The sequence below is a fragment of the Scyliorhinus canicula genome, chromosome 15, assembly GCF_902713615.1.
Source record: "Scyliorhinus canicula chromosome 15, sScyCan1.1, whole genome shotgun sequence".
Taxonomy (NCBI): domain Eukaryota; kingdom Metazoa; phylum Chordata; class Chondrichthyes; order Carcharhiniformes; family Scyliorhinidae; genus Scyliorhinus; species Scyliorhinus canicula.
Genome location: NC_052160.1, coordinates 60838153 through 60982331, shown reverse-complemented (window position 1 = coordinate 60982331; position 144179 = coordinate 60838153). Strand labels below are relative to the sequence as shown.

At 48.9% G+C, this 144179-nt stretch overlaps 1 protein-coding gene across 1 annotated transcript; it reads right to left on the bottom strand.

The window, feature by feature from the left end:
• Nucleotides 1–51608: 51608 nt before the first annotated feature.
• On the bottom strand, nt 51609–132245 carry LOC119978978 (putative sodium-coupled neutral amino acid transporter 10). The gene is made up of 12 exons (XM_038820940.1): nt 132023–132245; nt 98459–98576; nt 92853–92898; nt 90471–90564; nt 86073–86213; nt 82379–82503; nt 77748–77850; nt 76313–76495; nt 66592–66703; nt 60823–60929; nt 59594–59741; nt 51609–53358 (listed from the first exon to the last, which is right to left on the bottom strand). The coding sequence occupies exons 1-12, from the start codon at nt 132110–132112 to the stop codon at nt 53012–53014; spliced, it is 1614 nt and encodes a 537-aa protein (XP_038676868.1). The 5' UTR covers nt 132113–132245; the 3' UTR covers nt 51609–53011.
• Nucleotides 132246–144179: the final 11934 nt, after the last annotated feature.

Here is a 144179-nt window from a genome sequence, read left to right as displayed (position 1 = left end):
GGTGCTTGAGGGAGAAAAGGTATATGATGCTGTTTGGGTTCGATGAAGTAAGCTGGAAGGATGTGGGACTTAAAAACCAGAATGGACCAGTTGGGCCTATAGGCCTGTTTCTGTGCTGTAAATATCCCACGTAAATGGATAGCATCGGTGTCCAAACATCTAAATCAGTGTCATTGCTGCTGGTTTCAGATAGTGACCATCCGCCACATCTGACCATAGGGCTCAACTGTGAGCAACACAGGATTCACTCCCAATTGGAGTAAGAACCCTCACTCCTTAACTCTCCAGTATAGTTACAGTGATCATTGCTAAAAAGAAATAAGGAAAGTGCTTGTACAAATAGAAGATATACAGAGCCAACATGTTTAGATATAGTGAGGATGATGCCGTACTGATTATTCAAAAATACTTATTTTCCTCTGCCGGTTACATAATTTATGGATGAATTTAACGCTGACACAACATGAGAAATATTGGGTGTACCTGCTCTGATTTAATCATGGATAATATAAATACATACCGGGAAAATTCAATAGCAGTATCAAATATGATTCTGCTACTGAGTTAGTTCAAATGATGATTTATTTTACAGAATAGCAATTTATTTAATTTGATTACTGCTGTCTTTGGTAGTGTGCCCTTTGCATTTGAGGGTACAGTGCTGACAAAATAAGCACATAAGTTAATTGTTGATGGGTAGGTTGTTGATCTGTGGGCTGAGATGTGGCAGTATTTGGTGTCAAATTTTGGTTTGGATGGTAGCAGAGTAAGATAGGCCGGATTGTATTGGCTGTTATGTACTTTGTCCAATACTCAATTCCACAGAATTTCTACTCCATTGTCCACTACAGCTAGCCACATTCCTTGGCACCTCGCCTGTTAATCCCGCCAATGTTTCCAATCCTTCCGTCTCTCGTGTCTTGCCTCCACACCAGCACTCAGCCAGTCTACCAAAGGTAACACTTCTTTTCTGATGCCATACCTCACTTCCTCATCAATCCTCCCATCAGCATATAGGACATCCCTGACCCAAGTGAACCCCCTTGACATCATTCAATTCAAGTTGGCCGATGATGATCAATGTGGCTTCCCAGCAGTCTTATCACACATCAGCCTTCTTTAGACTAATTGTAAACCAGTAGCTGTGAATTTATTCACCATCAGCCCACCCATCTATGGGCGGCACGGTGACACAGTGGTGAGCACTGCTGCCTCACAGCACCAGGGACCTGGATTCGATTCTGACTTGGAGTAACTGTGGAGTCTGCACGTTCTCCCCGTGTCTGCGTGGGTTTCCTCCGGGTGCTCCCGTTTCCTCCCACAGTCCAAAGGTGTGCAGGTTAGGTGGATTGGCCATGATAAATTGCCCTTAGTGACCAAAAAGGTTGGATGGGGTTCTTAGGTTACGGGGATAGGGTGGAAGTGAAGGCTTAAGTGGGTCGGTGCAGACTTGATGGGCCGAATGGCCTCCTTCTGCACTGTATGTTCTATGTTCCAATTAAGGCCTTTAGTAGCCTCTTTTTGTCACCCGTGGGGTTTTATATATGATGGCAAGGAGAGGCGGCTATCACCAAGGGTCCAACCAACCAGGTTCTACTGGATCAGCTGGTAGCAATGGGGGGGGGGGGGCTTCTTTATGGGTCTCTGTGCCTAGATACCCCATCCCACCAACAAGGTCTTCCCACCCTTGCATTCCTTTGCCCGCCACCCTGCCTTCTCAGTGGGGAACGCCAGCCTGGCCCAGACTTAACTTAAAGTCCAGCTCCATTGCCGCATATTTTCGTCTGGGACTTGCTGCAGTCCCAGCAGTGGCCACCGCTCCCAGTAGCACCGCTGGGGCCAGAGGGTTGTTAGCCATTTGATTGACTGGCAGTTCTGGGAAGCGGGACCTCCTCCCCATTGGTGGTTAATGGCATATCTCAAACCAATTGAAGACTTGATGGCCGTTAAATTGCTGCAGGACCTGCCCCTGCTGTTTATGGCTGGATTTCCAGCCTTCCTCACGTATAATGCTGCCCTTTCTCGAGATTAGGCCAAACATTTTGGACAGACATTCAGTAAGAATTCTACAACCTAATTGTCAATCTCCCACTACTGAAAGTTAAATGCACTGAAAAAAATCTAGGACAGGGCCCGGCTCCGAGCTGTGCTCATTAGTTCTAAGTCTGAAGGACTATCTTAACTGGGTCAATTGCTTTAACATTGAGCTCTGACCAAACACGATGGTTTCAATCAAAACAATGTCTCTGGAAACATTACGATTTTGTTGTTATTTTAGTCAAAGTAGACAGAAAATAAAGCGCAGGTCACACTGACTGCTCCATTTTTCCTCAGCCGGGGCCTGTTTTTGACAATCTGCTCGTGTCTCATTCTGCAATGCTTTGCCGTTGTGTCTGCCTGGTCTCATGAACAATCTGTCTTTTCATTTGCTCCTTTTCTGTGACTTCCTCTCTCACAAAGTCAACGTCTCCTTTCTGGTTCGATGCCATCTATCTTCTGCCTCGAGTCCCCGCATTCTCCACTCTTAACTTTTCTTTTCTCGTTCACTCTACTGTTGCTTTCTCGACTCACTTTTCACTGACCTGTTCCTATGTCCCACGCAATATTTCCCACAGGACTCTCAGGATTGGCTCTTTCCTGTTCCTTTTCTTCCTCCCTTGCCTTTTCCAGTTGTCCAACTTTGACTCACCATCTCTGGGCTGTGGCAATCTTCCATTCTTCTCACCAACGACCCTAGGTGAGTTGATCATTCAGAGAACCAGTACTGATAGGATGGGCTAAAAGGCTTTTTTCCTGCACCTTTGCAATTCTTTGATACTCTCCCCACTTCCAGCTTAGAACATAGAACGATACAGCGCAGTACAGGCCCTTCGGCCCTCAATGTTGCACCGACATGGAAAAAAAACGAAAGGCCATCTAACCTACACTATGCCCTTATCATCCATATGCTTATCCAATAAACTTTTAAATGCCCTCAATGTTGGCGAGTTCACTACCGTTGCAGGTAGGGCATTCCACGGCCTCACCACTCTTTGCGTAAAAAACCCACCTCTGACCTCTGTCCTATATCTATTACCCCTCAGTTTAAGGCTATGTCCCCTTGTGCTAGCCACCTCCATCCGCGGGAGAAGGCTCTCGCTGTCCACCCTATCTAACCCTCTGATCATTTTGTATGCCTCTATTAGGTCACCTCTTAACCTTCTTCTCTCTAACGAAAACAACCTCAAGTCCATCAGCCTTTCCTCATAAGATTTTCCCTCCATACCAGGCAACATCCTGGTAAAGGATGTTGCATAGGAATAAATAACGTCAGCCACCCTCTCTCTTTCTCATTCTCGCTCGCTGTCTCTCCCCGAGTGAGGTAGTTAGCCAACTGATTCTGTGCCTCCTCCACCTCTTGTGCGGCCTTGCTACTCAATGCTCAGCCAGTGCGGCACTTAGGATTACAGAGCCAGGGAGAGATCGGGAGGAGCTTGGCCAAGGTTCAATGCGTGAACCAATGATGTGAACGTATTGGAGCTGGAAGCCATAAAAATCAGGAGCTCCATGTTTAATACCCAGTCTGAGCTGAACGAGTTGTCCTCTGGCCGGGCAACATCTGGGACCCTTCCCACTGAATGCTGTTGGAAATGGCATTTTGGGGGGAATTGGGTTCGACTGCGATGCCCCTCAATTTCAAATAGTCAATTTCTAAAAAAGGTAAAGTAGCTATATTCCCAGAAGACAGTAGTCTGCTTTCCCCTTTGAGGAGGAGAGCTGACTGGTGGTGATTTAAGCTGAGGATCACCACACCACAGGCGAGAGACAATTTATATTCACCTGGTAGTATGCAGGCGATTAGAAAGGCAAATGGGATGCTTTGGGGGAGTGGAATATAAAAGTAGGGAAGTTTTGGTACGTTTGTACACGGTAGAATGAAAGGTGATCACATTGAAACATGAGCTGCTGAAGAGCATTGACAGAATAGATGTTGAAAGGGTGTTTCCCCTTGAAGGAGAGACTAGAACTAGGGGACACAATTGAACAATAAGAGGCTCCCACAGCTGGAGAGGAGAATCTTATTGTCTCAGAGGGCCATTACTCTGTGCAATTCTCTTCCCGAGAGAACAGTGGAGGCTGGGTCATTAAATGTTTTTAAGGCCAAGTTAGTTAGATTCCTGATTGACAAGGGAGTCAAAAGCCAGAAAGGGTAGACAGAAAAGTAGAAGCCATAATCAAATCAGCCAGGATCTTATCAAAGGGCAGAGCAGGCTTAAGGGCTGAATGGCCTATTCCTGCTCCTAATTCAAACGCTCTAGGTTCTCCCATAAAGAGTGTTGGCTCATGCCGGATGGCGACATTGCTGGGGCCCTGCCACAGCAAGCGGAGAGCAGAGAAAACTTCGGGCTGGTGGTTGGGGAGTGTTATTTCAAAAGCATTTTACGGCCACTGAGGACCCGAGTTTGATCCCGGCCCCGGCTCACTGTCCGTGTGGACATTGCACATTCTCTCCATGTCTGCGTGGGTCTTACCTTCACAACCCAAAGATATGAAGGTAGGTGGATTGGTCACTCTAAATTGCCCCTTAATTTGAAAAAAATAATTGGGTACACTAAATTTTTTTTTTAAAAGGAGCATTTTAAATTTAGATATGGGGTGAGATTCTCTGGACCTCCCCCCCCCCCCCCCCCCCCCCCCCCCCCCCCCCCCCCCCCCCCCCCGTGTTTCACGACGGCGGGAGGTGGCTCCTTAGTGGCCGGATCTTCTGGTCTCGTCACTGTCAATGTGATTTTCCATTGAATCCACCTGACGCCGAGGCGGGAGTGCCAGAAGATCCCGCCAGCACAAACAGCCAGGAGGTCTTGCCCAGGCTCTGCAAATATGGGGCTTAAAATATGGGCCTTCAGTGAGAGCAAAAAGTTACCTTTCTGAATTAGCCATACAAACAGTGTCCATTCTGCTTCTGTCTTCAGGGTACGACACACTGAATCTTTCCAGTCATAGAACCATAGAAATCTGACAGTGCAGAAGAGGGCCATTCGGCCCAGCGAGTCGGCATTGACCTGCTGAAAGACCATCCTACCTAGGCCCACTCAACGCCCTATCTCCACAACCCCATTAACACACTTAACCTGCACATCCCTGGACACTAAGGGGCAATTTTATTGTGGCCAATCCATCTAACCTGCATATCTTTGGACTGTGGGAGGAAACCGGAGCACCCGGAGGAAACTCTCACAGACACGGGGAGAACATGTAAACTACACACAGTCACCCAAGGTTGGAATTGAACCCTGTTCCCTTGCGCTGTGAGGCAGCAGTGCTACCCATTGTGTTACCGTACCGTCCCAACTTCATCTGCTTAAAAAAAGGAAGCATGTTCAAAGTCTTGCGCTGGATTCTCCGTTGACGGGATCCTCCATTTTGCTGACAGTGCACTCACGCCCGCAGATTTCCCGACAGTGTGGGGGTGCCCACAACGGGAAACCCCATTGGCTGGCTACCGGGATGGAGGGTCCCAATGTGACATGCTGCACCAGGAGGGGCATGCCTGACCAGAAAACCCATACAGCAGGGCGGAGAATCCCACCCCTTTCATACAGTAACACAGCTAAGTTGGTCGATAATTTTTTATAAATAAATTTAGAGTACCCAATAATATTTTTTTCCAATTAAGGGGCAATTTAGTGTGGCCAATAACCTACCGTGAACACCTTTGGGTTGTGGGGGTGAGACCCATGCAGACACGGGGAGAATGTGAAAACTCCACCATGGACTGTGACCCGGGGCCAGGATCGCACCTGGGTCCTCAGCGCCCTGGGCAGCAGTGCTAACCACTGCGCCACCGTGCCGCCCGAGGTGATATATTTTCAGACATTGTTTTATTATGTTGGTAAGTTTGGACCTAATGGTTTCTAAAGCTTTCCCGTCATTTTGGGTTTAATGTCACCTCATGTCTGAAGACTCATTGATTGAAAATGATAGCTGAGTCATGACAACCACTCTTAACCGTGTATGTTATCAGAATGGTCGAAGGCAAATCTTTGTCTTTCTTCAACTCGTGATTCCTATTTACCTAATACAATTGCAAAGCCTAGAAGCCCAAACCATAGTTACTGGGGAATGGAAGCTGTTCCTTCAAAGGTTCCTTCAGCCTTGTATTCCAATTGTATTACAAAAACATTGGGTTGCCAACCTTCCAGGATTGGCCTGGAGTCTCCGGGAATTGAAAATCAATCTCCAGGACACTGCTATGTGCAACCCTGGCGAAAAAAATATCTGGTCATTAAATAAGACATTTTTTTTGTCATTTTCTTTGAACATTTCTCTTTTCCAGCTAAAGATATTGAAAATGGGGAGAGATGAGCATCATCCAGTTGGCCAATGGGTCTTTTTTTGCTTTCCAATTGCTGTTGGAAGGCCATCTGTAACAAGGATGGGTGTGTCGGCAGCTAATGCCTGCAGCGTGAGGACGAGTCATTTGACGAAACCTCCAGGTGCACATTTAACCACAGTTGCCGACACTCCCAATACATACTAACACGATACTGTGGTTTGTTGGATAATGTTTGGGCTCATTTTTAAAACAATTGAAATATGTCCTTGGTTCCAAGTTTTTCTTCACTAAAGCCGGTGTAGCTGTGAAAAACGTTGAACCGTGGAGAGAAGCATTGACCTTTTATTACTGTGTTCAGTATATATTTTTTAAAATGCGGCCCGCCCATCCAGGCGCCACAACCCTGCTGCCGTATTTGTCCATCCTTACCACTGACCGTTGCTGTCACATTAAGATAGTACACTAGCAACATCTAGTGGGTCAAATCTTGAACTAAAATGTGACTTCTTCTGCAAACTAATTGGATGTCAAAGGAGGAGTTAATAACAACAGCAATTTATATTCCTACAATTGATAATTTGCTCCAATAATCGCGAGCCTGATAAGCGAATCTCTTCGACACTGGGTTTGTTTAAGACAGGAGGTATTCTGTTCAAACCTGTCCTGGTAGAGGGATTAATAGAAACAACAGTAAATTGCTAAAAGTGGTTTTAATGAGAGCGGGGACATGGAGTATAACCACTATGATTGGTAGCACATTGGTTAGCACTGTTGCTTCTCAGCACCAGGCGTCCGGGTCCGATTCCCGGCTTGGGTCACTGTCTGTGTGGAGTCTGCACGTTTCCCTGTGTCTGCGTGGCTTTCCTCCGGGTGCTCCGGTTTCCTCCCACAAGTCCTGAAAGACGTGCTATTAGGTAATTTGGACATTCTGAATTCTTCCTCTGTGTATCCGAACATGCGCCGGAATATGGCGACTGGAGGCTTTTCACAGTAACTTCATTGCAGTGTTAATGTAAGCCTACTTGTGACAATAAAGATTATTATTAAATTATACCATGTCAAATGTTGCTGTGAAAAGAGCAGTTAAAAAGTTCCTTAAAAGACCGCTCGGCCTTGATGTTCTTAGAACAATATTTTATTGAAAATGGACCAACTCAATAGTCCAAAAATTGTGGCATTATGTCCGTGGATTTCCTGCACTATTTTGCAGTTTATGAATTCAGCTCAATGTTAGAAAAATCTAATTTCATTGTAATTCAGAATCAACATTGTGCGCACCTGAATTTGGGTTCTTCAGGAAGTGACCTCACACTGTACTGGCCTATCATTCAAAAACTGTTAATTGGTGATGATTGGTCTGGATTAATTGTTTTAATGACTGTTGCAATCCTTTGACGTTTTGTGCCTGTTCCGTCTGTTGTCATAGCAACTAATGCATGTACATCATTATGCCAAAACAGTGATTCCGTTTTCTCTTCATCAAAGAAATAAAGAGCCCCCATTACCATGGGACATGGCTGTATCGTTATTACTCAACATCCGGTCCACCTGCGAGGTACATCCCTTCTTCAAAATAATCATCCAGTGCTATAATGGAGCCTTCTTGGTACCTTCATCAGGCTGCTGTTTCTAGACACATCTTTAGATCCACCAGTAAATTGATGTAACACATTGATCACTGGTTTATTTTAAAGCAGTAACAAGCAGGTCATTTTGTAAAAACTTAAATATGCCCAAAAGCTTTTTTTTTAGATTACATCAACAAACGTGAAACTAAACTGCAATGGGGTGGGAAGGAAAGATATAGGCCTCTCCACATTGACAGTTCTGTTTATTCTGCCACCTGTGAATTTCAAGGAGGATGGAGAAGGAGAATTGGGAGCTCAGGGAAGATAGCGAAATGAGGAGGAAGCAAACAGGAATGTTTGGAGGTGTGTGAGAGCAATTAGAAGTGACAAGCAGATGAGATCATATGTTACCTCATCCAGCTAAATGTTATTCCTGTCAATTTGTGGACTGCAGCATTCACGTGGTAAATGGGATGAAATTCCATTTCATATCTGTGGGATTTCGCAATCTTAATACAACATATAACAGCATCTGTTATCTAGTCCAACAGGCTGTAATGAAGTACAAGGATTAATAAAGCTGCCCTGCTATCTTGTAAATGTCAGATATTCAGTGGATTGTGAATTAGATAGTTCTATAAGGGAGCTTCACTATTGACTGCAGTGTTTCACAATAAAGGGTGCACATTCTCAGTCACAGGCAGTTGGGCTTCACCCTTTTGTTTTCAGGGGCTGGTTTAGCACAGGACTAAATCGCTGGCTTTTAAAGCAGACCGAGGCAGGCCAGTAGCGCGGGTTCAATTCCCGTACCAGCCTCCCCGAACAGGCGCTGGCATGTGGCGACTAGGGGCTTTTCACAGTAACTTCATTTGAAGCCTACTTGTGACAATAAGCGATTTTCATTTCATTTCATTTTTCAGGTGGGGGAAAGGCTAAGCTCCCAGGTTCCTCAGTGACTGCCTGTTCATCCCACAAGGGCATTTTGTCTCTCACATCAAAATATTTAAGGCACGATTCTCCGCACTCACGACGGGGGGGGGGAGAATAGTGGGCGGCGTAAATTTTTACGGCCACGCTGGTCCGACGCCCTCCCGCTAATCTCCCCCCCCCCTCCCCCACGGCCGCCCCCCGACACAAATCACTGCCTGCTGTTTTTTTACGGCGAGCAGCGATTCTCCCCTGGCCGATGGGCCGATTACCAAGGCCTTTACGGCCGTTTTTACGAACTAAAAACACACCTGGTCTGACCGTTCGTAAAAACGGCCGTAAAGTCCCGTTCTCGGGAACCATGGCACCGATTGGCATGGCTGTACCACGGCCATGCCAAGGGTGCCATGGGCCCGCGATCGGCAGCGGGTACTCTTTCTCCTTCCGCCGCCCCGATGGATCCATCCGCGGGGCTTCTGAGGGGCATAACGGCCCGCGCATGCGCGGGTTTCACGCATATGTGCGATTACGTCATCCGCGCATGCGCGGGTTGGAGTAGTCCAATCCGCACATGCGCGGCTGACGTCATCATATGCGTCAGCCGTCGCTAACTTTGGCTCTCGGGCTTAGCGAAATTCGTTAAGCCCACGATGCCGGAGTTCACGGCCGTGCGATGCTAGCCCCGACCGGGGAGCAGAATCGGTTCCCGGTCGGGGGCGCGGAGGCTGGCGTCAAACACGGCCGTTTTCGTGGCAGCCTTCACGACCCACCGCCTTTGGGGAGAATTGCGCCCTTAACTTCTCAACCGTGCTCCAGGCACAAGGCCTACCTATGAAGTGCTTGTCTGGTTGTCCCTTCGCAAGCCAGCCAGCGGGAAGGACCTGTAGAGGACAGATGAAGGCCCTTTTCCTGCTCAAGCTATCGGATGCCCCGAAGGCGCAACTTGCTGTCCGACTGGGAACTGGCGGCAGTTTTGTGTGTCAGAGATTTGGGAATGGTCAGACTTCAACACATTACCACAATAAAATTAACATTTTAACTATACTACCAAGTTACATCCCTTGTTAAGTTATATTTCTCACTCTTTACCTCATGAACTATTGACTATTTCCCAGGTGAATGGGTAGACATGCAAAGTCCTTTCCATTTTTTGCCAAACTGGATTTCAAGATGCTGCACAAAGGTTAAACGATACACAGTCCATGAAGTGGGTTCTTTATAACTGAGTAAGCGTGGTGCTAATAATAGGTCTTGCGGTGATGGTATCCGTACCTCTGGGCCAGAAACTCTAGCTTCAAGTTCCACTCAAGGACTTGCTGACCATGGAAGGTATGTTCATAATGTCGCCAAATAGGTTGATTATCAACCTGTCTGATAACCCTGATGGTATGTGATAAGAGCCGAGATTTTCCTGGTCAGCCGTACTGCTGAAGGCAACAGAAAACCACTGCAGTACTTTGCCAAGCATCAACGTGGGCCAACCTAATGGAAGTCCTCTAAGGGCCTGGCACCTGGAGGATGAGGAAGCATGGTGCGAACATGATCATTGCCCCTACCAACTTCATGATGTTATTTGGTGGAATTCCTTTATCCTCTATGCTGTCTCCTGCTCCCTGTTGTAACCCTTTCCCAAACCTACAATCTACTGGGAATCTCCACTTCTTCAATTCTGGCCTCTTGTGCATCCCCAATTTGTGTATGTCCAACCACCTGCCCCTGCTGCCCCTCCCAACCAATCTCAAAAACACAGGCCCCCATCCCTTTCTCTACTAAGAGCTGCCAGGCAGGCCTATCCAAGATTCCTGGATTTACCAAAGGTCCAGGGTCCATTCTGTTTCGGGAGCATGTGCATTCAGCTGCCTAGGTGCTGAGCACTCGAATTCACTCCCCAACCTCTCTTGCCTCTCTCTCCCATTCAAGATGCCCCAGCAAACCGAAAAGCAAATTACAGCGGATGCTGGAATCTGAAACAAAAACAGAAAATACCGGACAATCTCAGCAGGTCTAACTGCATCTGTGAAGAGAGAAGGGAGTTAATGTTTCGAGGCTGAGTGACTCTGTTTTTGACAAAGCTCTTTGACAACGAGTCATCCAGACAGGAAATGTTAGCTCCTTTCTCTCTCCATAGATGCTGTCAGACCTGCTAAGATTGTCCAGTATTTTCTGTTTTTGATACACCTGCATACCTACCTCTTCAACCAACCTTTTGTCCAAGTCTCCTAATATTGTTTTATATGGTACTGTGTCAAATTCTGTCTGACGCACCTTGGAACATTTTCACTACATGAAAGGCACTGTATAAATACACCTTGCTTTATGTTACCCCATTCATATGCAATTTAAAATGAATGCAATCACACTATCTATTCAGTACAACTGTTCACCTATAGACTTTGTAGGTGTCTAGTTTCACTAGCACTCTGAGGATTGTTAAAAGGAGGAACAAAGAACCTTGTGATTTGGAAGTAATTGTGTAATCAGCACTTGATTATTTATTAGAAGCAGAGCAACACGCAGTCTGGTAAAACAAATGCAGAAGATTGAGGGGTGGAATGATCAAAGTGTTTTTTTCAAAAAGGCTTTGAAAGAATAGATACAAAGAGACTATGATATGCTCGAAGAATCCAGAACAGTGGAGTTGAATCTTAATGTTAAGAAAGGGTATTGAGAGATGTTGAGATGAAGCTGATAAATGGGAGTGATGCAGATCAACTCAGCTCTGAAAGGATGGTGGATCATATTTGAGGGACTGAAAGTCTTACCCCTGTTCTTATGAAGTACAATTGCCCTGAACACCTGTGGTTATTCTGGTCAAATATTGGGCTTGATTTTACACGTATTCCCTGACCAGCATCCCCTCCCCCCTGGCAAAATGGAAACATCTGTGGTCAATCTGTCCAGCTAGAGCCCGGCTGCTTACAGCAACATATGCTAGGGGAACCCTCAATGAGTCAGGGTGGGACCTCTGCTCCCTTCTGTGAGGAGGTCCTCCCTCGAGAGCTGCTGGCCGATTTGTAGACCCAACAGCGCTAGCATTGAGTTGTGGCCATTGCTGGCCACAAGCAGCTCCCGAAAAATAATGGATCCTGCACTTTTGGCAAGTCCAGGGACCTTGAATATGGCAGGCCCCAGCAAAGAAAGGGATGGGGGGTCTTTATTTCTGAGATTCGATGAGGGGTTTAAGGGGAGAGTACAATCTTGGGAGGTTGACAGCTTTGAAGAGCAGGCTTGAAAGGCCAAATGGCTTACATTTGCTCCTAAATCATATGTTCCTATGGGCACGGGAAACACCCAGCCTCCCCCACCCCCAAAAAGGAGGTACCAAACCTTCTTTCGACCCATGCAATGAAAGCTGCCAGACTGCCCACCTTGCCTCTGCCATGTGCAGTAGACATACATGGAATGAGACAATTAAGTGGCATTAATTTAAAGGCCTCAATAGGCCCAAGGCCCTTCTGCAGCCACTTTTTATAGGTCCAGACCCGTACCCCAATTTTGATTAAGATCCCGGATGAGAACTCAACTATTTGCATTTGGAAAACTGTAAGGAAATGTTACTGCACCACAGGAGTGATAACACTATCCAGTAGACTCAGATTAATATCTCATTTGAAGGGAAGCATCTCTGACAAGGCAGTATTCCCTCAGTACTGCATTGGCATGCCATAGTGTCATATAGTTTTACAGCACTGAAAGAGGCCCTTCAGCCATTGAGCAACTATCTATCCTAATCCCATTTCCAGCATTTGTTCCGTATCCATGTATGCTGTCACGTTGCAAATGCTCTTCTAAATACTTCTTAAATGTTAGAGGGCTCCCACCTCTACCACCCTTTCAGGCAGCGAGTTCCAGATTCCAACCACCCTCTGGGTGAAAAAGCTTTTCCTCAAATTCTTTCTAAATTTTCTGCCCCTTACTTCAAATCTGCCCCTGGTTAGTGACCCTTCTAAGGGGAAAGGTTTCTTCCTGTCTACCCTATCTGTGTCTCTCATAATTTTGTATACCTCAATCAGGCCCCCACACGGCCTTCTCTGCTCTAATGAGAACAACCCCAGCCTCTCTTTATAGCTGAAATGCACCAGCCAGGCAACATCTTGGTGAACCTCCTCTACCACCCCTTTACTGCAATCACATCTTCCCTATAATGTGGGAACCAGAAATGCACACCGTACTCTAGCTGTGGCCTAACAAGTGTTTTATAAGCTTCATCATAACCTCCCTGCTCTTGTATTCTGTGCCTCGGTTAATAAAAGCAAATATCCCACATGCCTTCTTAGTTCCCTTTAATCACTGTCCTGCTGCCTTCAGGAATCTTTGGACATGCACTCCCAAGATCCCTCTGTACTTAGCATCCTGCTATTCATGGCGTATTCCCTTGCCTTGTCAGTGCCAGTCTGGATTACTGCTAGAGTATAGTTAGTGCCCATGACTTCCTACAACCACCGAGCCAAGGTTGGTATCCGAGTGAAGTTTGGTGAAATGAGTTTTGAATATTTACATTACATTGCTGCCCATAACTGGTGTTGTCAAATTTAGTCAAACGAGATGGTACTGGAATCATTGAGATCCACTTGAAGTAATGGCTTCCCAGCTGTGTCAGGAAATTGTTGTAAGAGAACTGAAGCCACCAGAGACACACGTTACCATGTTTACCTAGCTGGCATCTTCAAAACCAATCATATATATTATAGGGACAGGAGTAGGCCATTCAGCCCCTTGAGCCTGTCCTGCCCTTCATTGAGATCATGGCTGAACTGTTGCCTTCTCCATATACCTGCCTTTGGTCTATATCCCTCAATGCCTTTGCTTAACAAAAATGTATCTAAAATTAACAACCGATCTAACATCAATTGCCGTTTGTGGAAAAGAATTCCAAACCTCTATCTTCCTAACATCTCTACTGAATGGTCTAGACTTAATGTTTAGAGTATGCCACCTAGTTCTGGAATCTCCAACCAGTGGAAAGAGTTTATCTTTATCTCCCCTGTTAAAAACTTGAAGACTGCGATCAGATCACCCCTTAACCTACTAAATTCTAGAGAAAACAGGCCAAATCTGTATAAATTCTTGCTGAATTTTCTCTCTATGGACACGAATAGCGGGTAAAATCCAGGGGACGATAGTATTGGTGGGACAACCCACCCAATCATTTCCTGCCAATAGTGGCGGTTAAATTAAAAGATTATTTTCTGTGAGCATCCAAGGTGAACAGGCAGCCAAAAGAGAAAAAGGCAGGAACCCAACTTTCAAATAATTGCGACTTGAAGCTCTGTAATATAAGAACATGAGAACAAGGAGCAGGAAAAGGCAATTCAGCCCCTCGAGCCTGCTCCCCCATTCAATATGATCATAGCTGAACTCCTCTCGGCCTCAACTCCACTTTCCTGCCCGTTCTCCATAACCCTTCAACCCATTACTAATTTAAAATGTGTCTGTCTCTGATGTGTTGGGTGGGCTGGGTCTATGTGGACAGTGTTTGATGCAGTGTAGCGAGAGACAGACCTCCAACACTTGAGATGCAACACAATTTTATTTAACATCTAACTATTTTACATGTCCAACTGTGGGTTGACACTATGCTGACTTGACTGGAGACCTGAGGCTAGCCTGACCAGACTATCTTACTACCACATGGTGTTTGCACTGGCTATGCTCACAAGCTCTGACTGTCTCAGAGGCTGGATCCCGAGAGAGCGGGAAAACTGGTGCCCTCTGGCTTTATAGTGGTCGTGTCCTGTCTGGTGATTGGCTGCTGTGTTCTGTGTGCTTACTGGTCATCCTGTGTGTCAATCACTGCCTGCCTGCACGCCATTATATACATGGATGTATATTATGACAATCTCCTCCTTAGTCCCAATGTCCCAGCATCCACCACTCTCTGGGGTGGTGAATTCCACAGATTCACATCCCTTTGAGAGAAGTAATTTTTCCTCATCTCGGTTTTAAATCTGCTACCCTTTATCCTAAAACTATGACCTCTCGTTCTAAATTGTCCCACAAGAGGAAGCATCCACTCTATGTCTACTTTGTCAATACCTTTTATCATCTTATATATACTCTCGCTGGTGGTAATGATTCAACAATCTGCTCTTTGCCGATACTTACTACCCCACCAGCTGGGAGTTATTGAACAGCTTTCATAGGCCTGTGCAGAAGGAGGCCTCTTGGTCCATCGAGGCCCACTCCCCTGGCTGTAACTCCATAACCCCACCTAATCTTTGGACACCGAGAGGCAATTTAGCACAGCCAATCCACCTAACCTGCTCATCTTTGTGACTGTGGGAGGAAACCGGAGCACCCGGAGGAAACCCACGCAGACACGGGGAGGATGTGCAAACTCCACACAGTCAGTCACCGAGGCTGGAATCGAACCCAGGTCTCTGGCACTGTGAGGTAGCAGTGCTAACCACTGTGCCACCATGCTGCTTAATTCTAATAGATTTCCCAGGTGGCTGTTACCGAAAGTGAGGAGCTCTGCTCTCTGAAGAGGGATGCCATTTCGATTTGGACTTGCTTTGGGAAGTTTTATCACATGACTGGCTACCTCGTATTGCAACCCCCCCCCCCCCCCCCCCCCCCACACACCCCGAGCTTGTGCCAGTGTGACAGGCTCGCCTTCCCCTTTGCCAAGTGAACAATGAACAGACCCCATTGGATGATCACTGACTGTCAGACAGGGAACCCTTGTCCTCTCGCCAATGCTGTTAGAACTAATAAACAAAAGCAATCAAATACATTTTTAAAAAATATAATTTTTGACAATGCCCATATGAATTTTCTTCTGGATTGCTCACAATAGTGTCCTGGAGATTGAGCTATGCCAGAATGGGGAGTGATGACGGAAATTTATATTTTATAGAAAAGCAATTGCAAAAGAAACATTGCCAGTATTTTCTTCGAAATTTGTTCCTAATTATTTTTATCAGTCGAGAAGGACACATCCTCACTCAAATAAGCAATCCGGGACAAAGCAACCTGCTTGATTTTCAACCCCATACGCCACCTTTAACATTCACTCCCAACACCACCGATGCACAGTGGCAGCAATTTCCACAATCTACAAGATGCATTGCAGCAACCTGCAGAGGCCCCTTCAACAGCACCTTGCAAACCCACAATCTCTGTATCATCTAGAAAGACAAAGGCAGCGGACACATGGGAACATCACCGCCTGCAAATACCCCTCCAAGACACACACCTTCCTGACTTGGAAATATATTGCTTTTCCTTCACTGACACAGTGTCCTGGAACTCCCTCCGCAACAGCACCATGGGTGTACCGACACCACATAGTTTGTATCAGTTCAAGAGGGCAGCTCACCACCGCCTTCTCAATGGTAATAAAGGGTGGACAGTAATTACTGGCCTAGCTAGTGAAACTCACATCCCATGAAACGATAAAAAAGATACTGGGCGGGATTCTCCCATCGGGAGACTAAGTGCTGACGCCGGAGTGAAAACCGGAATGTTTCACTCCAGTGTTGGAGGCCACTCCTCGGCCCCTATTCTCCCACCCCCGGGGGGCTAAGAGCGGCGCCACGTCATTTACACGCGCCGGGCCTTGGCACCGTGTAAAAGCAGCGCCGCGAAAATTACACGGCGCCGCGTAAATGACGTCATCTGCGCATGCGCGGTTGCCATCCTCCCCGCGGGCGCCCTGCAAGAAATGTCGGAGTGATCTTGCAGGGCGGCGGAGGAAAGGAGTGCATCTCTCAGAGAGGCCGGCCCGCCGATCGGTGGGCACCGATCACGGGCCAGACCCCTTTTGAGCGCCCCCCTCCCCACCCCCCACAGTCCGCCCCCGCAGCGTTTGCGCGCTGTTCACGCCAGCAGCGACCAGGTGTGGTTAGCACTGGCGTGAGCACGTCGTATTGGGCAGGCCGCTCGGCCCATCCGGGCCGGAGAACCGCCGCTTGTTCGTTACAAATGGCGAGCGGCGATTCTCCGAGCAGCCTGCCGTACATCTCGGCGCGTCCGTTTGGGGGGGGGGGGGGGAGAGAATTGCGTGCGGGTACCGGGGTGGCATGGCGGGACTCGCCCGGCGCCCCCACGATTCTCCCACCCGGCGTGGGGGGAGAGAGAATTGCGCCAACTAGCCGCCACAATCAAATGATAAAGTAGTTCTGAGCACACATAAATAGATGTACTTAAAATAGGACAAGATTACAGCTCCCATCGACCAGGGGAGGTAAAAACTGAACATTTGAAAGGAGAAATTATTGAAGATTTACAACACCAGAGAGAGAATGACAGATCTGACCAAGACACCACCTTAAATAGCTGACATCTGTCTTGCAGGCACTGGCTGCTGCAAGCCCCCAACATTTCCTCTCTTTATTTCAGACTTGCCATGTTCACAAGATTGGGGAAGATGTAATCATTACATTCACCTGTAATGTTTGCTCCTGTTCGCAGGTTCTGGACTGAATGCAGAAGACAAAAAGCTTGTGCCTGCCAATCATTAAAGGCATCTAGTCATCGGCTCTTATTGGAGTAGTTCTCTGATAATGAGCCTTTAGTAGTCAACTGGAGCTGGTGGTTAATAATAAGCCTGTCTTGCTGATTAATGTTTCATTTTCAATCCCTATTGGCAAAAGTTCTTTATCCACGGATGAAGTTTGTACCTGAAGTATTTAGAGCTATAAAGTCTCTCGACCTGTTCATCGCTTAAGTAACGGCCTCTGGGTGGGAAATAAACATGAGTCACTTTATTCAAATTGTACCTGACAATGACTTTCTTGATAATTCAGATTGATGGGCCTGCTGGTTAGGCTGTGTGAGGGCTGAGCGAGGGCAATGTAAGGGACAATGGCCGCCTTCAACTCAATGTAATCAACTCTGTTCCTTTACTCCAAATTTAATCAGAAAAATGTAGACATGAAACAGATATTGATTCTGAAGACTTTAATTGAATAGCTCTGAGAACATGGAAATTCAGATAGCCTCCACTGATACAGAATCCTCCCCAATGGGAAGATGATAGTGTCTGAAGTTGGTGTGTGGCCAAAGGTAATAGTGTCCATTCATTGCAATGATTTCTTACCAGAAGTGATGTTTTTTAAAATTAAAATTTTCCAATTTTCTTTTTCCAATTATGGGGCAATTAGTGTGGCCAATCCACCTGCCCTGCACATCTTTGGGTTGTGAGAGTGAGACCCCCACAGGCACGGGAAGAATGTGCAAACTCCACATGTGCTAACCACTGCGCCAACGTGCCGCCCTACCGGAAGTGAAGTTATAAAGAACTTGTACTGATATATTGCTTCCCATGACCTCAGGACATCCGCCTTAATGACAATTAAATACTTTTTGAAGTGTAGTCACTGTTGTAAATAAGTCTGGAGTTCTCCACGTTTTTGGTTCCACCTCCCCTCCCTCACCCTCAACTTCCCGAGTTACACAACACAATTGTTTTTAAATAACGGCCCCTGTTCAAAAATCATTCACAGCATGATCCCACAACAGAAAGCCAGGTGGACCAGTCTATGTACTTTGCACGGGGGCTCCAACCTCACTAAATGGTCAACTTTCAAGGCCACCCATACCTCGTATGAGTGACAACCTTGGACTCGGAGGCAAGACCACGAGCGCCGGGTGGCAGTGGGCAGTTGGACGAGTCGCCTGTGCCAAGCTCGGGAGATTAAACGGGACAAGTAGCGGTTAACAAATACAGAGAGAAAGGTGTGAAGTCCAAACATTCACCCGCATTCACTGATTCATTCTTGGTTTCTTTACCACAAAAATCAGACTTTAAAATCCGTATTGCCCTTGAGCTCCGCTGGCCCAGATTTTTGCATGACCCCCTCCCCCCGCCCCCCAACTGGAAAACATGTGCTGCCACTAATTAGAAACATCCATATTATTTTCTTAAGTAATGATTTGTTTATGTGACTCGCTACATTATCTTAGCTCTGGTGGACTGTCTTTGATATATATGCATTGTATAAGTGAGCATGTGGAATGCCCTCTCTTTGATATTCTGCTATCCTATGATATCTGGCAGATGGTCACTGCCAGACAGTAATAATCTGTGACCAGCTCTGGAGATCCAGTCAAGTCAGTGATCCCAGGGAGGGGAGGGTAAGGAACACCTGGGGATTTGGAAAGGGGGCAATATGGGCCTCGGGGCTGTGGGAGGGGAGGGATGTCCGGAGGTCACCAGGCGTTAAGCCGAGGCCACCGCCGAGGGAATCCCACCATCAGTCCACCATTGTCCACTCTTCCAGCCACTGCAGCGCTGGTTTGCTGCAGGTACTGGAGAGCTGCCAGCCAATCAGATTGAGTGAAGGGTGAAAGTCCCACCTGCTGCTAATAAGCGCTCATTTGAGTATGAAGTGACTGTCATCGGAGTTGGGGGGGGAGGGGTGGCACACGTCAGATGGCAGTGACTCCTAAAAATTCAGGTCCTGGAATCCACACATTGCACAGTTAAACTTAGAAATTCAGAAGTGGTGTCAGTGATTTTATTGCTTCTCCATTGAGTACATTTTTGAAGTTCCCACTGACAGAAATCAATCAGACATCCCTGAAGTGCCAAGAACTGTCCCTCTTATATTCTCATCTTGCTGTAAAAACCCTTGAATATGTAACACCTTATTGAATCGTTTTTTAAATAATTGCTAAATATATTACTGCTGCTGAACACACTCACTGGTCCAAAAATCTAATTTAATATTTGTAGAATGTCAAATTTGTCCATTACGACAAAAGAAATCAATCGATCTTTGAAGCAGCATTTTTTTTACAGTTGATTTTTTGCAATTTGAACCCAATCACATACTTTACACTCTGTTAAATTGTATTAAACGTGACAGATAATCGGTGTAATTTACTTCCTGGTGTGCAGTGAGAATACTTCAATGTGATTGGCTGCTGACCCTGCTTGATGACATCAGTGTTGCCGGGTGCCTGGCGCTGTCTTGTCATTCCACCGCTGACTGCACTATCCAGGCCAACATCTTCAGGGAAGTAAACCATTTAGATGGAGCAAGAAAATGTGTTCCTCCTGACAAGAGTAACATGTTGACAAATTCAAGGTTCAGAGCTGGTCACAGATTATTACTGTCTGGCAGTGACCATCTGCCAGATATCATAGGATAGCAGAATATCAAAGAGAGGGCATTCCACATGCTCACTTATCCAATGCATATATATCAAAGACAGTCCACCAAAGCTAAGATAATGTAGCGAGTCACATAAACAAATCATTACTTAAGAAAATAATATGGATGTTTCTAATTAGTGGCAGCACATGTTTTCCAGTTGGGGGGCGGGGGGAGGGGGTCATGCAAAAATCTGGGCCAGCGGAGCTCAAGGGCAATACGGATTTTAAAGTCTGATTTTTGTGGTAAAGAAACCAAGAATGAAACAGTGAATGCGGGTGAATGTTTGGACTTCACACCTTTCTCTCTGTATTTGTTAACCGCTACTTGTCCCGTTTAATCTCCTGAGCTTGGAACAGACGACTCGTCCAACTGCCCACTGCCACCCGGTGCTCGTGGTCTTGCCTCCGAGTCCAAGGTTGTCACTCATACGAGGTATGGGTGGCCTTGAGCTGATTGAGACTGGGCCCCAGGAACTGGAGATCCAGTCAAGTCAGTGATCCCAGGGAGGGGAGGGTAAGGAACACCTGGGGATTTGGAAAGGGGGCAATATGGGCCTCGGGACTGTGGGAGGGGAGGGATGTCCGGAGGTCACCAGGCGTTAAGCCGAGGGCACCGCCGAGGGAATCCCACCATCAGTCCACCATTGTGAATGGGCGGTCCGATAGTGAGGTCCCGTGGCTGCCCACCCCCACTCACCCCCACCTCCCCACCACAACGCTATTCAACTCCCTACACCTGGATTTTCTAGGTCACCCCCCCCCCCAAGCATGGGGGTGACCTGGCGCACCCCCCCCCCCCCCCCACAGAGACCCCTTAAATAAACGGGGCCCCCACAAAGACTCCCAAATAAGGAGTCCTCCCACAGGGTCTCCTAAAATGAAGAGAAACCCACAGAGACCCCCTCAATAAAGGGACCCCCCCCCCCCAGAGACCCTCTAAACAAATGGCATGATAGCACAGTGGTTAGTACTGTTGCTTCACAGCGCCATGGTCCAAGGTTCGATTCCCAGCTTGGGTCACTGTCTGTGCAGAGTCTGCATGTTCTCCCCTTGTCTGCGTGGAGACCCTCTCAAGAAACCCCCTTAATAAGGAGACCCCCCTTAGACTCCCCAGAAGTGAGGCCGCAGTCAGGCAGCCCTCCAGAGGAAAGACCCCTGTCTGGGAGTTAGAGAGCAGTCCAGACAGTGGCAGTGAAACACTCATCTGAGCAATATACCTGCTGGCTCAGTCACAGGAAGCAGCACCTGTCAATTCCAGCAAAGGGAAAACCAGGCAGTTGGGTTTAAACCCCCTCAGATCTTTGATCTGCAAGCCATTCATTCATTTCTCTTTGATATTGATTTAACTAGGCTGTGATTGAGAGCTTCCACACACGCCCAATTGTCAGTATTACTCCATTCATCTTTCTTCATAATTGAGTAACTTTGAAGTGCTCTCACCGCAATGCTAATAAATATTAAGCTTTGATCGATGGGTCCTGGACCACTTCAAACAGAATTAGTGCTTTCCAATAGACTCCCTGCACGCTTGCGTGATTTTGAAGTGGTCAGCTGGAAATTGACAGCACTTAGCTCTGTTTGATGTGGCTTTGATCTGATGCATTGTGGAGGGAGAGGGTGACCCTCAGATGGACTTTGAGGACAACTCTCTTAAAGAGTTACCCCCTTGGTCCACCGCGAGGTCCACCACATCAGGGCCACGCATGTCGAGAGCAGTAGTAAGTCTTGCCCACATAATTCCTGATCCAGAAGACCAGAGAATCACATGGGCCCAGAGAATATGGTGCCCGGCCCAGTAAGTGGATGCAAATGGGTCCTAGTAAGCTATTTGCATCCTCCCGCAGGTGCAGGGTGTGAACCTTGATCCTGACGCCAGCTGGAGGCTGGAGCATCAGAAACCGAGCGCCGATCCTGTTTTCTTCACTACCTCCACTGGATTCTCCAAGTCACCAGGAACTCTGCTATCAGTGGAGAGAAATGGAGAATTTCACCCATGTTTTCCAATTAATTTTAATTGAAGAGGGGTTGTATTGTGCATGAGACTTCAGACCGAGGTTCCCCCTCTCCTCTCGGGTGAATGGAAATTATTTCATCAAACTATTCGAAGAGGAACAGAGGAATTCCATCCAATGCCCTGACCAATATCGCTAAAACAAAAAACAGATGATCTAATCATTCATTTTGAGGGAGCTTACTGAGTGAGAATTGGCTGCCACATACTCTCCTTAACGCTGCCCTTTAAAAATAATTTCATTGGCTGTAAAGAACATTGAAACATCCTGTGGTGGTGAAAGACACTCGGTAAATATATATTCGTCTATTGTTTGTTTCTTCAAGGTCTTGGCATTATCTAACTTTTGAGGAAAATGGCGGGAGAGGATTTGAATTGTGGCGTTTTCTATTGCATCAAAATGGCAACATTATGACCCGGACATTAATAGCCCGATTGAACCAAATGTTCACGAGGACTGTCCAAAAATGAATGCAGCTCTATAAATGGGACAAAGAGCCTATTCCAAGGAAGTGGTGGAACTCAACACCCAGAGTGGATTTTCTGATGATATCCTGTATGAGGATGACCTGCGCCATGTGGAGACCCAAAAAGAGGAAGCAGGAAAATAAGAATATGTCAACAGTGAAAGTGGAGAGTTAGAAGCCACTCCCCGCACCCCCTCCCCCCACCCCCCCGCCCCCCCACTCCCGCCACAGGGTGTTTTCTGGCAGAGGAGGTAGCTCGCCATTGGCGGGACTTTCCAGTCCCGTCATTGTCAATGGTAATTTCCCGCCACCAGGGAGGGGGGGTCACCGTGGACGGAATCGGACATTCCTGCCAGTGGGAAAGGCCAGAAATTTCAGCCCCAGGTGTGGGGTAAAACAAATGGCTTACATGTTTCTTCGAATTAACCTTCAGCTTTGTGTAATGATCTTACACCATTAAAAAAGAATGCAAAATGCTATTGGCCGAAGCAAAAAAGTAATAATTCGTCCCGAAGCGAGTGAGTTGCCTATCATTTATATTCTCCTTTGGTTAGACTACATTAATGTGCTGAATAAATGTACTTTGTGAACTGGTATCGGTGTAAATAAAATGACATGGGCTCTCAGCTCACAGAAATTAATCTCTCGTCTAGTTGCTTTTATGAGTTTGATATTAAAGAGACAAGATCTCCTTCTATCTGCTGGACCTGTCACTCTGATGTGTATAAGTGCAACTTAGACATTCAAAACATGCAAGCAAGCTGTCTGTAATTGGCCATTTTTTAACTCTGACTCATAACTCCTCACAACAGTGCATTCCTCTATAGACCTGATCTTGCACCTCCTGATAGGCCTCGCTGCACAGTGCGATATACTGCGACACAATACCTGATTTAACTTTGAAAACTCTCTCTTCACAATCCAACTGATTAGGATTCATTTTAAAACATCCCATTGTGATGTTGAGACTGGCTCCTTGTTCAAAGCTGGGAGTACGACAAAGATTTCAAAATATACATGGAAAAGGCAACCCGAACTGGAATTACAATTTGATATTTAAAACCAGGATTACCCTAATTTTGTGTCATTAACTTCGGCCCACAAAGCCCTTCCCCTCCCATTTTAATCCACGGGTTTCACACCCCTCCTTCCACTTAACAACATTGCTTAGCCACCATTTTAAAAGAACAAAAATCACAAGATGTGTTAGCCTGGTTCCAGAATGGGCATGAAGATTTACATCCATCAATAAGTTTAATTAAACAACATAAATCAAACTCATTCACTGTACAGAAATGAAATGTATGTTTTCCTTTTCAAAACTGTTGAAATCATCTCTCGGTACGTTGGTGTGTTTATGGGTGTGAGAGCATTACCTTTCCATTCTGTAAATGTCATCACAGGGCAGCATGGTAGCATGGTGGTTAGCATAAGTGCTTCACAGCTCCAGGGTCCCAGGTTTGATTCCCGGCTGGGTCACTGTCTGTGCGGAGTCTGCATGTCCTCCCCGTGTGTGCGTGGGTTTCCTCCGGGTGCTCCGGTTTCCTCCCACAGTCCAAAGATGTGCGGGTTAGGTGGATTGGCCATGCTAAATTGCCCGTAGTGTCCTAAAAAGTAAGGTTAAGGGGGGGGGGGGGTTGTTGGGTTACGGGTATAGGGTGGATACGTGGGTTTGAGTAGGGTGATCATTGCTCGGCACAACATTGAGGGCCGAAGGGCCTGTTCTGTACTGTTCTAAGTCCTTTTGAGAGCTGACTGGTGATGATTTAAACTGAGGGTCACCACATCTCAGGCAAGGTACAAGGTTGAGAAGGCGAAGCCTTCATGAATAACCTCAGCCAGTTTGGGAATGGATCCCACGTTATTGGCATCGCCCTGCATCGTGAACCAACTGCCCAACCACATTTCCATTCTAACACGCCATGAAACAGAACTTACTGAAATTCACCAAAATCTTCACACAATACATATCCCTTCCAGCTGTACCTACACACGGTGCTCAAGCACCTCAGCTCTAATTCACACACAGTACTCGTCATTCCAGCTGTACCAACACACAGTGCTCACCATTCCAGCTGTACCTACACACAGTGCTCGCCATTCCAGCTGTACAAACACACAGTGCTCACCATTCCAGCTGTACCTACACACAGTGCTCGCCATTCCAGCTGTACCTACACACAGTGCTCAACATTTCAGCTGTACCTACACACAGTGCTCGCCATTCCAGCTGTACCTACACACAGTGCTCGCCATTCCAGCTGTACCTACACACAGTGCTCATCATTCCAGCTGTACCTACACACGGTGCTCACCATTCCAGCTGTACCTACACACAGTGCTCACCATTCCAACTGTACCTACACACAGTGCTCACCATTCCAGCTGTACCAACACACAGTGCTCACCATTCCAACTGTACCTACACACAGTGCTCACCATTCCAGCTATACCTACACACAGTGCACACCATTCCAGCAGTAACTACACACAGTGCTCACCATTCCAGCTGTACCTACACACAGTGCTCACCATTCCAACTGTACCTACACACAGTGCTCACCATTCCAGCTGTACCAACACACAGTGCTCACCATTCCAACTGTACCTACACACAGTGCTCACCATTCCAGCTATACCTACACACAGTGCACACCATTCCAGCAGTAACTACACACAGTGCTCACCATTCCAGCTGTAACTACACACGGTGCTCATCGTTCCTGCTGTACCTACACAAGGTGCTCATTCCTCCCAGATGTACCAACATATGGTGTCCGTCCTTCCTCTCTGTACCTACACACAGTGCTCGCCATTCCAGCTGTACCTATGCACAGTGCTCACCATTCCAACTGTAACTACACACAGTGCTCACCATTCCAGCTGTAACTACACACAGTGCTCACCATTCCAGCTGTACCTACACACAGTGCTCACCATTCCAGCTGTACCTACACACAGTGCTCACCATTCCTGCTGTACCTACACACAGTGCTCACCATTCCAGCTGTACCTACACACAGTGCTCACCATTCCAGCTGTACCTACACTCAGTAAGCGGAGCTAAGCCGCTTACACACAGTAAGCGGAGCTAAGCCGCATGTTCGGCAGCTCCCGCCAGGAACGGACTTTTGGGCTCTTTTTAGGGCCCCCAGCGGTACTTATTCGACGATTCCCGACGTGGGAAGGAGTAAGCAGCAGTTCCCCATCGGTATATGGCCTGGACTAGGAGTGGGGCGAGCAAGATTGCGGTGGCAGCGCCAAAGCAAAAGCGAGGGAAGAAGCACAAGATGGCGGCCGGTGGAGACCAAGGGGCATGGAGGCAGTGGGCGCAGGAGCAGCAGGAGACTCTCCAGCGCTGCGTCAGGGAGCTCCAAGCAGAGCTGCTAGAGCCGTTGAAGGCTTCCATCGACAAGCTGCTGGAGACTCAGATAGCCCAGGGGGTGGCAATCCGGGAGATCTGACAGCAAGCCTCTGAAAGAGAGGATGAGGCCTCAGCCCTCGCGGTAAAGGTGGAGAGGCATGAGGCGCTCCATAAAAAATGGCAGGAGCGGTTCGAGGAGATGGAGAACCGGTCGAGGCGGAAACATTTGCGGATCCTGGGCCTTCCGGAGGGGCTGGAGGGGTCGGACCTGGGGGCCTACGTGGTCGTCCTGCTGAATTCGCTGACGGGAGCTGGGTCCTTTCCAGGGGCCCCTGGAGCTGGAGGGGGCCCACAGAATACTGGCAAGAAGGCCCAAGCCGAATGAGCCACCACAGGCGGTGCTGGTGCGGTTCCACCGGTTCGCTGACCAGGAGTGTATGCTCAGGTGGGCCAAGAAGGCGCGGAGCAGCAGGTGGGAGAACGCGGTGGTACGGGTCTACCAGGACTAGAGTGCGGATGTGGCTAAGCAGAGGGCCGGGTACAACCGGACGAAGGCGGTGTTGCACAGAAAAGGAGTAAAGTTCGGCATGCTACAGCCGACGCGTTTGTGGGTCACCTACAAGGACCGGCACATTTACTTTGAGTCCCCGGAGGAGGCGTGGGCCTTTGTGCAGGCTGAGAAGTTGGACTCAAACTGAGGGTTGGGTGCGGGGGTCTGTATGTAACTGTGTTATTTTCTGAGGGGGAGTTTTCTGTTTAATGCTGGTTCTGTGTTGTTTTCAGGGCGGGTGGGACTTTTGCGTGGGCTCGGTGGATGGGCTCGAGGAGGGGGGTAGACTTGCAGTGTGGGGAGCTGATAGTGGGAAGGGGGGCTGGGGCTCCGTGAGGGGATTGGGCCGACAATGGGAGCTGCTTTAGAGGAGGCGGGGTTGGGCAGGTAGAAAGCGCGGGCTTTTTCCCGCGCTGAGGGTTGATGGGGGCGGGGTCGGAGCTGCGAAGCGCGGGCTTTTTTCCCGCGTGAGAGCGGGAGGGGGAGGAGAAGAGCCTGCTGGTGGGCACTGGGGAGGAGGGGTAGCCCCACGCTGGGAGGGGTCGGAGGAGTGGCGGGAGTTGCCGGGGTCAGCAGGAGTCAGCTTGCTTATGGGAGTACTATGGAGGGAGTAACGTGGCTAGGAGGGGTCCTAGCTTGGGGGCGTACCGGGTTGCTGCTGGAATGGCCAGGAAGGAGCTGGAGTATACAGGGGGGTGGTCGAGATGGGGGTTTGCCACCGTGGGGAACGGGCCGAGCGGGGGGCGCGGGCAAGTGGCGGGCAGAGGAAGGGTTATGGCTAGTCGGCGGGGGAGGGGGGCAGGGAGCCCCCGATCCAGCTGATAACCTGGAACGTGAGGGGACTGAATGGGCCGGTCAAACGGGCCCGTGTGTTTACGCAGCTGAAGGGGCTGAAGGCGGACGTGGCCATGCTTCAGGAGACGCACCTGAAGGTGGCGGATCAGGTTAGATTGAGGAAGGGATGCGTCGGCCAAGTGTTTCATTCAGGGCTGGATGAAAAAAATCGGTGGGGTGGCGATCCTGGTGGGAAAGAGGGTGTCGTTTGAGGTGTTGAATGTGGTGGCGGACAGCGGCGGGAGGTATGTGATGGTAAGCGGCAAGCTGCAGGGGGAGCGGGTGGTGCCGGTTAACGTATACGCCCCGAACTGGGATGATGCGGGTTTTATGCGGCGCATGTTGGGCCGAATTCAAGATCTGGAGACGGGAGGCCTGGTAATGGGGGGGGGGGGGGACTTCAATACAGTGCTGGATCCCCAATTGGATCGATCCAGGTCCAAGACGGGTAGGAGGCCAGCGGCGGCTATAGTGCTGAGGGGGTTCATGGACCAGATGGGAGGGGTGGATCCATGGAGGTTTGCGAGGCCAGGGAGTTTTCTTTTTTTTTTTAAATAATTTTTATTAAGATTTTCACAAAATATAAACAGCAAAACAATATTAACAGAATAACCATGGTAAAAACCCAAGAACAACACCCACCCCCCCACAAAAGCAACTACTAAATCGAAACAAAAAAAGCAAACAACAGAAAGGAAAGAGATAACACCCATCACATCCAACAAACCCATGTACGCAATTCTCCCTCCCACCGAACCAAACCCCCACCCCCCCCTCGTTGCTGCTGCTGCTGGCCTATTTCCCTACCGTTCCGCCAGGAAGTCCAGGAAAGGCTGCCACCGCCTAAAGAACCCTTGTACTGATCCCCTCATGGTAAATGTCACCTTCTCCAATTTGATGAACCCCGCCATATCATTGATCCAGTCCTCCACGCTTGGGGGCCTTGCATCCTTCCATTGAAGCAAGATCCTCCGCCGGGCTACTAGGGACGCAAAGGCCAGGACACCGGCCTCTTTCGCCTCCTGCACTCCCGGTTCCACTGCAACCCCAAAAATTGCGAGTCCCCAGCCTGGATTGACCCTGGATCCCACCACCCTCGACACCGTCCTTGCTACCCCCTTCCAAAACACCCCCAGCGCTGGGCATGCCCAAAACATATGGGCTCCCCGAGCATCTAGCACACCTGTCTTCGTCCCCGAAAAACCTACTCATCCTCATCCCAGTCATGTGGGCCCTATGCAGCACCTTGAACTGTATGAGGCTAAGCCTCGCACAGGAAGAGGAGGAATTCACACTTTCTAGGGCATCCGCCCACGTCCCCTCCTCAATCTCCTCACCCAGCTCCTCTTCCCATTTACCCTTCAGCTCCTCCACCGAGGCCTCATGTACCTCCTGCATTCGCGGTATATGTCCGAAATCCTCCCTCCTCCAACCCACACCCCCGAGTGCACCCTGTCCTGTACCCCACGTGGGGGCAGCAAGGGGAACCCCTCCACCTGCCGCCTGGCAAACGCCCTAACCTGCATGTACCTGAACATGTTCCCCGGGGGGAGCCCAAACTTCCCCTCTAACTCCCCCAGGCTCGCGAACCTCCCATCCACAAATTGGTCCCTCAACCTCCTAATACCTACCCTATGCCAGCCCAGAAATCCGCCATCATTGCTCCCTGGAACAAACCAGTGGTTCCTCCGTATCGGGGACTCCATCGAGCCCCCCCAGCTCCCCCCTGTGGCGTCTCCATTGCCCTCAAATTTTGAGGATAGCCGCCACCACCGGGCTCGTGGTATACCTCGTTGGAGGGAGCGGCAACGGCGCCGTTACCAGAGCCTCCAGGCTCGTGCCCACACAGGACGCCATCTCCATCCTCTTCTATGCTGCCCCTTCCCCGTCCATTACCCACTTACGCACCATCGCTGCGTTGGCAGCCCAATAGTACCCACAGAAGTTGGGCAGCGCCAGCCCCCCCCATCCCTGCCCCATTTGAAGAACACCCTTCTCACCCTCGGAGTCCCATGCGCCCACACAAATCCCGTAATACTCCTGTTAACTCTCCTAAAAAAGGCCTTCGGGATAAGGATTGGAAGGCAATGGAACAGGAACAAAACCCTCGGGAGCACCGCCATCTTGACGGACTGCACCCTCCCCGCCAGTGACAGCGGTAACATATCCAACCTTTTGAACTCCTCCTCCATCTGCTCCACCAACCTTGTGAGGTTGAGCTTGTGGAGGGCCCCCCAGCTCCCAGCCACCTGGACTCCTAGGTACCTGAAGCTCCTCCCTGCCTGCTTCAGTGGGAGCCTACCAATCCCCTCCTCCTGATCCCCCGGGTGCACCACGAACAACTCACTCTTACCCAGGTTGAGCTTGCCCAGAAAAGCCCCCAAATTCGCTGAGAATCCTCATCACCTCTGGCATCCCCCCCACTGGGTCCGCCACTTACAGCAACAGGTCATCCGCATAAAGCGACACTCGATGCTCCTCCCCACCCCGCACCAGGCCCCTCCAGTTCCCTGACTCCCTCAACGCCATGGCCAGGGGCTAATTGCCAACGCAAAGAGCAAGGGGGACCGGGGACACCCCTGTCTCGTCCCCCGGTACAGCCAAAGGTACTCCGACCTCCTCCTATTCGTGGCTACACTCGCCATCGAGGCCTCATAGAGCAACCTCACCCAACGGACAAACCCCTCCCAAAACCTTTCCAAAACCTCCCACAGATACCCCCACTCAACCCTATCAAAGGCCTTCTCTGCATCTAATGCCGCCACTATCTCCGCCTCCCCTTCCACAGTCGGCATCATAATAACGTTGAGGAGACTTCATACGTTAGTATTCAACTGCCTTCCCTTCACAAACCCCGTCTGGTCCTCGTGAATGACCCCTGGCACGCAATCCTCTATTCTAGTGGCTAAGATCTTTGCCAGCAGCTTGGCTTCTACATTTAGCAGCGAGATCGGCCTATCTGACCCACACTGCAGAGGGTCCTTGTCCCGCTTAAGGATCAAGGAGATCAGCGCCCGTGACATAGTTGGGAGCAAAGCCCCCCCCCCCCTCCCTTGCCTCATTAAAGGTCTGGACCAACAGGGGGCCCAACAGGTCCGCATACATTTTATAAAATTCGGCCGGAAACCCATCCGGCCCCGGCGCCTTCCCCGACTGCATGCTCCCTATCCCTTTACCCAGCTCCTCCAGCTCAATCGGCGTCCCCAGTCCCTCCTGAGGGGATCAGTACAGGGTTTTTTCAGGTGGTGGCAGCCTTTCCTAGATTTCCTGGCAGAACGGTAGGGAAAAAGGCCAGCAGCAGCAACAGCCCCGGGGGGGGGAGGGGGGGGGGGCGGGGGGGGGGGGGGGGGGGGGGGGGGGGGCGGGGGGGGGGGGGGGTCGTTCCTGTGGGTTGGGTTGAAGGGACGTGGATGTGTTCTTTGTTTATGACGGGCGTTAATCTATTTCTTCTTTTTTTGTATTTACCTGGGGGGGGGGGGTTGCTCTTTTTTGTTTTCTCAGTTGTTAATATTTTCTGTTATTGATATTTTGTAAAAATCTGAATAAAAATTATTTTTTTTTAAACTTACCTTAGGTAAACATTGGTTTGCAGTGTTGTGAGGCTAGTCAGTATCTCAAAGCCCGAGTTCCAGCAGCACGGCCAACCTGTCATTTTTGCAATTTTTTTAATAGATTCTTTTTCTTTGAACATACAACCACCAGAACTCACTCCCAATTATTGCATTTATTATTATTTTCCCCATTTTATCACAATGTTCTAACAACGCTAAGTTCTGGTGTTCCCTGAGAACTGAGATGGTCACACCTTCAGCATTCGCCACCCCCTTGGCTGTCCATGATCTGCATTGAGGTGGGTGGGGGGTGGTGGTGAGCAGACCTGTCTCCACACGTGTATGGGGGGGGGGGGACTTACTACTACGGCCGATCTATCGAGTCAGGACATTTATAAACTCAAGCCACTCGCCTCAGTGGCCAAAAAAATTGGCCCATCTAGCCAAATCAGAAAGGTGGAGATCCCATTGCAATACTTTACATTAAATAAAACTCATCATTATTCCAGTCCCAATCCCCCCCCGTGACATAAATGTTCCAATAATGCCAGTTAATGTGTTCACAGCAGAAGCAACCTCTTTATTTCAAAGCATCTTGAAGAAATGAATCTTCACATTATGAAACCATCAAGCATGGAACAAATTAGTCTTCCTTTCAGCGAAATGATTCTTTCATTAGAGCAGCTTATAACTTTACTCAGAGGATCATCAAATGACCGTGTGTAATTTGAACTCTTCATCTGAAAATATCTTTCCCGCAGGTTAGTATGCAATTATCACTGTTGGTGGTGGTGGTGTGTTGGGGGGGGGGGGGGGGGGGGGGGTGATTGACAATATGAAGCAAGCTAGAGTCAGAGGGCATGGTGTAAAATTATTGAACCCGGTGTTCTGCCCAGGAGGTTTGTAAGTTCTTAGTCTAGTGATGAGACGCTGCCCCTTGAACTTGCATCAAGCTTCATTGGGATAATGTAGCAGGTCAAGGGCAGTAAAGTCAGTGTGGGAGTGAGAATTAAAATGACCGATGTTGAAAGCTCGGGGTTATGTCTACGGACTGAACAGAGGTGTCCTGCAAAGTCTGCATTTGGTCTCCTTCGTGTGGAAAGGGGCCACTTCATGAGGAGCCAATACTGTATTTGAAATTGGAAAAAAAGTACAAGTAATTCACCGTTTTCATTTGGGAGGATAAGCTGCTACATGGCGGCTTAAAGATCAATACCTGTGCAGGGGCTGTTTAGCACACTGGGCTAAATCACTAGCTTTGAAAGCAGACCAAGCAGGCCAGCAGCACGGTTCGATTCCCGTAACAGCCTTCCCGAACAGGCGCTGGAATGTGGCGACTAGGGACTTTTCACAGTAACTTCATTGAAGTCTACTCGTGACAATAAGTGATTTTCATTTCATTCAAAGGATTTTTCATATTTGCAGTTATTCATTGCTGTGGGAGGCAGTTACAATGGCTACAATTGAAGTACCCATACAGTCCATGTTTGTAAAGTTCTTGCAAGTAATTAAACTTTCTGCTTCCAATTCCCCCATCATTTCTATCAAACAAAAAAGAATGATGTTGAATTCCCTCCTGAAAGATAATAACCTGAATAACCTCCTAGGGGCCTCTAGGTGACAGCAACCATTAGAAAGTGGAATTTCACCTTCAGCCTGAAGGTGAGAAGAGTGGGTCTAAGGTTTGTGTTTTAAACCTGAATGAAGGTCATTGTAAAGGCACGAGGGCAGAATTGGCTAAAGTGAACTGGGAAACCTGGTTAAAAGGTAGTACAGCAACGATGCAGATGCAAACTTTTGAAATGAAATGAAATGAAAATCGCTTATTGTCACGAGTAGGCTTCAGATGAAGTTACTGTGAAAAGCCCCTAGTCACCACATTCCGGTGGCTGTTCGGGGAGGCTGGTACGGGAATCAAACCGTGCTGCTGGCCTGCTTGATCTGTTTTCAAAGCCAACAATTTAACCCTGTGCTAAACAGATGGAGCTGCGGAGATAGTAGAGGCATTGGTTATAATCTTTCAAATCTTTTAAGGAGATACAGTATTTAATAACTCTCAGCAAATATTTCTCCCAGCAAGAAAGAAATACCCTCGGAGAAGGATGTGGCTAAATAAGGCAGTTAAGGATGGCATCAAGTTAAAAGAAACACTGGACAAACCTATGAAGACTGGTGGTTGGTGAGGACAGGTTTTAAGAAGCAGCAAAGAATGACTAACAAAAAATAAAACAGGTAGAAATTAGAACATGAAAGAAAGCTGACTAGAAATATAAAAACAGATAGTAAGAATTTCTAGTATGTGTACTTGAACGGGAAAAGAATAACTAAAGCAATTGTTGGTCCTCCAGAGAGTAACTCTGGGGAATTATTAATGGAAAGCAAGGAAATGGCAGGGGCATCAAATGGATTTTTGTATGTGTCTCCACTGTAGAAGACTTAGGAAACGTCTCAAAAATCAAGAAGTGATAGGTAGGGCACAGCCCCAGGACTTGATATCCTAGTGCATTGACGGGCAGTCTGCAGCCCCGGGGTCACATGCTGCCCACCTGGGTTCTGAGTGCAGCCCACAGACATTTTGTTGACTGTTGCCCAGGCGCAGGGTTGTCACATTCCACTGATTCCTGCCGAGTAGGTATTTTCCGGCCGGTATGACTGAATTGATTCACACATAGAGCAAGGGCAAGTGAAGTGAGGCACATGCTGACTGCACACAGCATTGACTGTGAGAGCCGCGCACTCCCTCTGCTTCCAAAGTTTGTTTTCACCATTTGAAGTCGATGACAATTCTATTCATATATAAATCATTAAGCATTTTCTGTAACTTGTTATGAAATTTCATATGTATTCAATGTACTGAATCTTATTCATGGGGTCATGGTTCGTCAACAAGCCTGATTTCAATCTTGTGGCCCACTGAGATGAAGGAGGGCCATTCATGCGGCCCTCTCACAAGCTCAGGTCGCCCAGCACTGTCCTAGGGTATTAGAAGATGGAGCTGTGGAGATAGTAGAGGCATTGGTTATAATCTTTCAAAATTGCTTACGTTCTGGAAAGGTCCCAGCAGATTGGAAAATATCAAAAATAACTCCTCCCTGCAAGAAATGAGGAAGATAGAATGTGGGAAACCATAGGCTGGTTAGCCTACCATTTATCAGGGGGAAATTGCTGGAACCCATTATTAAGGACGTCGCAGCAGGTTATTTTGAAAATTCAGATGTGGATATCGGAACTGTAGAATGGATTTTCTTTTGGATCCAGTGTCAGCATGAGGCACAATTGCACCTGAAATAACAGAGTTAGAGGCAGAGAAAACTCTCCATTCCTACGCCCAATAATGCACCTTAACCACAACCCAAAGCATCTCTCCCTCACCAATAGTTCTGATTCTATAGTCTGTCCTGTTCAGTATTAGTATATTAGTATTTGACAAATCCAGCTGAAATGCAATGTTGTAATTCTGTCACAATGTGAGAAAATGGACAGCAGCCCAAATTTTGGGCCCAATATGAAATTGAACACTTTAAATTAAAAATTGGACATTTTAAATCAAATCACAGTCCAACTCCAGGAGTGGCCTAATGGGAGTTCGGACTTGGCCAAATTCAAATACACTGAACACAGATAAACTGACAGGTCATGTCTGGACTCGCCCTGTCAATCGCCCATCCCCTGCCCTGTCAATCGGCCATCACCTGCCCTGTCAATCGCCCATCCCCTGCCCTGTCAATCGCCCATCACCTGCCCTGCCAATCGCTCACCACCTGCCTGTCAATTGCCCATCACCTGCCCTGTCAATCGCCCATCACCTGCCCTGGCAATCGCCCATCACCTGCCCTGTCAATCGCCCATCACCTGCCCTGTCAATCGCCCATCACCTGCCCTGTCAATCACCCATCACCTGCCCTGCCAATCGCTCATCACCTGCCTGTCAATTGCCCATCACCTGCCCTGTCAATCGCCCATCACCTGCCCTGTCAATCGCCCATCACCTGCCCTGTCAATCGCCCATCACCTGTCTGTCAATCACTCATCACCTGCCCTCTCAAACGGCCATTAGGAGATATTCGGTCCTATTCATATATATCAATTGTTTCTCGTTGCCCAGATAAAGCTGGGCATTCTGGCACCCAGTTTTCCCGCCGTTACCATATATCGAGAGAGGTTACGTGCAAACAATACACCTAGGAATGGACCCCTGGGGTTGGGTTCCTGGCGGCCTGCAGCAATCAGCAACACCATTGGATATTGCTCAGCCCCGAGATCTCATTGGCTGAGGGTCAGAGAACTTTCTGGCAAGGCGAGAAGAGTGGTATAAAGGTCAACCACCAGGACCCTCCCCGGCAAAGACTCTTAGAGGGAGCAGAGGAGATTGGGCGACCGACCGGAGACAGAAGGAGCAGCGCGTGAGACCCACCTTCGTGGACAAAGGTCCTGAGGAATTGAGACTCAGAGAATCGGACCCCCAGCTTGACTGAGTGCATTGACTTGGGTAGTATTAAAAATCTTGGGATTATTTTGCAGCTTTTTGGGATAATTTAAGAAGGGTTACTGTTTGAAGGGTAACTATACATGCACTTGTGTTTGTCCTTTGTTTATCTTGGAAGGGAAGGCACCTGGGTAAAATGTTTGAGTAATAAACTGGTCGAAGTGTCTGAGGTTTTACAGACAATAACAGATTCTTTGCAACATTATCAGCAAGAAAACATAAAGCTGAGGCACACTGCATCTTTGCTAGCTAATGTTGTGACAAAGTAACAGTTACTGTCTGTGCGATTCTCGTTACACTCAATTGGTGCAATGGGCAACAGTGCAGATTGATTAATGCCAAAGATTAGGAAATGCCATGGGAAATGTTGTGGGAGTTGTATAACTTTCTGGCTGGGATAACCTGCTGTTTGCAATGAATCTGTATCCACAAAGTCTGCACTCCTAGTGCAGTGGGCACAATGTGTGAGCCTAGCACTGCTTTCTATCCTTAACCAGGCCCTTCAATGGTTTCAAGATTGTTTCCTTCTTACTTACACTCACAGCACCAAGTTTTGGAAGTTGCAGTGTTTGTTTGCGGATGGATGTAATACATAATTGGGGAAGTTTAGCTTCTCTGAATCCTCCCTATGTTGGTGTGACCGGTGCTGTTCCTCTGAGTCAATTGTCAGTGGCACAGATTAATATTGGAGGACTGATTGACATGTAGCATTAAAGTCAGAAGAGTTTCTCTGTGACCTAATGCATAGGGGTGCTGTTAAATATTGGTGGAGTGAATGTCCTCAATATTTCCGCCTTCTTCGAATAGATTGACTATGACTCGGGTTTAAGTGGTGGTCTTGGCTTACGTACGATACAAATAAATGGAAAAACCGTGAGCAAAAAAATTGAGTAGCCCCTGTACACGTGTTTTGCGACTCTTCCCTTCCTTCAGCAATGTTTGTTGTATGATGATTGTGAATACTCTCTTCACAAAGTGCTAGAAGAATGAGGGGGGGGGGGATCTTATAAAAACATATAAAAATATGAAGGAAATAGATAGGATAGAGCAGAGAGGTCGTTTCCACTGGCGGGTGGAACTAGAACTAGGGGACAGAGCCTCAAAATAAGGGGGAGCAGATTTAGGACGGAGTTGAGGAGGAACTTCTTCACCCAAAGGGTCGTGAATCTGTGGAATTCCCTGCCCAGTGAAGCAGTTGAGGCGACCTCGTTAAATGTGTTTAAGGCAAAGATAGATAGATTATTGAACAGTAAAGTAATAAAAGGTTATGGTGAGTGGGGGGGGGGGGGGGGGGGGGGGGGGTAAGTGGAGCTGAGTCCACAGAAACATCAGCCATGATCTTATTGAATGGCGGAGCAGGCTCGAGGGGCCAGATGGCCTACTCCTGCTCCTAGTTCTTATGTTCTTATGTATCTCCAGGTTTTTACACCCATATTTTTATCTTCTGAAGATCGTAGTTTGCGTCACAGGCAGCCATTTTGCAACTTGTTCAAGGGATCATCACACGTGTATGAGCCTAGATGGCAGGTTAACCAACTGTGATGTGCATCAGAGCTGCACTCCATACTTTACAACAGGAGATACTGGATAGCAACCAGAATGGGGAATCCTGAGGGATCATTTTCTTTGGGTTCTTTGTGGGTCCTATCGTGTAAAGTGTTCACAGATATAAATGCTAATATGTGATGTGGTGATGACATCAGTCAGTCATGTGTCCGACTCTCTCTCTCCTTCCCAGAGATTTAAACCATGCCAAGGAGCAACGTGCCTACTCTGTCACCTGTTTAGATGTAGTACCAATAAATAAGGGGTGAAGTAGATACCAGAGTATGTTCACTGTCTGTCTAAGAACAAGTCCCATGTCTGGAGTCCAAGACAGAAGGCCCCAATCTCAGAACAGGTAGCAGTCCAGAGATTAGACTACATAATCCAGACTGACAATCCTGTGTAGTACTGACAGAGTGCTGCACTGTGGGAAGTGCTGCCTTTCTGAATAGACATTCAACTGAGGCCCTGTCTAGCCTCTCATGTGAGCTTCAAAGATCCCACAGCAACAGCTGAAGTGTAATGGAATCCACTAAAAAGAATAAATTATCTTGGTTATTACCATGGTGCTGCAAGTGGGATCTTGCTGTGCACAAATTGGCTGCTGCATTCCCTACAGTACGACAGCGACTCCACTTCAGAAGTACTTCATTGGCTGTAAAATGCTTTTGGATATCCCCTGAAATCGTTTTTTTAAAAGCATGTCATAGAACCGAGTCTTTTCTTTCCTTCTGTACACTGGTCCCAGAGGATTGAAGCCAACTTTGTAGCTACTCTGCAGCCTTCCCAGCAGAGATCAGAAAACTTGACATTAAGCAGGATTTGAACGTGGGAGCGTTTCGACCTCAAGGGCTCAGTAATGCACACAGCAGTACACACTGCACTGTTTAATCTACTACGTTTCGTAGCAACAACTTATGCTTTGATTTCGGAAAAGGAATGAATGATATGTACTCATAGACAGACATGATCATCTTTTTAGAACAATAATAAATATCAAAGCAAAACACGTGGGGGGATTTTCCGTCCATTCTCATCAGTACAATCTTCTGGCTGCGCTGCGGACAAACCCCCACCGCTGGTTTCCCATGAAGTGGATTCAATGGCAACAGGACCACAAGATCCCACTGCCGGCCACTAGAAGGTTGCCTCCTGCCACCATGAAACACGCTGTGGTGGGACAGAAATCCACTCCCCCCTTCCCAATGGCATTCTAAATAATCACACACCAAACCAAAAATAAGTGATATATTAACTTATTTGTACATGACCACCCCTTGCCTAATGGAATAAACCACAAGGGGCAGCACGGTGGCACAGTGGGTAGCACTGCTGCCTAACAGCTCCAGGGACCCGGGTTCAATTCAGGCCTCGGATGACCGTCTGTGTTGAGTTTGCACTTTCTCCCTGTGTCTGCATGGGTTTCTTCCGGGTGCTCCGGTTTCCTCTCTCAGTTCAAGGCTGTGCAGGTTAGGTGAGTTGGCCATGTTAAATTCCCCCTTACAGTCAGAAAGATTGGGTGGGATTACTGGGATAGGGCAGGGGCATGGGCAATGGTAAGGTGCTCCTTTGGACGGTTGGTGTAGACTTGATGGGCTGAATGGCTTCCTTCTACACTGTAGGGATTCAATGGATTCGTCTACGATGCAGAAAACTCTTTGAAATGGAACAATACCAAATAAATAGTCAGGATTTTCCAACGGCGAAGGCAGTCCACCATCGGCTGGTGGGTTCGCCCAGCGCTGTGACTGGCGGGCCACGGGCGGGGGTGGGGGGGTGGGGAGAGCGGGGAACGGAATATTCCACACAATATCTTTCCTAAAATGAAAATGTGAGAAGCACGTCTGTTGACCTTGCAAGATATATACAAGGCTGCCTGGAGGAGTCCAATCCAATCTTTATTTGGCTCTGAGCCTGAAGGAGGAAGCCCCCTCCCATTGGAGTGAGTGGCTGGCCCATGACCAACAATTCTACAAGTTACCGATGGCCTTGGATGACGATGAATGATTCTTGGTCATTTGACTTCACTCATGCGTGTCCAACTTTCTTTTCGGAAATTGTAAGTATGGCACTGTGAGCAAGGGTAGAAAAGGCTCTCAGTCGACTTGGGTAAGTAGAACACAAGGCAGAAAATTCCCCTCTCAACAATCCCTAATGAATTGGAACGAAAAACAAAAATTGGTGAAAACATTCAGTAGGTCAGGCAGTTTCAGTGAGAACGGGTGAGTGAACATCTCCAATGTGGGCCTTTCATCAAAACTAAAGGGCATCAAAAATAAAGTGCATTTAATTGGGACAACCTGACTTTGTCACTGAATTACAGTATTGGCCTGTACTGACCTGACTTCGCAAAGACACTACGGAATTTTAATCTGTTCTTTAAGCCTAAGCTGCTCACTCTTTTTTTGAAATGTTTTTTCTTTATTTTACAATTTACCCATCCTGCCATTCTCCAGGGTTATCACACACTACTAAAGAGGAGCCTCAAAAAGAGAAAATGGGTTTACAAAAAGGAAAATAAACAAAAGGAAATAAAATTACAAAACAAATGAATACGTGCACACTCAAGAGTAATCTATGTGCAGGGGTGGTCAGTTGCTGCAACTGTACTGTTTTGATTCAGTACATGCTGCTTCCTGGTATTAGCACATACCAAGGGTGAGTTTGGCATCCACCTTGACATTGCCGGCGTGGTCACGGATGATCGCATCTCCGCTGCTTGTCCCATCTGGCTCCCTACTTTACTTGTGTTTGGTTGATCTTCGCCCCCCCAATCTCCACAACCTTGGACATAGAACGTACAATGCAGAAGGAGGCCATTTGGCCCATCGAGGCTGCACCGACCCATTTAAGCCTCACTTCCACCCTATCCCCTTAACCCAATAATCCCTCCTAACCTTATTGGACACTAAGGGCAATTTATCATGGCCAATACACCTAACCCGCAAATCTTTGGACTGTGGGAGGAAACCGGAGCACCCAGAGGAAACCCATGCAAACACGGGGAGAACGTGCAGACTCTGCGCAGACAGTGACCTAGCCGGGAATCGAACCTGGGACCCTGGAGCTGTGAAGCCATTGTGCTAGCCACTGTGCTACCTTGCTGTCCACGGACAACCTTGGACATGGACTCGATGAAGGTCGTCCAGTACCCGAAAAGTCTGGGGCAAGATCAGAACATTTTGGTGTGAGTGGTCGGGCCTCTCTGGCACCATTCACATTTTCCTCTACCTCTGGGAAGAACCCGCTCATGCGTGTTCTGGTTAAGTGCGCCCCGTGCACCACCTTTAGCTGCATTGGGCTCATCCATGCACATGAGTGCAGAGCTTCGATCCAGAGTCCTCCCTCATCTCCTTGCCCAGTTCCTCCTCACATTTCTCCCGTGCCTTGCCAAGGGGTGTGCGTACCTCTTCTAGTGCTGTTTGTACATGTTGACGCAGTTACCGTTCCCTAGACCACCTGCGGTCAGAAGTCTATCCAGTAGTGAGTGTCCTGGTATCTGGGGGAATGTCATTGTCTCTTTTTAAAGGAAATTTCTGATTAGTTTGCATCTTAGCTCATTCCCTTTCGGGAGTTAGAGCTTGTCCATGATTTTCCCCAGGGCTGCAACTCTGCCGTCTACATATAGGTCCCCTACCGTTATGTCCCTTCGACTTGTTTCCGACTTTTGAAGGAGGTGTCCACCGTCACGGGGAGGAATCTGTAATTTTTGCAGATGGGGGCCATGATAAACAGCGTGGTCAGTGGTGGAAGTGGTGCCATGGTTGGTCCCAAGTCCTCACCGTGACCACTACCACTGGGCGTTTTGAGCGTCTGGAGGGGTGGGAGTGTGGCCATGGCCAGCACACTGAGGGATATCCTCAGACAGGAACTCCCCACCTCCATCTTAACCCATTCTGCCTCCGGTTCCTTGAACCATCCCCATACCCTAACCAGTGGCAAACCAGTGGCAGAATTGGAGCTTTGGGAGGGCCAAGCCTCCCATGTGTCTCCTTCTTTGTAGCACCTTTTTCTTGATACCCCCCGACCCCACCACACACACACACACACATATACACACACAAACACTATGATTAGTTTATCGATTTTGGTGAAGAAGGCCTTGGGAATAAAGATCGAGAGGAATCTGAACAGGAAGAGGAACTTGGGCAGCATGTTAATCTTGATTGTCTGCACTCTTCCTGCGAGGGAGAGCAGGAGTGAGTCCCACTTTTATCGGTCCTTTTTTGCCTCCTCGACCAGATTCGTTAGGTTCCATTTATGGATCCATGCCCAGTTGTTAGCTATATGGCTCGCCAGTTATCGGAACTTGATCTGGGCCAGTTTGAATGGCAACTTCCCCAGCTCTGAATCCCCCTCTGTGGGTTCATGGAGAAGATTTTGCTCTTGCTCATGTTATGGGCCAGGGTTTAGAGAACCCCAAAGTGCATCATGGAGTTCACCTGACCCTCAACTTTTAATAGATTGTGGTATGAGAAGCACACTCAACAGGTGTGGTACAGCAGAAATCGAAAGTATTTTTTAAAGCAAAACACTGTTTAGTCTTTGAACTCAAGTTAATCTTTTTAAAACATACAGTGAACATCTCAGCAACCATTAATTCAAATACAACCCCCAAAGAGTACAACTCTAAGTAATCCTTAAGCTTTCCTTTTAACATCCATAAGACTTTTAAAAAAACCTTTCAACAGACGCACATCAGGTTTAAATGCACTACTGAGAACAGTCATCACTCTGAATTCACCAAATGATCAAGAGATATTACACATTATTTGGCTGGCTGCAGCTTCAACACTGAAACAAACCAAAAGACACAGACACACCCAAGCTTTTCACAAAGTGAAACTAAAAAGCAGAGCCAGAGCTCAGCTCCACCCACACTCTGATATCACTGCTCCACCCACACTCTGACATCACTGCAGTAACTTTAGCAGACTACCATTTCTTAAAGTGACATTCCCATGACACTCAGGGTACGTTTGTAACATGAGAAGACTCCGATTTCCCTTAGTAGTTCCATTTTTTGTCCCAAACTGGCCAAGGGGTTTGAGGCGTAGAGGAGCAGGTCATCTGGGTAGAGTGAGACTCTATGGTCTCCTGTAGCAGGGATAGTGGGCACCCCTGCCTCATGCCTCTGTGCAGCCAGACTCTGGGGCAGCACGGTAGCATGGTGGTTAGCATAAATGCTTCACAGCTCCAGGGTCCCAGGTTCGATTCCCGGCTGGGTCACTGTCTGTGCGGAGTCTGCACGTCCTCCCCGTGTGTGCGTGGGTTTCCTCCGCGTGCTCCGGTTTCCTCCCACAGTCCAAAGATGTGCAGGTTAGGTGGATTGGCCATGATAAATTGCCCTTAGTGTCCAAAACTGCCCTTAGTGCTGGGTGGGGCTACTGGGTTATGGGGATAGGGTGGAGGTATGGGCTTGGGTAGGGTGCTCTTTCCAAGAGCTGGTGCAGAATTGATGGGCCGAATGGCCTCCTTCTGCACTGTAAATTCTATGAAATCTGTAAATTAGTTCCAGGGTTGGGGCTGTGAAGTACTATCGATTCAACTCCAGTATGGAGTTGACCAGCTGCTGCCTAACTTGCCCTCTCCTCCCTACCCCTGAGTGCCTACATGCTATTATTACCCCCCCTTATCACTGCCTTCAGTACTTCCCAGAATGTGGAGGGTGAGACCGCCTCATTCTGGTTGCAGGTTACATACCTGTCGATGGCTTGTGACATTCTCTCACACAATGGCTTGTCGGAAGGAAAGCTGCATCTAGCCTTCATGAGGGGACATGGGGACCTGTCTGTCTCCAATCTCACATCCACGGGGTGTGCTGGGTGATCGGAGATGACTATTGCAGTGTATTCTGTGTCCTTACCACCCCTGGAAGCACTGTTTCCCCAATATAAAGAAGTCGATTCTGGTGTGGAATCTGTGGACCTGGAAGAAGAAGGAGAACTTCTCTCTTGGGTGTGTGATTCCTCCCTGGATCCACCGCCCCCATATGCTCCATAAAGGCGCTCACTTCTCTCGCCATGGTCAATTGTTTCCCTGATTTGGGGCTGGATCTGTCTGTCTATGGACCCTGTACACAGTTGAAGTGTCCGCTCCCTGCCCCCATGATGAGTTGGTAAGATTTCTGCTATGGTCTTTTTTTATAAAGTCTGCATCGACCCAGTTTGGGGCGTACACATTCACAAGCACCACTGGTGCACCTTCCAGGACACCGCTGACCATGGCATACCGTCCCCCGGGCCGTCACTGTGTTTTTCACTGTGAATATTGTCCTCTTATTTAACAGTTTGCCCACCCCCCCCCCCCCCCAACCCCCAACCCTCATTCCGTAACACACTTGGTAGGTCAGTCCTATCCAACTCTTTCTTACCCTCAGTCGGTCCTTCTCTCTCAAGTGTGTCTCTTGGAGGAAGACTATGTTGGCCCTCAGGCTTTTCAGATGGGCGAAGACTCTGGATCTTTTCACTGGGCCATTGAGCCCCCTTCTATTCCAGGTGACTATCCTGGTTCAGGGTTTCTGTCCCCCCCACTCCTGCGGGGTCATCCATACTCACCATGTGGATCGACACTGCTCTCTGGATTTTCCTTTTGTTCAGGAGCCATTCAAGATGGATGTGCCCCTGCACTCCAGGGTTTCCCTTTGTTTGGGGACCATCCAAGATGGCTGTCATTGGTTCTTTTGTTCCTGCCGTCGCCATGTGTGACCTGTTGCAACCAGCATTCCATCTTCCCATCCCCCCTTTATTCCCCGATTACCCCCCTGGGCTTGTCTATCCTGCCTGTTTCCGCCCCCCTCGTGCCCTGTGGGCTTCCCCCCCCCCCCCCCCCCCCCCCCGCTACTCCCCCGCTCACTGATCCTCCCAGTGTTTCCTTCCTCCCCCTCTTCTCCCCGCCTAGTGTTGAGCCCGTCCTTTCTGCCAGGCACTTCCTCCCATGCGCCCTCACCCCCCCCCCCCCCCCCCCCGCCCCTTACATCCCTGTACTAACATGTTCGCCAGCGTGGTACCTCCCCCCCCCCCCACCCCCACCACCCTCCCCCCAGACCCGGTGTGACTCCTCCATTTCCCACCCGTTCTTTTTCTATCCCCTCCCCCCTCCCTTCCTGGTTTTGTCCCCTTCTGCTCTCTCCCCTTCCTTCTTGGACATTCATTCATGCCAAAGCAAACTAAATTTATCATTGACCCTGGTCCATATATGTGCTTTACCTTTGTGGCTTGCCCAGCCCGTTCCTGTGGTAAACTCCTCCGCTTCTCCTGGCATGGTGAAATAATGTTCCCTGTTTTGTTAGGTCACCCACAGTTTGGTCGGGTATAACATCCCGCACCATAGCTTGCTATTAAATAGAGCTGTTTTGGCCCTATTAAATTCAGCCCGGCTCTTGGCCAGGTCAGCCCCAAAGCCTTAGTAAACGTGGATCGTCAGCTCTTCCCAAATGCAAGGCCGTGGGTTTCGTGCCCAGCTCAGGATCCGCTCTTTGTCTTGAAACCAGTGGAGCTTGGCGATAGTGGCCCATGATGATTCTCCTGCTTTGGGCATCACCAGAGCGACCTTTGGGCCCTGTCCACTTCTGGGGGCTTGGGAAGCTTTCACCCCTGACCAGCTTACCCAGCATCTCGGCCACCTACTCAGTAAGGTTCATGCCCACAGTGCCCTCCGGTAGTCCTACAATCCTGGGGTCTAGGACAGCTCATCGCCGCCGACTCATCGCCGCCGACTCATCGCCAGCCCAACTCATCGCCAGCCCAACTCATCGCCAGCCCAATAAAAACAGTACAGTCAACAGACTTCTTAACAGCGCTCTGGAGTGAATGGAATCTATTTAAACCAACAGATTCTTAACATGTAGGGAGGGAATGTAGGGTGGGACAAACACAGACACAGGAGAATGTGCAAACTCCACACGGACAGTCAGCGTGGGCCGGTATCGAACACGTTTCCTCAGTGCCGTGAAACAGCACTGCTAACCTTTGTGCCACCGTGTCGCCCATTTTCTTCCTACCAGACCTGGTTAACATTCTGCTTCGTAAACCATTTCTAACGAAGGTATTATCACTTTAATGATCCTGAAATTCAAAATCGACATTGCACATTGCTTCTGAATCATTCATTCGGCACATTAGCTATACCAGAAACTTTAGGCCTACAAACATGTCATTTGAAGCACATTTTGAAGTCTACTCGCTTCAATCGGAAAACTGGGAAATTAGATTAATCTCAAATAATTACCGGGCGTTTCTAATAGAAACGGATACTACAATGAACAAAATAATATTTGCTGTTCATTTGCACTGGCAACTTTTCAATTTTGTCTGAGAAAATGTAAACGAAGGCCTCAAATCTTAGCAGCAGCTTTGAAGTGACAATAGAAATGAGCATAAGGATCAGATCCAAGCACTGCTCCAACATCAGATTCCACTTCTGATTACTTACATTTCATTGTTACAATCAGCAAAATGGGAGGTAGCGAACATCGCTAGAAAAACTAGGCTGCCACTTTAATCAGCTGTGGCATATCTGATTATCAACCGTCAGCAAAAAAACATTCTACTTTGTGCTAACAATCAGGTGCAGTGTGCATTTATAGTTTGTCTATAAAACCCACAGCCTGTTGCATGTTATCAAAATGTGTGTTGTTCTTTCAGTTACCCTTTCAGTATCACAAGTACTTTCACTTCCCAACGTTCTCTGTCGGACCATTGGCTGACCTTAACTAAACTTCTTCAGCGTGGAAACTTCCTACCTACAGAGTGTATAAATATAACAATGTCATCAATTATGCTGCATTCAAGGCCGCGGAGGGTATTCACTGGCGCAAACATCTAGTGTAAACTTCGTGTATTCAAATCAGCTCTGCAGCTGCTCTGGTTCTACCAAAATCCCCCATTTATTTAGTCGGACAATATAATCAATGGTTTACTCTGCCTCACAGGTTGTGAACCAGAAATGCCAGCAAACTGCAAACTGGCAATGAAATAGAAATTCTGAGTATTTTAACCTCCATTAATTTTTATTGAATTTGAAATACCACCGGTCTGAACTGAGATATAACTTGGTTCGCCGGCCGGTCTATCTATCAAATGCTTGGTACGGGCCGTTCAAAAGTTACCCGCCGCCGACAGCTTTTACCATGAATTTCAAAATACCACTGGTCTGAACTGTGATATAACTTGGTTCGCCGGCCGGTCTATCTATCAAATGCTTGGTACGGGCCGTTCAAAAGTTACCCGCCGCCGACAGCTTTTACCATGAATTACCATGCATTTCAATTTTTAGTTGGGCTGGCGATGAGTTGGGCTGGCGATGAGTTGGCTGGCGATGAGTTGGGCTGGCGATGAGTTGGCTGGCGATGAGTTGGGCTGGCGATGAGTTGGGCTGGCGATGAGTTGGCTGGCGATGAGTTGGGCTGGCGATGAGTTGGCTGGCGATGAGTTGGGCTGGCGATGAGTCAGCGGCGATGAGTCGGCGGCGATGAGTCGGCGGCGATGAGTCGGCGGCGATGAGTTGTCCCATTCCCCAATCCTGAGGTTCTGAGGGGCGACCTTTTCTCTTGGTCCTCCACCTCCCCCCTTGAGCACTTCCTGTGCTGCCTCCAGCCTTGTGATCGCTGCTGCCGCGAGGTGATCTGGTCTCCGTCGTCGGTCGCCCTAGAGTTCTCGCATCATTACTTCCTGCACCGTCGCTGCATCCTGTCCAGCCTCTCTTTGAAGGGCGCCAGGTTGTCTGCGACTGCCAACTTTATCGCTGCCATCATTTCTTTCTTTATGGCATCTCTGTGTTTTAAGAGCTCCTATGTTAGCAGCTCCATCCATTGCCCCCATTGGTGGGTAAACCAGTGTCTGTATCGGGGGCTCCACTCTCTCCGTCATATCTTGTTCTGCCTCGCTCCTCGTGTCTGCTGTCTCGTCCTTTCTTTCCTGGCTCTTGCTTCTCTTATTCTTTCTTTGACCCTTTTGATGGTTCGAGGGCACATCATTATAATAATCGCTGACTATCACAAGTAGGCTTCAATGAAGTTACTGTGAAAAGCCCCTAGATGCCACATTCCAGCGCCTGTTTGGGAGGCCGGTACGGGAATTGAACCCGCGCTGCTGGTCTTGTTCTGCATTACAAGCCAGTTGTTTAGCCCACTATGCTAAACCCACCCCTTTTTCTTCGGGTATGTGGTGTTTTCAGGGGCTGGTGGGGGGGCGGTGTTTTGTTGACTTAGTGGCCAATTTTTGGACTAAAAGTACTTCAATGCATATCCTTGCCACCGGAAGTCCAGCTGTTCACCCACCTGTCACTCACCTCTTTCTGGGATGTACCTTTGAAACGTAAAGAGGTTCATTTTAAGCAGCTCTGTCACACAGGGCCCAGTGCTCTGTAGGCTGGTCCCAGGGATAACTATCAACTACACTGAGATAACTATCACCTGTTGCTGCTACTCAGTGAGAAGCGCTCTTTGGTCTGCCCGAAGATGCTGGTCATCTGCAGCAAAGAGCTGGCAACAGCCAAGTGTAGCAGAACCGGCACATTCTAAGGTCCAGGACCACTTGCCGAGGGGCACACTAAAGCAATGGGCAGCCACTGCAAAGGCACAATGGGCCACTGTCTAAGGCCCTCCCATCACAGTACACGGTGGGATGGGAAAAGAAGGTTGCACGCACCAGAAAATGACATGAAATGCAAATGTAAATGCAACCTGCGATGGCAAGTCTAATGAGGGACCACATGCACCGTATGGGAAAAAAACTATCTGCTTTCCATTTTTCGTAATGTTAAATTGAACCCTAATGCATTTCTGCACATTTTACGAATGAAGTATGTTTTTGGAAAAGCTGCCTCAAAGTTTGTTTTAGAATTGGATGATAGAAGCCTGCTGTACTGCTTTAATTTTCATCCTTCTCAATCTGAGGCAGGTCCATTTTATTAGAGTTTAATGTTGTGACGTTTCAGAAGTGTAAAGCATGGAAAATGAGTCGATGATAGATAGTGTTCATCTCTTTGATTCAGAGACATGAGGGAAGTGGAACAGAGCAAACTGCATTCCCCCGCACCCCCAATTGCATCTGGAGTTTGTGAAAACACAAATTAAAATCCAAGAGCTTCACCATAAACAAATCTATTCTTCCTTGGGACATATTCGTTGAAACACATCCATCAGTTTTTGAGATATGTTGTTTATTGACAAACAGGGTGAAAACATTACCATTGGCCACTTCAGTAACAATGGAGCCAGAAGGAATTGGAGGTGCGTTGCCAAACCGACAGAATTGTCCTGGAGTCTTCGGGGACTGAAGATTAATCCCTGGATTCTGTTGTCAGCAACCCAGGAGAAAGAACAGAGGCACAGAGAAACAATTGTGTCTCTTTACATTCCCTTCAAGTCCTTTGATTTATTAGCTGCAAAAAGTCTTCGCGATAGAAGAAAAATATCTGTTTCGCTAACAGCCACAAATAAACCAATTTGTTAATAAAGAGCTTGCTCCCTTTCTAATTATCTGTGAGAAGACAGAGTCCCTGGAGGACCGATCAATGGTTGGGGCGGTGTTTAGCTGAAGATCATGGGATGAAATCTCTAGGAATACCACTAACTGGAGTTGGCAACCTTAAACAAGAGTGGTCCTCCCAACTCTAGTGAAGGCTTCTGCTGGTCTGGCTGGCACACCCCCGACGACAAAGTGATTGCTGGGGATTTGTAAAGACTCTTTATCATGTAACAATAAATTTACACAGAATCACAGAATTATTACAGAAGGAGGCCATTCAGCCCATTGTTTCTGCACTGTCTCTCCAAATGTGCAACTCACCCAGTGCCATTCTCCCTCTTTCTTCCCATAACCCTGCACATAAGGTAACAGTCTATTTCCTTTGTGAATATTTCAATTGAACCTGCCTTCGCCACATTCTGAGAGTGTGTTCCAGATCCTAAACACTTGCTTCCCGAAAATTGTTTCCCTCACTTTTGCTTCTTTTACAAATTACTTTAAATCTGTCCCCTCTCGTTCTCAACCCTTTCACCAATGGGAAGTTTCTCCCCATCTACTCCGTTCAGACCTCTCTTGATTTTGAACACCTTTATCAAATCTCCTCTCAGCTTTCTTTACTCCAAGGAAAATAGTCCCACATTCTCCAATCTCTCTTTGTAACGGAAGTTCCTCATCCATGGAATTGCCTGAATCTTTTCTGTACCCTTTCTAATGTCTTCACATCCTTCCCTAAAGTGCGATGCCCAGAACTGGGCACAATACTTCAGCTGAGGCCAAACGTCTACAAATTCAACACAACATCCTCACTCTTGTACTCTATGCCCAGGATAGTTCAGGGTTGCTTTGACTAAATCCCCTCAGCTGCTGTGAATTTTGGATGAAAGTTTGCTTCAAGCTGTAATCGTTGAGTGATGTACCAGCACTTATGGGTAACAGTGTTGGAGTTGTCGCCTGGCTATATGAGTGGGAGGCCTGACTGGCTTTAACTCAGCAGCACCTCAGCCAAAAGTTGCCAGTTCTATTGCCACTCTGAATAATCTGAGCTCATGCAGCAGCAGGAATGCCAACCCTCTAAGGTTTGCTCTGGAGGCTCCAGGAATGAGAGATAAATCTGCAAGGCACTGCGCGACGCAACCAAAAGAAAAATCAAAGAGTCAGCTTTTTTCAATTCAATTTTACGGGATATGGACTTCGCTCGCTAGGCCAGATTGTGTTGCTCCTCCCTAACTGCTGCAGTCCATGTGGTACAGGTGCACCCACAGTGCTGTTGGGGAGGTAGGTAGCAGCGGCCACAATAAGATTGAATTTTACATCCAATTTGAAAGAGAGAAGAATGGATCTAAGAGAAGCGTTTTAAGGGCAACTATATGCGAATATGAAAGTTGAGTTGGCTGAAGTCATCATGTGGGCTTCGCTGGCTAGGCCTGCATTTATTGTCGATCCCTAATCGCTCTTGTGAAGGTGGTACTGAGCAGCCTTCTTGAACTGCTGCAGTCCCTGAGGTGTAGATACATTAACAGTGTTGTTAAGGAGGGAGTTCCAGGATTGTGACCCAGCGACAGTGAAGGAGCAGTGATACAAGTCAGGATGGTGAGTGATTTGGAGAGAATCTTCCAAGTGGTGCTTTTTCCATGTACCTGCTGCCCTTGTCCTGCTAGATCAGGGGTGGGCAAACTACGGCCCGCCAAAGGTTTTTATGCGGCCCACCAAGTCATTAAAAAAAAAAAAAAAAAAAATTTTTTTTAATTTGTTTTTCTTTTTAAATTTTTTATTATTTTTTTTTAAGGTTAATGGGGGGGGGGGGGGGGAGCTGTTGGGTTACTTACTGGTATAGGGTGGATACGTTGACTTGAGTAGGGTGATCATTGCTCGGCACAACGTCGAGGGCCGAAGGGCCTGTTCTGTGCTGTACTGTTCTATGTTCTATATGAGGCGCCCAGAATCATAACCGGGTGAAGTAATTATTTTACTTAATATACTATGCGGCCCTTTAAAATTGTGAATTTCTGAATGTGGCCCTTGCACGGAAAAGTTTGCCCACCCCTGTGCTAGATAGTTATGGGTTTGGTAGGTGCTGCCTAAGTAAGTCTTGTTGAGCACCTGGGATACGCTTTGTAGGTGGGGAAACCCTGCTGCTATGGTGGGTTGGTGGTGGAGGGAGTGAATGCTTGTGGAAGGGGTGCAATCAAACAGGGTTGCTTTGTCCTGGATGGTGTTGATCTTCTTGAGTGTTGTCAGAGCTGCACTCATCCAGGCAAGTGGAGAGTGTTCCATCATACTCCAAACTTGTGACTTGTAGGTAGTGGACAGGCTTTGGGGAGTCAGGAGGTGAGTTAGTTGTCGCAGGATTCCTAGCCTCTGATCTGTTCTTGAAGCCACAGTATTTATATGGCTAGTCTAGTTCAGTTACTGATCAATGGTAACCCCCCCAGGATGTTGATAGTGGGGGATTCAGTGATGGTAATGCATTTGAATGTCAAGGTGCAGTGATTTGATTCACTCTTATTGGAGATGGTCATTGCCTGGCACTTCTGTGGCGCGAATATTACTTATTACTTGTCAGCCCAAGCCTGGATATTGTCTAGGTCTTGCTGCATTTGCATGTGAACTGCTTCAGCATCTGAATAGTCATGAATGGTGCTGAACATTATCCAATCATTAATGAACATCCCCACATCTGACCTTATGTTGGAAGGAAGGTCATTGAAGCAGCTGAAGATGGTTGTGCCTAGGACACTACCCTGAGAAATTCCTGTAGTGATGTCCCGACACTGAGATGACTGACCTCCAACCATTTTCACTTATGCTCGGTATGACTCCAACCAATGACTCCAGTTTTGCTCGGGTTCCAAATGCCTCAACAGATTTATTTATTTTAAAAGCAAACAAATTTCTATTCAGACCCCACATCAAAGACACCTAATCCTTTAATAACCCCTCAAAACTGTCAGTCAAACTACAAACCCTGCCCAGTTAATTGTGGATTTTGAAAATCAGCCAAACATCCAAAATGATATCGAGCTCTTGGAGAAATGTTAACAAAGAATTATTTTGAAGCCACATGACCAGATGGGAATGTTTTTTTAACCTACACTAGATGGCCTCTTAATCAGGGTAGTCCAGCAAAGGGTAATTTTCAACTCTTAATGACGGTTTAAGCCTGTTTCATCATGCTTAAAGATTGAAAGGTTTAAAAGGCCTCAAATCTTGACACTTCAGACCTAATCTCCCCTGCAACAGTGTTTATGTTTACTCCATAGATTTATGACCCCCAAACTGGGGGTTAAGATCCGTGCAGCAGCCAAAGTGGGGACAGTTTGAACTTAGTGCTAAGTTCAAATGGCTGTTTGGGTTTCCCTCTTGCGTGACCCATGCTCCGCACCCTTTCCCCACTGTTGGGAATCCAGCCCCAGCTATTGCTCCAAAGTTTACTTTTCAACAGATTCACAATGATTCTTCAGTACTTTAACACAGCAAAATGTCCCGAGGTGCATCACAGAGCATTAACAGAGAAAAAAAACTGACTTTCAAACCATTAGGATATGTGGCCTGCCTGAAAGGAAGAGGGAGATTTACAGAGGTGGAGGGGTTTAGGGAGGTAATGTCAGGGCTAAGGATCTAGGTGGCTGAAGGCACAGACTCCCTGGTGGTGAAAAGGAAGCCTGGGATGCACAAAGGCCAGAATTGATAGAACCCAGAGATCACAAAGGGTTTTTTGGGCTCGAGGAGGTTACAGAGGTAGGGAGCAGTGAGGTCACGGAAGGAATTGAACAGGAGGATGAGAATTTTAAAACTGAGGTGATGGTGGGGACAGAGAGCCAATGTAGATCAACACGTCCGCTCACCCGGCTCCACATTCAGGCAAGAATGGAAGTTCTTCTTACCGAAGAGTGATATGTTGTGCAATGCGAATTCGGCATGTGGCAAGTAAGGTACAGGATTTTTAAGGGGTTCTCCAAATGAGCACTTTGAATTAGTGCCATTCTCCCGGCTTTTCCTATACCCCCGCACATTGTTCCTATTCAAATAATTATCCCATGCCCTCTAGAATGCCTCGATTGAACCTGCCTCCACCGCAAACTGAGAGTTTGAAAGGTGAGAGGTGGGTCAGTACTGCTCATTTAAATCAACTTTAATTTACCACTTTAAATGTGGCCGGTGTGCTCTCCAGCAGCCAGTGCAAGGAGCTGTCTCAATATGGGAGGTGACCTGAAATTTGTGCAGTTGTTCTGCCCTCGGGGGCAGTGGGCTGGTTAGCACTCGAAAAACAGATGCTATGTAGCTGAATTAAATGATTTTAGCTTGTATTTTCTGATTAGTGTTTTGTAAATGCGGGAAATGCAGTCAGAAATCCAGGTTAATATGCTCACAGAAAGGAAGCAGATCGCAGGTCTCCCGTGAGTCAAACTTGGCACTTGCTCCAGACTGTCATCGAAAAGCTTTTGTTCAAATAAATTATACATCCATAAAGGACGTTACACTGAGTTGGACGGACATGTTGCTGTGGTAGTCAAGATCAGTGATGGCAAATCTCTTTCTTGGAGACCTGCACACTGTCAGAGATGACCCCTATTCCGTTCTTGGAGAACAGTGTACTTGGAGAACTTCCAATCAAAGACAATTAGGAAAAAAAGGTACAGTGGAACTCTCAACGCAAGAATTAGGTCCTATTTCCAGCAGTTCCCAATCAACTTTAGCTTGATAGTATAGAAGGCAACGAACAAGCTGAAATGTTGTGCTACCCTCCTTTCCCTAACACTTCCCACCTTTCCAAAGTCTGTTAATGCTAAAATCAAAAAATAAACGTGACTGAACATTTAAGTTCCAATCTGTGGTTTCCTTTTCAAACTGTAGGTTGGCACAGTGTCATTGGAGGACCATTCCTGTGTGTGTGTTCTTCCTGATGGGTTTGACCGTTTTGCCTTTTGCCTGATTTCTGATAAAGCCTGAAGTGCTTTTCTCCTTTGCCTTTCTTTCAGTTCCTTTAATCTTTCCTCCATGCTGGTCCCAGCCTCAAGGTGTTTGACAGCTTCTTCACTGCCATGGGTTTCTCTGTTGATAACAGATTTTGCACTGGGTTCACCAGGCCTGGAGATAAGTCCTCGGCCTTGTCGGTTAAACTGTTTCTCTCCACCATTCCTCATCAATCCTGGCAAGACTGGATCTGTGAGAGGGGGTGGGGCATGTGGGGATATAAATCAAGGTTAGCGTATTTTCACAGCTATCTTGCTCAGTGGAATCTCGACTAATTAGATCACTCAGAAGAACAGTCAGAAAGCACTGCTCCATTCAAAGGGTAGACAATCTGGAACCTCGTAAGCTGTTGTAGCTTGTGGCGAACGTATTACTGCTACCATTCACCATTGTATTACATTATATTACATTGTATCATGTTGGTGCCCTTGTGGGCTCTGCCAATGGCTCCGCCCCCTCGGGGGAGGTATATAGATCTGCTGCCTGTAGGCGGCACTCAGTAGCAGAGCAGTCGCAGGCAGGTACAGTTCTAGCTGACTAAAACCACTGTTCACTTCAACTCTCCGTCTCGTGTGAATTGATGGTCGCATCATAACTACAGATCAATTCACACAAAATGTCAAAACGGAGGTTGATACGCTTTTACTGAACTAGGGCAGAGATGTATTCAGGGTTAGGGAACCAAGGGAGGTAGCTGGAGTTAAGACACATAACTGGCAAATTAAAGTAAGTAAAGTCGCCCTAGTCCCAGATGACCATTGGCTGCTTTCCCCTTTGAGGAGAAGAGCTGACTGGTGGTGATTTAACCTGAGGGTCATCACACCTCAGGCAAGGGGCAAGGTTGAGAAGACGGGGCCTTGCTCTGCATCACAAACCAGCTGGTCAGCCAACTGAGCTAAACCAGCCTCCCTACATGAGTTAATTAAAAAGTGTGGAGCTGGCTCCAGGGGAAGGATAGCTCAGCCAACCTTGTTGTCATGTGCCCCACATTCCTAAGCCTTCTTTGTTGGACTGCACAGAATGAATTTTCAAGCTACACTGAATTACGGTTCTGTCATTCCTTCCCAACTGAAATCCAGCACTGTGTGTGTACCGACATGACGTGAACTGCAGCAATTCAAGAAGGTGATCAATTTGTCCAGGGGAAATTAGTGATGGAAAATAAATGCTGGCCTAACGTTGCATAAAATGACAGGAAAACAACCACCAGTATAGGAGTGTGAGCATCACTGTGGAACAGTACCCCAGTATCTGAGTGTGTCAATGACAGTGAAACTGTACCCCAGTATCAGTGGGTGCTGATGGACTATGAAACTGTGCCCAGTAACTGTGGGTGCTGATTGACTATGAAACTGTACCCCAGTATCTGTGGGTGCTGACTGCCTATGAAACTGTACCCCAGTATGTGTGGGTGCTGATTGCCTGTGAAACTGTACCCCAGTATCTGAGTGTGTCAATGACAGTGAAACTGTACCCAGTATCTGTGGGTGTCAATGACAGTGAAACTGTACCCCACTATCTGTGGGTGCTGGTTGACTATGAAACTGTACCCCACTATCTGCGGGTGCTGATTGACTATGAAACTGTACCCCAGTATCTGTGGGTGCTGATTGACTATGAAACTGTACTCCAGTATGTGTGGGTGCTGATTGACTATGAAACTGTACCCCGGTATCTGTGGGTGCTGATTGACTATGAAACTGTACCCCAGTATCTGTGGGTGCTGATTGACTATGAAACTGTACCCCAGTATCTGTGGGTGCTGATCGACTGTGAAACTGCACCCCTCTATCTGAGTGTGTCAATGACAGTGAAACTGTACCCCAGTATCTGTGGGTGTCAATGACAGTGAAACTGTACCCCACTATCTGTGGGTGCTGATTGACTATGAAACTGTACCCCACTATCTGTGGGTGCTGATCGACTGTGAAACTGCACCCCTCTATCTGAGTGTGTCAATGACAGTGAAACTGTACCCAAGTAACTGTGGGTGCTGACTGACTATGAAACTGTACCCCACTATCTGAGTGTGTCAATGACTGTGAAACTGTACCCCAGTATCTGTGGGTGCTGATCGACTGTGAAACTGCACCCCTCTATCTGAGTGTGTCAATGACTGTGAAACTGCACCCCAGTATCTGTGGGTTCTGATTGACTATGAAACTGTACTCCAGTATCTGTGGGTGCTGATTGACTGTGAAACTGTACCCCAGTATCTGTGGGTGCTGATTGACTGTGAAACTGTACCCCAGTATCTGTGGGTGCTGATTGACTGTGAAACTGTACCCCAGTATCTGTGGGTGCTGATTGACTATGAAACTGTACCCCAGTATCTGTGGGTGCTGATTGACTGTGAAACTGTACCCCAGTATCTGTGGGTGCTGATTGACTATGAAACTGTACCCCAGTATCTGTGGGTGCTGATTGACTATGAAACTGTACTCCAGTGTCCGTGGATGTCGATAACAGTGAAACTGTACCCCAGTATCTGTGGGTGCTGATTGACTATGAAACTGTAACCCAGTATCTGTGGGTGCTGATTGACTATGAAACTGTACCCCAGTATCCATGGATGTGAATGGCTGTGGAACTGTATCTCAGGATCTGAGGGTCTGTACCCCAACTCTGTGGGTGCTGATTGACTGTGAAACTGTACACCAGTATCCGAGGGTGTCAGTGGCAACTTATCATGATTATACTTTTAAGTAAATATTAACCACAAAAGCTATGTGGAACGCAAACAGGCCATTGGGCCCTTTCAGTCCATACCATCATTTCATCTCAGTTTGAGCCCTCTATCATCTTTCAGCATCAGATTTAAAGTGGAGATAAGGATTAATACAATTTCTCCACCATAGTCCAACAATCTACCGCAACCTGAACAAACATATGGATAACAAGTCATGTGTATGGCTCCTCTACCTTTGATAATTTTTGGGAAAACTATAGGTGAAGGGCAAAGACGACGAAGCTAAACTGTAATAAGGACAGGATATATGACAAACTGTTGACTGGGTGTTTTGGAAAATATTTGGACAGAAAGGGGCAGTGTTGGGCACTGCAAATGGATTGGCAGTTCGATCGGCAGGGCAAGGAGATAAAAGAATCCTTTAAAGCCACTGTTGAGGAAGCTTTGGGCCCAATTTGGGAGCAGTTAGTGAAGAACCCGAACGTGGTTAAAGCGCAGGGTGAGACATTGAAGGGGGTTGAGGGGGCCTTGTCGCAGCACGGGGATTGGCTTGCCTCATTGAAGGCTGAGTTGCTGATGGTATCGGATAATAATGGCCTGAGACTGAAGGTGGATGATCTGACAGGTCAAGGCAGTTAAACCTCAGATTGGTGGGGGTGCCGGAGGGTTTGGAGGGCTCAAAGCTGACCTAATACGTTTTGGAGATGTTTGCTCAGTATGTGGGCGGGGATGAGGTGTTCTTCCCTCCGGAATTGGACACAGCTCATTGGGCGATCAGGTAAAAGCCAAGGCCGACTGAACCACCAGGAGAGGGTCCTGGAGTGGGCGAAGAGGATTCAGACTATCGACTGGGATGGAACATGGTGCAGTTTAATCAGGACATTGGGACTGAGCTAGCGAAGAGGCATGCGGCCTTCAACAAGCTAATGGCTATTTTCTACAGCAAAGGCATGCGATTTGGGGTGGTGTACCTGGTGAGGTTGCGGGTCACCATGGACCCGAAAGGTCACTTTTTCAATATGCCAGAGCAGGCAGAGGCTTTCATCAGAGAGCAGAGGTTGGGCCACTGTGAGGAGGACTGTCTGGAACTCTGTGTATAAAGGGGGGTATTCCGTACTTATGCTTTTCTGCTTTTGGGTTTTATCTGTTTTGGGGCTTTGTCGGGGGGGGGGCTTTAATAAAATATGGGAATTGTTCAGTTTGTTCTGGAAGGGGAAGAGCTTTGTTAATGGTGGTGGGGTTTAGGCGTGTTGTTGGGGAGTGTGGACTGGAAAAGATGTTGGTTTTGAACGGCTGTTGGAGGAGGGGCTTGGCTGGGAGTCACTTTGCTAGCAACAAGGAGAGGAGAGGCTAGTGAACAGGTGTGGGGTGGGGGAGAGGCTGCAATCTGATGGGCCTGTTTGGATGGGTTGCAATGGACCTAGCTGGTTGTTCATGTGGTGGGGGGATGGTGGTGGTGGTGGGGGGGGGGGGGGGGGGGGGGGGGAGAGAATGTTACAGCAGGCATCTTTGGGGGAGGGTGGCAGAGGAGTGCTAACAGTGTCCAGGGTTTTTTCTTTGTTCCACCTTAGGGGTGGGGCTGGCGGCCATTTTAGGTGGGCCTGGAATCTGGGAATTTCGGCTGGAACATTAAGTCACGTTCTCAATGGCTGACTTGAGGGGAGGCGGTGGGTAAGGGACCCCCAAGAAGGTTGATCACCTGGAATGTGTGAAGCTTGGGTGTCCTGTGAAGAAAGCATGGGTTTTTCCTATTTGAAAAGTTTGAGGGCCGATGTGCTGTTCCTACAGGATACACACCTGCGGCTGCAGGACCAGATCAGGTTGCTGATGGCTTGGGTGAGCCAGGTTTTTCATTGAGGATAGTAGGGCAAAGGGGGCTGGCGATTCTGGTCAGCAAGCTGCTTCGTTCTCAGGCTGGTCGGTGGTGGCTAATCATGGGGGTCGTTATGTGATAGTTACAGGTACGTTGGAAGGGAAGGTGGTGGTGTTGGTGAATGCCCCAAATTGGGCTGACATTAAGTTGATGAAAAGGCTTCTATTCTGCAGTTGGATATGCACCAGCTGAGTTTAGGGGGGAATTTTAACTTTGTTTTGGATCCAAAGTTAGATCGCTCCAGGCCAAGGTCGCCGATTCTTTCAGGGATGGCAGCATTCATGGAAGAGACAGGAGGGGTGGATCCGAGCGGTTTGTAAACCAGGGGTGCGGGGAGGAGTTTTCATCTTTTCTGCCAGTGCACAAGGTATACTCAAGGATTGACTTCTTTGTTTTGGCTAAGTCTTTGCTCCCTGGGGTAAAACGTGTGGAATATTCAGTGGTGGTCATTTTCGGACCATGGGCCGCACTGGGTAAATTTGAAGCTGGGGGCAGGTTAGGTATAGCACGGGGGCTGGAGGTTGGATGTGGGTCTGTTGGCTGACCTCGGGTTTTGAGTTACCATTTCCAGGACTATAATGGATTATGTGGCATGGAACGAGGACAGGGCGGTCTCCCCTTCTATATTATGAGAGGTTTTAAAGAAAAGGAGACAGGTCATTTCGTACAAGACTAGGATAGGGAGGCCAGGCAGGAGTGTCAGGAGCTGGTGGATGAGATTCTAGTTGTGGATAGGGAGTGTGCAAATGATGCCATGCCTGAGCTTTGGGAACACAGGAAGAAGCCGCAAATGCAGTTTGACCTGTTGTCCATGGGCTGGGTGATGCATGGGCTCGTGAGGAGCAGGAAGCTGTCTAACATGAGGCAGTTACTCAATGTGGTTTTTGCACCAGTGGTGCGGCCAGGCCTATTTTTGGAGGGTCAGTTTGCTGACAGGGAGGAGCTGAGGGAGGGGGCAGGTCACGGTGGGGTGGATCGGTGTAGGTGCGTAACTGGGTCCGGCAAGCTTTTCAACGTTCCCTCGCCATTCACCTCGCTGCAACGGATTCTGTCCTGTGCAGGGTCGGAGGAGGGCGGGACGTCTGGGTTGTCCGGTCGAATCATGGCGAAGAGGACGTTTCGTTGGAGGAGGTGAAGATTTGGTGGGAGGAGGAGGAGCTAGATCCCATTTTGGAGGAGGAGGTTTGGAGTGAGTCTCTCCGTCGGGTGAATGCGCGAGGCTATGTTTGATACAGCTCAAGGTGGTGTTCAGGCCACATCTCACCAAGACCTTTTTGAAGGGATTGAGGATAAGTACAAGCGGTACTCGAGAGGGCCTGTGAACCATGCACAGATGTTCTGGCCCTGCCCCAAATCGGCGGGTTTCTGGGGGGTCTTTTCTCAAGACCACATCGGCAATTTTAGATGTGGATTTGGAGCCCTGCCCATTAGTTGCGATATTTGGGGTATCAGACCAGCCGGATTGAGAACTGCGGTGATGGCGGCTGATCTGGATTTTGCCTCGTTGTGTTGGCGGCAGATTTTCCTGAGTTGGAGGCAGGCGGCACTGCCCAGTGCTGCAGCATGGCTGGGTGACTTGCTGCAGTTTTTGTACCTCAAGAAGGCCAAGTTCACGGTTAGGGGAGCGATTGACGGGTTCTACAGTAGGTGCCGACTGTTTATATTGTATTTCAAGGATCTGATTACTGTTAGCTGTTGAGTGGGGTGTTATATTGGGGGGAATACAATTGTTGGCTGGGTTTTTCTTTTAATATGTTTGTTGAGGTTGTTGATGCATGTTTTATTGTTCGATTGTTGTTCATGTATAAAATGTTACAAATTTAATAAAATATTTTCAAAGAAATAATTGAACAACAATCTCACCTTTATTCCTATATTCTGGCTTTGCATTTCCTGATTCATCAGCCACTCCGGATTTCAAAGCCGGTTGCAAATGGAAGTTTTCTCCGTTTAAATCAATGATACTGGAAACACGGATAAGTAGGAGGAGGATTCCCACTCCCAGAACAAGCTGCAAGACCAGGTTTTAGTTGAGACACTTTTAACTGCATCAATATTGTCCACAATACAGGTTTCAAAATGGAGTTTGGAATTCAGCCTTTCAAACGTGAGCAGGAGATTTTTCTCAATCCTACAATATCCCCCTGGTTTCCTGGATTTACCGGCAGAATCTGCTGACCATTTTCTGTCTCCATTACGCGACCGCAGACAGTCGGATGGAGAGGCTGCTGGCTGTCAGGTGGGAAGGCCTTCAGCACTAGGCCGCAGTCAGGGAGTGAAGGGGAACCCGGGTAGATTGGGGAGGCCGAAGGGAAGAGGGAGATTGGAGCCTGGGAAAATCGGGGAAGCTGCAGGGCAGGGACCATTCGGAGTGCTAAGCCAGGAACCAACCAGGTGGCTGGAGTTGGAGGAGGTCTGGGTAGGAGGTGGAATCTGGTTGCAGATGGTAAAGCAGATAGACTGGATCCACAGGTAAGCGGCAAGGCGCCTACCACCCTGATCAACATCATCACGCCTCTCTAACCACTGGTTCTCCCTGAGCGCGGGAGATCTTGACTGGCCAAATGGCGGTTAAATATGAAGCATGCAGCCTTGTAATATTTAAATTGGCAATCTGCTTCCTGTGAGCTGATTGGTTGCCCAGCCCCTGTCCTGCCTCCCATTAAAACTGGAGGTGACAGTTTGGGTTCAGGATACAGATTTTTTGTATTTTAACAACACAAAACTCCTCGCCGAGTTAAAGTCATCCCAGCCCCACTAGCAAAGGAAGTCTATCCTTTTATTCCCATCGGGCTGTTCCTTAACATTAAAGGCCATTGAGGTGTGAAGGGGAATCTGTAACCACAGAATGTGAAATAGTAAATTACCATCTTACACTGCTAGAGTTTAGAGCATAATGTAATGTTGGGGCTGGTTTAGCACAAGGCTAAATAGCTGGTTTTTAAAGCAGTCCAGCAGCACGGTTCGATTCCCGTACCAGCCTCCCCGAACAGGCGCTGGAATGTGGCGACTAGGGGCTTTCCACAGTAACTTCATTTGAAGCCTACTCGTGACAATAAGCGATTTTCATTCATTTTTCAAGTTAAACTTACTATTCCTGTGAATGTATGTTTCCGCAGTTTTGCATGAATTACAGATGGACAGATGAAGCATATGAAACTCCCCATGGTAGTTCCCATTATCCCTAACACGGTCTGCACTGAAAAAACAAAAAGACAACACAATCAGGGCAATGAGAATCTAGCTGGAGTGAGAGCGGTAAAGACTCACAGACACAGAGTTTTACAGCATAGAAAGAGGCTCTTCGGCCCATCGTGACTGTGGCCAACATCAAGCACCTATCTATTCTTAACTCATTTTCCATTCCCTGGTCTGTAGCCTTGTATGCTGTGGAATTTCAAGTGATCATCTAAATAGTTCTTAAATGTTGTGAGGGTTCCCGCCCTTTCAGGCAGCGAGTTCCAGATTCCCACCACCCTCTGGATGAAAAAGCATTTCCTCAAATCCCCTTTAAATCACGTGCTCCTTACCGTAAGAGCGTGATTCTCCAGCCTCAGTGCGCTCTCGCGTGAGAGAAACGAGGCTGGTGAATAGCGGGAGAGGCTGAAAAGGAGAAGCGTGCCAGGCGCCAAACAGTTTGCGATGCAACCGGCCTGCTCGTGTAGGCAAAATCGGGTTCTCGCCGTGGTGTGGTGAGAAACCAATTATTACTACTTAAACCCTATTTCCATGCAACTAACGGGAGCCACCCCATATCTAACGGCCTCCCCAGCAAGAGGTCACACTGGAGCCGATTAGTACTCCTTTCGAAAAATGTACACCTGGGTTCTTTGGGGAGCCAAAGAGGTGAGTAGCCATCTTTGTTCACAGGCAAAGAGCCTTGGGGCGCTAGGCTTGCCACCATAGTGCTCAGCGGGGAGTTGAGGGCACCCACATCTGAGTGGAGGGAGGGGGTGTACCCTCCAGAGGGGTGGCCTGCCACCATGGGAAGCGGCGGGGGCCGCTAGGGGGAAAACGCATGCATCACCAGCAAGCCAACTCCTGGTTTGTGTGTATCCATTCAGCGGGCAACCCCAGCTTCGACCATCTGCCCCAGCGACCACCGTAACTTCCACCGACTGCCGAGGCCTCTGGCCGTACGCCTGAAAGCTATTGCTAATAGAGAATTGGCAATCGTGGTTAAGTGAGCACTTCACACAACCCAAGTGGATTCCAGTGGGTGGACATGTGGGAGTCATTGCCTAGAATCCCAATCACACCTCGATGCATGGACGTTGTGGCTGAACTCCACAGGAGGCAACATCACACATGCAGCAGCCAACAGCCGAACACCCAGGGGGTAGGACACAGCTCCGGGGACATGTTCACGGCCAGAGAGTGGGTGAGTGCTACGGAGAGGGGAAGATGCCTGGAGAGATGGGCCAAGTGTTCGGAGGTCGGGCCGATTTGCAGAAGAAAGTGACAGACACAATATACTGCTTGCGGTCAAGGATGTTTATCATGTTTTAAAATTCCCCACTCTCTCAATGGTGCTGTCCTCCCCCTCACCCCCTACCTACCCCCCCAACCCTGTCCCCCTCCCCCGTTGCTCCCAGTGATCCTCGATGTGCTTTGCCTTCCTAACTCTGCCGCTACGTCTAAGTGTGTCCCCAGGATGCACATCTGAGGTGGAGGCAGCCAGCTGTTTACCTCGTCCCGTGGCTTTCGATGCCCCTGGCGGGTGTCCTCTGGGGGCGGAGATGCGGCCTCATCAGAGGGGTGGAACTCGGAGGGGCTGGTGGCCACCGTTGTCACTCCATGGGTCAGGTCCGTGTTGGCACTCAGAGCCCCCTCCCCCCCGGTCAGTGTCCATAGGGCCCTGCGGTTCACCTTGGGATGGAGGGGCAGCTGGTTAGAGCCCCGGCTACCCTGCATCATCTGGCTCTGCCAGCCCTGGCGGATCCCTGATGCTTGCACCATTGTGTCATCGCCCTCGGCGATGCTCCTCAGTGATTGGGCCATACTCTGCAGTGTCTCGGCAATGTCCACCTGCCACTGGGACACCTTCTGCAGCGCCTTGGCCATTCCCATCTGAGAGTGAGACATGCCCCACATCATCTCATCAAGGTCAGCCTGGTGCTGGGTCACATCCCCCAGCGAGGCGATCATCCTGCCAAGGCCCTCAGCCATGGCCGTCACCGAGTGCACAACGCCTTGGATACCTTCACTAATGGTGCTGACGCCGTGCACCAGGCTCTCCACTGCGGTTGCCAAACTAGCAGTGTTGGCCTCAGTGCCACCCATTGCCAGCGACATCCCCTACACTCTGGGACTCCGCTAATCATGGATCTGCTGGAGTGTCGCTGACATCTCCCTTTGAATGTTCTGGCCGCTTCCTATTATCTCCACCAGCTCTGGAAATACCTCATCCATAGGCTCAGTATCAGGCTGAGAGACAACTGGGTCCTGGAATCCAGCAGACCTCCCACTGCTGTCTCACCTGGGGGTTCCTGCCTCCACCTGATGTACATCAGCAGCTGTGTGGTGCTAACCAGATTGTGCCCCAAAAGTCTGACCACTAACATTTCCCACCGAGGTGTGTGTATGTGCGCTGGTGGAGAATGGGGATGACAGCTGTGACACCTTGATTGTGTCTTCCTCGAAGCTGCCCTCCGCGGAGGTCTCCTGGGAGGTTGGAGGGGTTGCCCCCCAGGATGGGTCAGCCACGTCAGCTGGAGGACCTGCGGGAGAATGGATATGTAGTCAGTGGGAGAGATGGGTCAGTCAGTAGGGCAATAACAACTGATGTTTGACAGGTCCTCCGGGTGGGGCCCGGTGGATCCTCACCTCTGAGGCATCCACCAACCTCCGCGGGGGTAACCGCCCTCTCCTTGGCCACCCCAGTCACTTCCAGGGCCCTCTCCTCGAAGGAGGTATGGATTCTTAAGTCTGGCACCCCGCTGCCAGTCTGGACCCTCTCCCTGTGATTGGGGGAGGGCCTTTTCTGAGTAGACACAGAGGAGGCATCGTTAGCCACATGCATGGTTCACAGTGGTGGGAGGGAGTGTGAAGGAAGGGTTGGGGGTTGAATGGAGAAGGGATGATGGGTGAGTTGGGGATCACATGGAGAGTTGGGGGGTAGATGCTTGTGTGGGGGTGGAAAACTCGGAGTGGGGGAGTGCAGTTTGTGTCTATTCACACATGCTCCTCTGTGTAGGTAGTTGACCTTTTTTGGCACTGGTCATTCTCTTGGAGCTTACAGCCATCGCCATCTCATCCCAGGTAGCACTGGCTGCCCTGTGGCTGACCCTCCGGGACCCTTGGGGAAACAGACCATCTCTACTGGCCTCCACAACGCCTAGAAGCCTCCCCAGGTCTGCATATCTGAACATTGGGGTCGGATTCCTGAGTGCCATTGTTGCGAGCTGGCTGGGTTTCATAGAATTCCTACAATGCAGAAGGATGCTATTCGGGCCATCGAGTGTGCACCGACCCTCTGAAAGAATACCCTACCTCGGGTCAGGCCCCACCCTATCCCCATAACCCAGTTACCCCACCTAACCTTTTGGATACTAAGGGGCAATTTAGCATAGCCAATCCACCTAACCTGCACATCTTTGTGGCTGTGGGAGGAAACCAGAGCACCCGGATGAACCCCACGGAGATACGGGGAGAAAGTGCAAACTCCACACAGACAGTGACCTGAGGCCAGAATTGAACCCGTGTCCCTGGCCCTGTGAGGTAGCAGTGCTAACCACTTGGCAAACGTGCCGGGTTAGTTGAGCAAGTGCTAATCAACCTTGTTAATGGGGGCCTGGCGAGCCCAGTGCCGACGAATCAGCTGGGAAGCCCATGGAGCCTCATTAAATGGACCAATTAACGTTGAATAGCATTGCCAGCCTTGCCAGGCCAAGTGCCGGGCAGGTCACGGCAGTTCCCGCTCGCTACCACACTTAGAAATTGTTCGGGAGAATCAGGCCCTAAATCTATTCCTTTTGGTTATTGACCCCTCCACTAAAGGAAAAAGCTTCCTCCTATCTATATCTCCTATAATTTTGCACATCTTGATGAGGTTCCCCCCTTAGCCATCTCTGCTCTAAGGAAAATAACCCCAGCCTAACCAGCCTCTCTTCATAACTGAAATGTTACAGACTCAGCAATATCCTGGTGAATCTCCTCTGCACCCCTTCTAGTGCAATCACATCCTTCCTATAGTGTGGTGACCAGAACAGCACACAGTACTCCAACTGTGGACTAATGAGCATTTTAAGCAGCTCCATCATAACCTCCTTGGCTAATAAAGGTAAGTATCCCATATGTCTGCTTGGCCACCGTATCTACTGTCCTGCTGCCTTCAAGGATCTTTGGAGATGCACCCCAAGGTCACTCTGGTCCTCGGTACATCTCACCGTCTTACTTTCATTGTGTGTTCCCTTGCCTTGTTAGTCCTCCTTGATCTTCCTTTAACTTGTTGCTTGGATCAAGATTTACATTGTGCATTTACAGGCATAGGCAAAATGCAAGTGTATGAGAAGAAGGAACAGAGATTGTCCTTAATTTTGATACGTTTGGGCTTTACTGGAATCACAGAGCACAAATGGAGGATATTTAACCCATTGTATGTTTTTTTTTAAACTTAGAATACCCAATGATTTAGTGTACCCAATTATTTATTTTCCAATTAAGGGGCAATTTAACGTGGCAAATCCACCTATCCTGCACATCTTTGGGTTGTGGGGGTGAAACCCATACAGATACGGGAAGAATGGGAAAACTCCAGGTGGACAGTGTCCCAGGGCTGGGGTTTGAATCTGGGTCCTCAGTGCCTTAGGCAGCAGTGCTAACCACTGTGCTGCATGCCGCCCCAACCCATTGTGTGGTTTGCTAATTCTTTTGATTAGTCCCTGATCTTTAAACATCGCCTGGCAAATTATCCCTCTTCGTGTGTTTGTCCCACTCACTATTGAAAGTTACTATTGAAACTGGTTCCACCAACCTTTCAGGCAATGCATTCCATATCAGAACAACTTACTGATTTTCAAATATTCTCTTTCTCTCCTGCCTGGTCCATTTGTCATGTTTTCCTTACGCTCGGAAATGTGAACACCCCCCTCCCACTAGCAAATCTTCACACATTATGGACCAAAGTATAATCTTACACATACAGCGGGCTGGATTCTCCGCTCTCCCAGCGTGTGTTTCTCGGCAGCTCGCCATTTGCTGGCGGCGGCAATCTCTCTTCCTGCCGCATTGCCACCCCACGCTCCCAGGAAAAGAGAATCCCAATGGCCGGAAAATTCCAGCTAATATTTGGTGTTATAATGTGGTGTTAGAACCAAACAGAAACCCTTGTTACAGAACGTAGTTTACTGGATATGACACAAGCTATCTTGTGATCACCCTCACTCGAGAAAACAGTACGGCAGAACGATGAGAACATGGCTTAGCATATAAACTTGAGACTGGAATTCTCCGGCCGTGGGATTCCCACTGGCAGCGCACCCCCCGCCCCTGGGTTTCCCGCCAGCGGGATAATCACCAGTTAACGCTGATGTACTATCAATGACCACAGAAGCGAGGTTGTAGTCCGAACCGAATAGACAAGATTTTCCCCCAGCAGCTCAGGTACAGAAAGGAAGCTGTGGGGGATACACGGGCTCTTATACCCCGCCTTACTGGGCGGGGCTACCTCACAATTCTAACCAATGACTAGTGTTACATACCATCGGGCCAATGAGCAGCGAGCCTTCTCCACCAATGGTGTCTCGGCATTGCTAGGTACCGTAGTACCTCTAGTCATACTACCACAGATGCTAAACTATTCTTTTTAAGAAAACAAATACTCCTGTACTGCTGGTTCCAGCTCACAGAGTTTGACTTACCGTCAGGCACCAATACACCCAGGCTCATGGTGCAGTACACTATGAAAACTGTGGCTGTTACATGCTGATGAAAGGGCATATCGCCACTGACTGAGAATGTGCCATCATCTTTCTGTAAAAGACGTAAAGAATGTATCCGTGAGCTTTGATCATTTCCAGTGTTCAGACACATTCAGAAAATGAGTGAGACACAACAAGCACAATCTGAGTCTCGCTTTCCTCAGCACAAACATGCGAATATCCTGTTTTTTTACATGAAATAGGAGCAGAAGTGGGCCATTCGGCCCCTCCGGCCTGCTCCGTCATTTGATATGATCATGGCTGATCTATTTGTGTTTCAAGTTCCACATTCCCATGTACTCCCTTTGATTCCCTCTCCTAACATTAATCTATCTCCGCCTTAGAAATATTCATTGACCTTGCCTCCACCGCCTTCCGAGAAAGGTCAGTCTGAATAAAAAGATCTTTAATCATATCTTAATCAGTCATCTGTTCCCTCTCAACAGAACAATATGGGGTGGAAGTTTCTGCTCCAAAGTCTAAGTTGAGTGGTGGGCACGGAGGCCGGAGTGATTCCTACGCGGGCAGGGCCGGAAGATTCTGCCCAAGGTAACCTTTTCAAACATGTGGTTTTATTAGAGGCCTTGTATGTACCAATGATCTTTGTAATTATTCTTTCTTGGGCAATTTAGTGCCCACCCCTAATTGCCCCTGAACTGAGTGGCTTGCTCGGCCATTTCAGAGGGTAATTCAACCACACTGCTGTGGATCCGGAGGCACGTGTAGGCCAGACTAGATAAGGGTGGCAGATTTCCTTCCCAAAAGGGGCACGAGTGAACCAGATGGGTGATAGTTGTCATGGTGACCATCACGGAGACTAGCTTTCAATTCCAGATTTATTCATTGTATTCAAATTCCACCATCTAGGATTTGAACCCATCGCTTCTCGACCTTTTGGCTGCGATGAGCGTGAGGTCAGGTGTAATGCCTGGATCTGGCATGTCTCTCTCTTGTGGGGACAATCAATTGGATTCAATTTGAATTGGTTTCTGGAGCAGGCGAGGAGCTGGATTAGGGGTTTGCCTCTGTCCTAACTCTGAGCTCTGGCTTTGTAACTCTAATAAAAGAATAAAAAAATAAAAATAAACTAAAAAAGGTAAAAAAAAATCGCGGATTTGAACCCATGTCCCCAGAGCAATGGCCTGAGCATCTGGACTACGACGCCACCAATATATTAACCGTTTTTTGTTGTCAGTATTTATTTGGTCTACTCAGTTGCCATTTCAACTGGATATTTCCTCATTGATTCCAATCCCTGAGCGTAAATTTGTTTCTCTGTGGCCATGACCTTGCTCAGCCCATTTCTACCGTTTAGTTTTTCATTGTTGAATGTTTGTCAAATGTTCCACTTTAAAAGGCCGGGATTTTCCGAAAGTCAATGGACTTTTGACTGCCTCTCCAATATTTCCATGCTGCCTGCAACGTTTCCTGCTACAGGTGGGACTAGAAAATTCCGGCCTTTCTTTTGAGCTCCATTGTATATTAGTTTGAAGTTACAGTGTTGAACTTATGCACCTAAAGTTTCCAATTCTAAGCCATACAGCCTTGAGTACTCAGCTTTAAATAAAAATTAAAATCCACATTCATATATTTTCATCCCGGGCCCATTCTGTCTCATGTCAAAGTTGATTTGGTGCGGCCATCTTGTCTAATTCTCAAATCATGTACAATCGACAGAGGCACAAGTGTCAGCTGGATTAGCCTGTTGTGAGACATTTCAGTCAAGATATCCCAAGATGTGCAGGTTAGGTGTGATTGTGGGGGTTGCAGAGATAGGTGCTTTTTCAGAGGGTTGGTGCAGACTCAATGGGCTAAATGGCCTCTATCTGCACTGCAGGGATTCAATGACACACAACCTTTTGGGTCAAACTTATCAGAACACTTCCGGTTGCGGCTTTGCGGAGCTACGCCGCACGTTCGGCAGCTCCCGCCAGGAACGGACTTTTGGGCTCTTTCTAGGGCCCCCAGTGGTACTTTTTCGACGTTTCCCGACGTGGGAAAGAGTCAGCAACATTTCCCCAGCAGTATATGGCCTGGACCAGGAGTGGGGCGAGTAAGAAATTGGTTGCAGCGCAAAAGCAGAAGCGAGGGAAGAAGCACAAGATGGCGGCGGGCGGAGACCAGGAGGCATGGAGGCAGTGGGTGCAGGAGCAGCAGGAGACTCTCCAGCGCTGCTTCAGGGAGCTTAAAGCGGAGTTGCTGGAGCCGTTGAAGGCTTCAATTGACAAGCTGCTGGAGACCCAGAATGCCCAGGGGGTGGCGATCCGAGAGATCCGACAAAAAGCCTCCGAAAGAGAGGACGAGACCTTAGGCCTCGCGGTGAAGGTGGCGATGCACGAGGCGCTCCATAAAAAATGGCAGGAGAGGTTCGAGGAGATGGAGAACCGGTCGAGGCGGAAAAATCTGCGGATCCTGGGCCTCCCGGGGCTGGAGGGGTCAGACATGGGGGCCTATGTGGTCATCATGCTAAATTCGCTGATGAGACCTGGGTCCTTTCAGGGGCCCCTGGAGCTGGAGGGAGCCCACAGAATATTGGCAAGAAGACCCAAGTCGAATGAGCCGCCACGGGCGGTGCTGATGCAGTTCCACCGGTTTGCTGACCGGGAGTGTGTGCTCAGGTGGGCCAAGAAGGAGCGGAGCAGCAGGTGGGAGAACGCGGTGGTACGGATCTACCAGGACTGGAGTGCGGAGATGGCAAAGAAGAGGGCCGGGTACAACCGGACGAAGGCGGTGCTTCACAGGAAGGGAGTGAAGTTCGGCATGCTACAGCCGGCGCATTTGTGGCTCACCTACAAGGACCGGCACTTTTACTTTGAGTCCCCGGAGGAGGTGTGGGCCTTTGTGCAGGCCGAGAAGTTGGACTCAGACTGAGGGTTGGGTGCGGGGGTCTGCATGTAACTGTGTTATATTTTGAGGGGGGGGGGTTCTCTGTTTGTTAGTTCTTTGTTGTTTTCAGGGCGGATGGGGCACTGTTTTCTGCTTGGGTTTGTTGGATGGGCCCGAGGAGGGGGACGGACCTGCAGTGTGGGGGGCTGATGGTGTGAAGGGGTGTTGGGGCCCCGCGAGGGGAACGGGCCGGTAAAGGGAGCTGCTTTAGAGGAGGTGGGGTCGGGTAGGTGGAAAGCGCGGGCTTTTTCCCGCGCTGAGGGTTGAAGGGGGCGGGGCCGGAGCTGGGAAGCGCGGGCCTTTTCCCGCTCGGGAGGGGAAGGAGGAAAGCCTGCTGGTGGACACTGGGGAGGAGGGGAAGCCCCACGCTGGGAGGGGTTGGAGGAGTGGCGGGAGTGGCCGGGGTCAGCAGGAGTCAGCTGACTTGTGGGAGTGCAATGGAGGGAGCAACGCAGCTAGGGGGGGTCCTAGCTGGTGGGGGGTGGGGGGTATCGGGTTGCTGCTGGAATGGCCAGGAAGGAGCTGGAGTAGGTGGAAGGGGTCGGGATGTGGGTCTGCTACCGTGGGGAACGGGCTGAGCGAAGGGCGCGGGCACGTGGCGGGCTGAGGAAGGGTAATGGCTAGTCGGCGTGGGAGGGGGGCAGGTAGCCCCCTGATCCGGCTGATAACCTGGAATGTGAGGGGACTGAATGGGCCGGTCAAACAGTCCCACGTGATTGCGCACCTGAAGGGGCTGAAGGCGGATGTGGCCATGCTTCAGGAGACGCACCTGAAGGTGGAGGATCAGGTTAGATTGAGGAAGGGATGGGTAGGCCAGGTGTTTCATTCGGGGCTGGATGCAAAAAATCGGGGGGTGGCGATCCTGGTGGGGAAGAGGGTGTTGTTTGAGGCGTCGAATGTTGTGGCAGACAGCAGCGGGAGGTATGTGATGGTAAGCGGTAGGCTGTAGGGGGAGCGGATGGTGCTGGTCAATGTATGCGCCCCGAATTGGGACGATGCGGGTTTCATGCGGCGCATGTTGGGCCGGATTCCAGATTTGGAGGCGGGGGGGCGTGATCATGGGGGGGGGGGGGGGGGATTTTAACACGGTGCTGGATCCGGCACTGGATCGATCCAGATCCAGGACAGGTAGGAGGCCAGCGACCGCCTAAGGTGTTGAGGGGGTTTATGGACCAGATGGGAGGGGTGGATCCATGGAGGTTTGCAAGGGCCAGGGAATTTTCATACTTCTCCCATGTGCATAAGGCGTATTCCTGGATTGATTTATTCGTTATGAGTAGGGCGCTGATTGCGAGGGTGGAGGATGCTGAGTTTAGAAGAAGAAGAAGAACAGTACAGCACAGAACAGGCCCTTCGGCCCTCGATGTTGTGCCAAGCAATGATCACCCTACTTAAACCCACATAACCCGTATACCCGTAACCCAACAATCCCCCCATTAACCTTACACTACGGGCAATTTAGCATGGCCAATCCACCTAACCCGCACATCTTTGGACTGTGGGAGGAAACCGGAGCACCCGGAGGAAACCCACGCACACACGGGGAGGAGGTGCAGACTCCACACAGACAGTGACCCAGCCGGGAATCGAACCTGGGACCCTGGAGCTGTGAAGCATTGATGCTAACCACCATGCTACCGTGAGGCCCCAAAGCATTGATGCTAACCACCATGCTACCGTGAGGCCACCATGCTACCGTGAGGCCCCGAGTATTCGGCGATAGCCATCTCTGACCATGCCACGCACTGGGTAGACCTCGAGTTGGGGGAGGAGAGAGACCAGCGCCCGCTTTGGCGCTTGGAGGTGGGGCTGCTGGCGGACGAGGAGGTGGGCGGGCGGGTTCGAGGATGTATCGAGAGGTATCTGGAGGCCAATGACAATGGGGAGATCTGAGTGGGGACGGTCTGGGAGGCGCTGAAGGCGGTGGTTAGGGGCGAGTTGATCTCCATTCGAGCCCACAGGGAGACGAGAGAGCAGAGAGAGAGGGTGAGACTGGTAGGGGAGATGGTGAGGGTGGACAGGAGATACGCTGAGGCACCGGAGGAGGGATTGCTGAGGGAGCGGCGTAGTCTCCAGGCTGAGTTCGACTTGTTGACCACCAAAAAGGCGGAAGCTCAGTGGAGGAAGGCACAGGGAGCGGTTTATGAATATGGGGAGAAGGCGAGTAGGATGCTGGCACACCAGCTCCATAATCGGGATGCGGCCAGGGAGATTGGTGGAGTTAAGGATAGGGGAGGGAATGTGATGCAAAGGGGGGTACACATTAATGGGGTCTTAAGGGACTTTTATGAGGAACTGTATCGGTCCGAACCCCCAGCAGAGGAGGGGGGGGATGGGGCGCTTTTTGGACCGGCTGAGATTCCCGAGGGTGGAGGAGGGACAGGTGGAGGGACTGGGGGCGCCGGTTGAGCTGGAGGAGCTGGTCAAAGAGATAGGGAGCATGCAGTCGGGGAAGGCGCCGGGGCCAGATGGGTTCCCGGTCGAATTCTATAAAATGTATGCAGACCTGCTGGGTCCCCTGTCGGTTAGGACCTTCAACGAGGCAAGGGAAGGGGGGACTCTGCCTCCGACGATGTCTTGGGTGCTGATTTCCTTGATCCTTAAGCGGGACAAGGATCCCCTGCAGTGTGGGTCATACAGGCCGATCTCACTCTTAAATGTAGACGCCAAGCTGTTGGCGAAGATTTTAGCCACAGGAATAGAGGACTGTGTGCCGCAGGTTATCCATGAGGATCAAACGGGGTTCGTGAAGGGGAGGCAGCTGAACACTAACATACGGAGGCTCTTGAATGTTATAATGATGCCGGCGGTAGAAGGGGAGGCGGAGATAGTGGTGGCGTTGGACGCGGAGAAGGCCTTTGATAGGGTTGAGTGGGGGTACTTGTGGGAGGTGCTGGAAAGGTTTGGGTTTGGGGAGGGATTTGTCAGGTGGGTGAGACTGTTATATGAGGCCCCGATGGCGAGCGTGGCCACGAATAGGAGGAGGTCGGAGTATTTTTGGTTATACCGAGAGACGAGGCAGGGGTGTCCCTTGTCCCCCCTGCTTTTTGCGCTGGCAATTGCACCCCTGACCATGGCGCTGAGGGAGTCGAAGAACTGGAGGGGGCTGGTGCGAGGTGGGGAGGAACACCGAGTGTCGCTCTAGGCGGATGACCTATTGTTGTATGTGGCGGACCCGGTGGGGGGAATGCCGGAGGTGATGAGGATTCTCAGGGAATTTGGGGATTTCTCAGGGTACAAGCTCAACTTTGGGAAGAGCAATCTGTTTGTGGTACACCCGGGGGACCAGGAGGGGGGATTGGTAGGCTCCCACTAAAAAGGGCGGAGAGGAGATTCAGGTACTTGGGGGTCCAGGTGGCCAGGAGCTGGGGGGCCTTGCATAAGCTTAACCTCACAAGGCTGGTGGAGCAAATGGAGGAGGAGTTTAAGAGGTGGGACATGCTGCCGCTGTCTCTGGTGGGTAGGGTGCAGTCAGTCAAGATGACGGTGCTCCCGGGATTTCTGTTCCTGTTCCAGTGCCTCCCCATCCTTATCCCGAAGGCCTTTTTCAGGCAGGTTAACAGGAGCATTACGGGGTTTGTGTGGGCGCACGGGACCCCGAGGGTGAGAAGGGTGTTCCTGGAGCGGGGCAGGGATAGTGGGGGGCTGGCGCTGCCCAACCTCTGTGGGTACTACTGGGCTGCCAACGCAGCGATGGTGCGTAAGTGGGTGATGGATGGGGAAGGGGCAGCATGGAAGAGGATGGAGATGGCGTCCTGTGTGGGCACGAGCCTGGAGGCGCTGGTAACGCCGCCGCTGCCGCTCCCTCCAACGAGGTATACCACGAGCCCGGTGGTGGCGGCTACCCTCAAAATCTGGGGGCAATAGAGACGGCACAGGGGGGAGGTGGGGGCCTCGATGGGGTCCCCGATACGGGGGAGCCACCGATTTGTCCCGGGGAGAATTGACTGCGGGTTCCTGAATTGGCACAGGGCAGGTGTCAGGAGATTGGGGGACCTGTTTACAGACGGGAAGTTTGCGAGCCTGGGTGAGCTGGAAGGGAAGTTCGGGCTCCCTCCGGGGAACACCTTTAGGTACATGCAGGCAAGGGCGTTTGTCAGGCGGCAGGTGGCGGTTCCCTCTGCTGCCGCCGCGTGGGGTCCAGGACAGGGTGCTCTCGGGGGGGTGGGTTGGAGGGGGGAGGATTTTGGACATATACCGGGTGATGCAGGAGGTAGACGAGGCCTCGGTGGAGGAGCTGAAGGGTAAATGGGAGGAGGAGCTGGGTGAGGAGATTGAGGAGGGGACGTGGGCAGACGCCCTAGGAAGGGTGAACTCCTCCTCTTTTTGTGCGAGGCTTAGCCTCATACAGTTTAAGGTGCTGCATAGGGCCCACATGACCGGGACAAGGTTGAGCCGGTTCTTTGGGAACGAGGACAGGTGTATTAGGTGCTGAGGGAACCCAGCAAACCATGCCCATATGTTCTGGGCGTGCCCAGCGCTGGGGGAATTTTGGAAGGGAGTAGCAAGGACGGTGTCGAGGGTGGTAGGATCCAGGGTCAAACCGGGCTGGGGACTCGCAATATTTGGGGTTGCAGTGGAGCCGCGAGTGCAGGAGGCGAAAGAGGCCGGCATTCTGGCCTTTGCGTCCCTGGTAGCCCGGCGGAGGATTCTTCTTCAGTGGAAGGATGCGAGACCCCCAAGCGTGGAGGCAAGGGTCAACGATATGGCGGGGTTTATTAAATTGGAGAGGGTGAAATTTGCCCTAAGGGGGTCAGTGCAGAGGTTTTTCAGGAGGTGGCAACCATTCCTAGATTTCCTGGCGGAACGGTAAAAACAAAAGGTCAGCAGCAGCAGCAACCCGGGGAGGGGGGAGGAGGAGGTGGTGGGGGGGGGGGGGGGGGGGGTGGAGGTTGTGGGGGTGGGGGGGAGGGTGGGGAGGGTGGGCGGGGATACTTCATGGATACTAATGCTCTCTGGGAGCTTGGTCATTCTTAGTTTATACATCTGAGCAAGTATACTTCCAAGTTATCGGAGTTTGATTGGGGTGGGGGGGGATGGACATCAAAGCCAGATCTAATCCTTTCCATATCTAACATCCCAACACACACACATTTGGCAGGGTTTCAGGAAGCACTGCTTCCCTCACATCCTGTTGACCAGGGACAATGAGGCCAACTGTAATGTTCCTGCTGCTGTCCTGAATCTAGGAGCACTCTGATCCGACTGGCTATGTCCCTTATTTAAGCCATCAGACAAAGCTGGCTGCAAATGATGATGGGAGGAAGTGTCCTCTGGGTCGTGGTGTAATTGGAATACCATCATGCAATTCTGATTTTGGGAGGCTTGGGTTCAAATCTGACCTCTACTTTTCTTTTTCATAATAAAGAGTATTAGACTTTTGTTCAGTTCTCACTCATTCAGTTTTAATTGAAGCTAAGGAGAGTTGTGTTCCGTGTAGTGATTAGGACATTTTGGCTTGCACACATAATCAGCCATAGGATTGCTTCGAGTTTGCAGTACAGACTCAGGCCATTTTGTCCCACATGAACCTCCTCCTGATTTACTTCAACTTACTCCATCAATGTAGTCTTCATTTATTGCCACCCTCTTTAGCACAGGGCTAAATAGCTGGCTTTGAAAGCAGACCAAGGCAGGCCAGCAGCATGGTTCATTTCCCATACCAGCCTCTCCGAACAGACGCCGGAATGTGGCGACTAGGGGCTTTTCACAGTAACTTCATTTGAAGCCTACTTGTGACAATAAGCCATTTTCATTTCATAAAGTTTCCCCTTAAACATATTACAAGTCACAATGAACAGAACAAAAGACCCTTTCCTGAAAGTCTTCAGCCCTGATTTTAGCCTGATTCACCTGAGAAGAACATAGTTCAGGTTGAATTGCCCAGTTTGCACTCTGGTCAATCATACTTCAATAGAGATGGAAATTGAGTGACTGGACATCTGGTTTTCAACCCCAACCCCTTCTATTTTTGTGGGGTAAACTGGGTTAAACTTAAAGCTTACGCATTCTAGAAATGTATTAATTTCATATAGAATGATTTGGTTTTCACTGCTATTGTGTAGTGACGTTCGAGTAAGTAAAAGCTGTAACATTATGTGAAATGTTCAGAATACAAGAGTTTGCACTTTCTCCCCATGTCTGCGTGGGGTACCTCCGGGTGCTCCGGTTTCTTCCCACAGTCCAAAGATGTGCAGGTGGATTAACCATGCTAAATTGCCCCTTTGTGTCAAAGGTTCGGTAGGGTTACAGGGATAGGGCAGGGGCGTGGGCCTTGCTAGGGTGTTATTTCAGAGTGTCGGTGCAAACCCGATGGGCTGAATGGCCTCCTTCTTCACTGTAGTGATTCTATGAATTCACAACAGAGAAACAAACCAGTAAGTTCAATTGATCTACAAGGGTATTAATGTTCCTCGCAAACCCCTTCCGACCTTTACCTCATCTCATCCTCCCAACTTAATCTTCTATTCCTCTTTTTCTCATGTATGTCTCTAGTTGCACCTTAAATGCAACCCATTTCAACCACTCCAATTATGGTAGCATGTTCTACAATCTAACCACTCTCTGAATAAAGAAGTTTCTCCTGAATTCCATATTGAATTTATATGTGACTATCTTATATTTATGGCCCTTAATTTGGATTTCCCCACAAGTGGAAACATCTTCTTTGCCAGCCTGTCAAAACCCAAGAGCTCAATTTGCGAATCATTTAGCTTTCCCTTAGCTATATGTTGAACTGTCATCAGCAATTATTGTGATTGATCAATAAACCAACCTGTTGTTCGATAAAGAGGGTGCTGATAGCTTGGCGACAAGGTAAAATTATCAGTGGGAAGCTCAATGCGAGGGAGATGAAAAATATAGCACGTATACCATGTGTTACAAAGCTTGGGGGCAAAGCAGCAAGGATATCTCCTGGTACACCTTCAGTGAGAGGCAGGTAGCCACATAATCCGACCTGAAATGTTTTTTTAAAAAAAAGAAAATAACACAACATAAGGAGCAGATCTTGATTGTTTTTTGTTTTCTGAATATTTTCTGAAGAATAATGGCTAAGAAAAAATAAAAATCAGTATCATGACCAAAACATTTCAAATCTAAACACATGGAAGATATCAATATGATTAAGCTTTATGACTAATCCCCATCCGCCAGGATGATACGGAGCAGCATCCCTCTATACCCTATGGCCTCTGCCATCTAGAACACTTTCAAATTCTCCTTCAAATCACAAACCATCCTGGCCAACCCTTCATTGTTGCTTCCTGAGGTGATTTGTTCATCATAAGCCCCCTTAACCTGTTCAATATACCTCTTTCCACTTTGCCAACACTTTATTTTCACTTTTAATAAGCTTCAGGCAACTTTTCACCATAGCACGGTAGCACAGTGGTTAGCACAGTTGCTTCACAGCTCCAGTGTCCCAGGTTCAATTCCCGGCTTGGGTCAATGTCTGTGCGGAGTCTCCACGTTCTCCCCATGTCTGCGTGGGTTTCCTCCGGGTGCTCCGGTTTTCCTCCCACAGTCCAAAGGTGTGCACGTTAGGTGAATTGGCCATGATAAATTGCCCTTAGTGTCCAAAAAGTTTAGGTGGGGTTATGGGTTATGGGGATAGGGTGGAGGTGTGTGCTTAAGTAGGGTGCTCTTCCAAGAGCCGGTGCAGATTCAATGGCCCGAATGGCCTCCTTCTTCACTGTAAATTATGTGATTCTATGATTCTATGATATAAGATGGGTGAAGGGTCAAATTTGACTTCGGGTCAAAGTTAAAAACAGTCAATGTCAAATTAATAGCCAATTCTACACCACTCCCCATTCACTTCAATCAGAATAAAAGTGAGGAGCCTAATCAATGGCTGCCCGGATAGTACCCACTTATAAAGTAAAATGACCACCGCCACCTCCTCACTGCCCAGGTCAGAAACATACAGATATCAGTTCCAAGTTTGCTGTTCATTCGCTTAAAGCTGCATCCTTCTGTCTTATGCAATTTGAAATAAATGTAATGCCTGCTTTTAAAAGTGTGAATGCAGCTTAATTTCAGAGTCAGGGCCGGATGTGTTCCACCACAAACTGGAACGGGAGGTCTTGCAGGAGGTTCTGTCCTGTTTTATTTAGCAGTCAAGTAGGACTCTGAGTATACATCACACCAGTGCTCAGTGACTACACTAACAGCAAGGCTATGGCAGGAATAGAGTCAAAGTAACTTACTACTGTATAAAAGATGAAGGTAATGATGGTCGCTCGCTTGAAGACTCCATTCATTCGTCCCACTGATTGCCCTCTGAGGTTGAAGTATATAGGAAGCACTAATCTTGACATGGAACATAGGAGAGAAACCATAATGCAAACTGAGCTTACAGTTGAAAATTAATGTCCAACTCTGTAATGATGCACTTTTACAAACATCACTAATAAGAGAACAGCAGCCTCATGGTTATAGCTAGTTCTGAAAATGTCCCTTTGCCTAAGACGACTGTCTCACCATCACATTCTGAGTCCCGATTTGGTCGCACAGGCCATGTGACCCTTACTGTGTTACCCTTAAAGGGGCAATCACCACATCCTTCCCCTTTAAATTCTTTGTCCAATCTTCAATAACTAATTCCCCCGTCCTAAATATTAGCTAAACAATCTTACAAGAGAGGATCTAACCATCAGCCCTTGACATTCAATGGCATTACCATCGCTGAATCACCACAATCAGCATCCTGGGGGTTGCCATTAATCAGAAACTGAATTGGACTAGCCATATTAATATTGTGGCAACCAGAGCAGGTCAACGGCTAGCAATCCTACAGTGAGTAACTCACTGCCTGACCCCCCTAAAGCATGTCCACCATTTACAAGGCACAAGTCAGGAGAGTGATGGAATACTCTCCATTTGCATGGATGAGTGCAGCTCCAACAACACTCAAGAAGCTTAACACCATCCAAAACAGAGCAGTCCGCTTGATTGCTACCCCTTACACAAACATTCAATCCTTCCACCACCGACGAACAGTGGCAGCCGTGTATACCATCTATGAGATGCACTGCAAACAGCTCGCCAAAGTTCCTAAGATAGCACCTTCCAAACCCATGATCCCTACCATCTAGAAGGACAAGGGCTGCAGATACCTGGGAATCCCACCACCTGGACGTTGCCTCCAAGTCACTTATCACCGTGACTTAGAAACATATCACCGTTCCTTCACTGTCACTGGGGCAAACTTCTAGAACTCCCTCCCAAACAGTACCTACACCTCAGGGACTGCAACAGTTCACGAAGGCAATTCACCACCACCTTCAAAAGGGCAATTAGGAATGGGAAATAAATGCTGGCCTAACCAGCATTGCCCACATCCTGCAAATAAATAAAATATTATGTACGAGTTGGGTCTTTGAGGGGGGTTTCTGATCCTTGTAGAGCGCCGTAATTATGTTGTCTGAGGTTCTTCCACAGGATCAATGTTTATAGTACCCAATTCATTTTTTCCAATTAAGGGGCAATTCAGCATGTCCAATCCACCTACCCTGCACATCTTTGGGTTGTGGGGGCGAAACCCATGGCAAACACGGGGAAATGTGCAAACTAGACACGGACAGTGACCCAGGGTCGGGATTCGAGCCAGGGACCTCAGCGCCGTGAGACTGCAATGCTAACCACTGTGCCACCATGCTGCCCACCACAGGATCAGTGTTAACAAGAACTGTAATCACAGGTCTCTCTTTTGGGACAGGCAATTCATGACTATTTTCTTCCGCAGAAACATCAGTTATGTTGATAACAGGTCGGTAAGGCTCTTCGGCGCTTATGTGTTTGAAAACATTTCTTGATGGCAACACTGACTGAAGCGTCTCTTTACTCCTCAAGTGATCCACGTGTTAAAGAAAGATTCGTCCATCCATATCCAAGTGGTGCGACCGGGGTTTGACCTGACTTCGAGACAATGGCTGTAATTCTGCGTCCTCGGGATACACTTTTTCTGCTGGCAGTACACCTCCGCCCATGGGTCTTCCAGCAACCTGGGGTGGGTAGAATGGGAAATCCCATTGACAAGCAGCGGGAAGATAGATTCCCGCCATCAGTGAATGGCGCACAGCTAAGAAACACGCGGCGAGGGGGACCCGAGAATCCAACCCAATAATTCCAGGAACGCAACATGATTCACCACTGAGGTTTCTCACATACACGGCTTCATTTACCATCAATTATTGTGCTGCACTTATACATATATATTTTTTTCAAATCTTTATTGTCACAAGTAGGCTTACATTAACACTGCAATGAAGTTACTGTGGAAAGCCCCAAGTCGCCACATTCCGACGCCTGTTCGGGTACGCGGGGAGAATTCAGAATGTCCAAATTATCTAATTTGAAAAGGGCTTGCTTTCTGATTATTTTGGATGGCCGCTACCCTCCATGGCAAATTTGGAAACAGGAGGCTCAGTCTCATTCTGAGATTATGCTTGATTAGCAGCTCTGCTGGTGGAACTCCTGTTATATGTGGAGTGCTACGATAACGAAGGATGAGTCATGAAACTGTGGTTTCCAACATTCCTGCTGACATTTTGTTTGGGTCGGACTTCAAAGTTAGGATAATTCTCTCGACTACCCCGTTTGATGCTGGGAGGGAAGGCACAGTTCTAATGTGTTTAATCCCATTGCGAGCAGTGATGTTTTGTAACTCAGTACTTGTGAATACGGCTCCATGTCTGATACCTGGGGCGGGATTCTCTGGTTTGCCAGCTGCTTTCTCTGGCACGGCATGCCGCGCCAGCAACGGGATTCTCTGTTCCCGCAGCCGACCAATGAGATTTCCCATTATGGCCACCCCACGCTGTCGGGAAATCCGTGGGAGTGGGTGCGCTGTCAGTGATCCAGAAGATCCCGTCGATGGAGAATTCCGACGCATGGGCTTCAGGTATTCCAGGAGTTGAAAAGCTTTGGCATAATCTTTCAATAGCGTGCGGTGTAGGTTACTTCACCTCAAAGATATCCATCCATTTAGAGTGTGCATCAATCAGGACCAAAACGATTGTGCCCAGGAATGGACCAACACAGTCGATATGGATTTGTACACGTGACCGACTGATGTACCATCAATTGAACGCGAGACGAGTTGCTGAACAAAAGTATGGCTTTAATATACTAGACGTTAAGCCCTGCGGTCGATTACAGTAGAAGGACGACCAACTCAGCCTCTCGACCAATCGGGGAGCCGTCACATGACTGGTCTCAACCAACCAGTCGAGAGGCACATGACAGACCAGGGCCAATGGTAAGCCGGTGTTCTGCACCAATGGCAGGCAGCTATGCTAATCATACCACCACACCGACCAGGTCAATCCCAAGGGAGCAGTGGGGCATTAGCAGACAACCTTTGTTGTGGTTGGTATTGTTGACAGTGCTTGGCTAGCTTCTCGATATCAGCATCAATACCAGGCCACCACACATAATGCCTGGCAAGCATCTTCACCTTAGAGATGCCAAAATTGTGTAATTCAATTAGGCGCAGCTCCCTGCCTGGATGGCGTGGTGTGGCGCTGTGGTTAGCACTGCTGCCTCACAGCATCGAGGACCCCAGTCCTGGGTCACTGTTCGTCTGGATTTTGCATGTTCCCCCTTTGTCTACGTGGGTCTCACTCCACAACCCAAAGATGTGCAGGGTAGGTGGCTTGGCCACGCTCAATTGCCTCTTCATTAGAAAAAAAAGAATTGGGTGCTTAAAATCTCATTGATGACCAATGGTAAGCCTCCTCTGGCACACTGGGGGTGGAATTCCAACCATTGAGTCAGCCGGTGACTTGACGATGGTTTTCATATTGAAGTGGCATTGAACTAAAAAGCAGTCCGGCTGTATCACACACAAATGAGGGTGGCATGGTGGCACAGTGGTTAGCACTGCTGCCTCACAGCGCCAGAGACCCAGGTGCAATTCCGACCTTGTGTGACTGTGTGGAGTTTGTACTTTCTCCCCGTGACTGCGTGGGTTTCCCCCTTGGTTTCCTCGCACAGTCCAAAGATTAGGTTAGGTGGGGTTACGGGGACAGTGAGGGGGAGTGTGCCTAGGTGGGGTGCTCTCTCAGAGGGTCAGTGAGGGTTGGACGGGGCCAAATGGCCACCCTCTGCCCTGTAGGGATCCTGTGGACAACAACTTTGCATTTATATAGTGCTTTTAATGTTGTAAATGTCCCAAGGTGGCTTGCAGGTGTATTATTGAACCAGATTTGATCCTGAGACACAAAAAGAGATGTTAAGACAGGTGGCCCAGCGGTTGGCCAAAGAGGAATGTTTTAAGGAGAATCTTCAATAAAGGATCAAGAAACAGATATGGATGGATTTGAGAGAGAATTCTGGAGATTAGGTCCTTAATAGCTGAAGGCAGAACAGCCAATGATGGAATGATTAAAATTAAAGGCCACTGAAGAGGAAAAATGGAGTGGGGGAGACTATTGAAGGAAATTAGATAGATCAGGAGGGATTTGAAAACAAGAATGACAATTTTAAAATCAAGTCATTGCCAGACAGGATCCAATGTGGGTCAATGGGCACAGGGGCAATGGAAGAACAGGATGGAATGCAAGTCCATGTTGTGGATGAACGTTTGTCTTTAATGTTCCTGGAGGAGGACTTTGTACACCAGGAGGCCAAGACATGGATTTAAGCCCTTCCCCCATCCCATAGGCCCGTGATGTTCCTCCATTCAAACAAGCATTAAAGTGTGTATTCGAAAATTTACCCTTGTACAATTATAAAAGAGCGGCATTTTCTTGAGCTAACCTATCTCCCTCATGGAGCTATAATTCCAATCGTTAAAGCAAACAGTTTGCAAGCACCGTATTTTTGCTTCACTTACGGGTGACAACAGAATGAGGTGGCAAATATTGGCAGAGAGGTGGCGATTCCAGACCACTGCCAGAGGCGGACATTCTCCATCACCATGTCACCAGACAGCACTGAGTGCAGGCAGTATGCCAACAGCTGAAAAACAAGATGAACCCCCGTGAGAACTTCTCATCGCCCACCAACACAAACAAAATCACAGCACGTTCTGCCTGCATAAACACTCGCCTGAGTGTAATAGTAAGAAGCTGTTTTATTCTCAGAGTCTCTGGCACATTCTGCCAAAGCATAACGAAAACAGTACAAAAATGTTGACCTTGGAGTAATTGCTACAATGTGCTGGCTCCCACCAGGGAGTGTGGAGTCGCTCAGTTAACCACTTTTAGGCATCAAACACAGCAGAGTGGACTTTTTTAACATTTACTTTCTCCCCCCCCCTCAATTGTCTCCCTTTGTTTCCCAAGGAAGAGACTCCTGATGGGGCACCATGCATGGCCATTGAGATCAAACACAAGAAATAATGAATGGAATTTAATGTGGCCGGCGGTGTCTCTCACTATTTGGGTAGACGGTGGGAGCCTGTGTGTCCCATCTCTCTGGGAGGTCTGACACTATCACATTCCAATCAGGCAGTTATCTGGACGGGGTTGGGCCTCCTGTCTGACTAAGCCTGCAGTAGGGTGCAAGTTCCACCCCGAGGGATGTTAATCAAATCAGAGGCTGGGAGCACCACCGGGAGCAATGTTCACAGCTGGTACTACAGTGGGCCCATCACCATGGATTGGCGATGCATCCCGGGGGAGGAGCAAGTGCGGGTTGGATTGGGGTGGAGGGGGGAGGGCAAGGGAGCTGGAGGAGAGTGTTGGGGAAAGGGGGTCAGAAGCAAGGGCAGGGATGTGTCTTCTTGACACTGGATCCCTCGATCGGGCAGAGTATCTGTGAATGAGGGAACCTCCCCTACTGGCCACTGGCAAACCTGACACGGTTCACTGGGCAGCCTCTCTGGATAGCAAGTTCCCCCATTCGCCTGGGGGTGGGTTGGGGCATTAAATCCTGCCCACCGAGTGCAAAATTGTAGGGAGAATATCATTTTTATTAAAGGAGAGATCCTGTCATTGGCAGGGATTCTGACATTAAGGTCAGGAGAGGCATTGCGGTGAATTCTACAGCCCCTGCCACCAATGGGATTGTCCATTCCTGCCAAAGTCAAGAGAATTTCAAGCAGCTCGTTGCAGTTTCTGTCCTCACCCCATCGCGTTGGGGGTGTCAAATTCTGCCCGGATTATTACATTTGATTGGTTTGACCTGACTCGTTGATATTTAATATTCATGGTGAAGTCCAGAGAAAGTGGAAAATGGAAAATCTCTTTGGATTTAAGTTAAATCATCTTTTGGGGTTTTTCAAGGTATGATTATCATCAGAATAGATTAACGGGCACTGACATGTGTTTTTTCATTAACAAGATTGCTTCACAGAAATGGATATTTTTTTCTACTCCTTCTTTTGTATTCGATGTGTCTGGTTGGATTCCAGGAACTGCATCAACTTTAACCAGTGAGTATAAGGTGAGTTCAAGTAATGACTCTTCTTACAGATACCAAAAACCAGGTCAAAGAATTTTTACTCTGTTCCTTCTACACTGGTGACTTTACTTCTGACATTGAATAGGATTTTTGCATTTTGCCAAATGCTCCCGTCATCTTCCTGCTGAAAACCTGCTTGAAATGGCCTCACTCACATCGACTGTTCCTCACTCTGTGTCCTGGGCTAAGGTGGAAGAAACTGAGGTGCCAGTTTCCTGATCGCTAAGTTACCACGTCTGAAACTGAGCCACCCTAATGAGACTTTTCTGGGTTCTGTGCTTGATTGATTTCAGCTAGATCTGTGGTCAGGCACTCATGAGTTTATTAAGGGCCATGATCTCTGCTTCTGATTATTGACCAGTGACCCACTGAAAAGAGCAGTGTGCCAACATTGAGGGATGATGGAACAGGCTCAGCTTTGACATTCTACAAACAGGAATATACAGTTAACATTCTCCATGGAGGCTCCTCACCACAGAGACGTCCCCACCGCAGAGACGTCCCCACCGCAGAGACGTCCCCACCACAGAGATGTCCCCACTGCAGAGACGTCCCCACTGCAGAGACGTCCCCACTGCAGAGACGTCCCCACCGCAGAGACGTCCCCACCGCAGAGACGTCCCCTCCGCAGAGACATCCCCACCGCAGAGACGTCCCCACCGCAGAGACGTCCCCACCGCAGAGACGTCCCCACCGCAGTGACGTCCCCACCGCAGAGACGTCCCCACCGCAGAGACGTCCCCATTGCAGAGACGTCCCCATTGCAGAGACGTCCCCACCGCAGGGACGTCCCCACCGCAGAGACGTCCCCACCGCAGAGACGTCCCCACCGCAGAGACGTCCCCACCGCAGAGACGTCCCCATTGCAGAGACGTCCCCACCACAAAGACGTCCCCACCGCAGAGACGTCCCCATTGCAGAGACGTCCCCACCGCAGAGACGTCCCCATTGCAGAGACATCCCCATTGCAGAGACGTCCCCATTGCAGAGACGTCCCCATTGCAGAGACGTCCCCATTGCAGAGACGTCCCCACCACAAAGACGTCCCCACCGCAGAGACGTCCCCATTGCAGAGACGTCCCCACCGCAGAGACGTCCCCATTGCAGAGACGTCCCCATTGCAGAGACGTCCCCACCACAAAGACGTCCCCACCGCAGAGACATCCCCATTGCAGAGACGTCCCCACCGCAGAGACGTCCCCATTGCAGAGACATCCCCATTGCAGAGACGTCCCCATTGCAGAGACGTCCCCATTGCAGAGACATCCCCACCGCAGAGACGTCCCCACCGCAGAGACGTCCCCACCGCAGAGACGTCCCCACCGCAGAGACGTCCCCACCACAGAGACGTCCCCACCGCAGAGACGTCCCCACCGCAGAGACGTCCCCACCGCAGAGACGTCCCCACCGCAGAGACATCCCCACCGCAGAGACGTCCCCACCACAGAGACGTCCCCACCGCAGAGACATCCCCACCGCAGAGACGTCCCACTGCAGAGACGTCCCCACTGCAGAGACATCCCCACCACAGAGACGTCCCCACTGCAGCGATGGCCCCACCGCAGAGACGTCCCCACCGCAGAGACATCCCCACCGCAGAGACGTCCCACTGCAGAGACGTCCCACTGCAGCGATGGCCCCATCGCAGAGACGTCCCCATTGCAGAGACGTCCCCACCGCAGAGACGTCCCCACCGCAGAGACGTCCCACTGCAGCGATGGCCCCATCGCAGAGACGTCCCCATTGCAGAGACGTCCCACTGCAGCGATGGCCCCATCGCAGAGCCTCCTTATCGCAAAGCCACCCCACCGCAGAGACGTCCCCACTCTGGAAGCTCCCTAGAGTGGTGGCTCCTTACCAAATAAGCTTACCTATGGGTATCACAGCAAATAGTGCAGAGCGTTCAATTTCTATGGAACTATACCCCAGCTAAGTTTAAAAGTGAGGCTAATAAGATAAATTGCTTTACCCATTCACACGAATTAAATAAAATTAAGTGTAAACATAGCATTTTAGAAAACCTAACCTTTATATAATGGACAATGATTTATACACTGAGGCAAACCATTCAGCCAGCTGATTAATAATTCCAATCTGCTACTTATTGTGCTCCTAATACTCACCACAATTATTAATAACAGGTAGAAGATAAGAGAGAACCCTGACTGCCAGGCTGAATCTGACATATTCTTCTCCAGGCTGAGAGGAAGAATCACTGTGGAGGTGATGGTAAACAGCGCGAGAGCACATTGCCAGGGAGTACTCTGCCGGGAAAAGTAACAAAAACATGTGAAATGACACAAACAATGACTACAGGAGGCAGCTTTTCTATCGGCTAATCTTAATTCACCTCATCATGGTCCTCCTGCATTGCTCTCCATGTTCAGAGCTTGAGGTAGCTGATCCTTCACCAATCTAGTATTGAACTGTCAACGTGATCCAATATGGTGTGAGGCGACCAGCACTTGTTCCCCCTTCCTTTCTGTCCCCAAGTTTCCTCACCTCGTTTCACCTGCTGAACAATGACCCACTCCTTGACTGTTAGTTGGTCTCCTGCCTCTCAGCCAAAAGGCCTTGTTGAGCTTTGGCAACAAGTATGGCAAGCTGTTTATCCAGGGAGGCATCACTGCCGTGTCTAACCTCACTAGGTGTCCACACACACCTACACTACTAACAAGTTTCGCCAGAGAGTGACTGCAAGGTTTTAAAAAATATTCATTCATGTGATTTGGGAATTGCTGGCAAGGCCGGCATTTACTGCCCATTTCTAAATGCCCTTGAGAAGGTGGTGATGAGCCACATTCTTAAACCGCTACAGTCCATATGATGTAGGTGCATCCATAGTGCTGCTACGGAGGGAGATCCAGGATTTTGGCCCAGTGACAGTGAAAAAACAGTGATATATTCCCAAGTCAGGATGGTGTGTGGCTTGGAGGGGAATTTGCGATGGTGGTGTTTCCATGTATCTGCTACCCTTGCCCTTCTGGATGGTAGCAGTCACAGGTTTGGAATGAGTGAGACATTACACGAGTAATCTAATCATTTCTTTGGACAGGCTCCATTACAATATTTTTAAAAGAAGCAAACTACTGTGGACACTGGAAATCTGAACGGCAGCACGGTGGTGTCTTGTTATGCTCTAAGTGTGGCATAAGTGGCTTCCTTGTGGTGCACTTGGCAAAGGAAGGTTCAGACGTAGAGATAACTTCAACACGTTTATTAACTATATACACTTCTATTACTCGGGTTCAACACTACTGTTAATCCTACTATAGCTACTCAGACGGACTAACCAGTCTGCTACAATCCACGTGGTGGGAGTGATATTGAATCAACCCTGTGTCTGTACTCACTGACTGTCTCCACTGGTAAGAGGCAGATCATGTGTGTGGTGTCCTCTATATATAGGTTGGTGTAATGCCCTCCTGTGGTCGTGTCACCTCTGTGTGTATCATGAATGCCCATTGGTCATGTCCTATCTAACTGTTCCATTGGTTGAGTGTCTGTGTGTCATGTCTCTGGTGCTCCCTTTAGTGTCTAGCTAGTCTACATGTATTTATATTAACCCCTTGTGTATTTACAGTGATGCACATCACCACAGGTGGCACAGTGGTTAACACTGCTGCCTCACAGCGCCAGGGACTCGGGTTCAATTCCAGCTTTGGGGGGCTGTCTGTATGGAGTTTGTACGATCACCCCATGTTTGTGTGGGTTTCCTCCCAAAGCTCTGGTTTCCTCACACAATCCGAAGATGTGCAGGTGGATTGGTCGTGCTCAATGCATTGGGTCATGGGAATAGGGTGGGGGACTGGGCCTAGGTGGAGTGACCTTTCAGAGGGTGGGTGCAAACCCGATGGGTCGAATGTACTCCTTCCGCATGGTAGGGAGTCTATGAATAAGTTCTAAGGAAACCAGAAAAATGTTGAAAAACACTAACAGATCAGGCAGCATCTGTGGAGAGAGAAATGGAGCTTGGTTCAGTTTGAGGGGGGGACATTCTCCTCGTTTTAGTTCCGATGAAAAGTCATTGGCCTAAAACGTAAATTTTCCAAAGGATGTGCTGATGAGGTGAAGTGACTAGAATGGGAGGAGCTGCATGTTGCACAGACTAATTTATCCCAATGGCATATTTTTATACATTCCATACAGTTCATGACACTGTACTTAAAACCACATGGGATCTAATATGGGAGTCTATCATTCCCCACTGCCATCCCTTCCATCTTTAGTGAGTAGGGATCAGGCCAAGTAAAATGCTGAGATCAATTTTTACTTGTTTATATTCCGAACATCTTGGTGGAAATTTGTTATTGACTGAGGCAGGCTCCAGGTTGCTGTCAAGCTGCAGGGGTCATCAAGACTTCTATGGGGTTGAAGATCGCTTGGGCTCAATAAATTCAGTTTAGGTTAAGTATTTGTGGTGCTGTCAACTCACCCTTGCAATTAGAGACCACAGGCTAATAATAGTCAGTGTGCGTAGGGTCTGAATCACCTTTGTATAATGAAAGACTATAATTAAATCAGGTAATGGGAATGCGTAGGAAGGGACTGAAATGTTAATGGATTGAGAGGGATGGAGGAGCACAAGGTATTTATGAAGGAACGTTTACAAAGGTATTTGTGGCATCTCTCAGTGTGCTGCATTGAAAATTCAAACCCGTTTGCCCACCTTGCATCAGCAACATTCTTTAGGAGCCTTCCCAGGTTATCCCAGGAGTCATGGCTAACTGGCTCTCGTTAACCTAAGGCTGGGGGTTCCAGACAGGGGTTGAGAAGAGCCCAGGTTCCAAGGCAGGAAAGGATCCCCCTGGTGTAGATCGATAATCTCACGGTGCCCAGACACTATCTCCCAAAATGGAGGAAGTGTTTTCCAAACTTCAATCCACAGTGGGGCAGTGGTTAGCACTGGCGCCTCACGGCACCCAGGACCTGGGTTCAATCCCGGCCTCTTGCCCATGTGGAGATTGCACATTCTCCCGTGTTTGCGTGGGTCTCATCCCCACAACCCAAAGATGTGCAAGGTAGGTGGATTGGCCACACTAAATTGTCCCTCAATTTGGAAAAAAAATGTATTGGGCACTCTAAATTTAAAAAAAAAGAGGCTCTGACTCTCTCCATTGGAGAATCCAAACCTCCATTTTACCCTTCAGCCAGGTGTAACTGCAATTCTTCTACAGATTTGGGAACCTGCCTCACCTATTACATCAATTATTAAGTATTAAACAATATCCAGGCTGGCACTCCAGTTCAGTACTATGGAGGTGCTGTCCTGTCAGACGTGCCATCTTTCCAATGAGAGATTAAACTGAAGACTGGCCTTGGCTCTCAGGTATATGTAAAATATTCCTTCTTCACTATTTGAAGAAGGGCAGGAGAATCCTGGCCCATATTTCCCCCTTAACCAACACCACTGAAACAAATTGACTCAAGATTTCTTTTATTCCTTCATGGGATGTGGGTGTTGCTAGCGACACCAGCATTTGTTGCCCATCCCTAATTGTCCTTGAACTGAGTTGCTTACTAGGCCATTTCAGAGGGCCATTTAAGAGTCAACCACATTGCTGTGGATGTGGAGTCACATGTCGGCCAGAGGGGGCAAGGACGACAGATTTCCTTCCCTGATAGGCATTACTGAACCAGATGGGTTTTTACAACAATCAATGAGAGTTTCATGGTGACTATTACTGAGACTAGTTTTATATTCCAAATTTATTAATTGAATTTAAATTCAGCCAGCTAGTGAATGTGTGTGTGAGAGTGTGTGAGAAAGTGTGTGAGAGTGTGTGAGTGTTTGTGAGATTGTGAGAGAGTAAGTGTGAGAGTGAATGTGAGAGTGAGTGCGTGTGCAAGTATGGGAGTGAGTGTGTGAGAGTGTGAAAAGCGTGTGAGAGTGAGTGCGTGATTGTGAGTGCATGACTGAGTGTGTGGCTGTGTGAGTGCGTAACAGTGAGTATATGAGTGAGTGAGTAAGTGAGTGAGTGAGAGAGAGTGTGTGTGAGTGAGAGAGTGTGTGGGTGAGTGAGAGAGTGTGTTTGTGAGAGTTTGTGTGAGTGAGAGAGTGTGTGTGAGTGAGAGTGTGTTTGTGAGAGAGTGTGTGGGTGAGTGTGGATGTGAATGTGAGAGAGTGTGAGAAAGTCTGTGAAAGATGGGTGAGAGTGAGTGAGTGAGTGAGTGAGAGGGTGAGTGACAGAGTGAATGTGAGTGAGTATGTGTGTGGGTGAGTGTCTGTGTGAGTTAGTGAGAGAATGAGTGTGTTGTACACATGTATGGATTCCAGGGCATGGCTAGAATCTGTTGATAATCCCCCAGCACTCACTGTCCAGAATCATACATGAATAATTGACAAGGGTACGGATTGTCACTGCTACCTGAACGATTGGACTGTGGTGACGAAACCTATTTGCTCACGAGGGCAGGTTGGGGAGAAATTTGCAGAGAAACAAAACAGGATAAAAAGAGAAAAGTTAACCAAAACAAACCTTACATTTTGCTTGTTTTACTGAATAATATATTGAACTTACTGGGGTTCCAGTTAATGCCAGGTAAAGGTTGGCTCCCAGGTCATGAAGCACAGCAAAGAAAGCAATGCAGGTTCCCAGCATCAACCCAATCATGCTGTAAGGAGAAAATCAGCAACACCTCATTATTAAACTCAATTAAATTCAAAAGCAAAATTCTGCTTCTGTGCCAATGATCAAGTAGAAAATATTTAAATGGGAAATGAGAAAACTTATCTCTTACTTTGTGGAATCCCAATGTACCATTGACTGATTAATGTCTTTATGGGGTCTCCTCCCTTTCCTCAGCCCTGGTCTTTGGTTGTGACTTCAGGTTCCAGAGTTTTATGCCCATAATATAGGCCGACACCCGAGTGCAGTACTGAGGTGTGCTGCAGTGTCAGAGGTGCCCTATTTCGGATCAGACGTTAAAGAAAGACTTTGGGCAGAATTTTCTGGGCCTTCCTGTCGGCGGGGTCTTCCATTCCCAATTAAGTCCCCACCCCCCCCCCCCCCCCCCCCCTCCCCACCACCCCTCCACCCGCAGCGCCGCTGAGGCGAGCCATGAAAATTGCCATTGCCTTTGGTGAATTGCTAATGGCGAGTTGCTTCCGCCATGGGAAAATCTGCCATGGGTCTGGAAATTCCTGGACCTTGTCTGACCCCCCTTGTCTAACATATTCCATGGGGCTATTTTGAAGAAAAGTTGGGAAGTTCTGCCAGTATCTTGGCCAATATTTATCCCTTAATATGTCATCAGAAAATGTGGTCATATATCACATTGCTGTTTCTGACATCCTGCTGTGCACAGATTAAGAGCAATGATTCCTACAATATGACAGCGATTACACTTCAGAAGTATTTTCATGGGATGTGGACATTGCTGGCTGGGCCTGTATGTATTGCCCATACCTAATTGCCCTTGAACTGAGTGACCGGCTGGGCTGTTTTAGAAGGCATTCAAGAGTCAACCACATTGCTGTGGGTCTAGAGTCACGTGTAGGCCAGGCCAGGTAAGGCTGGCAGATTTCTTTCCCTAAAGGGTATTAGGGAACCAGATGGGTTTTTACAACAATCAACAATGGCTTCATGGGCATTAGAGCAATAACCAGCGTGGGGGATACAGTGTGGAGATGACTGTTTTCCCCGTTCTCCTTGAGGAGTATGAGCTCCCACTAGGGGCGGGGAGCTTACCCATACTTGTATAAAAGGTCGGCCATTCTGGAACTGATTGACAGGAGAGAGTGCCTAGTGAGGTTCTACCTGTACCCATGTATATCATTAATGTATAGTAAATGTCATTTACTTTTTTGCTTATTTTGGACTCCCTGTACCTTATTAAAATTAGACATTTAATTCCAGATTTTTATTAACTTCAAACGTCATCATCTGCCATGATGGGATTCAAACCCATCTCCCCAGAGCATTACCGAGGGTCTCTGAATTACGAGTCTAGTGACAACACCGCTGAGCCATTGCCTCCCCTCATTGGCTATTGAGCACTTTGGGATGTCCTGAAATCTCTCCAGGCACTATATCAATGCAAGTTCTTTGTTTTCATGGCCAGGGACAACTCACATTTGGAGAAAAATGGCCCAAAATGTTTCACAGCGATCTAATCAGAACGTATATGACTGGATTCCCCGCTGGCGAGATTCTCCATTGCACCGGCAATGCATCCACGCCCGCAGATTTCCCGAAGGCGTGGTGCCTCCCACAATGGGAAATCCCATTGGCTGGCTGGTCCCGCTGCTGGCCAGGACGCGCCGCACCAGAAAAAGGGGATAAGTTGTACAAACTGTGGACTGTGAGTTTGTGGAGTGTTTTTGTATATGTTGCTGTTTTTTTTCCACATGTTTGGAATAAAATACATTTTTTGAATAAAAGGATAGGAATTCAAGAGAACCACTGTGGGACATTCCAGACAATTAAAGTTGTCAGGCCTGACTTCCCCACACAGGTTAAAGTGAAAACATTATCCATTTATTTTTAGGGACTGATGGCTGATTGTTAAGACAAGGAGAGGGGCGATGGTTTGATCCTGACTCTGTGCTACCATGTCAACGGCGAGTGCAGTCTGTTGTGCATTCCTGTAGATTTTTAACTCCATTGGCCTCAACAAGTGCCTGGCTTTCTTTATTATTAGCAAACAGATAATCAGCAGAGGATGCCCGAGAATAACTGAGGGCGAGACAGTGGAAGCAAAAGGGGGGAAATGATCTTGGGCCAATCTATGTGGATTACTTTGTAGTTCCTTTCAAATGACTGGAGAGAACCTGACACCAATTAATCACCTTATGTCGCAACTGCAAACTGTACAGGGAGACTAAGATCGGAAACAACATGGGAACTCTCACCCAAAGAACATGAAAGCTTCCGGTGTCAAATTTATCGTAGGCCGCTTACCTGATTTCAACCACTAACTTTCCAAATATTCCATTTGATATCTGAGCTGAAATGCAAATTGTAAATTTGGTGAGTGATAATTTAAAATTCCCAGCTATCGTACAATCTTCAGGACAGGACAGATAAAGGAGTAGTGAGTATTGAGGAAGCCCGGCTGATTTCAAAGTATGTATTATGGGCCAGGATTTAGAGAACACCAAAGTATATCATAGAGTTCACCTGACCAACACTTTTTAATAGATTTTGGTTATGGGCCGCACAAGGGCTCACTTTACAGGTATGGTGCAACAGAGATCTAAAGTATTTTTAAACAAAAACAATATTTATTCTATGAATCCAGTTAACATTTATAAACACACAGTAAACATCTTATCAACTACCAACACTGATGATCCACACAGATACAATACTCTATAGGTAACCCTTAATAACTTTCCTAGCAACATCCATAAGTCATATACCCTTTTTAACAAAGACAGCAGGTTTGAATTGTCTATTGAAAGCCGCTATCACTTTTAAATTATCAAGTGAGCTGAAGACATTCTTCAGATTGCAGAGAGAGAGATCAATACACCTTCTTGCTTGAATGCAGCTCCCAACTACCTAAAATGAAAGTAAAACACAAAGCAGCTTCCAACTCAAAACAAAAGTAAAAGACAGAATCACATTCCAGCTCCACCCACACGATGACATCACTGCAGCCATTTGATAAAACACACTTTTCTTAATGGGACTTTCACATGACATATGCAAGCCACATTTTGAAAGCCAAACAAGTTTAATGGTCAAAATAATGAATACGTTCCAAGTAGTTCAAGTAATTGGACAAAATCAATGATTGTTAAATGTATAATCCACACTGACATTAAAATGCAGCAGCATTTTCACCATCATTGTCGGGAGTGACCTTTCCTACCTTTTGGGTTTTTGGTTTACAAGGCTTTGCAGAAGCTTAGATTGTTCACTTTACTGCACAGAATTGTGGTAAGGGTTTGGTCAGTACCTCTCACAATGAGGTTCAGAAGCTTGTACGGTCAAACAGTCATGCTAATTGGTTACACATAACTATAGACATATGTTTGACCTGTACTCGAATCTCTCCATACAACTCTGTCTCCTGACTACTGTCATGTGCCTCTCTATATCACACTATGGGCAGTACAGTTTGTCAGTCCCACGTTAACCCTTATTATGCTGGAAACCCCTTATACTACATCTTCCCCACGTCTTTACCCAACACATTTACAGAACAATCTTTCTTCATATGCTACCCTTTCTCCTCCACCCTGACTATTCTTCTGGATCTCATTCTGGTCACATTTGGAGGATTCGGTGGGGCTCAGATTCTTTGGGCAAACTTTGTTGGTTTTGAGTTAAAATTGTGTTCTGTGTTTCTGGCACCTGGTCATGTCCATCTGAATTGTTTTTTGTGCTCCTTGGACTCGAACCTTTTCTTATCAACGACCGATCTGAAAACAGAGACTTGGACGCCAGAGGCTGTCCCGTTCCATTCTGTCTGGCAGGAATGTTTACTCAGTTCCGTCGCAGTACGAACACAGGTTTTCTTTTTCCATGGGGTCCACCCTTGAGCTTTCTGCGTGTTGATGGTCTAGCTCTGTTCATCAGTCATGAGCTCAATCTGCAGTTTGACTTTCATCGGCACATTCCGTTCTTTCCTGCACCCTTGAACCTCCCTGAGGTATGCGTTGGTGAGTTGATAGTGTTACGACTCCTGGGCCAGTGCATGTTCAATTCCAGCCCCACTTGACCCGGAGCCATAACACAGGTGAAAATAGTTTTTTTATTTGGTTGAATTAAATTGACCACAGTCACCACAAGTAACCTTTTATTAATAACAGTAATTATAATTAAACGGGCAAAAAATACAGCTAACTTCCACAAGCTGATTCTCAACTTCCCCCCCTTTCTAACTCCCACCCTCTCTATACACACACACAACATAGAGGGAAACGGTGGTTGAGAAGTAAAGAAAATATAATCTAATAAAAGGAAAAGGATCTTTGATTCAGATGGATGTCTTCCAGCTAGTTTCTTTCTCAATGTTAGGTCTTCAGTTGGGTACTTTCTTTTCCTTCAGCTTGAAATTATCTTCACTGCAGACTCACAGAGACAGCAAGCACCAGGTAGTGGAGAGAGAAAACACAGCTCCTCTTCCTTCGAGGGTCTAGAGGCTGCTGGCAGGTTTTCTCTGAAAAACCAATTGCTGACTGTTGTCAGACAGAACACTATCCCTGGCCAACCCACTGGTTGCCAGTTAACCATCGAACCGACTTCCTCCGAAGTCGGTTCCTAACATTCACTCAGTACCGATGATTCTGACAGAGGTGTCGGCATTCGAAAAGGAGAATCCAGGATCGAAAGAGAAAATCATGGAAAATCTCAGCAAGTCTGGCAGCATCTGTAGGGAGAGAAAAGAGCTAATGTTTCGAGTCCGATGACTCTTTGTCAAAGCTAACAGACAGAGAAAGTGGGGAATATTTATACTGTGGAGGATCCAGGATCCTTGATGTCACCCCAGAAGCAGAGTTGAACTTTTTCCTGGTGTGGTACCTCAATGTCATGGCCTGTTTGGGATCCTCCACATGTCTTTATGTCTTAGAATTGCACAGCTTTCCAAAATGTCCCAGCCGTTGCTTTTGGCTGTGAGCTCTTTTGACACCACAGCACCGACCTGGTCTCCCACCTTCGTGTGGTCTGATTGGGTATTGTCTTCCTTGGCCTGGAATCTTCCTGGCTTTTTGTTGTTTATGAGATGGACTATTGGAGTTGTTCTCTCCCATGGCTTTCTCGCCTCATAGTCATAGAATTTACAGTACAGCAGGAGGCCATTCAGCCCATCGAGTCTGCATCAGTCCTTGGAAAGAGCTGCCTAAACCCACACCTCTACCCCATCCCCGTAATCCAGTAATCCCACCCAACCATTTTGGACGCTAAGAGCAATTTAACATGGCCAATCCACCTAACCTGTACACCTTTGGACTGTGGGAGGAAACCGGAGCACCCAGAGGAAATCCACGCAGCCACGGGGAGAATGTGCAGACTCCACAGAGACAGCGACCCAAGCCGGGATTCGAGCCTGAGACCCTGGAGCTGTGAAGCAACTGTGCTATCCACTGTGCTACCATGCTGTCCCACCGGTACCGGTGTCGTTAGCGAAATTCAGAGTGGCCTTTTGTGGAGTCAGAGATCTTCTTTTGCCTATAGTACGAAAGACAATCATCAGACAATCTGACCACAATTCCCTCTCATGTGAGCTCTGACGTAAGGCTGCCAGAATCAGACTTCAGCAGTCTGTATAACTGGTTTACGAAGGAATCACCAGGGTCTCAAGGCTGCTGGACTCACTTGTTGAACTTTGCTGGCTCCAAAATATAACTTTTGAATTATAGTAGGTATCAAAGGATTTCAGAACCTCTCCAGACATATCTGAATAAACGTATTGTTTATTCCTTGACTTGCAATGATGTCATCAGCTATTAGCCCTACTGAGTACAGGAGTGTATTCACTTCTTCAGCCTCTGTCTTCTTATCTAGTCCTGAAGCTAACATGTATCAAGAAATCCTTTTTTGCCAAAGCTCTCAATTCTGAGCCTGGTCTGGCCCTTGAATCAACCCAAATTGATCTGGTACAGTAGATTTATTATCCATCATTTGTTTTCAGCCCATGGGAGTTAAATGCTGTTCCACTCTTCAAGACGGCACAGCAGTAACCATTTTTTTCAATGCTTCTTCCCACGCTTGTCAGGTTTAGACGGGCGAATTTTCGAATCAAAAGTTCGGGCACTTTAGAAAATTTTCAGAACACATTCGGGTGATTGAAAAGCAATTCCCAGCTTCAGCTGAGTTTGTAATTATTTTTCCATGGGATTTGACTGCCACAGCATTTGAAACCCACTGCTCGGACTGATCAATAGCGTGAAGACTTTGAAAGCCTAGCTTAGCCTCCGAACTGAAGTTTTGCTCACCTTTGCTCGGCCCTTTGACTCTGCCATCGATCATGATTCCCAATGGATCTCCAAATGTTCTGGTGGAGTCCTCAAGCTTCACCATGGACTTTTCTTCTGCCCTCCAGCCTCCATATCTGCAATGGAGCTTCTTCCTTGGTGATCTCCGGCTATGTCTTTAGTTCAGATGCACTTCAGTCAAGTCAGGATGCTGTACCTTCCGTTTTTCAGATTCCAGGTCCTTCACCAGCTTCTTTGGTTCTGCATTTTGCCGCTAGCTATCACTATGTTGTAAGGGTTTGTTCAGTAGGTCTCACAAAGAGGTCCAGAGGCTTGTACGGTTGAACAGTTGGTAAGACATAACTACATATATATGCCTGACTTGTACTCTAGACTCTCCCTATGACTCTATCTCCTACCTGCTGCCATGTTCCTCTCCACTTCACGTTGTGGGCGGTGCTATTCTCCAGTCTCACATTAACCGTTGCCATGGCAGGGTTTGAACCCGGGTTCCCGGAGCATGACTCTGGATTACTAGTGCAGCGACAATACCACTACACCACCGCTTTGCCTGATGACACTGGGTTTTTCTGATCTGGGGAATATTGGGCGGGATTCTCTGATCCTGAGGCTAAGTGTTGACGTTGTAAAAGCTGTCGCATTTTATGATGGCATCAACAGGCCCCAAGATCAGCGATCCTGCGCCCTACATGGGGCCAGCATGGCACTGGAGCGACTCACGCAGCTCCAGCTGCCGATACGCACGTCAAACAGGCGACGCGAGTCTGCGCATGCACACTGCGGCCGCGCGAACCCGCACATGCGCACGAGTTGCCTTCTCCGCGCCGACCCTGATGCAACATGGCGGAGAGCTACAGGGTCCCGGAAAGGAGTAAAAGAGGCCCCCACCAGGAGAAGCCAGCCCGCCGATTGGTAGGCCCCGATCGCGGGTTAGGCCACGATGGAGGCGCTTCCCGGGGTCAGATCCCCCTTCCACCCCACCAGGCTGCCCCCAACAGGATGGACACTGAGGTCCCGCCAGGCAGGACCACATGTGAACGGCGCCGGCGCCACTCGGGCCATCCCTGCGTGCGGCACACCATCGGGATTCTCTGTTTTTGCTGGCTGGTCAATGAGATTTTCCATTGTGGGGCATCTCACGCCATCGGGAAACGCCAGGCTGCCGGCAAAGTGGGGAATCCCGATTGCGGACAATTAACTTCAATGCACAAATAACCGTATTAATATATCTGTGCCATATTATTCTATCCAAATTTTGAAAGTGAGAGGAACAGAACCTAAGGAAAGCAAACCATTCACACAAACAGTTAAAATGGCCAAGGCAGGAAGGGAATTTGGAGATTGTTGTCTGAAATAACTGCTTTGTAAAGTGAACCCTCTAACAGCTGGGTCTCTGCAGCTTGAAAGCAGCTAATGTAAGCATTCAAATTGTTTGGCCGAAAATCGAGGTTTGAATTGATGGAAGATGATGCTGTTACAGCACAGAGCAAGTTAGTGCATGATGGTGGAGATCATTTCAATTGGTTGGCTGCGCACAAACTACAGTGCTGTCATCCTCTGGCTAGTTATTATAATCGCTGCTCAAGGCAGAGATTCTTCCCCCTGTTCTCATAAACTTACCGAGACCAAAGTATGTTTTGCGTTTAGCAGCAATTGCCGCTTCGAGCAGCATCAGGCTGGAGCTATAAGCCAACCAGGAGCAGCAACTCAGCAGGAGGGAGCCCAGGATCACACCACACTGTAAACAAAGAGCAGGAGAGCATTAAACCTTCATTATTAGGCTGCACCGCTTCGTGGAAAATTCGTGCTCCCACTTGGATTTCAGGAAATTTGAAAGTAAAAATGAATGCTGAAGAAAAGAAAAAACTGCATTATATAGCATGTTTCCCAACCCCGCCACTCCCCCCACCATCACCACGCCAGGATATGAAATGAAATGAAAATCGCTTATTGTCACAAGTAGGCTTCAATGAAGTTACTGTGAAAAGCCCCTAGTCGCCGGAGCGCCTGGCCGGGGAGGCTAGTACGGGAATCGAACCGTGCTGCTGGCCTGTTTGGTCTGCTTTAAAAGCCAGCAATTTAGCCCAGTGAGCTAGACCAGGATATGAAGTGCTTGTTTGCAATACTTGCCTGTGTCACCATTACATGTGACTCATTAGTTGCTGACTCGTGGACTCTCTGGTTCCTCCAACTCCTGTTGTTTAACAGGTGTTGTTAAAACATGGGGATGAGGGCGGCACGGTGGTGCAGTGGTTAGCACTGCTGCCTCACGGCGCTGAGGACTCGAGTTTGATCCCTGGGTGGAGACATGCCGTGAAATCCTGGCTGTGGATTTATAAAGAGGTTTCTACACTCGAGGCAATCCCCAGAGGGCTTTCATAATCACTTACACAATTTTTGAAGTCAAGCCACTATTGCAATTTAGGAAACATGGCTGCCAATTTGCATATCACGGGATCCCTGAAGCAATAATGAGTAGCTAATCTGGTTTTTAGGTACCAATGATTAATGGTAAATAATGGCTAGCACACCAGGGGAACCTTCTTTGCTATTCTTCAAAATGGCACCACTGGGTCTCTTACTCCCACCTGAGAGGCCAGAAAGGGATTCAAATGAATGTCCTCTGGTACCTGCAGCAAGGCAGAACCCCCTTGATACCCCCAGAGTGTCAAGACTGGATTACTGTGCTGAGGTCTCTGGATGGTCGGCTTGAATCTGTAGCCTTCGGACTCAGAGATAAGAATATAACACACTGAGCTATGTCTAACAGCACTCTGATAGCGCTGAGAGAAGCTTCAATTTTCATGAACTTTCAGCAATGTGTGTGTCGCTCTTGCGACATGAAGGCCTAACCCTTCCACCACCAATCCTCCCCACCCCTCCCATTACTCCATGCTCCCCTCAGGGCATAGAGACTGCAGTCACTCATTGACTTCATACACAGTCATTGATTTTGGCCAGGTGTTTTTGTCATGCTTCTAATTAGTTGGAGCCATACTTGGCCCAAAGGAAGATGGCTGTGGCTGTTGGAGGTCAATCATCTCAGTCCTAGGACATCACTGTGGGAGTTCCTCAGGATAGTGTCCTAGGCCCTACCACCTCCAGCTGCTTCATCAATGACCTTCCTTCTATCATAAGGTCAGAAGTGGAGATTTTCACTGATGATTCTGCAGTATTTAATACCATTCTTGACTCATTGAATACAGAAGCAGTTTGTTCCTGCATTCAGCAAGACCTGGAGAACATATGGGTGACATGGTGGCACAGGGACCTGGGTTCAATTCCAGCCTCAGGTGACTGTCTGTGTGGAGTTTGTACTTTCTCCCTGTGTTTGCATGGGTTTCCTCCGGGTGCTCCGGTTTTCTTCCATATGGAGGCATGGGTTTAAGTCAGGTGCCCTTTCCAAGAGCTAGTGCAAACTCGATGGGCCGAATGGCCTCCTTCTGCACTGTAAATTCTATGATTCTACAATTCCTCCCCATGTCTGCGTGGGTTTTCTCCGGGTGCTCCGGTTTCCTCCCACTGTCCAAAAATGTGCAAGTCAGGTGGATTGGCCATGCTAAATTGCCCCTTAGTGTCCAAAAGGTTAGGTGGGGTTACTGGGTTATGGGGATATTGGGCTTAAGTTGGGTGCTTTTTCCAAGGGCTGGCGCAGACCTGATGGGCTGAATAGCCTCCTTCTGTACTGTAAGTTCTATGATTCTATGATACAGGTTTGAACTGATAAGTGGCAAGTGACATTCACAGCACATACATCCCAGGCAATGTTCACCTCCAAAAGCAGAACATCTTAACCATCTCTCCTTGACATTCAATGGCATTTTCATTACTGAATCCCCACTATCAACATCCTGGTGTATCCTCATTGGCCAGAAACTTAACTGCACCAATCATATCATATACTGTGGCTACAAGAGTAGGTCAAAGGCTGGGAATACTGCAATGAGTAACTATCTTCCTGGCTCCCTAAAGGTATCTATAAGTCAGGGGAGTGATGGAATATTGCCCCCTTGCCTGCATGGAATGCAGCTCCAATAACACTCAAGAAACTTGACACTAGCCAGGCCAATACCCCATCCATAAAAATTCCCTCTCTCCACCACCGATGCACAGTGGCATTAGGGTGAACCATCAACAAGATGGACTGCAGCAACTCACCAAGGTTCTTTAGACAAGTTCTTTAGACAGCACCTTCCAATCCCCGACCGCTACTCTAGAAGAACACAGGCAGCAGATACCTGGAAACACCACCACCTTGAGGTTCCCCTCCAAGTCACTCACCATCCTGACTTGGAACTCTATCGCTGTTCCTTCACTGTCGCTGGGTCAAAATCCAGGAACTTCCTCCCTAACAGCACTGTGGGTGTACCTACACAACGTGGACTACAGCGGTTCCTGAAGATGGCTTATCACCACCTTCTCAAGGGCAACTAAGGATGGGCAACAAAAGCTGGCCGAGCCAGTGATATTCAGATCCTGAAAATGAATTTTTAAAGGCTGTAGCAGTCTTCGCGAGGTCTTACTTCACTCTTTATATTTGTGTAGATTTCCTTTAAAATTTATTAAAATAAATTGCATAATTTTAATAAGCATAAAAATGTAAATAAAAATAAAGTTTACACAACATTACTTTTGTTTCTTTGCCTTGTTTCTTCCTTGACTATTTAGTGTTTTAATTACTATGACGTTTCGTCCCTTTAAATGTACTCCTCTCCCCACCCACCCACCCCCACCATCTCCAGAATCTTTGACCTTCTTGCTGGGAATCTGAGGCTGTTGGACGCCCATTGACCTCAGTTTGACTGGAGCACCATAGGCTGGAGGTTAATGTTGAGTTAGCCAATAGGGTAAGTGATACTTTGGCCTTCTGGGTATGATGGGGAAAAGCATTGAATGCTCGTAACAAATGAGGAAACCTGCTTATTTGTGATCCAAAGGTCAAGTCTTGCAAGGGGAAAATAGGAGTACATTTTAATGATAGTAGATGCCCTAATGCAGACTTTATTGCATGAAACAGGAAGGTCTGGATTAAATGGGCAAGGGGAATATTGGTAGTGAATAGCTAGGAGCTCAAATTGCAGCCATCCCTTGAACACAATTGTTTTTGATAAGCAAGGCATGTATAAAAATCCGAGATGATCAGACTTTGGTGGAACAGATCCAAGGTGAAGACCACACAATTAAACCGCTCAGTCTCTCAAGACCTTTTTTGGTCACAGCATTGCAAATTACTGATTATAGCTTATGGTTCCCAAGCTATTTGTTCCCAAGTTCAATTTGCTGTGAACATGATTATCTGGTGTTTGAAACAATTTAACAATTAATAGCTCTTTTGTGCCACACTTGGTCAAATATTCTCTGCATATCAAGGACAGTTACTCTTCCCCTGCCTCTGCTATTCAACTCATGTCCAAGACTCGATCAAAGCTGTGACGGGACCTGGAGCAAAGTAATTATGTAAGCACAACCTGAGCATTGGTGTGCAGGTTATTAATCACATGGGATTATTGGTGATTCCTTCCCACATTAACAATCAGGGAAAAGGTTGATAAACTGGTAACTGGCCAGTTTAGATTGATCCAGCTTTTAATGGATAAGATGTTCTGATCCCAATAGGTGGCCATTTTCCATATATTCAGGTAAATGCCAGTGTCTTATCTGCACTGGAATAATTTGCCGAAGAAAGCTGCCAGTTCTGTGCACAGTCTTCAGTGCCACAAGTCGAATGTTCTCGGGACCTGTAGACTTCTCTCTGCTTGGTGCACTAAACATCACAACACGGAGTAGAAGGAATTGGTCAGACAATGAGAACTATGATGGTTATCAGTCCGTAACCTGACATCCAAGAATGGTAGATTTATTGTGTTTAGGAAGGGAAACCTTAGCAAATTTCACCCTAACCAAGTCAGACGTGGCAAAACTATTTTCAATGCCCGTATCATAGAAACATAGAAAATAGAAGCCAGAGGAGGCCATTCGGCCCTTTGAGCCTGTTCCATCATTCGTTATGATCATAGCTGATAATCCAACTCAATTGCCTGATACCTCTTTTCCCCCATATCCTTTGACCCCCTTCGCCCCAAGTGTTATGTCTAACTGTTTCTTGAAAACATACATGGCGGGATTCTCTGTCGGCCGACACTGGAATCGCAAAATGCGATTGGGCGGAGAATCGGTTTTGATTCCAAAAACATGGCGGGAGCCCGGTTCATGCAAATCGCAATTCTCCGGTGCCTCAACAGCGGCGTCGATGTTTTCTACTCCTCACGCACAGTAAACGCTGTTTACATATCATTAACAGGCCTGTCATGGTATTCCGGGGTGTCCACGATTATCCGCCTCCACCTGGGGGGATTCCTGGCAGCGAGGTTCCCTTGTGCTTTCAAAAATCGTGAAACAGTCCCTGTAGCAGCTGAGGGGGAGAGAAGGGTTGCAGAAAGTATCCAACATCACCATAGTTTGCTGACAGTTGTGTCGCTGGCCGGTGACTTCTGCCAGGGTCGGAAGGGGGAGTAGTGGGGGGGGCGGCAGGATGTGGCTGTGAGGTTGGGGTGGACGGGCATGGGACATAATTGGGAACACCGTTGACTGCCCACTGTGAACTTAGTGCCATGGGTCATATGGGTGTCCTCCCAGGCCACCCTCCCTAGGTGCCCTCTCGCCCCAGCCGACCCTCAATGGGATGGTGGCGCACCAGCGCAACCAGTGCCGCCTTGTTGGCTGGGATGGTGTATGTGGGTAATGAAGTGTGTATACAGTATGTGGCTGCAGCTTGTCAGCCTCCCGAGTGTCAATCACGAACCCGGCAAATTTGGCACCGTTTCTCACAGTAATCGATCGTGATCCATGTAGCGCAGATGCCAGCCCCCTAATGGTCGCTAAATTGGTCCAGGTGCAGTGCCACTTTTGCTGCCGTAGAAATGCACTAAGCCTGCCCATTGTCAACACTTAGTATCAGGACCAGAGAATTCCGCTGACAATCTTGTGGCCTCAACTACTTCCGGTGGTAGCGAATTCCACAGGCTGACCACTCACTGGGTGAAGAAATTTCTCCTCATCTCTGTCCCAAACCGTCTACCCCGTATCCTCAGACTGTGACCCCTGGGTCTGCACATGCCCACCATTGGGAACATCCTTCTTGCATCTATCCTGTTTGGTCCTCTTAGAATTTAAGAGTTTCTATGAGATCCCCTCACATTCCTCTGAATTCCAACCAATACAATCCTAACTGAATGGGGGCATGACGCGGCCAGTAGAGGCCAGAAGTGGCCTCTTCTGGGATTTACCCGGCTCACCACGCCTCATGAGATATCGCGATTTGGATCCCACCCAGTATTTGGCAAATCTGCATATTAGAGTGAGTAGCTAGCCTCACTCTTATATGCAGCTCGCCTGATCTACCCGAGATGTGGGGGTCTAACCCCTTTCCCATGGAGACCTTAGGTGAGTGTCATTCAGTACTTGTCCCCCAAATAGGGACCAGGAGGAACGGTACTTGAGAGGGTCACCCAGGGGATCAGAGGCCTCTGGGTGGTTGCCCTCTGGGCAGGGTGGTACCCTCTTACTGCTGGTGCCACCTTGGCACTGTCAGCCTGGCATCCTAGCAGTGCCACCTCAGTTCCACGGCAGTGGTGCTGGTAGTGTCAAGGTGCCAGGCTGGCATTGTGCCAAGGTGGCACCAGCAGTGAGAGGGTACCACCCTGCCCAGAGGGCAACCACCCAGAGGCCTCTGATCCCCTGGGGATCAGGCCTGGGGTTGCCCTGCCTGTATGAGTTGGGGGTGGGCCCCGGGGGTAGGCTAAACGCGCTCGACATGGGACTCTATTGCAATTTGGTTAGGTTGCGCCCTTAATGTCTCCTCACACATCAGTCCTGCCATCCCAAGAATTAGTCTGGTAAACCTTCACTGCACTCCCTCTAGAGTAAGAATATCCTTCCTCATATAAGGCGACCAAAGTTGCACACCATATTCCGGTGTGATCTCACCAAGACTTTGTACAATTGCAGCAAGACATCCTTGCTCTTGTATCGAATTCTCTTGCTATGAAGGCCAAGATACCATTTGCCTTATTTACCGCCTGCTGTACCTGCAGGCTTACCTTCAGTGACTGGTGTACGAGCTTACTTACCCAGGTCTTGTTGCACATTTCCCTCTCCTAATTTATGACCATTCAGATAATAATTTGACTTCCCATTTTTGCTATATAACCTCACATTTATCCAAATTATGCTGCATCTGCTGCATCCTCCTCACAGCTCACCCTCCCACTCAGCTCTGTGTCATCTGTACCACACTGACAGAGACCATCTAACTTGATACAGATCAGTCAACGAACGTTGTACCATCCCTTCCTCTATAGTTCAGTACTCACTGGATAGTCAGGGGGTCAGTTGGGGAGCGCCTGGTTTTATTCCTAGCTAATTAGCTTGTTTGACATTTATTCCTTGTTATCCCATTGCACTATTGATGAAAGGCAGCGGAGAAATCCTGGTGTCCGTGTCAATCCTTATCTCTCAATCCACACCACAAAAAACACAGTTCGCCATTTATCTCATTTCTGAAGCTCGGGTCAATTGAATGACAGCATGCTGAGAGATGTGTGGAAAGACGGGAAGTGGAGGGACAGATTCACAAGAGCGCTAATTAGTTTTAACAACAAGAAAAAAACAGTTATTAAACATGAAAACATTTGATTATGATACAATGCTCCTTGACTACCCCCCCCCCCCTTAGTTTCAACAATTACACACAGATTTTAAGATTAACACGGATTACCAAGTATATCTTAAGGTACAAATGTCTCATTAATACACAAAATCCCTTTTAATCATCACAAGATGACTGTAGACAAATACACTCAACACTCTGAACCCCAAGTGATTGTTTGTGGATATCTGTTCAAAATCTCCCCAGATGATTATCATGTGGGAGTTTCCAAACTCCACTCCCAAAAACACGCCTTAAAGAACAAAGAACAAAGAAAAGTACAGCACAGGAACAGGCCCTTCGGCCCTCCAAGCCTGCGCCGACTATGCTGCCCGTCTAAACTAAATCTTCCACACTTCCTGGGTCCGTATCCCTCTATTCCCATCCTATTCATGTATTTTTCAAGATGCCCCTTAAATGTCACTATCGTCTCTGCTTCCACCACCTCCTCCGGCAGCGAGTTCCAGGCACCCACTACCCTCTGTGTAAAAAACTTGCCTCGTACATCTTCTCTAAACCTTGCCCCATGCACCTTAAACCTATGCCCCTCAGTAATTGACCCCTCTACCCTGGGAAAAAGCCTCTGACTATCCACTCTGTCTATGCCCCTCATAATTTTGTAGACCTATATCAAGTCACCCCTCAACCTCCGTCGTTCCAGTGAGAACAAACCGAGTTTATTCAACCTCTCCTCATAGCTAATCCCCTCCATACCAGGCAACATCCTGGTAAATCTCTTCTGCACCCTCTCTAAAGCCTCCAAATCCTTCTGGTATTGTGGCAACCAGAATTGAACACTATACTCCAAGTGTGGCCTAACTAAGGTTCTATACAGCTGCAACATGACTTGCCAATTCTTATACTCAATGCCCCGGCCAATGAAGGCAAGCATGCCGTATGCCTTCTTGACTACCTTCTCCATCTGTGTTGCCCCGTTCAGTGACCTGTGGACCTGTACACCAAGATCTCTCTGACTGTCAATACTCTTGAGGGTTCTACCATTCACTGTACATTCCCTACCTGCATTAGACCTTCCAAAATGCATTACCTCACATTTGGCCGGATTAAACTCCATTTGCCATCTCTCCTCTCAAGTCTCCAAGCGATCTAAATCCTGCTGTATTCTCTGACAGTCCTCATCGCTATCCGCAATTCCACCAACCTTTGTGTCGTCTGCAAACTTACTAATCAGACCAGTTACATTTTCCTCCAAGTCATTAATATATACTACAAACAGCAAAGGTCCCAGCACTGATCCCTGCGGAACACCATTAGCCATGGCCCTCCAATCAGAAAAGCACCCTTCCATTGCTACTCTCTGCCTTCTATGACCTAGCTAGTTCTGAGTCCACCTTGCCAGCTCACCCCTGATCCCGTGTGACTTCACCTTTTGTATCAGTCTGCATGAGGGACCTTGTCAAAGGCCTTACTGAAGTCCATATAGACAACATTCACTGCCCGACCTGCATCAATCATCTTTGTGACATCTTCAAAAAACTCTATCAAGTTAGTGAGACACAACCTCCCCTTCACAAAACCGTGCTGCCTCTCGCTAATACGTGCATTTGATTCCAAATGGGAGTAGATCTTGTCTCGAAGAATTCTCTCCAGTAATTTCCCTACCACTGATGTAAGGCTCACTGGCCTGTAGTTCCCTGGATTATCCTTGCTACCCTTCTTAAACAAAGGAACAACATTGGCTATTCTCCAGTCCTCCGGGACATCACCTGAAGAGAGTGAGGATCCAAAGATTTCTGTCAAGGTCTCAGCAATTTCCTCTCTAGCCTCCTTCAGTATTCTGGGGTAGATCCCATCAGGCCCTGGGGACATATCCACCTTAATATTTTTCAAGACGCCCAACACCTCGTCATTTTGGATCTCAATGTGACCCAGGCTATCTACACATTCTTCTCCAGACTCAACATCCACCAATTCCTTCTCTTTGGTGAACACTGATGCAAAGTATTCATTTAGTACCTCGCCCATTTCCTCTGGCTCCACACATAGATTCCCTTGCCTGTCCCTCAGTGGGCCAACCCTTTCCCTGGTTACCCTCTTGCTTTCTTGTTTTTTATGTATGAAAAAGATTTTTAAAATCTTCTGAGGGCGGCATGTGGCGCAGTGGTTAGCACTGGGACTGCGGCGCTCAGGACCTGAGTTCGAATCCTGGCCCTGGGTCACTGTCCATGTGGAGTTTGCACATTCTCCCCATGTCTGTGTGGTTTTCACCCCCACAACCCAAAGATGTGCAACTTAGGTGGATTGGCCATGCTAAATTGCCCCTTAATTGGGGGGAAAAAAAATAATTCGGTACTCTAAAATTTTCTTTTAAATCTTCTCTCGTAATTATGCTTTTGCTGGGCAGTTTGCATTCCAACCTCCAGACCAGGATTTCCAAATGACACTTTTAAAGTTTCCTCTCCATCTTAATAGTGAATCCAGTCCAGGATTCCTTCCCAAGGCTCTTATTTACTCTTCACGCTGCAACCCTCTCTAAGCACAATAGAATCACAGTTGGAATTTAACCAACCCCCACACATACAAACACCTTTGTCCAGCATGAATCTAATTATAACTTTCACAGCTCCAGGCACAGAAACATTAAATTAAATCCACTTAAAACTATACCTTATTTCTAAGTTTTTCTAATACAAATATAACTCCCTTAACACTACCTTTGTTTTCTTAAATGTTGTGAGCACAGCATGCCATCTGGGAGTGACATGAACGAATTCCAGGCTACCCTGCTTTATCCAGATCCACTGCTCTCCCACCCCCAACATTAGGCATTGATGAGATGGAGAACATGGTTCTGCTATGTCAGCAGACATATGTGTGTGAGACCATGCGAGACTGAAAGTCTCATGTGCCTTTTTCCATTTCTCAAGCCAGAATGTCTCTCGGAAGGGGAAGTGAAGAAGCAAAAGGTGGGACTGCCCCCCCCCAACCCCCCCCCCCCCCCCCCCCCCCCCCCCCCACTTCAGTGACCAAGACCTCCAAATCCTGGAGGAGGAAGCTCCGAGAGAATGTGTGATATCTTAATGGTTGCTGGAACTTGCCAACATTAACCAAGAGGGAGTAAGCCACTACAATGAGTGCAGTAGGAGATCATGGAAAATCTTAGATTGAGGAGGCGGTGGTGTGGTATTGTCACTAGACTAGTAATCGAGAGACCCAGGGTAATGCTCGAGGAACCCGGGTTCTAATCCCATCACGGCAGATGGTGAAATTTGAATTCAATAAGAATTGGGAATTGAAAGTCGAATGACCATTAAACCAATGCTGTAAAAACCCCTCTGATTCATTAATATCCTTTAAGGAGTGAAATCTGCCACCCTTACCTGGTCCGGCCTATATCTGATCCAAATCCCACAACCACAGTAATGTGACTGACTCTTAAATGCCCCACAAAATGGTCCAGCAAACCACTCAGTTCAAGGGCTGGGCAACAAATATAGCAGACATACCCCTGAACGAATAAAAACAAATGTCAATGTGGGGAGAGGTTCCACACCCAACTGCACTGTGACAAGTTGAGTTGTTCAGCACAGCTGTCCAAGAGATGTTTTACATACTGCATGCTGCCAGTGGGAGACCTGGCACATTCCTCTCCTTTAGCATGGAGGCTTGTCTGTCGAAACTGCTCCTGCGGGACACACAAGTAGAGACACATGCAAGAAATGTGTCCCTGGTGACACTATATGCTCGACTAACATCACTCTTTGTTTTGTATCTGCAGGGCATGATGGCCCATAATACCAGGGAAAGGGTCCAGCCTGAGGGTGTATTTGTGAGGCTACAGGCAATAAGAAATGTGAAGGGGTCGACATGGAGGTAACCAGGGTAACCACCTGGCTGCACGGCAAGGTTGGTGTGTCGCTTAAAGCCAGTGCTAAAGGTGGTGGTACCAGCACTTTGGACTTAGCTGGTAATGATGGACGTGCTGCTGTAACTAATTGAGCACAAAGGGAAGTTGGTATCAGAGGGAGTGTGAAGGGTGGTTTGCATTAAAAGGGCAGCACGATTATGGTGTGTATTACAGCGTAATCCCACAATGTCAAGTTATTCATCTAATATGTACTTTTGTGCCTCAGACAGATCCCAGTATCTGTTGCTCGCCGCCCCTACCCACGACTGCCCACCCATCTGGGTCAACCTATCCCTTCGGCATGAAGAGGAGGAAGAGAGATCCCTGGAGGTAGCATCACACCTGACTAGCCCAAAGTCTGCCAACACAAATACTAGCTCATAAGAGGGATGTATACGAATATACAAAATGGGAGCAGAGGTAGGCCGGTCAGCTCCTTGAGTCTGCTCCGCCATTCAATAAGATCATGGGCGGGATTGTCCATTGGCTGACGCCGGAATCGAGAAACATGATTGAGCGGAAAACCGGTTCTGATGCCGAAATCGAGTTGGGCGCTAATTTCACGCCAAATCGCAATTCTCCCTTGCCTCGACAGCGGCATCAATGTGGTCCGAGATGCATGTACAGTAAACACTGTTTGCAGATCATTAGCGGGCCCGACTCGGTATTCTCCGGGGAATCTGCGATGCTCCGCCTCCGATGGACCGAATTCCTGACAGCCTGGGAGAATTCAGAATGTCCAATTCACCTCGCAAGTACATCTTTCAGGAATTCTGGGAGGAAACAGGAGCATATAGAGGAAACCCACGCAGACACATGGGCAATGCGCAGACTCTGCACAGATAGTGACCCAAGCCGGGAATCGAACCCGGGTCCCTGGCGCTGTGAAGCAACAGTGCTAACCACTGAGCTACCATGCCACCCATAAGGGAATTGGGATTTATATGTTGAAATCTGGGTCCACAGGGTGGGTAATATCAAAGGGAAAGAATGATATATCCACAGCACAATAACTGGAGAAAGGCACACAGTGGCAGCAGCTACCATCACAGCCACACCCAGCTGAAGAGAGCAGTCTCCCCTGAAAACAAGATGTTGCCAAATGGGCAGCTGGTTAAAACTCAAGATGTGGACAGAGAAGGGTACACCTTCGCTGAACTGAAGACGGTTTTTCCCAAATGTGGACAAATAACCTCGGCGTGGTAATTATCTGCTGGATTTCGCCCATCGAGTTAGAACATAGAACAGTACAGCACAGAACAGGCCCTTCAGCCCTCGATCTTGTGCCAAGCAATGATCACCCTACTCAAACCCATGTATCTACCCCATACCCTTAACCCAACAACCCCCCCCATTAACCTTATTTTTTAGGACACTAAGGGCAATTTATCATGGCCAATCCACCTAACCTGCACATCTTTGGACTGTGGGAGGAAACCGGAGCACCCGGAGGAAACCCACACACACACGGGGAGGACGTGCAGACTCCACACAGGAGTTATATAATAAAGAATGTTGCTTGGGAAAAAGGAAATGGAGGAGGCTGGGAATGAAGGGGTAACTTTATGAGACACTGCGTCTGTATAGCCATCAATGTAGTTAACTGCATTGGTGTAATGTATTACTGTCCTACTTGTCATGTGTTTTTCTTTTTTTTTATTAAACAATTTTATTGAGGTAGTTTTTGGCTTTATAAACAGTTACAGACATCATCAGAAAGAAAGCAAAAAAGGCAAAAATGTGCAAACATCCACGTACTTTCTTTTTTTTTTAATAAACAATTTTATTGAGGTAGTTTTTGGCTTTATAAACAGTTACAGACATCATCAGAAAGAAAGCAAAAAAGGCAAAAATGTGCAAACATCCACGTACTTTCTTTTTTTTTAATAAACAATTTTATTGAGGTAGTTTTTGGCTTTATAAACAGTTACAGACATCATCAGAAAGGAAGCAAAAAAGGCAAAAATGTGCAAACATCCACGTACTTTCAATACTTCCATCGTACCGTATTGCACAAGCCCGCTCCCCTCCCACTGGTACTACCCGCCATATTTTCCCTCCTACTCTGCTCCCCCCCCCACCCCCTGCTGACGCTCACTCTCCCGCAAAGAAGTCAATAAATGGTTGCCACCTTCGGGTGAACCCCTGCACAGATCCCCTCAAGGCGAACCTAATTTTTTCCATCCCCAGGAAACTTGACATGTCCGCAAGCCACCACTCAGTCTTCGGGGGCTTTGAGTCCCTCCACGCCAATAATATTCGTCGCCGGGCTATCAGGGAGGCAAAGGCCAGCACATCGGCCGCTTTCTCCCCCTGGACGCCCGGGTCTTCCGAAACCCCAAAAATTGCCACCCCTGGACTCATCACCACCCTTGTTTTTAGCACCTGGGACATGACCCCCGCAAATCCCTCCCAGTACCCCCTCAGCTCAGGGCATGCCCAAAACATGTGCACATGGTTCGCTGGTCCTCCCGCGCACCTAGCGCATTTGTCCTCTATCCCGAAAAATTTGCTCATCCGAGCCACCGTCATATGGGCCCGGTGAACGACCTTAAATTGGATCAGCCCGAGCCTAGCACATGTCGCGGTCGAGTTTACCCTACTCAGGGCCTCTGCCCACAGCCCATCCTCCATTTCCCCGCCTAGCTCCTCCTCCCATTTAAGTTTCAGTTCCTCTGTCTGGGACCCTTCCTCCCTCATGAGCACCTTATAAATACCCGAGACTCTACCCTCCCCTTCGTCCCTCCCAGAGACTATTCTGTCTAGGATCCCCATTGGCGGGAGGCGCGGGAAAGATGGGACCTGTCTACGAACAAAGTCCCGCAACTGTAGGTATCTAAAATCATTTCCCCTTACCAACCCAAATTTCTCCTCCAAGCTCCTCAAACTCGCGAAGCTCCCTTCCAGGAACATATCACCCACCCTTCCCGCCCCTGCTCGCCGCCATACTCGGAACCCCCCATCCATACTGCCGGGGGCAAACCGATGGTTGTCGCAGATTGGCGCCCAGACAGACGCCCCCATCTCCCCACATGCCTCCTCCACTGGCCCCATATCCGCAGGGTCGCCACCACTACCGGGCTGGTGGTGTACTTGGCCGGCGGGCAGCGGTACAGGAGCCGTGACCAGGGCTTCCAAACTGGAGCCCCTGCACGAAGCCGCCTCCACCCGCTCCCAAATAGACCCCGTACCCACCATCCACTTCCTTATCATAGCGATGTTGGCCGCCCAGTAATAATTGACCAGACTCGGCAACGCCAGCCCCCCCTCGCTGCGGTTCCTCTCCAACATCGCCTTCTTCACCCGCGGAGACTTTCCCGCCCAGACAAAGCTCATGATCAGCCCGTTAACTCTTTTGAAGAAGGACTGTGGGATAAAGATCGGGAGGCACTGAAAAATAAACAAAAATCGAGGGAGGATTGTCATCTTTACAGTCTGCACCCTCCCTGCCAGCGACAGCGGGAGTGCATCCCATCTCCGAAACTCTCCCTTCATTTGCTCCACCACCCTGGCCAAATTTAACTTATGCAGCCTGCCCCAGTCTCGTGCCACCTGGATTCCCAAATACCGGAAATTTTCCTCAACTAACCTAAACGGTAGCCCTCTCAATCTGTTCTCCTGGCCCCTTGCCTGTACCACAAACATTTCACTCTTGACCGTATTTAATTTGTATCCTGAGAACTGGCCGAACTCCCTCAGCATTCCCAGTATAGTTCCCATCCCGGCCACTGGGTCCGACACGTACAGGAGCAGGTCGTCTGCATAAAGAGAAACCCTGTGGTTCAACCCCGCCCCTCACCATCCCTTCCAACCCTCTGCGGCTCTCAGCGCAATCGCCAGCGGCTCTATGGCCAGCGCAAACAGCAGCGGGGAGAGCGGGCAGCCCTGCCTGGTCCCTCGGTACAACCTAAAGTACTCCGACACTTCTCTGTTGGTCCTGACGCTGGCCCTCGGGGCCTGATATAATAATTTGATCCAATCCACCAATCCCTCCCCGAACCCAAACCGTCCGAGCACCTCCCATAGGTATTCCCACTCCACCCGGTCAAAGGCCTTCTCGGCGTCCATAGCCACCACTACCTCCACCTCTCTACCCGCCGGGGGCATCATTATCACATTGAGCAATCTCCTCAGATTGGCCGCCAGCTGCCTACCTTTCACGAACCCCGTTTGATCCTCCCCAATCACCTCCGGTACACAGTCCTCCATTCTACCCGCCAGTACCTTTGCCAGGAGCTTGGCATCTACATTAATCAGGGAGATTGGCCTGTAGGACCCGCACACCTCCGGGTCTTTACCCCGCTTTAATATCAGAGATATGGTGGCTTGTGACATCGTCGGCGGCAGGGTCCCTCTGTCCCTTGCCTCATTGAAAACCCTCGCCAAGACCGGGCCCACCAGCTCCGAGAACTTCCTATAAAACTCTACTGGGTATCTATCCGGCCCCGGGGACTTCCCCGACTGCATGGCCTTTAGGCCCCCCAATACCTCCTCTACTCTAATCGGGGCCCCCAGCTCTTCCACTCACCCCCCCCCCCTCTGCCTCTCCCTGAGTAAAACCTCCCCCGGGGACTCCGCGTGCTCTTCATCTATCCGGCCCATTTCCCTGACCAATCTATCCATCTCTGCCCGGTCTGCCTTGGCTCTATGGGCCCCAATTGAAATCAGCTCCCCCCCCGCACTACTGCCTTTAGCGCCTCCCACACGGTCGCCGCTGAGACCTCCCCAGTGTCATTCACCTGCAGGTAATTTTTTATACATTTCCGAAGCCTCTCGCAGATCCCCTCCTCCGACAGCAGTCCCACATCTAGCCTCCATTGCGGGCGTTGATACCTCGCTCCCCCGAACTGCAGGTCCACCCAATGCGGGGCATGGTCTGAAATGGTAATTGCTGAGTATTCCGTGTTCTTTACCTCCCCCATACAGTCCCTGCTTAGCACAAAGAAATCTATCCTGGAATATACTTTGTGGACGTGCGAGTAAAACGAGTAGCCCCTTCCTGTTGGCTGTCCCTCTCTCCAGGGGTCCACTGCCCCCATTTGCTCCATAAACCCTTTCAGCTCCCTTGCCATTGCTGAGAGTCTACCCGTTCTGGGACACGACCGATCCAAAGTCGGCTCAAGGACCATGTTAAAGTCCCCTCCCATTATTAGCCTGCGAGAATCCAAGTCCGGGATCTTTCCCAGCACTCTTTTAATGAAGTCCACGTCATCCCAGTTCGGGGCATATATATTCACCAGCACCACTCTTCTCCCCTCCAGCCTGCCCCGTACCATCAGGTATCTGCCCCCCCTGTCTGCGGATATGCCCTCTGCCTCAAATTGCACGCGCTTGTTGATCATGATTGCCACCCCTCTGGACTTCGAGTCCAAGTCCGAGTGGAAGACCTGGCTAATCCAGCTCTTCCTTAGCCTGGTCTGGTCTGACACTTTCAGATGTGTCTCCTGCAATATAATTACGTCCGCCCTCAGGGCCCGCAAGTGCGCGAACACCCGCGCCCTCTTAACCGGCCCATTCAGTCCCTTGACGTTCCAGGTGATCAGCCTGGTCGGGGGGCACATCCCACCCCCCACACCCCGCCGGTCAGCCATAGCCTTTCTCGGGCCGGCCCCTGACCCGTGCGTCGCGCCCTTCCTGGCCCGCCCTATAGCTGCCTCCACCCTCGACCTCCTTTCCAGTGCCTATTTCAAGTCCCTCTCCCGTCAGCAGAACAACCCCCCCCTCCCCTAACCCCATCCCCCGATACCCCCACCCCTGCCATCTACTGGCTGTAGCTTCCCCCCCCCATCTGACTTCCTTGACTAGCCAATCTGCTAGCCCGGTGACTCAACACTCCGGCGCCTTCCTGTCTCATTCCCATTGTTTCCCCGCCCTCCTCCCCACCCACTGGGGCAAGCCGGCTCCAGTGTCTTCCGTGAGCTGCACAAAAAGCCCAAACAGAAAAAAAAAGGGAAAAAACATAGAAAAAAGAGAAAAAGCACATAAATGTCCATGAACAAAGGAAAGAGTCTCAAATGTTCCGCTTGGCCCCCTTGGCCCAGCAAACCGTTGAGCAGCAGTCCAGGCACATTCGGCGTTCCTTCCCACAGAAATCCTCGGGCCCTAATTCGCGTCCTTGGGGCCTCCTTTCGGGACCAGCCCCAGGTCCCTCACAAAATCCATCGCTTCTTCGGGCTCGGAAAAGTAGTGGTGTTGACCCTGGTGCGTGACCCATAGCCGAGCTGGGAACAGCAGACCAAACTTCACGTGCTTCTTGAACAGCACCTCCTTGACATTCTTAAAGGCTGCTCGCCGCCGAGCCACCTCCTGGCTTAGGTCCTGATAGATGCGGAGAACACTGTTATTCCACGTGCTGCTCCTAGCGCTCTTTGCCCACTGCAGCACCCGCTCCTTGTCCACGAACCTGTGGAACCTAATCACCATCGGGCGGGGGGGGTCCGCCCAGCCGCCCCTGCCTTGCCTGCACCCTGTGTGCCCCCTCCAGCTCCGGCGGTCGCGGAAAGGCTTCGGCCCCCATCAGCTGCTTCAGCAGGTCTGCTACAAACGCTGCAGCATCAGCTCCCTCCGCCCCCTCCGGGAGGCCGACCATCCTCAGATTGTTCCTGCGGACTCTATTCTCCAGCTCCTCCACTCTGTCCAGCAGTCTTCTCTGCCGCTCTTTCAGGCCGTCCACTTCTAGCGGTGCAACCGTTTGCGCATCCGCCTGCTCCTCCACCGCCTCTCCCAGCTCCTTAACTTTAACATCCTGGGCGTCCAGCCTTTGGTTCAGCTGATCCACCGCTTTCTGGATTGGGTCCAAGCTGTCCCGCTTCAGCGCTTCAAAACTGGACTTCATTACCTGGAGCATGTTATCCAGCGCCTGCTGGATTGCTGAGTCCGGGGTCCGTGTGTCCGCCATCTTAGGTCCCAGGTAATTTTCTTCCGGTCCTTGTCTCTGTCCCTTTTTCTCCTTCTTCTTCTGCCTTCTGGAATCCCGCTGTTCCATGTGCCGCAGCCCGCTCCTCAGCGCCTCCGCTGCCGCTTTCCTTCGCCCAGCTCCTTCAATTTTACCTCCTGGGCATCTGAAGTGGGTCCAAGCTGTCCCTCCTCAGCAACTCCGAACTTTTTTTTCCCTTTGTCCTGGAGGAAGGAAGGTCCGTGGGTCCGCCATCTTACCCTGCAGGTCAGCTTCCTCCTTCTCTCTCTCTCTCCTTCTTCCTCACCTGCTGGCCTCCCACACTTACATCATCTGCAGCCCGCTCTCCTCCTCTGTTCCAGGCAGCCTTTCTGCCGCCCCCGTGGTCCCGCTATCGCGGGGAAACAGCTGTTCCAGCCGGCCGGAGTGAGAGCCCACCGAATGTGCGGCTCACCCGGACATCGCCGCCACTGGACCATCCACGTACTTTCAATACTTCCATCGTAACATATTGCACAAGCCCGCTCCCCTCCCACCGGTACTACCCGCCATATTTTCCCTCCTACTCTACTCTACCCCACCCCCCCCCCCCCCCCCCCCCCACCCCCCCCCCCCCCCCAACCACCACCCCCTACTGACGCTCACTCTCCCGCAAAGAAGTCAATAAATGGTTGCCACCTCCGGGCGAACCCCTGCACAGATCCCATGTGTTTTTCTTTTAAATTAATAAATATTCTGTATTAATTGATCACAAAATGACTGGACTATTCCTCCCTGGTTTGCCTATCTTTTCTCACACTATATCAAATTGAAACTATACACCAATCAGAATCTGAGTTCCAAGTTACCCTTCTGGGATTTGGGATACCCTCATTTTAACATCAGTGGGGTTTTTAACTCACATTCTCACTCTCTAAAGGGCAAACACTCATTTTACTTAATCTTTTCCTTTTCAAAATCTGTAGGAGCTCTTGCTATCAATTTTTACATTCCGAGTTAGCTTCTCCTTATACCCTAATTTCTTCCTCCGAGTTAATCTTTTTAGTCATTCTCTACTGTTCTTTATATTCTGACCATTCATTAGACCTGCCACTCATCTGACCTGCCACTCATCTGTACATAGTTATGTGCTTTCTCCTGAAGTATGATGCTTTCCCTAACTTCTTCAGTTAACATGGACAGTAGGAATATATGGGCAGCACGGTAACATTGTGGATAGCACAATGGCTTCACAGCTCCAGGGTCCCAGGTTCGATTCCCGGGTGGGTCACTGTCTGTGTGGAGTCTGCACGTCCTCCCCCTGTGTGCGTGGGTTTCCTCCGGGTGCTCCAGTTTCCTCCCACAGTCCAAAGATGTGCAGGTTAGGTGGATTGGCCATGATAAATTGCCCTTAGTGTCCAAAATTGCCCTTAGTGTTGGGTGGGGTTACTGGGTTATTGGGATAGGGGGGAGGTGTTGACCTTGGATAGGGTGCTCTTTCCAAGAGCCGGTGCAGACTCGATGGGCCGAATGGCCTCCTTCTGCACTGTAAATTCTATGTAATTCTATGTAATATTTCTACTACGTATTACATAAGAACATAAGAACTAGGAGCAGGAGTAGGCCATCTGGCTCCTCGAGCCTGCTCCGCCATTCAATTAGATCATGGCTGATCTTTTGTGGACTCAGCTCCACTTTCCGGCCCGAACACCATAACCCTTAATCCCTTTATTCTTCAAAAAACTATCTATCTTTACCTTAAAAACATGTAATGAAGGAGCCTCAACTGCTTCACTGGGCAAGGAATTCCATAGATTCACAACCCTTTGGGTGAAGAAGTTCCTCCTAAACTCAGTCCTAAATCTATTTCCCCTTATTTTGAGGCTATGTCCCCTAGTTCTGCTGTCACCCGCCAGTGGAAACAACCTGCCCGCATCTATCCTATCTATTCCCTTCATAATTTTAAATATTTCTATAAGATCCCCCCTCATCCTTCTAAATTCCAACGAGTACAGTCCCAGTCTACTCAACCTCTCCTCATAATCCAGCCCCTTCAGCTCTGGGATTAACCTAGTGAATCTCCTCTGCACACCCTCCAGCGCCAGTACGTCCTTTCTCAGGTAAGGAGACCAAAACTGAACACAATACTCCAGGTGTGGCCGCACTAACACCTTATACAATTGCAACATAACCTCCCTAGTCTTAAACTCCATCCCTCTAGCAATGAAGGACAAAATTCCATTTGCCTTCTTAATCACCTGTTGCACTTGTAAACCAACCTTCTGTGACTCATGCACTAGCACACCCAAGTCTCTCTGACCAGCGATATGCTTTAATATTTTATCGTTTAAATAATAATCCCGTTTGCTGTTATTCCTACCAAAATGGATAACCTCACATTTGTCAACATTGTATTCCAACATTGGAATACAGGATGCCATTTCAGAATAGAATGGAATACAATGTTGACAAATGTGAGGTTGCATGTGACAAATGTTGACAAATCCAAAAATACAACATTGTATTCGCTAAAAATATCCGCTAAAAATTCTGCCACTGCTTCTCTAATGATCTGCCTCTTACCCTAGTAATCCAGATCACTTCAGCCAGCTCAACTTTCATATTCACATAGTTGTCCTTATTTAAGTTTAAAATGCTTGTCTCAGACCCATTCTTCTCCCTTTCAAATTGGATGTAAAATTCAATCATATCATGGTCCTTGCTAGCTAGGGGTGCCTTTACACTCTCTGCAACTGCACTGCCACATCTAACAGGAGATTAAGTTGCTCTCCTCCAAACCCGTGTGAAGTGGTATCAATGGCAGCCCGGATGTGACTGTGTGCGGCTGACTCTGAGATTCCACAGAGGTGGCCTGCGTTACCCTGGAAAGAGCTGATTGCATCAAAATTCAGAGCCGCAGTGAAAGCCAGTATCAGGGCCTGTGGATTGGCATAGTGCCTGACCTTGTTGCACCAGGGCACATTATGTAGGTTACCATTTCCCAGGTTAACCAGAGTTGGGTTCATAGAATCATAAAATCCCTACAAAAGGAGACCATTCGGCCCATAGAATCTACACTGACTCTCTCAAAGAGTACCCTACATAGGCCCAAATTCCCACCCTATCCCCATAACCTCGCCTATGGCCAATCCACCTAACCTGCACATCTTTGGACTGTGGGAGGAAAACCGGAGCACCCGAAAGAAACCTACATAGGCACGGGAAGAATGTGCAAAATCCACACAGTCACCCGAGGCTGAAATCGAACCCGGATCACTGGCGCTGTGAGGCAGCACTGCTTACTGTGTTGGTCTCACTTTAATTTGCAGTTTCCAGAGGCACCCGAGGCATTGGGACCTATCCCTTTGCATCGGAGACCTCGGGCAAGCGCCGTTCATTATTGTCTCCACAAATGGGGACCAGATGGAACAGCCCCTTGTCCGGGTCTCCCAGGGGATTGGGGGCTCCAGATGCATGCCCGTTGGCATTCTGACACTACTGGCACCACTGGGGAGCCTTGGCAGTGCCAGCCTGGCACCTTCAGCTGGGTGCCAGCCTGGCACAGCCGAGGTGCCCAGGTGGCACTGCCAGGGTATCAGGTTGGCACTACCAAGATTCCAAACTGGCATTTTTCACATGGCATTGATCGGGGCAGAGGTGCCATGAGTGGGTATTAGGGGTGTGGGGGGGAATGGGTCCCACTAATAGTGAGTTGGGGCTTTGGGTGGGGGAAATTGGGGGTTGCGCGGGGGCTCTAGAAATCAGGATGCCATTTAAAAATCCTGATCTCTCACTACACTGACGAGTTCCAGCAAGAGGATCTCCTCAGTGCAGAAAACGGGGTCTATGTGTGGCCTCGGCTGCATGTACCCCGTTGCGAGCGCCAGAAACACACAGCTAAATGTGCTCCATATGGGATTTTTTTCCCCATTTACTTAAATCATGCCCAGAAACCTTTCCGTTAGATCGCACCCAATGTCTCGAAAACTCTTCACTCTTCCATTTTACTCCAAATTATAACAGTCTTATAAATTTCTTACATGTAACAATTTCCTTACATTGTGACAGTAGCTATACTCCACAAGTCATTCATTATTTAGGAAGCGCTTTGCGATGTCCTGAGGTTCTGATAGGTGCTGCATTAATGCAACTTCTTGCATAATCATGAGGTGGATTTTATGGCGGCATCATTGTTCTCATCTGCTGGCTGCAGAGAGCTGATGGTTCTTTACTCAGAGAGTAGTAATGCCCTGCCTGCAACAGTAGTGGACTCGCCAACATTAAGGGCATTTAAATGGCCATTGGATAAACATATGGATGATAAGGGAATAGTGTAGATGGGCTTTAGAGTGGTTTCACATGTCTGCACAACATTGAGGGCCGAAGGGCCTGTACTGCACTATAATGTTCTATGTTCTATGATGAGAGACGCCCGTGGGCTCCTCCAGAAAGGCCCCCTGGAAATAAGTGTCACTCAGGAACTTTGATAGCTGTAGCAGGCCTCTCCTGGAATCAAGGACCTTGGGAGTAGAAGTCCCAGCTACAGAGAGCTGCTGGCCAATCAGAGGCCACCAGCTCTTTTAAATGGCAGCGCCACTTGGGAGGCAGTGGCTGCTGCTGGAATGACACCTCCTGGAGGTCCAGGGTTGAAGAGCGGTAAACAGGCCATATGTAAGTAATAGTGGGAGGGATTTCACAGGTTAGGGGTCAAGGGGAGTGGGCTCTCGGAGGGTTAGCAGCAAGGGATCATGGGTCGAGCCACTCCCTTCCCAACCCCCGTCCGAGATGACAAGTTGGCCGCAGTTTTACCTGTCATGCACACCACATGTTGACAGGCCTGCCGGCCGCTGAGTTAATGTCAGCGGTGATAAGATGAGGCCCTTAAGGACCCTTAATTGTCCATTTAATGGCCTCAATTGGTTGTGGGGCAGGAAGTCCAACCTCGGGCCTTCCCACCCCGACTTAGTTCTGACCAAGGCTGGATGAGGCACACCACCATCATGTCCAATGAAATGTCATTCCTGCTTCTGAAACATGCCCTGGGAGAGGTCATAAAATTGCATCCCGTGAGTGAATTGGAATCCGAGCAAATCTCTGCCTGTCACAGTTGGGTTGCTGGCTACTTTCTTCCTTCCCTCATTTCAGCCTTGGTGCTACCTTGCACTATGAACTTTGACCTCTAGTTTTCCCACTTGAGAAGGATCAGCTTGCGTGGCAGCACTCAGAGCAGCAGCCTCACCCGATCCAGACCTGGACACCCTGAAGCCAACCCAGTTGGAGAATTAGCACAGATGTTCATTCCAACGTCAGTTTTACCTCACCAAATACGTCAGTTGTCTCAACTTGGTTTCTGAACCAGTCGACTACTGTTCAAGATAATTTCCCCAAATTTGGGGATCTTTCACCGTGTGCAACAATAACAAAAAGTTTCACAGGTGGAGCATAACAAGTATCTTCAATGTGGCAGGGCGAGTTAGACTAGTTGTAAACTGAACATTCCAGTCTGACTCTTTGAAGCTAATCCAGTACAATGGCTGTGCTTAAATGCTACTTCAATTAAGATCTCTCATGAATAAAGACACCTGTATACTACAAACACAACGCCCATGTCATCATAGAATCTGTACAGTGCAGAAGGAGGCCATTTTGCCTCCTTGAGTCTGTACTGACCCTCTGAAAGAGCACCCCACCCAGGCCCACTCCCCCATTACCCTACCTAACCTCTTAGATACCAAGGGACAATTTAGAATATCCAATCCCCCAAACCTGCACATAAGTTCATGAGATATCGGAGCAGAATTAGAGCATTTGGCCCATCGTGTCTGCTTCGCCATTCGATCATGGCTGATCTCAGGGCGGCACTGTGGCGCAGCGGCTAGCACTGCCGCTCCATGGAACTGATGGCCACGACTCGATCCCAGCTCCGGGCCACTGTCTGTTTGGAGCCCGCATACACTCCCCGTATCTGCGTGGGTCTCACCCCCAAAACCCCAAAAATGTGCAGTGTAGGTGGATTGGCCACGCTAAATTGCCCCTTAATTTAAAAAAAATCTAGGCTGATCGCACCTGGCCTCAACTCCACCACCCTGCCCGTTCTCCATAACCCTTCAACTCATTACCAATTAAGAGTCCGTCTAACACCTCCTTAAATTTACTCACTGTCCCAGCATCCACCGCACTTTGGGGTAGCAAATTCCACAGATTCACAACCCTTTGGGAGAAATAGTTTCTCCTCCAATCTGTTTTAAATTTGCTACCTCTAATGTTAAGGCTAGAATGCCCTGTAATATGTTATCCATACCTTTTATCATCTTGTTGTTATTATTATTATCTCAATTTGATCTCCTCTCATTCTTCTAAACTCTGGAGAGTATAGGCCTAAACTGCTCCATCTCTCTTCATAGTGCCAAACCCCTCAGGCGGGATTATGCCGTAATCGGCAGGGCGGGTAACCCCAGCGGGAAGGAGTGGCATGAACCACTCCGGCGTCGGGCCGCCCCAAAGTTGCGGAATCCTCCGCACCTTCAGGGGCTAGGCCGGCTCCGGAGTGGTTTGCGCCATGCCGGCTGGTGGGGAAGGGGCTTGGCGCCATGCCAACCTGAGCCGAAGGGCCTCCAGAGGCCGGCGCGAGTTGGCGCATGCGCGGGAGTGCCAGCGTGTTCTGGAGTCATCCCAGCACATTCGCAGAGGGCTTCGTCTCCGCACCGGCCATGGCGGACTGCTACAGCCGCCGGTGCGGAAGGATAGAGTGCCCCCACGTGGGCCCCGATCGCGGGCCAGGCCACCGTTGGGGCAACCCCCGGGGCCAGATCCCCTCCGCACCCACCGAGAACCCTGGAGGCCGCCTGCGCCGCCAGGTCCCACCGGTAAGGACCTACTCTAATTTACGCTGGCAGGACCTGCAAAAACGTTCGGCCACTCGGCCCATCACGGGCTGGAGAATTCGGCAGCCGGCGGGTGCGGGATGTACGCCGCCGCCCCCTGGCGATTCTCCGACCCGGCGGGGGGGGACAAAGAATCCCGCCCCTCATCTCTGGAATCAACTAGTGAACCTCCTCTGAACTGCCTCCAATGCCACTACATCTTTCCTCAGATAAGGGGATCAAAACTGTGCACAACACTTCAGGCGTGGTTTCACCAATGCCTTGGACTGTGGGAGGAAATCGGAGCAGCCGGAGGAAAACCCACGCAGTCAAGGAGGGGGAAAGTGCAAACTCCACATAGACAATCACTCAAGGTCGGAAGTGAACCCAGGTCCCTGGAGTTGTGAGGCAGCAGTGCTAACATGTGACACAATGCCGCCCTAATTTTGACCCTGATCATTCGGGTAGCTTGTGGCAATTCCCGCTCACGACAACACTTAGAAACCTTTCTGGGGAATCGCGTCCCATGTTTCATATTCTTGTGGTTTCCATAAAATCCTGTTATTTCAGGATTCAGACGATAAAACATGGGGCGCGATTCTCCGGAAAGATTTCTAAGTGTTATAGTGAGCTACAATTGCCACAAGCTTCCCGACGCTCGGCCCAGCGAGGCCGGCAACGCTACGTTAATTGGTCCATTTAACGAGGCCTCACAGGCTTCTCGCCGCAAATGAAGGCTCGCTAGCTGATTCGCCGGCACCACACTTGCCATCTCCCCCTAACAAAGTCAAGCAGCACTTGCTCAGCCATGAGGGCAGCAACGTCTCGTTTCCCACCTCTCTCAATTTACACCCATTCAAATAATAATCTGCCTTCCTATTTTTGCTACGAAAGCGAATAGCCTCACATTTATCCACGTTATGTTACATCTGCCAGCATATTCCCACTCACTCAGCCTGTCCAAATCACGCTGAAGCATCTCTGCATCCTCCTCAAAGCTCACCTTCCACCCAACCTTGTATCAGCTGCAAATTTGGAGACAATACACTTACTTCCCTCGTCCAATTCATTAATATATAATGTGAACAGCTGGGGTCCCAGCACTGATCGCTGTGACCCCCAACTCGGCACTGCCTGCCAATCAGAAAAAGGCCCATTTATTCCACCTCTTTGCTTCCAATCTGCTGACCAGCTTTCTAGCCATCTCAAGACGCCACCCACAATTCCATGCACTTTAACTTTACATAGTAATCTGCTTTGTGAGACCTTGTCGAAGGCCTGCTGAAAGTCTAAATAAAGTGAAGAAGTGAAGTGGGAAGGGCCTGGCATACTGTGTCTGGTTGGGGGAGGGGTGGTTGTGGAAGGGGGGAGCGATGATGGGAACTATCAGTCTAAAGGACATTGTCAGTACTGTGAAAATGTGTGTGCACCTCAGGGTGTTCTCTGACAGAATTGTTCCAGGTCTTTGAGCTCCCCCACAGCACTTTGATTATCTTTGCTGAGAGTGAGCTTGGACAATGTCCTTTATGATGCATAGAAGGGAGGGTCAACTGAGCCCGCAGGTTCAGCCATGCTCCACCGAGTGGTGAGTACAACACTGGACACGAAGATGAACATTTAGTAAAGAGTGGGGGAAAAAAACATTGTTTCTTCCTCAATAAAGGAAATATATCCCTAACCCCCTTTTAACCATCAATATGTGCCAACCATGACATGTACCATTACGTTTAGCTCTCGGATTAAGCTAGTTTCAACAATTAATGATGATGTATACATGAACAAAGTAAAACCAAGGTATTGTGACTTATTTACTAGTGAAATCTAAATTTGAAAAAACATTGATGCCACCTTTGTGTTCTTAATAAGTCTTATGTTAATGGCAACGAAGTTGGACAGGTAAGTTCTCGCCTTCATACAGAGGCTCTTTTAGAGCCTGCCCTTCGCTGAACCACTGCAAGCTGACAGTGGCTTTCATCAGTGAAAAGCTTCCCTCTTTGCAGAATGGCATCTTTCTCCTATGCACACTGCCAGAATGTTACATTTCAATTGTCGTCATGTACGGGGCAAAGCAAGAGAGTGGAAATGACACGCACTTCCTATTCCATCGCTAGAGACAGCAGCCAGTGATAAGATCCCACCCTAAGATTTAAAGCCCACATCTATCATCAACAGTGTTTGCCCAACTTAACTCCACAACATTATCCACCTCTGTCCCACTGTCAGCTCTTCTACCAACTTAGCCATATTCTTGCAGGCATCAGACTTGTCTACCCATAAACCGTCCTCATTGTTTCCCGTCCTCCACCATCCATAAACACCAACTTGTCCAAATCTCCTGCCATTTGTATCCTGCTCTGCACCATGTTTGTTTCATCCACAATCCCTATCACCATTCGCTAATGTATAAAATATAAAATCCATGCTCTGAATGAGAAATCTCTCTCTGGCTTTGCTGCACTCTGTCTGTATACTCTGTTCTGCTGCTGAAGCTGCTCCAAAATACTCTGGTCCCCCAAAGCTCACCTGAGACATTGACAGGGATTGAAAGTTTGAGGCAATGGCAAGGGTACAGTGTTTGCAGTGAGCATTGTCCTCCTTAAGCACAATGAAGTGTGAATGTGACGTGTTCAATTATTGATCTTAGAGCACGTTGGTGTTCACAGTGCCAAAGGGAAAACAGGACAGTTGTCAATGTGCTATCTTCCCTGCTTTTGTAAGGGTCATGGAACTTTTTTCTGACACTGAAATGTGCTGTTTGAGTTGGGAGACGTTCCAGCTAGTGTCACTGCCTCCTTTCTGTACATCATATATGGAGCACATTTCTGAAGCTTATTCTTATGGATGTCTCATTTCATTCAAGAGTAGCTTTAAAATTGTGTGATAAAAGCAAATTACCACGCATGCTGGAATCTGAAACAAAAACAGAAAATACTGGACAATCTGAGCAGGTCTGGCAGCATCTATGAAGAGAAAAGGGGGCTAAAAGGGGGCGTTTCAAGTCTGGATGACTATCCGCTTTGACAAAGAGTCATCCAGACTCAAAATGTTAGCCTCCTTTTCTCTTCACAGATGCTGTCAGACCTGCTGAGATTGTCCAGTATTTTCTGTTTTTGTGTAAAATTGTGTGCTTTGTGAATTAGGTCATTTTTCAGTTCCTAAAGAATAAGGTAAGAAGTCTTACAACACCAGGTTAAAGTCCAACATGTTTGTTTCAAACACAAGGGGTGGAATTCTCCGCAAGGCCCGACGCCGTTGTGAAACCCGGAGAGGTTCACGACGGCGTCGGACGTCGCGCCTTGCCCCCTATTTCCCCCCCCCCCCCGGGGGGCTAGGAGAGCCGTGCCGTAAATCTCGGCCGCCGGGCCTTGTCGCTGGCGTCAAGGCCCGGCGCGCCAAGAATGACGTGGCCAGCGCGCCTAATAACGTCAGCTGCGCATGCGCAGGTTAGCCGGCGCCAACCCGCGCATGCACGGTTGCCGTCTTCCCCTCCGCTGCCCCACAAGACGTGGCGGCTTGATCTTGCGGGGCGGCGGAGGGGAAAGAGTGCGTCCCTTTGAGACGCCGGCCCGACGATCGGTGTGCACCGATCGCGGGCCAGTCCCCTCCCGAGCACGGTCGTGGTGCTCACTCCCCTCTCCGCCCCCCACAAGCCACAAACCAGGTATTGCCGCCACGTTCACGCCAACAGCGACCAGGTGTGGTTGCCGCTGGCGTGAACCATTCGGGAACGGCAGGCCGCTCGGCCCATCCGGATTGGAGAATTGCGGGCTGCCGTGAAAAACGGCGGCCCACAATTCTCCGAGCGGCATGTCCCAAAACGCAACACGCCATTTTGGGGGGGGGGGGGGTGGGAGAATCGCGGGGGGTGCCAGAGCGGCCCTCCCGTGATTCCCCCACCCGGCGTGGGAGCGGAGAATTGCGCCCAAGCTTTCGGAGCACAGGTGACCTGAGGAAGGAGCAGTGCTCCGAAAGCTAGTGTTTGAAACAAACATGTTGGACTTTAACCTGGTGTTGTAAGACTTCTTACTGTGCTCACCCCAGTCCAACGCCGGCATCTCCACATCATAAAGAATATGGGATTGCCCTTGGGAGTGGAGTCTTTGCTGAACATGGGGAAATTGAATCTGAATCACAATGGGCAGTTAGTTAAATAAAACAAAGTCTGAGAGTACATCAGAATTGCACCAGAGAATACAGAGTAAACCAGCAGTATTTGTAAATCCTTCATCCCTCGATCATATTCTTGCTGGACCAACTTGCCCCCTTTGCTCCTTCAATACTGGATTACTGCCCTTTTCCTGTTCCCTCCACTTCACCACCTAAGGTAAGTTTTTCAGTCAATATACGCCATCCCTCCTTTGATGTTTTTGTGCATAGCAACTCTGCCTTACTGCCTCCCAACCTCCAATGGCCTGCTTAAAACCAATCTCTTTAACTTTACTTTCAATCCCCTCTCTATATCCGTTCCACTCGATCAGCAACATCCCCTCATCCTTCCCTTCCTGCATGAAGGATGCTATAGAAATGAATGTTGTTCATGCTATCAGTAAGCTACATGCATCTAAATGCGAAAAGCTCAATAAATCCTAATAATGAATAACAGTTTTCCGAAATTAGCCTTTTACTTTAGATCCTTGGACTCTTTGGTTTAGTTGCGAAATGTGTAAATGGGAGAAACACTTGTCTGTTTTTTAAAATATCATCTGCGTTTTAAAGTGGTGACGTTCCAAAATGTTTAATTGGCTTCTGTTTGTTGCCACAGCATTGATATATTTATGACTTCACGTGGTAATGCCCCTGATACATTTTCTTTGGATAGAATGTGCCGTGGAAAGTATGACTCTGGAAGGAATGAGACTATTTCCTTTCCACATTATTGAGAGGTGACCGGCGAAAAATCCAGGTTCTCTCTGACTAACTGTCCGAGCAGTGCTTTTTTATTTCTCTCTGTAACCCATCTTTTAAAATTGTGTGAAAGCATGTTAATTGCAGATCTCTTCGAGTGAGTGTCACAGAACGTGACAAAAGTCAGTATGCCCATATTCTTAGATGTAAATTTGGGCCACCTTTTCATCCAACTTCGCTGGGCTGGCCACATGCTTAGAACGTCAGAGTCCTGACTGCCAAAGCAAATCTTCTCTGCCCAGCTCAAGGAAGATTTCCGAACAAGAGGAGGACATAGGAAACCCTTCAAAAGACACCCTGAAGGCTTACCCCAAGAAATGCAACATAGATGTCAACGCCTGGGAGACCCTTGCTCAGAGGAGGCCTACTTGGAGGAACCTCGTGATTGAAGGGACACAATTCTTCGAGGACACCCGGTGGCAAGAGGAGGCCCGGAAAAGAAGCCTGAGAAAGGAACGCCAGCGATCTTAAGTCCAAAGACCGAAACCACTGCCAATTGAGTGACTGAAGCGGCTCTCGGATCAGGCTAATCAGCCACGCAAGAACCCACAGAACCAGTGATCAGTGGCACGGAGTTCTAAGGTGGACAATCAGACTCATTGGTGAGTGATCGCTGAAGAAAGTCTCACTGCGTGTGCCCTGTTAGTGAAACATTTCTGTGCACCCTCTAAACTCAAAAAAGACCTATCGGTTGTAACTTACTGGAGGTGGAAGCAAAGCAAGGTCTTCAACATAAGGTGAAATGCCATTTATTTTACAATGCCTACAGGGCTTACTTGAGAGTAGGATTACTGGATTCACTCAAACCTCAATGCCATCAGCCTGAAATAGCAAGTATTTTAAACAACTGCTTAGGACTGTATAATATTTAAAACTCAGAAACAAGCCATTCAGCCTAAATGGTTTATGCCACTGCTTACCTTCCACACAAACCTCTTATCACCCTACTTCACCTAACACCATCAACATGGTCTCCTTTTGCTTTCTGCCTCTTGTGCTATCCTGGCTTCTCATTAAATACAACTATTTGCCTCAACGACTCCCTATGGCAGCGAGTTCTACATTTTTGCCATTCTCTGGATAAAGACGTTTCTCCTGAATTCCCAAATAGGTTTTTTAGTGACTATCTTACATTCATGATCCCTAGTTCTGATCTCAGCTGCAAGTGGAAACATCCACTCTGTCAAACCCTTTCATCATCTGAAAGGACCTCCATCCGAACATTTCTTTTCTCAATGAAAAGACCCAACCTGTTCAATTTTACCTGACAAGTGTAACGATCTCACTTGTGACATAACTCTGATAATTTTCTTTTCACCTTCTGCAGGGCCTCGATATTTTTTTATAATACACAAATCAGAATTGTTAATTGCACTCTAAGTGTGATCTAAATATAATTCCATACAAATTAACATAATATATCAGCTTTTTGATTGCATCGCTCTAGAAATTAACCCCCAATGATTTGTTTCCTTTTACGTGAACCAAGAATATGCTGCTTCATTGGCGACAGAGCGAAATGCTCCAGGAATAACTAGCTATGGAAACAGGCGGAAAGTCTGTCTTAGTGCATCGCTAGATGTGGGAAGAGAATTGGAATTAGGAATGCTACCTGCCACTTACCTATATTGAAATCCATTCAAAAATTGAACGCCCATTCTAGCTGTTCATTAATGCTTTCCTGTATTTTGTTAATCTTACCATACCAAGGCCCACTTTACTCTCTTGGTGAGCTGTAAATGATCTCAAAGAAGGCACCTTGTCCAAGAATGATACCTCAATAAACACCAGCAACTAAAAATTCCCGCCCGAGGTCAATGGACCTTTACATGGTTCGTGTTCCGCCCATGGCAATCTTGCGGTGGGCGGAGTGGAATAATCCAGCCTCAGTTATTCATCTGATGGCTGTTGTTGTGCAGGTAAAATTTACATACACCAAACAGTCTCCGTTTCAACAATACTTTGTTGGCTGTAGAGCACGACACAAATTATTTACTTGAACAATAAGCAACTTGTTTTTAGTCTACAGCGTAATTATTCAAAGAGCATGGTGCGCCTTGGCGTATTGTTGATGTAAACAATTTGAATATTGGAATACAAATTAAAATTACAACTTTAGTAACTCAGAGGAAGCTGGCGATAAATGAACATAGTTTTATTTAGCTATTTGCAAAGTTCTGCTTAAGACATCATGGGCGGGAATCTCCCGTACCTGGCGGGGTGGAGGGGTCCCGGCGGGATGGAGTGGCATGAACCACTCTGGCGTCGGGCCGCCCCAAACGTGCGGAATCCTCCACACCTTCAGGGGCTAGGCCCGCCCCGGAGTGGTTGGTGCCCCGCCAACCAGCGCCGAAGGGACTCTGCCGGCCGGCGCAGGTCCGCGCATGCGCGGGAGCATCAGCGGCTGCTGACGTCATCCCCACACATGCGCAGGGGGGGGTTTCACCTATGCGTCGGCCATCGGAGGCTTACACAGCCGGCGCGTAGGAAACGAGTGCCCCCACGGTACAGGCCTGCCCGCGGAGCGGTGGGCCCAGATCACAGGCCAGGCCACCCTGGGGGCACTCCCCTGGGCCAGATCGCCCCGCACCTCCCCCAGGGCCCCGGAGCCCGCCCACGCTGCCAGGTCCCGCCGGTAAGGGACCTAGTCCAATCTACACCGGCAGGACCTGCATAGAACGAGGGGAACTTCGGCCCATCACGGGCCGGAGAATCGCCGGGGGGGCCGTTGCGAGCGGCCGCCGACCGGCGCGGCGCGATTCCTGCCCCTGCCAATTCTCCAGCGCCGGTGGCGGGATTCACGCCGCCCCCCAGGTGATTCTCTGACCCGGCGGGGGGTCGGAGAATCCCGCCCAATATCACGCCAGTACAGTCCTTGCTGGGAGAAATAACCACACCAGACACTACTTTGGGCCGGCTTTTATCTTAGTTCATAACAAGCTTCAGGTGGGGGACCTCCACCCCCTACCCAGGAAGCTCGTACTCCACGAGTCCCACAAAGAGATCAATTATGGTTTCCCCTTGGTCCTCGTGGGGGTTATGACAACATCTGGTGACGATACCAAATTTGGGGCAGGAACAATCAGCGAAGGTTGACACTATCAATCTAGTTTAAAATCTCATCTGAAGCACGACATCTACCAACGATGCACACTCCATCAGTACAGCACTGCCTTGTCAGTCTAGAAAATGGGCAGGCTGGGCCCTGAAGCTAGTTGTTTATTAGCTTAGAGGCAGGGTGGCTATTGAGTTAAGGACGGAACTTATAAAACGCAGGTAAATTACATTCAATCATCCCTCTGATTTAAGTTCGAGGAAATAGGCCATTCAGCCCATCAAGCATATTGTGTGGCCAACAGTTCTGTCACGGTCTTAGTTCATTAAAGAACCAAACCAGTTTCTGACAGGCAGGGGTCTCCTCAACTGATTTGATGTACAGGAATAAACCATCAGTTGCTGAAGTTTCCTGGAGAATTGACTAGTTTATTTGCTGATGGTCTACGTTCTCTTATTCTCACATTCATATGCGAATCGCGAACCTCCCTGATTATTTCAATTCATATCATGCTCATTTGAAGTTGGAAAGCATCAGAACATTGTGTGTACAAAATGGTCACTCTGGATTGATGGAAAATATGACGAATAAAGTGCCAAAAATTCACACTGCTCTGAAAGATCTTATGCGTGATTTACAGAAAACCCAACTCTCAAAAACCAACTTCTGAAATTGCAGCTACAACCAGGTTTAACTAAAATTCCAGCCAGCAAGAATCAACAGAGGAAGAAGGAAAATGGACAAAAGATGTTAAGTAAATGAGTTAGGTAAACTTGCAGTCAAGATGTGAATTTAATTTAAACTCCCCCCTGACCGTAGAGGTGAACAGATATTGCTCCCAGCTCTCCTGACGGGAGTTAATCATCCTGTCAGATCTTATTTGAATCAAGGTTGAATCTGAATAGTAATTACCTGTTGAAAGCAGAATGGTAGTGCTAGCAGAGATACTCCAACAAAGCTGTTCACGACTTTGATCGTCAAACACAGCTCCTTCATATTCATTCCCCTGTGCTCTTTTCAACAGTAATACTTTGAAAAATAACCAGGTAGCAACTGTTCCACTGCTTAAAGGAAGATCAAATGTCCTTTCCATGACATTGCTCAGGACTCCTCACAGATAGACATTGTTTCCTGGTTGTTTAAATGTGTGCGTTGAACTCCTCCCCAATTCTTGTGGTTTATAAACAACCCTAGAGAAAGAAATATATGCAGTGAAGGGTTGGTTGGCTTCTGACTCACACTATCCAGAACCTGTATATGGTAGCACCCAATTATTACGAACGACCCCAGGGTATTTTCCTCCACTACGAGAAGGAAAGACTTCTATGTTTATGGCAATTTTCCACACTTGAAGACATCTCAAGGCATCTTACAGGCAGTGAAGTACTTTTGAAGTGTCACTGTTGTAATGTAGGAAACATGGCAACCAATTTGTGCACAGCAAACTCCCACAAACAGCAATGGTATAACGACCAGATCATTTGCAGATTATAACAGTCACTACATTTTAAAAGTACTTTGCTGTCTGTAAAGTGCTTTGAGATGTCCTGAAGTTTGGAAAAATTGTTAAAAGAACAGAAGTATTTCTTTCTGGTAGTGGAGGCAAAAATCCTGGGGCCCTGAAAAAATAATTGAATGCTGCAATGGTACAGGATCTAATGTTGGCTGAGGGATAAATTTTCGACAGGGCCTGCGGGGAGGACTCCATTGCTCTTTTTTCAAATTCCATTTATGGGGTGTGAGCGTTGCTGGTTAGGCCATCATTTAATGTCCATCCCTAGGGGATGGGCAATGAATCCTGTCCTAACCAGCGATGCTCATCCTGTAAATGAATTTAAAATTAGCGCCATTGGATCTTTTACAGGCAGCATGGTAGCACAGTGGTTAGCACTGTTGCTTCCGTGTTCCAGGGACCCGGGTTCGATTCCCGGCTTGGGTCACTGCTTGTGCGGAGTCTGCACGTTCTCCCCATGTCTGCGTGGGTTTCCTCCGGGTGCTCCGGTTTCCTGCCACAAGTCCTGAAAGACGTGCTTGTCAGGTGAATTAAACATTCTGAATTCTCCCTCACTGTACTCGAACAGGCTCCGGGCGAAAGGGGGATTTTCACAGTAACTTCATTGCAGTGTTATGTAAGCCTACTTGTGACGCTAATAAAGATTAATATTATTATTATTTCTCTCCACCTAAAAAGCAGAGAAGACTTGGGTTAACGTCTCATCCAAAATGTGGCACTTCCGGCAGATCTGCATTCCTTTAGCACTGCACTGGAGTGTCAGACTAGATTATGAGCACAACCTTCTGAATCAGTCCACTCAGTCATGGCTGAAACTGCAGAATAAGTGAGGTGCAAGGAATCAGATGCAGGGTAGAGAGGGTAAGGATGGAAGATAGGCTGAAAAGAGCAACGAGGATGAAAGGAAGAGCGGCTGGAGGGAAAGGGTGAGGATGGGGGAGAAAGGAATGGGAGAGGAGAGAGAGTGAATGGGAAGAAAATAAATTCTGAACAATGAACAGGAAAGGGAGGAGAGAGGAGGGGTGAGACAAGGGCTAGGATGGAGAATGGGAGAGGGAAATGGTAATAAATTAATTTGCCTCATTTGGGTGGGGAAAATCAGCAGAATGTGGATGTTCCCTCCATTTGGCAAGGCCTTCCATAATTGGATAGTGGGGGAAAAGTTGCAGTCTCCTCGGTTGCTGAACAGGGTTCCCTCCCTTGCTTCCTGAGAGCTTAACTGGAATTCTCCGGACATTGCGATTCACTGTTCCCGCCAGCAGCGCACGCCCACCAGCGGGTTTCCTGGCGGTGTGTGGGAGGGGCTTCAATGGAAAATCCCATTGACAAGTGGTAGAAGTAGTGAATCCCACCACCAGGGAATGGTGCCCCACCGAGGAACATGCAGTTGGGGGAGTGGAGAATCCTGCCCATATAGCAGAAACTCGGATTAATGGTTGAGTCAGTAATCTGGGATGGTGAGTGCCATTTAAAATAGCTTTGTTTACCCATTTCTATCAGTTTCATGTCAAAGCTCTACTGTTCTTATTCAAACTGTCCTCTGCTTATTTGTTTTTCAACGGCTTCGTATTTTGATTAGTTGCCTTTTCTTTCAAAACATTTTACTCATGCGTGAGGTACTTATAGCATTTCTGCTCCAGGTAGTCCTGTCTATTGTGTTGTGCTCACAGCGCCACCTGGAGTGCAAAATCTCTGGAATGTTTGAGAGGAAATGTTTTTTCATACACCTATCTGCCCACTTGTTACAGTTGTAATGTTGCAAATGCTTGCCATTGTCACTATGTGAAATTGCTTCTTTGGACAAGTCCGCTTATCACACAAACATTGATGCCCAGAATATTCTGTCAATGAATCCTTGCTCCTCCACGGGGTTCCATATTGAAAACCTTTGCTGGTGGAAATCAATTAGAAATCACGGGCAGCACGGTGGTGCAGTGGTTAGCACTGCTGCCTCACGGTTCGATCCCGGCTCTGGGTCACTGTCCATGTGGAGTTTGCACATTCTCCCCGTGTTTGCCTGGGTTTCGCCCCCACAACCCAAAGATGTGCAGGGTAGGTGGATTGGCCACGCTAAATTGGCCCTTAATTGGAAAAATGAATTGTGTACTCTAAATTTATTTTTAAAAATTAGAAATCACTGACTTGGTGTGAATACCCACTTTTTACACCACTGTTTCCACGATAGAAACTTGTTGAATGAGCCAACACCTCTGTCTTGGGCAGCATGGTGTCACAGTGGTTAGCACTACTGCCTCATGGCGCCGAGGACCTGGGTTTGATCCCGGCCCTGGGTCATTGTCAGCGTGGAGTTTGCATATTCTCCCCATGTTTGCGTGGGTCTCCCCCCAACAACCGAAAGATGTGCAGGGTAGGTGGATTGGCTACACTAAATTGCACCTCAATTGGAATTTATTTGGAAAAATTTAACTCCTCTGTCTTGCCTTATCGAAGATCAATTAACTCAGTACAGACTAGGATTGAAAGCCTATGACTGCCTAATTTTCAATTAAGCCATTGGTATCTCATTCACTGGGGATTTGGTGACATAGTGGTGCTGTCACTGGGCTAATAATCCAGAGGGCCAGGGTGATCCTCTGTTACAAGGGTTCAATTCTCCCAAGGTAGTTGTTGGAATTTAAATTCAAATAATAAAGTCTAGAAGTGAAAGCTCGTCTCAGTAATAGTGGCCAATGATATCATCATCGATTATTGTTTGAAAAACAATCCTCATCTGGTTCACTAATGTCGTTTAGGAAAAGAAATCTGCCATCCTTATTCTGGTCTGGCCTACATGTGAGGTGTAAATAATTATGAGGGGCCTAGCTGAAGGGTCAATTACCACAGGGCATAGATTGAGGGGCAGCACGGTAGCATTGTGGATAGCACAATCGCTTTACAGCTCCAGGGTCCCAGGTTCGATTCTGGCTTGGGTCACTGTCTGTGCGGAGTCTGCACATCCTCCCCGTGTGTGCGTGGCTTTCCTCCGGGTGCTCCGGTTTCCTCCCACAGTCCAAAGATGTGCAGGTTAGGTGGATTGGCCATGATAAATTGCCCTTAGTGTCCAAAATTGCCCTTAGTGTTGGGTGGGGTTGCTGGGTTATGGGTATAGGGTGGAGGTGTTGACCTTGGGCAGGGTGCTCTTTCCAAGAGCCGGTGCAGACTCGATGGGCCGAATGGCCTCCTTCTGCACTGTAAATTCTATGTAATCTATGTAATTTAAGGTGATTGGTAGAAGGATTAGAGAGGACGTGAGGAAATACTTTTCACCCAGAGGCTGGTGGATGTCTGGAATTCGCTGCCTAACTTGGTGGTTTAGGCTAAAATATTCAACTCATTTACAAGGTACCTGGATCTGCATCTGAAGAGCTGCAACCTGCAAGATTGCGAACCAGGTGCTGGGGAGTGAGATTAAAATGGGTGGCTCGTTTCTTTTTCCTTTTTTGGCCAGTGCAGACATGATGGGCTGAATGGCCTCTTTCTGCACCTAACTTTTCTATGGTTTTATGATTCTATGGTCATAGTGAAACCAAAGTTACATGCTGATAAGGTGTATTACATCTAGTTTCTTTAACTCGACAAGGTAAGGAGGTGATATAGAATCATAGGGCGGAATTCTCCGCTCCCGGGAAAAATCGGGAGGGCCGTCGTGAACTCGGCCGAGATTCACGACGGCCTCGGAGGCCGCTCCTCGCCCCCTATTCTCCCCTCGCGGCGGGGCTAGGAGCGGCACTCCGTCATTCTCGGCAGCAGGGGCATCGCGCCAAGAATGACGTGCCCGGCGCGCCTATTGACGTCAGCCGCGCATGCGCAGGTTGGCCGACTCCAACCCGCGCATGCGCGGCTGACGTCATGACGCTGACGGCACGAACTCGCGCATGCGCGGTGACCGTCTTTCCCCTCAGCCGCCCCGCAAGACGTGGCGGCTTGATCTTGCGGGGCGGTGGAGGGGAAATAGTCGTCCGTTTTGGACGCCGGCCCGATGATCGGTGGGCACCGATCGCGGGCCTGTCCCCTCCCGAGCACAGTCGTGGTGCTCTTGCCCCAAATGGCCCCCTCGTAGCCCCAAATGGGCATCTGGCGCCCATTTCATAACGGCAGCGACCAGGTGTGTTTGCCGCCGTCATGAAACGGTCGTGAACGGCCGGCCGCTCGGCCCATCGGGGTCGGAGAATCGCCGTTCGCCGTGAAAAACGGCGAGCGGCGATTATTCTGAGCGGGGGGGGGGGGGGGGGGAGAATCGCGGGGGGCGCCAGGAAGGCGTGAAAAATGTCGGGGGGCCCTCCCGTGATTCTCCCACCCGGCATGGGGAGCGGAGAATTCCGCCCATAGAATTTACAGTGCAGAGGGAGATTCTGGCACACTCGAGATCTAGGTCACAATCACGATGAAACATACAAGATTCTGAAGGCACTTGAGGTAAACACTGTGAGATACCCTCAATTACGACATAGGAGAGAAGATTGGTAATTCAAAGGCTTTAATCATCAGAGAACTGAACAGCAGCCGAGAAGTGTGCTCACTACATGCTGCCGAGTGAGCCTCATCTTATATACCGTTTCCTGGGGGCGGAGCCAGAGGCGGAGTCCCCCAGGGTTCCAAGCCTGGTCTTAAAGGGCCAATGTATTAAAGGTAAGGTACAGTTACAGCAGCTACTGATACCATTCATCACACACTGGAAGGTTATATCCCAATGGAGGCTTTAGAGCATGGAGGCAGATCACAGGGAAGGGTCAATCATTTAAGATTGAGTTGAGGAGCAACCTCTTCACTCAGAAGCTTGTGGCTCTTTGGGATTCGCTACACCAGAGTATTGTGGATGCCCCATCTTTGAATATATTTAAGGCCGCGATAGAAATAGTTTTGCTCCCTCAGAGAATCAAGGGGATAGGGGCAGCTAGAATCGTTTTGAATGGCGTAACAGGTTCAACAAAATTCACCAAAGACCTGGGGCGGGATTCTCCCCTACCCGGCGGGGAGGGCCGTACTGGCGCCGAGTAGTGCCGTGACCGGAGCCGGGCCGACCGGAAGGTGTGGAATCCTCCGCTAGGCCAGCCCCAGAGTGGTTTGCGCTGTGCCGACCGGCCCGGAAGGGTTTGGTGCTGCACCAATGGGCACTGAAGGGCCTCAGTCGGCCGGCGCAAGTTGGCGCATGCGCGGGTGCGCCAGCGTATAGTGGTGTCATCCCAGCACATGCGCAGAGGGTTCTGCTCTGCGCCGACCATGGTGGAGGTTGACAGAAGCTGGCGCAGAGGGAAAGAGTACCTCTCATGGCACAGGCCCGCCCGCGGATCGGTGGGTCCCAATCGCGGGCCAGGCCACCATGGGGGCAATCCCCGGGGCCAGATCCCCTCGCCATGTTGAAAGGGTGCCCTGATCTCCAAGTGAGCCCCCCCCCCCCCCCCCCCCCCCCCCAAGGACACTGTAGGCCGCCCATAGAGCCAGATCCCGCTGGTACAGACCTGGTTTGATTTATGCCGGCAGGACCCTCCGAAAACGGGTGGCCACTTGGCCCATCGCGGGCCGGAGAATTGCCGGGGGCACCCCCGACCGGCACGGCGTGATTCCCACCCCTGCCAAAACCCTGGCGCTGGAGAATTCGGCAGATGGCATCGGGACGGTGGGGTGGGATTCACGCCGCCCCCCCCCAGGCGATTCTCCACCCCATGAGTGTAGCCATAGCAGGGTACAAATAATCTTGAATTGGGTGGCATGGTGGCACAGTGGTTAGCACTGCTACCTCACGGCACCGAGGATCCGGGTTCGATCCCGGCTCTGGGTCACTGTTCGTGTGGAGTTTGCACATTCTCCCTGTATCTGTGTGGGTCTCACCCCCACAACCCAAAGTTGTGCAGGGTAAGTGGATTACCATGCAAAATTGCCCCTCAATTGGAAAAAAAATTGGATACTCGAACTTTATTTATTTTTTAAATCTTGAATGGTGGCGCAAAAGTGGAGTATCTGATTGGCTGCTCATTATTCGTACAGCCAAGGGAGAGAGCCCGAGAGGGACATGTCCATGAAAGGAGGGTGGAGGGATATATGGAGGATGGGGGAGTTGAAGGGCAGGTATGAAGGGGCCTCTGGGATGTTGGAGGGTGACAGATGGAGGTCCTGGAAATGGAGGGACTGTAAGGGGGAGTGTGAGGCCTGAAGAGGGGGGACCCCAGGGACCCCATAGTGGTGCATGGGGTAATGCCCATGTGTGTGGGGGGGGGGGGGTGACATTGCCCATGTGTGGGGGGGGGGACTCACAGGCTCACTTGGAGCTCAGGGCACCCTTTCAACATGGCAGCCTGATCTCTGGGTTCAGCTCCTCAGTGCTGAAAAAAATTCTAAGGGTGCGATTTAATGGGGACGTTTCTAAGTGTGATAGCGAGCGGGAATTAGTGTGAGCTTCCCGGCGCTCGACATGGTGAGGTTTCACCATATCAAACATTAATTGGTCTTCTTAGCGAGTCCCCATGGGCTTCACGCCACAAATGAGGTCCCACCGGCTGATTCGCTGGAATCCCGCCCACCAGCAGCCCGTCAACAAGGGGGAGCATCACTGAAAACAATCACGCAGAACAAACCTTACACAACTCACAGCCATGCCACTGAGGAGATCAGCCCCTGATTCAGGGATCTCGTCCTGGTCAGATTGTTGGTCGCAGTCGAGAGCAGACGGGGTTCCCTGATCCCCCCAGGGGCTCGGAGGGTCAGCCACAGGGCAGCCAGTGTGGCCTGGGAGGAGGTGGCAGAGGCTATCAGCTTGGGGAGTGTCACCAGGAGGACCTCCACCCTGTGCCGTAAGAAGATCAACGACCTCCACCGGGCTGCAAGATGGGAATAGGTGGGGAGAAGGGGGGAGGGGTGAGTGATGGATGAAACCACGTCCTATGTGAAGTGGGCGAGGATGAGAGCCTTCCTGGCCCCGGACCCTCGTCGCTGTCGCTTGTCCTCCATCCTCCGGCTGGTCCTGCGGGTCATCCCCGGGCTCGTCCTCCAGCCCCTCCTGGTCCGGTACCTCCTCGATCTCCTCCTCGGAAGTCGCCAAATGTTTTTCTCCCTCTACATCCAGCACATCGTTCTTCTGCTGTGTCGGAATGTGGGGGGGCACAAACTCCATACTGTCATCATTAGCCAGGTGCTCAGCGGGTACCCCTTATCTACCAAGAGCCAACCATCCATTCACGAGTGGCCCTCGAACAGGCCGGGGATGTCCGACTGTCCCAAGATGTAGCTGTCATGCACACACTCCCTGGGAAGTCTTCATGTAGTAATCGCACATGAGCTGGACATTCAGGTAGTGGAACCCCTTCCTGTTAATGAAAGGTGCTCCTGGACTGCCCGTTACATGCAAGGTGACATGTATGCCATCTATTACCCCCTGGACCTGGGACATCTCAGCGATGGCGGAGAATGCTACTCTCCGGGCATCCTGATGGGCTTGGACAAAGTTAGCTGCCCAGGAAACAAGGGCATCCGTGACTTCACAAATGCACTTGTGGGCTGTAAACTGGGTGATGCCGCATAAGTCCCCACTCAAGCCGTGGAATGATCCCACAATGTAAATGTCCAGGGTGTGGTGAACGTATTATAGTAACCATTCACCACTATATTTCATTGTACCACGCTGTTGCCCATGTGGGCTCCACCTATGGACCATTGTACTGTACTACACTGATTATATCATGTTGGTGCCCTTGTGGGCTCCACCCCTGGCTCCGCCCCCTTGAGGGGAGGTACAAAGAGCAGCTGCCCTGTAGGCGGCTCTCACTAGCAGAGCAGTCGCAGGCAGGCACTGTTAGTTGATTAAAGCCACTGTTCACTTCAACTTTCTGTCGCGTGTGAATTGATGGTCGCATCAATTTAATCAACTACAACATCGCGATGGAATCAGCCCTCAAACCTGACCGACCTGGAACTCGACCACAGGCTGGGGAAGCCAAAGGCATTTTTTCACACTGGCTCCGATGTTTCGAGTCCTACCTCGCCGCCTCCTCCTCGCCCTCCGTCACAAACGAACAGAAGCTGAGCCTCCCCCGCGCCGGGTGAGCCATAGAATCTCCGTGCAACTCGAGGAAGCTCACAGGGCTGCGGTGACCTTGATGGTCACCGGGAGCATGTACCCTCCAAGTCTGCGAGGACAAAGCACAGGTGCTGCACCGTTCCCTTGGTGAGGTAGAGCCTCCTGCGGCACATGCTGTCTGTCATCTGTTCAAAAGACCAGCAACACCTGTGAACCTTGGGCTCTACCCTCTCAGTTCGTCCATGGCCTGATGGACAGCCGGGTTCTCAAGGTGCAGGGCAGGGCCCTGTACAGGGGCCACCGCCCCCAGCCTCTGTCGACACAGCTGCCGCCTCCTTCTCCGGCGTCTGGCCACCTGGCCTGCCAGCAGCAACGCGATGGCAGCTTCCATGTTGTAAACAATATCATCCAGAATGTGATATCGGTGAGGGATTGGAGAGGGTGAGGGACAGCTAAACAGCTATAGCTTCCACCCTGGGCCCATGGATCCCCCAGACCTCTGGCATCCCCACGTCCCTGCCAACCCTCATGGTGTCATCCAACCCACCCGGCTCCCGCACCCCCGGCCGCAGCAGGGCCCACTGGGCACCGGACCCCAGTCACCTGCTGGGAACGTTGACTGGACTGGATGCTGGAACCCTCTGGTTATAGGGATGTCCCCAGTGCCGTGGCCCAGCTCACAGTTTGAATGTTGACTGCTGCCTCTGTGGTGTTGCTGCCTCTGGAGTTCGGGCAGAGTGTCCAGGCCTCATGGGCTGACCCAAATGCTAGGCAGTAACAACTGCCTGCAGCATGGCATTTGTGCCTACGGGAATCCACTTGGGAGCTGTGAATTGCTGGAATTGCCAATTCCCCATTAGCAATAGCCTGCAGCCACGTGTCCAGCGGCCACCAAGGTCCATAGAAGTTAAAGTGACCATCACTGTCTTCCCACGGACAGAACCCTGTCAGGGGGTGTTCGGTGGGACCGACAAGCAGTGGCTGGAGCAGCCCACGTTGTGGGTATACATGATCTGGGGGCTCACTTGCTGGGGCCGCAGGCACAACCTCTCTGCCCAGGGGCGAAACACCCAACGGTAGCAGCCCACCCCTGACCAAGCCTGCCCCCCCACACCGTCACCCCCCCCATGAGCACGGGCGCAGTGCACCAATGCCCCCGGGCTGACTGCCTAATTCTGAAGGTGACTACGCACCTCCTCCGCCAGCTTCACATTTTTAAAAAGGTGTTTTAAACAGCGCCCGTGAGACTGCTCACTGGGGAGGCGGTTATATCACAGGTGACCATTTAATAAGGGGTCCTTCCCGTTAATGGGATGGAGATTGGTCTTAATTGGTAATTATTGTTTCTCTCCATGCCGCGGCCGGATCCTCATCCTTTCTGTTAGGTTGCGCACAAAATATGGGCCTAACAAGGGAGAAACTTTCCAAGGCCCAAAAAATGATTGCGGTTAAATAATGGTGTGGATCACACCGACAAATCCTGTAGGAAACACCCAGTCAAACCCGCCTGAAATGACTCTTGGGGCAGGATTTAAAGACCACTCCTTTGTGTGTTCTTCAGCAGCGGAAGTGGCCACCTGAGGATCTACCGGGCCTGCCGTTGTCAATGAGATTTCCCATTGACATCACCCCTTGTCGCCGGAAAACCCGTGCGCCATCGGCGTGAACAGCCTGTAAATCCCACCCTTAGAAACATCTCCGTTAAATTGTGCCCTTAATATTTACAAGAGCATAATCAAAACGCCTTGGTGGGCTCTAAAGAAGGCGGCATAATGTGGCCAATGGAAGCCGGGAGACTCTGCTCCCGGGATCTATCCGGCTTGCAACACCTCACGAGATCTAACGCAATCTCGCAAGACGTTGCAACGTAAATAGCGCCCATTGTGGGCAGGGTCACTTGTTGGCAAATCTGTATATTAGAGCGAGACAGCTAGTCTCAGGGCACGATTCTCCGGTCTTGTTGCTATCTCGCACGAGCAAAACAAGGCTGGTGAATAGCGGGAGAGGCTGAAAATGAAAACCGCGCAGGCACCACACAGTTTACGATGTAACTGGCCCGCTCCCATAAGCGAAGTCGGGATCTCGCCGTACTGTGGCGAGAAACCAATTATCACCACTTAAGCCCAATTTCCTTACAAGTAACAAACGGCCTTCTGTCATTCATCGACCTCCCCAGCAAGTGGTCACGCTGGCATCAATTAGTACTCCTTCTGAAAAAGATGCACTTGGTGGAAGGGCTTCTGCGGTGAACCAAGGAGGTGAGTAGCCATCTTTGCTCACAGGCAAAGAGCCAGGGGGAGCTAGGCTTGCTGCCTCAGTGCCCGGCGGGAGAGAGGGACCCTTGGCTGGGGGTGGTGGAGCACCCTCTGCAGGGGCGGGGAGGGGGAGAGGGGGATGTGCTGGGGGGGCAACCGTGCGTGGCACTATGCCAACCCCTGGATCGTGTGCACCCATTCCAGGTCTACCCGAGTCCCTGCACATCTGCCCCACTGACCACCATAACCTCCATCGATTGCTGAGGTCTCTGGCTGCATGGCTGAAGGCAATTACTAATAGGGAATTGACAATCGTGGTTAAGTGACCATTTTGCACAACACAACTGGATTCCCGTTGGTGGGCAGGCCATGTAGCATGTGGGATGGACACTGTGCATGGCTATGTAGCATGTGGGATGGACACTCGATGCATGTACACTGTGCCAGAACACTGTGGGAGGCATCACCACACACGCAGCAGCCAACATCTGAACACTTATGGGATGGGTCACATCTCCAGAGGCCTTAGGATCAGTGAGTGCTACGGGGAGGAGGGGATGCCTGGAGAGATGGGCATCGGACGTCGGGCCATATTGCAGAAGCAAGTGACAAAGGCGTCATACTGCTTGCGGTCAAGGGTTTTTACAGGGGCTGTCACACTCTCCCCCACCCCCTGCCTACACCTCTGCCCTCTCCCCTCCCCCACCTGCTTACCTTGTCCCTTGGCCTTTGGGGGCTCTGGGGCCAGCTGACTTGACGACGGCGCATGCACAGCTGTGCTGCCCTGTCCCGTGTTCTGACTGCAAGACGTGAATTGGTTAGGTAGACAGACTATTAGTTTTGATGTCTTAGAGTTGAGTACAAAAATGAATGATCCGAAAGTGGAAGACAAAATGAGGGCAAATAAAATGTTGGTCAAACTAAAATGCAGGAGTGTGTTTTGAGGTTCCAGGTTTTAGGTGATCTTCGGCACTTGAAACTCATAGTTTATAATGATGTGTCCTATGTAAATTTACATGATGGGGTTTCAAGCTCAGGAGGCTTTATAATTTTCCTTATGGGGAACAATGGTAAATGTTGCCCTCGAGAGTGGTCAAAAGCACTTTGGTTGCTGAGACGTTAAGCCTTGTAGAGGCGGTGGATATGGTCTTTTATATATCTCAGATATTGACAGAAATTTTGGGATTAGGCGATTTGGGTAACATACCTCTTGAGTGTCACATTGACATTAAATTCCTGTGGTAAAATGTGCACTCTACAAAAAGTGTCTATGAGAAAAGGCTAAGAATA

Bases quoted from the DNA above. Each gene is read 5' to 3' on its own strand.
- LOC119978978 (XM_038820940.1), bottom strand. From the start codon at position 132,112: ATGAATATGAAGGAGCTGTGTTTGACGATCAAAGTCGTGAACAGCTTT. The intron at 98,577-132,022 runs GTAATTACTATT...CTTTGTTTACAG, and splicing joins TACCATTCTGCTTTCAACAG to TGTGGTGTGATCCTGGGCTC. The intron at 59,742-60,822 runs GTAAGTTTAACT...CTGGTCTTGCAG, and splicing joins AACATACATTCACAGGAATA to CTTGTTCTGGGAGTGGGAAT.